The following is a 144179-nucleotide window of genomic DNA, read 5'->3' as shown; positions in this document are numbered from 1 at the left end:
CTCAAGGCAGAAGAGTTTTAAAACACATCACAGTCCACTGAGGCATTTCTTGCTGTAAAGTGTTGTGGTAGTCAGTATTTTAAGGGATTCGAAAGAAAAGTGACAAAGTGCCATGAATCCCATGAGCAGTGGTGAAGCTCTGCAGCTGCTGACTCAGGAAATGCTTAAGCAAAGGATGTCTAAGCAGAGCAGAAGCTTTCTGTCATTGAGTCTTCCACAAGCACCTGCAGAGGAGCCATACTAGAAGGAAAACTCTGAGATTATATAAAACTTAGAAATGTTCTAGCATGATAAATAAATATTCCTGACACTAAACATACGATGCCACATTTAACAATAACCTGATTGTACCCTCCAAAATCTGTGAAACCAAGATATCTGTAACAAGTGAATGAACAACAAGGGCTCAGAGTGCTGTAGAAAATGGGGCTACATCTCACTGGTGCCTGTTCACTCTGCACAGAGGGATGTGGGTCCAGCTGGGCTGGGCTCAGTGTGGGTCAGCAGTGCCCAGGCAGCCCTGAGGGCAAACCCATCCCAGAGCACCGAGCACAGCACAACTGGCACACAGAGGGGATGATCCTGACACAACTGGCACACAGAGGGGATGCTCCTGACACAACTGGCACACAGAGGGGATGCTCCTGACACAACTGGCACACAGAGGGGATGCTCCTGGCACAACTGGCACACAGAGGGGATGCTCCTGGCACAACTGGCACACACAGGGGATGCTCCTGGCACAACTGACAGAGAGGGGATGATCCCGCTGGGCTCAGCCTTGGGGCAGCCTCACCTTGAGCACTGTGTGAAGTGTTGATGTGAAGGTCCTTGAATGCATCCTGAGGAGGGCAAAAAGCTGGTGGGAAAGCCTGAAAGGAATGTCCTGTGAGGAGCAGCTGAGGACTTTGGGTTGTTCAGGTTGAAGAAAAGAAGGCTGAGGAGTGACATTGCTCTCTGCAGCTTGCTGAGGGAGGGGACAGGGACAGCTCTTCCATCCCTGCTGAGCTCTTCTCGCTGTTATCCAGTGACAGGATGCATGGGAATGATTCAGAGCTGTGCCAAGGGTGGTTTACACAGGACTGTATTCCATACGGTGAATACTTAAATGATGCAAATATCACAGGATTCTCTGAATATGAACACTATAAATGTAAAGTAAAAATCAATTGCGCAAAACAATGCAATCAAAAAAACCAAATAAAATCTCCTAAATAAAACGCCCACATTTATACATTCCATTCACAAGTCACATATTGCCTCAGGCTAAAAGAGACACATCAAAGGAAACACCATTGCCTTCCTGTATTGCTTGCAAACTCTTCCCCTAAGCACCTGCTTTTGGCCACTGGCAAGGTCAGGATTCTGGGCTAGGTGGACTCTTGTACTGACCTAGCATAATGTAAAGGTAATAATGTTGGATCTTTGTACAACATTTGGTCATGCAGTGTATAGAATGAGTATCAACTCAATAGAAGTAAGCTCATGTCTGAAGATGAAAGAGAAATGTCTCGGATTCACTCTCAGTATATACATTTATACATCTAAATAATTTTAGGGAAAAGAAGTTACAAAATGTGATAAGGCAAAATGGCAGCAGGCAAAGTGGCTTTCTTTAATATCAAAAAGGTTTGATTTTACTCTTATGAAGCTCTCTAATATCCTTTAAATCTGAGGCTTAATGTCTGCCTGTCAAATTTTGTTTCCTTCTTTAAGGAGATCAGTCAATGCAAAATGCAGTAATATCATTAGCATTTCCTTGTGATTTCTTTACCAATGTTAGAATTTGTTGCATATCAACACAGATTATAATAAAAAGTGGCTCCAATTCAACAATCATAATTTTTTGTTTTCTTCTATCTTGGGATATTTTTTGTGTTCAAAAGTTACAGAAGACATTTAGATACATTTGCTGTCATTCTATGAGCCTGCTGTGAATTAATCACCATCTGTTCCAAAGAGAGTTTTTCTTTCCTTGGGAATGATCACCAGCCCTTGTTACTGCCTATTTTAATTTCTAAGTCCATTTTCCATCACTGATTTACAAAGCTTGTGTGTCACTGCCATCTTTCCTAAGGGGAAAACTGTTTGATGTGTTCTGCTTCAGTTGGACAACTCTGCTGAAGCTTAGAGCATTTACAATAATTTGCAACTCTAAGCTACTATGATATGTGGCTGCTGTTATTACTAAAAGAATGAAGTTGTTGATAGTCCAAGTGTTAAGCTACTGCTATTTCTGTGTGCTTTACTACACAATGTATGAATTATTTATTCCTTATTATGCTGATCAAGCATTTTTAGGTGAAAATGCAAAGAAAAATGTGAAGTTTGATTACCATTTCAGCCACTTCCTACCTTGATTTGTTTTGCTGTTTTGTGAAGTGTTCATCCCTACAGAATGTAGTTTTCATCTTTCTGAAGCCACACAGAGCTCAGAAACTGTATTCCACAGGAAAATTTGAACCTGGCCCAAAGGTATTGTAACTAATTTCACATCTATCTTTCAAAAGATTAATTAGGGAAAATACTGTCAATAGAGATTTTCAAAACAAAAACTCAGCCTGTGTCCTTACATACAGCTGAAATAAACTTGTCAAACTTGTTAGATTAATTTTTCTAATTACCAGAAGTCAAGCCAAGAATACTAGATCTTCCAGACACCTTTTTAATGGAAAAAGTAACTGCAGGTATAACTACACTTTGCAACAGCTGGAAACCTTAGCATGCTGACTTGAGAGAGGATTCACAGGTTTCAAACTGACTTGGCCACAGAACTTTCACCTTACAGCACAATCCTTCCACCTGGGCTGAAGTGAGGTGTGAAACAGAGGACAAACCATCAGTACTGTTGCAAACTGGAGAATTCATTATTCTGCAAAAATACAGAGAAGCCCAGTCTACAGCTACATAATATCCCCTTGATAAAAATCCAGTTTGGTCGTAGAAGAAGCATGGACTGTGATAACTAAAGCAATAATTCAGGGTGTCAAGTAATACTGAGTGGATAATACTCCAAGTATGTGTTTGAGGGGGTGATGTCATTCCTCTGTGGAATTATATTTGTAGGCAGCAGTGATTCCCTGTGTCACACAAAGGTGCCTAATATGTTACGAGGAGCTATAAATCTCATTTGGAATCAAGTCTAGTGGAATGGTGAGAAATGTTTTAAACCAGATTTGTGTCAGTAGCAACAAATTATGAAGTTTTGATTGACACATCAGAATTATAAGCCAAGCTAATCAGAAATACCCAGACTAGTGCTAAAAGAAGAACTGGCTCCTTGGATCAGGCAAGTTTAGACTGGACTGAAAGACTTTTCAAAGTATTATGCATAGATTTTAAACAAACAGTGTCAAAACAAGACTGATGCTTTTTTTAGATACCCCATTCCCTGTATCTAACGAAAGGTTCATAGGTACACATTTAAACAACTTTTACTGAATTCAATCCAAATGACTTTCAGTTTCCATGAAGCAGATGTATTGAAGCTGCTGATGGCTACCAAAAACAATGTTAAAATGATGAATATACTACTCACTGAGGATGAAAAGTCTGACCTTTATCCATTCTTAGTATGGTTGAATCAGGGACAGCACTAAAGACATCTGATTTGTCACCCCACAGTTTAAAGGAAGGTTAAAAAATAGAAAATTTGCTATAATCGAAGTGGGGTTTGAAAGCAAAAATATGCAAAAATCCCAACACAATATGGGACCTTGAAACTGCCGTCACTCAATGAACAAAGGATCATGCTTCTGGGTTGAAATTAAAATGGTCCCAAGTGAGGGAGTCATGTTGCTTAGGTGGTGTACTGTGTCCCTGATGAGACTTGTCTTTCCACATGACTCCCATCCATATGTGAAGAAGAGCATTTAAGACACAATGCCTATAATTTAGCCTAGGAGAAATTGAAAATATACAACAATCACACCCAAGACACACAGACATATGGACATAAACAGACCAAATGATCTCCCTGCTGCTAGCAAATTGCCAAGGAAATTGTCCAGAACTATGTAACTTGGAAAGGATGTAAATCTGCTTGGCCTTAGTTCTTTTAATGAGATAAAATAGGGGAGCATATTTATCTAACAGAATTGGTAGCAATCTTAGCCATATGGTAAGGAATAAATTATCTCAATGAAGAAATAAAGCAGGAGGCAAAGGGAAGCTCCCAAATGCTGCTGCTCCATGACTCATTCAAGTGGTTCCCCTTGGAAATGCTGCACCACAGGGTGCCACACTGCACCACTTTTGCCAACTGAACTGCACAGGCACAGCACAGTTTCTGCTGAGACACAGCCATGCTGCCATCTTAAGAAAACTGTGTACCTGCAACTCATCTTTTAGTTTAGTGGACTTTTTCTAAAGTAACATGTTAAGCCTTCAGCTTCCACTAGGATTTCAACCTCTCTTCTTGTCACTTAAGTATTAGTTAGGTTGAGAAAAACAAGGCACAAATGCAGCAAAAAGTAAGAAATATGTTTTGATGGTGAATGCTACTACTAAACAATGAAAACTTCTCTGAAGTGTTGACAGGTCAGAATTGGATTTCACGTATTTCTGATGTCAGAAGAAGAGACATGAAATTATTTTGAAAAGCATCATTGTTGATATCAGTTACATTTAGCTGAAAATGACATTTCAGTGTTCCAGGAACTGAAACAAGAACGAAGAATTTGTTACAGGTTGCTGGTGTCTGGCAGCTTTAGACACATTGCTCTTTTCACCTTGATTGTGAGGCATTAAGTCCTTTACAATATCTTCTTCTTAAATGCAGTTTTCTAAAAACAGCTCCTACTATAATAAATATAACTAAGACCATAGCAAATATTTGTGAGAAGAGATGCAGTTAGCAATCAGGAAAAAATTAAAAGTCTCTCTCAGAAACAAAATTTTAAATTAGTTTTTAAAATGCAGCTGTTAATAGATGTGCAGTGAAACATTCTAGTTCACGCTGACCTGTTTATCAAAAGGCCAGAAGCAACAGAATGTCCAAAGCTAGGTCATATTAGAAGAACTAGACTACTTGTGGTGATGAGAAAAACTAATACCCAGTGGATGTACTTGAAGATAACAAACATGGCTACTTTGGATTAAATGTTTTGGATCTTTTACAGACTTAAAATAAGTTATTGCAAAAATGCCTTTAAAGGTTGGACTTCGGACTCACCAGCTTTTAAAATTATACAAGTATCTGATTTACCTGAAACAATTACAAAAGTTCTTAAATCCCTTAGAATCTGACTACATCTTCACCATGGTGATTATTTAAGGTTTGTTTCAGTAGCATCAGTATTCTCAGTTTCTGATATGATCACACATTCTCCAATTACATATGATTTAAACCTTTCTAGAAAAGAATGGCAGCCAGGTAATACAGCCTTTTAGTTAAATTAATGTGTGCTGTGGCTACAACCATCTCTCACATATTACTCCCTTTGCATGTTTCACTGTTCACTACACAACTGGTGACAGTGAGAAAGGTTGTGCTTATTTCAATTTCACTGAGGCTTTTGATGCAGCCTCTTGAGACATCCTTATAGACAAAGTGACGAAGTACAGATCAGCTAAGTAGACACAGAGGTGGGTGGAAAGCTGGCCCAAAAGGCCCAAAGCAATGTTTTAAGTGGCACAAATCCAGATGGAAGCCAGTCGTTGACCCTGGGGTTCAGTACTGGCATCAATACTGGAGTGAGTCCACTGAGAGGCCATGGAGACAATGAAGTGGTTGGACTGCCTGAACACAAGGAGAAGCTGAGAGAGCTGGGACTGGAGAGGAGAAAGCTCAGGGGGTTGTTACCAATGTGTATAAATACCAGGAGCATGGGGATCCCGAATAAAGAAGATGGAGCCAGGCTCTGCTCAGTGGTGCCCAGTGGCAAGACGAGAGGCAATGGGAAGAAACTGAAATAAAGGAAACAGTGTTTCTACAGAAGAAAAATTGTTTTAATGTGTAAGAGATCAAACACAAAACCAGGATGGCCAGAGAAATGATAGGGTCCATAGCAATACTCAAAATATGAAAGGACCCAGTCCTGGGCTGCCTGCCCTCACTGACCCTGCTCTGAGCAGGCAGGTTGGACTAGGCATTCTTTGGAGGTCCTCCCAACCTCCACTCTTCAATGGTTCCACCATTTAATTCACCCCATAAATTCCTTTAAACAGGGACCCTCCTATCTTTTATATTTATAAAGTATAACATGACAATCTACAGAGAATTCCAGTGACTGATTCAATTATGTTCTGAACTGATCTAGAGGCTTTCTCTCATGTTTCCCTAGTGGGACACTTGGAAAAGGAGGGTTTTCCACTTTCTCTGATATGCTGGTTTTCAAAGGCTGAAGAATTATTACCACCTGCAAAATATTAACTGAATAAACAACACCAAATAATTTAAAACATCTGCTTTTTGTGACCAAGTTTGAAAAAACAAACTACAGGCTTTGTAATAAAAATGCTGTCTAACAATATAATCTTGAAGCAGTCTGACAAGTTGCCCAAATCTTTCGTGGCTGGTGCCTTTAAAAACTACTCCCTGTTGTGCAGTTCTTTGCTGAAGTTCCTGAAGTCTGTTTTGTCTTGCCAGTGTTTCTCTCCTTGCTTGTAGTTCAAAGACATGCCATGCAAAGCACAGCATTTTTATGACATTAATGACTAATATTGTTTATTATTTTATCTTGCCCTGAGTGAGCGAGATATTTCTCAGGAAGTGTATCCCAGAAACACATGTGCCTGCCTTTATTGCACTGGTAGTCTTCATGTCTAATATGGCCCATTTCCTTTTTGCTCTGTTGGGTATTTGGCAACACAGAAAGAGCATTAAAGTACTTCCTTTATCATCTAGAAAACTCAGGATCAGTGCAGCTTTCTCCCATAAGCAATTGCCATCTGTGTGTAGAGCTGCAGAGGGACCAATATATAATGAACATTATAATATTTTCCCCCTTCCATGTGATGGAACAACAAAAGGGGTTGGAAATCACATTCATTCCTGCCCCTCTAAGCCCTGGCTAATGGCAAGCTCAGCACACCTGAATTACTGTGTAGCCTGGGCATTGCACTGAAGTCACACTTTGTTCTAAAAGGTTTCACAGTCTTGCATTGAGGCTGTGCTTCATTGCCACTGATATATTTTTTTCCAAGAAGCAGAGATCCCTTTTCACTTGCCTAAGAAACCTCTCCAAGCTTTATTTTCACATTACCATTAGGGCTTTTCTGCCTGTGACAGATGGTATGTTCTTCTGCTTGTATGTTTGAAGAAGAAAACATTTTTCGACTTGTTATTTTGTTCCTTATAGAACCTTCCAGGCAATTTTTCAATGACACTATATTCTTATTTTCTAGAAAATACAAGCCGCTGTACTCTTTACCCATTTCAAAGACTTTTGGGCCCACAGCCCTGTGTCCTATTTCCCATTTTTACTGAGATCCTGATTTAAATATTCCATCAACTACCTGCTCCTGAAATATCCTGGCTGCTTATAAGCAGCACTCTAAATGACTCTTCAGTAGACTGACAACAAAAGTATGTTAATTCAGTTTGGGGTTTGCTTATCACACAGACCAAAGGTATCTTAATGTTCCCTTGGCTTTAGATGATGGTATCTAATATCACTTGTTTTCTACAATTAGATTTTTGACCAAAAGAAATCACTCTGTGAACTTTTGATCCATGAATTACGTTTATTTGCATTAAAATAATGCTATTATTCTATGAGATAATGTGTGTAATTGGATAATAACCGTAATTACAAAGGCTATTATTAACAATATTAATGCATTTATATAAGCTTTTCATCTTGCTACAGTGTTAAAACTGACAACATCATAGAGGACTTAAATCTCAAATACACCCTTTCAGTAATAAACAAATGGAATCTGCTTTATTCCTATAACCACTGGGAAATGCTGGCTTTCTCCAGAAGGTGGTGCTTATGTGCCACTAAATGAAAACGACCACCCAGTCCTCCAATTTCAGGCAAGATTCTCACATGATGGAGCATAAAGTAAACAATCGTTCATTATTTCAGTGCTTAATTTTGAAAAGACTAACTGAACTTTCAGGATAATGAACCGGTATCTTTCTTCAGAGAAACTACTTTTCCAAGTTTTCTAAAACGTGCTCTCATCTCATTTTAAATGCACTGACAGTGAAATAGCTTTTTGCTGGTTTTGAGTATTAGTCCATGCCCAAAACAAGGAGAAATAATTTATAATTTTTTGTTACAAGACAAGAACATGTTATGTGTTTTAAGTATGGATTATTTAATTTTGTACTAATATATACCTGACAAGAAGCTGCAGTTTTGCTAACTGATTTTTTTACTACTTTGAATTAAGAAAATGTTTTTTAAAGCCAAAAATTGAAGCTAAAAGTACGTTTCCAAAAATAAGCTCAAAAAGGTTCCTTTGAAATTAAAATGTGAAGTGTCTGAGTGTGAAAAGAATCCATTAAAACCCCTAAGTTATTTTTAAAAACCAACATTTTCATTTATGCAGTATTTTTCATGCAACAGGAACACAAAAATTATTTTAAAGGCTCAGGTATACTGTATCTGTAATTTCTATTCAAAACTCTATGTCAGAAGCCACTTTGGAGGGATGAGGATTGTACCCTCTACTTCTGTTATCAGTTGTTTGTAAGTACTTGAAAACTTATCTGTTCCAGTCTGAAACTCTGCCTAGACTGCGTTGGACAGATGGCCTCATTCACTGATTTCTAACAGGGACTGAAGGCACAAGAGACCAGAAGTTGCTCTTCTGTTATGTCTGTACCTCCACAGACTCACTGCTAGCCCAGAGCACAGCGTCTCCCCAGAAACACAAACTGTTCTGGTATACAGAACACTAAAGTGCTAGAGTCACCACAGCTTTTCCTGGCCATATGACCTAAACATTTAGTCTTCACTGCAGACCTGTGTCTTGCTCATGTTGCCTGCTGGGTAAAGGCATTTAGATGAGTTTATAGGTTGGCTGGTATTGAATCAGGCACACACCTGACTGGAGAATCTTGGTAGGGTACTGTCTGTCTATTTTTATCTCTATGGTACTGCAATTCTTCTGTGAACCTGAATTAATCTAATGGCTGGAAAAAACCAAAACTGAATAAGAATAGCAACCAAAGGGAAATGGCTGATTAATTTCATTACGCAAATTTGGATATTCATTAAACTATCTGCTTTCTTGACAGAGCCTGTCAACATCATACCACTATGTATTCACACTACTGAGTTAAAAAGTTAGCCAAAAGTCAAAGCCCTGATGGGTTATCTCCATTAGGATCAGGAGAGGAGAATCTGAGTCAGACAGTCTCCAGACCTACCAAAAAAACCCTGGAATTGAGTATCTGTTTTCTTGAAGATGGTTTAATTACCTACAGGTAGATTCTTCAATTAGAAACTGCCCAATCCATTATCCTGCTGAGTACTGTCCTCAGAAACCTCTAGCCCTCTCCTCAGATTCACAATTGCACTTATTTTGCCTTCCTTTCAATTACGTTCTATGACTTTTTGAAAGATTTACCCTTAGAGGCTACTTTGACTTGCTGGTGAAGGCAACAGACAGACAGAGACACTAAACCCTGCCCTAGGCCAAGGAAAAGCAAATGTCACCTCCATTTCCTTTACATGCACATGGAATGAGTGTGGATACAGCACTTTGACCAAAGGTGCTGCAGCTGGACCACATTTGGTCCTCTGCCAGAAAAAATAAGGAAAGGAAAATATCCTCAGACATCTCAAATGCAGAAAACAACAACCATAGGCAGCATCTCTTCTGCTTGTTATGCCCACTGCTTGGTGCCTAGCGCAGTAAGTATTGATCCTTATTTGTTGTATATGTATGAGCAATTAAAGATGTTCTTTTCAAACCTGGCTTGGTAGAAGGACAAAAGGAATATGCTGCTGAGGAAGACAAATTGCATTTACCAAAGCTGTCCTCACATTAGTTTGTTTCCTATAACGAACTCTGTTGCTTTTGGTAGAGCTTAAATGACTTAAAGTCTGAATTTACATCTATCTAGATCTTGCTCCTTCCTTGTTAGAAGGCTCTTTGTTTTCTCTGTGGGGCTCAGAAACATGGTATCTTGCACAGTTGAAACTGAATGGTGTTTTTTCTTCCTCAGAAGAATGACATGTGGCTCCCTATAGAAGGACCCAGTCAACAGGTGCTCCAGATTTTTTCTTGATTTCTTGAGAAAACAGTGCTCCAAAGAGATCTCTTTTTAGAAGTCTTTGTGACCCAGGGGTTCTCTTCAGCTTTGGTTCTCCAGAACCTCACACATTATCAGTTCCAGTTGATGTTCAGTTGAATGTCTTTTCCCACAGAACAGACATTCCCAGTATTTTTCTCTCATATTTGAGAGCTCTGATAAGGTCTGGGCTGAAAGCATCACCTCAGCATGTTTTGGTTGCACAGTTTTATTTAACCAGTGCATACAGGAAATGAGGCTTCACTCAGTCCAGCAGTCACTGAAACACTTCTTGTTTCAAGGAATCTTTCCAGTAACTCTGCCTCTAGTCCCACCCTTCCACCTGGTGCCTGGAAATCCTTCAATAACCAGACTGTAGGTATTTCTTTCCCAGAGTTTCCCAGGAAGCATGGCCTGCATGGTCACTGCCCTCACAGCTGCTTCATCTATCAACATAATAGGCATTATTATGAAGTATTTATTCCTCTTTAAAAGCTTGAGCTGGCAGAAGTACACTTTTAACTCCAGGTTTCCAAGAGGAACTTCTGCTGAGCACACCTCAGTCAGCAGAGCCAAAACCTCTGGCCTGGAGTAGGCATAAGGCACTGCAGGACGGCTGCTGCAAAAGTGTTCAACACAAGAACAGCACGGGCATGTCTGCACTGGGTGTGGAGTTACTCAGCCCACACAGAGCTGAGGGCTTGCTGCCTCATATGTGGAGGCAAATTGGGGTCTTTTCTAAACAAAGACCTGGACCACAGATACTGATTTTCACAAGAGTACGTGCAGACTGCTCACGAAAGCCCAGAATTACTAACCTGCCCTTAAATAAAATCCACTATGTTACAAAGTAAGGACTTTTCCATCCTAATGTACCCTCATTAGATAAGTTAGGTTAACGTATTATTTTTTTCTACCCTGTAAAGTTTTTGCAGGATTATTTCACCAGTAGTTACAAGAGGCTTGGTAGTGCCATACATCCATGCAGTAGCAGCAGGAAGTTTACAGGACTACCAGGTGTTGGACAATTCTGAATCCCAGTTTGTCAAACACCCACTTTGTATGTTACATGTTTTATATATTTTATATATTTTTGTTTTATATATTTTTGACTGACTTTTAACATCTAGTGATATTATGTGTGCCCAATACTCTTAAAGGTCCTTTTAATCTTTAAGCACTCTGCATACATTAACATAACCCTCTTAATTTATCACTTCACTACTTCTTGTTATTTGTATCCCTCCCAGAAATGTTGTAGACCAAGTTGAAGAGTTGCTACTCCAGTGTTAAGTTCATGTCTTAAAGAAATCAGCACCAATTTCCCTGACATGCATGTCAAATACTTGATCCTACTGCAATGGAAATTTACAAGACACTGAAAAAAAATTTGATGAGGTTTTCTTCCTGAATGCAAACTAGTAAAAGAGTTATTGAGAAGAGGTTGTCATTGCAAAGGGGCTAGAGGATTTAGTAAACACATCTCCCAGAAAAAGACTAAGACTTATGCAATCCTGGTGACATATGTCATGTATATTCAAAGATTTCTTTTAGGAGATAACTGTTGCACGTGCACCATCTTGTACAAAATACTTGGTATTTAAAAGCACTGCATATTAAATAGATTAATTCTCTCACCTAATATATGTGATGTTTTCTTCAGAGGTAAGAAAAATGAATGTGGAGTTAAAAGAGAGAAAGGACTGGTCAATCAGGATAGACAAAATGGTAAGTTTTTCAGAAATTATAACCTGAACTCAGACAAAATTTATTAACTTTTCAAAAACAGGTCGCTTGATGCAGGAGACTTCTTTGAGGAGGAAAGGACTTTCAGAGAACTCACATACTTGAGGAGAAAATGAAACAAAGCTAACTCAAAGAAAAGTTTGAAAGCTGAGAAAAAAGCCCCTGTCTATTCTAATAACATAAAGTCCTCAGTGGGAATGTCAATTTTCTTTTGGTTATAAAGCTTGGATTAGACTGGAAAATGAAGTGCTTGATTTTTAAAGGACTGAGTCAATCTTTGAATACTCTCTGCAATTATGGTCTCCCTGTAATTCTTTCTTGAACTTTATCCTGAGTAATCTTCACATGCATGCTTTGCATTCTAAATCATTAAGGGTTTTTTTCTACCTTGTTTTGCATGGACCAAGGACCTGCTCCAATAGAGCAACTCCTGTACTCTAAATCAGTAGTTTTCAAACTATTGTTTGCAGTCATCCACGGAGAGCTGGCTTGTCACACGGTGCTGGCTGTAACTTTGTAAACAGAAATAAAAGACACTACAAAGATGTATTAAATACTTTCCCATTACAGAGTCTCAGCAGATAAAACTGAAGGGACCATGCAGTATTGTAAGAGCATGGGGAGGGTTGTTGGATAAATCTTGGATTCTGAATGTGATTTTTGTGTACTTCTAAAGCTTCGGAAGCCTTCCACTGCTACTTTGGAGTATCAGGACTACTCACCACAGAGAAATCTGTTATGAGAATAACAGTAAAGAATGGTGAAACCAAAGAGAGGAAGGCAGAATGAAAACAATAAACTTCAGGAAGGTAGATTCCAGTAAACTCAGAGAGACATTAGTTAAGAATTTATGGCAGGCAAGTTCATGGGGGAAAGGAGTTAAAGAGACCTGGCAATTCCTCAAAGAAATGGTATTGAGGCACAAGTACAAACTGGCCCAATGCAGAGGAAGGATGGAAAGCGTAGAAAGAGACTGGCCTGGCTAAGTCATGAGCTTGTTATTAGCCCCAAACACAGGAAGAGAGCACAGAGAAAGTGGAAATTAGGTTAGACTGCTGGAGACAAGTATTTTTCAGAAGACACAAAACTCAGGCCAAGGCACAAAGAGCTGCAATTAGCAAGGAAGACAAAGAGGAACAAGAAAGAAATATATAACTAATAATTACATTAGTAACAACAGGCAAAGAAAGAATAATACAGCAAGAATAGTAGGAGAGAGGCCAAGTTACAGGGCTTCAGAAATCACTAAAGAGATCACTTGAGAAGAGGAAGCTAACACACTTCATTGAGTGCTAAACTATATGGTTTGAACTTATAAAGAAAGAACAAGCTAGGCAATTTTAAAATATGTTATATGTGGAAACAACTCAAAGTAACTTTCACATCAGTTTGACCCACCAACAAAATTGACTTAGTGAAATGCCTGGTACATCCTCAGGGCATAAGCAGTTCTCTCACTACTTGTGAAAGAAAACAGAGATAAGAAGCATCTACAGAGGGAAAATAAAACACATAACTTTAATGGGAGAGACGGAGAGAAGAATGAGTTGTTCAATGACTGAGAAAATCCCACTAGCAAATGAACAACTTGCAAACATTTTCAACAATAATGTTTTAGGTATTCCTGTGGGGGAATACCTAAAGCAGGGAGTTGGACTTGGTGAGCCTTATGGCTCCCTTCCAACTCAAGATATTCTATGATTCTATGAAATAATGTAAAATCTTCTCTATAAAGTTACAGGACTTGCAACTGAGGACGCAGCAGATAATTCCTTGTTTCCAGACACTATAGAGGCTTTAGACAACTGTGCCATAAGTCATCCTCATAAACAGCTTACAGAAGCGTTTCTTTACTCTGTTAACATAGAAACATAGAAAGAGTGCATCACTTGTTGGAAATCCATACCCAGAGTGTGCTTGTTTATATTTAGCTGTCAAAATGGAAGGCAATATTGAGTGATGCCATGACCTGAATGAAGCTCAGCAGGCATGCATGAAAGTACTGTAGACAGCAGGGGTAATCTCTCAACTACACAAATATCATACACAGAGCAGCTGGCTAAGGAGGAAGTAAGGGTAAATCAAAAGCTGAACGTGAGCCAAGACAGGCTTGCTCTTACAGAAGAAGTGAAGACTCAGACTAGGTTATATAAACAGAATATATACCACAAAAAAAGTGACGTAGTGTGTCTAGTTGGATCAGCACTGATTAAACCACAGGGTGTGCAGGACAGGGCTTTCAGGGTGAGCACTGCCCTTCAGAAAAGACTTAGATCCACTGTGCAAACTCTAAGGGAGCCACAGAATTTTCAGGTATCTTGAAAACATAGCCTAGGTAGGATATAAACAAAACAAACCAAACAAAAAAAAAGGACAAAAAACAACAAAAAACCCAACCCTGAAAATAAATGAGATGGTAGCCAAGAACATAAATGTTACAGTAAAGAGAAAGAGATTAGTTTTCCCTGTGCCTGCATGTGAATGCCATCTGCTGATAGAGCGATTTTTCTATGTACCTATGCACTGAAATTCCCAAATCATAGACACATTCTTGTGGTCCAATCAGAACCATAATTTTAAAAAATGTTGTAGAAGAAAAGTTGTGTTGAAGCTTTCCTTACTGTAATGAATATATCATACTATATACCACTCATACTTTCATACTCAACTCCAACTCAGAATGGTCACATTCCTCAGCACAAGCAAAATGTAGTACCTATACAGTGTTCCCAGATTGTCTTTATTTAATACTTCTTCATTTTCCTTTTAAGGCAGCACACCACCCAAAACTTAGTAATGTTCTTCTTTATGGCTTCCTTTCATTTTCCTCTCTCCTACACAATAATGATCGAAAATTCCAGCTAGATAGCTTAAATAACCTCTTCTATAGACACACAAAAAGCTTGCTTGAAATATCTCTGAAAAAATAAGAGTGCTGGTTTCCTGGTGACTGTCCAAGACCTACTTTCACAATTAAACCTGAGCAACTAAAACAGAAGTGAAAAATGGGGAAATTCACAGCATTAAAATAACTTCAACAAAACACCTGGTCAAGTAGATCACCTGTGCATAGCAAAACACATCTTAGGGTTGAAAGCCCGTTTGTGTCTCAGAGTGCAAGGCACACTGAATCTCTTGTTAAGAAAAGTTCTTAGTGACAGCTACTATTTTTTCCACAAGCAAATGAGAGAGAAATCTGTCTCATGAGAGCTGAATTACTTTGGTTTCCAAAACTGCTGGACTGACAGTGACACGGGCATTGACTGATGCATCACACACTGGATGCATGGAAAGAATTATTGAAAAGAAATAGATTAATTACTGCTCTGAAATACTATGGTCAGAAATGGTTCATATTTCATAAAGTCAGCAAGGAAATTAATACAGAATTAAAACTGTGTTTTGCTTACTCAGACTAAATTCTTTCTACTTTAAAATGCCAATCCAAAAACTGAGATGGACTTGCAAATTGTTTAGATGAATTTTTTAAAATTAAATTGTTGCTCATTTATTGTCCTGATAAGAAACCAAGATTCTCTGATCTCCACTGCTGCCACATTTTGAAGGCTGGTTAACAGATGTCCAACCAGGTGCCAGAGAAGAATGTGAGATTTCAAATACTATATAAACTGCTACCCTTCTGCTGTCACCAGCAGATAGCAGAAATTTATCCTCTCACATAAAGTGCAAGAGAACATACAAGGGAGGTACATGAGTGCAATTCTGCAGGTACAGGACCATGATAGAGCCCTGTCTATTGCTTGAGAGCATATTCTGTGTTCCTGAGGACAAGGGGCTTTAAATACTTAGAGACAATACCTAAACAACAAACTAATTGGTTAGATAGTTTTGTATTTAATAAATAGCTGTAAAAACTTCACTGCTGTTGGAAAATTCAGGCATTGAAAAATTAGGAAATCCCCTCTGCAACCTTGGCTTTCACAATTTCACAGTATTTTTCAAACTGAGTATCCTGCTCCAACAATTGGCATGTTCCCAACCCAAAAAGTTTTTGAGTTTTTATAATGCAATGTGAGGGAAAGATAGCTTCTAGTGTCATTTTGGCAACAGTCAAACTGATACTCCTACAAACAATTCCAGCCCAAGACACAGAATTGTGAAAAAGTCTGACCATTAAAAAATAAGGTTTTGTAAAATTTCAAAAGAAATTGGAGGTAAATTTATTAATAATAAATATGTAACATATATCATATATATGCTGCAGGCACAGATGAATATACACAACCTAGTCCAAAAAAGATTGGCAAAAATAATACAGAAATTTTGTGCCATTCTAGCTGTTATAATACTAGAAAAATATAAAAAGATATAATTTGCAGTTTTTTAAAAAGTTTGTGAAGCATCCATAACATAAACTCATACTGTATGTAACATCCAGACAAACTTATTTCAATGGTGACACTTAAATTCTTTTGGATATGGTATAATGTTTTTTTGTTTGTTTGTTTCAATTTAGACCAGAGAGACTTTTATCATGCACCAATCTGCACAATGCAGTGTTCACATTTCTTGTGAGGGATTGTACTGTCTTTTCTTCTTCATTTCAAAGTGCTTCCTTTCTCAGGCTACTGCTCTCTCTTTCATGGTGAGTCACTCGGAAGTACCCTAGCAATGCTGCATCTTGCAAATAACTGAAGGCTTATGCTCTCTCCTTTATTTTGGTGGTCTCTAATTTGGGTGGTCTCTAATTTGCATTTGGTTTAAATGTGAAAGCAGTTACTCTATGCTCAACTGATTTTTTTTTAAGGCCACATTTAGTGATTGCCTAAGAAAAGGGTAAAATCACATATCTGCTATCAGGCAGGTCCTGATAAAAAAGATCATGTTCTCCTTCAGACATAAGAACAAACGATAGCTATTGCTAGTCAACAGTAATTGAAGAGAATAGCAGGGCTCATTTGAAGTTTAATTCAGGAGGATCACAGTGGCAGCACTAGTTCCAGTGTTCTGGTCATGTTTCTGTCCTCAGAGTGACCCTGCAGGGCTCCTGTTCCCCTTCTCAGCATCAATGCAGGCAGTCCCCTGAGGATGGACACTCCCTAATCCACCTTCAGGAGGCTAGAAGGATTAAATAATAGATGTAAGATTTATTTACAGGTAACTGGGATGCTGCAGTGTCTCATTTCTATGCCACATGGTTCAAAAGGTCTTGCAAAACACCAGATGATGAGTCTGGCAATGAAAGGAGGCAGTTTAAGCAATTTATCGATAAAGGAAGGAAATAGCTTTTTTGAGGATGAATCACAGTTCCTGGGAAATCAATTGATTCAGAGAGACCAGCTATTCACGCCGGTAAGGTAACTTTAGTTGTTTGTAAAGGTAGCACTAGTGTGTATTTACTGATTGAATAAGTACAAGTTAAGTTCATATTCTATTGTTTAGAATTTGTTCCCTGGTTTGGTGAATAGGCATACATGATATCTCTTTAGACCACAAGTTCTCACTTTACACATGGGGCACATTTTTGAGGAAAAGAAGTACTTTGTTTATCAACAGAATTCTTATATATGAGAATTTCTCTTCAGCTGCACCCATAACACCCCAAGAGACAGAGGAAGTCTGAGGGGGAAAGAGTTGAGTGATGGTACAGGTAACATTTGCCTGCTCTTTCCATTCTCCTGACTTTCATTTATGACCATTGCTGCTGGCAAGAATTTGACAGACACGTTTGGTCTGGCACAGAATCAAAAACGGAAGGAAAGAGAGAGATGAATTAGAAAGTGAGAGAGAGAAGAAGAAAGAGAGGAAAAAGAGATCCCCAGTTCTGCTTCCAGCATCGATCCAGCTGATGGGGTGTCCAATGTCCCATGGCACACAAGCACCTGGATTGGTGGGGGTACTTTTTATAGGTAAGTTTTTCTTACCTGCCCTGGAGATAAGTTTCTTTCTTTCTATCAAATCAGTTGTCTCATGCAGTTTATTCTTTCAGACCTTTCTGAAATGGGTCAGAGGCTTTGAGGGCATTGGGTGGTCTTGATCTCCCCTACAGTCCATGCCCACATCTCAGCCTCATTCCTGCTCTGCTGAGTTGTGGTTATCTCCAGGAGCAAGGACAAGGACATCTGTCTCAAAAAGTGTCACCCTTGCTGTGTATGGCCCCTTCTCCTGCCACATCCTGTTCTTTCTCACAGCACGTTCTTACCAACAATCCTTTCCTGGAATTACCAACAAACCTTGGCTGGCTCCACAGCTATCCAGCTCTCAGTGTTTGATAGATGGATATCCACACATTTACCCCCCTTGTCTTCTTGGTGTCTACAAACTGAGCATAAAATAGAAAAACAGCTATAATCAAAGAGGAAGAATTTCAAGTTAATCCTAAGTAAAAAGGTCTGAATATTTCCCAAAGACATTGTTACCATACTGACCTTTTTCTGCAGAAACTTCTAAAATATTTTCTTTCTTAGTCTACATAATCATTGGAATAAAATAGAGATACATCTGTTGCAATTCAAAGTTATCTGCAATAACATGCTACACAATGTTCAAATCAGAGATGCTTCATAAAAGTAAATTAAAGAGCATAACATTGGAAACAGTAGACTACAGGAAGTCTAAAAAAGGTAAGTATCATAAAAAGAATATAGTCACAAGGCCTGGATTACTGATGGGTCTAGAGAAATATTTTTCATTGCAAAGGGATCACAGTGTTCCATCTCCTGACTAGCATGCCTAAAATTTCCAGGCCACAAGCAATAATAGGAAATATCTGAAGGATACCACAGCAGCACAGACTCTCAGTCTTTGTCTTGAATCACTAGTGTGAGACTTTTACCATTTGTTTGAATAATGTATTTGAATTCCTTCTATTGCAAACATTTTCTGCCCCCAAAGACTCCAGAGCTCTGTTCCCATGGTGCTGTGTACTTTAAAAGATGTGTCATATATAGAGTATCACGTTTCTGTGGCTGCTATAGTAATGAAAGTACTTGTCTTTAACAACATTGCAAAGTGAAAAAAAGGAATATAAAACATGAAGACTAAACAGCAGAGTTTGAAATTAATTACTGAGGGAGGTTGGGCTAAATTGGTAACTGATATACCAGTGACTTTACTTTCTTTTGGTTTAATATTAATATGAAACTGAGCTAATATAATCAAAATAACCCCTTTAGACAGTAGGAGTTCTGCCTATTTGATTTGTGCATTGATTGCACAAATGTGTACATTTGTCAAAAATGGGTCAATGACTGATTTGTATCTCATTATTTCTGCATTTTCCTGTACAATGTAATTGTTCCATTACTTTCTAAAGCATACCTTTGTTAGTGTTTTTAATGAAAAATGACAATGTGTTATTTGTGTCCACAGCTAGTGTAAAAAGTAATCCTTGTGCTATAAAACTAATATTTTGATGCTTAAATTCCCCACCCTGTCTGTTAAGTGCGGAGCAAAGTCTGTTAAGTGGGGAGCAAAGTGCCTCACTAAACTTTACTAACCTACAGAGGAAGACAACCAGCTAGGATACTGTATTTAGCAAGAAATTAAAATAGGAAAGGTGTCAAGCAAAAAAAGGGTGGGGACACTGAGAAAACGTAAGTATAAACATGAAATAGCAAAATAGGATCTGCTTGAGGAAAGTAAAATCTAATCCACTACGGAAGTGATTCAGAATCTCACACACATACATTGCTGTATACCTTCTATACAAACACACAGAAACACATGTAAACATAGTCCTATACCAACAAATGGAGGATAAAATTAAAGAGGAATGAGTGGAAACACAAACAAATGTGCCAATAATATATTTTGGCATCACAGCCAGTAAAACATAAGAAGTAACACATAAGCATGCAATGAGCTATGGCTAAAACCTAATACATTTGCAGTCCATATACCCAAGTAAGATGACATTAAGAAAAAAAGGCCTATCTGCATTCTGTACTGCTCTCCTACAACCATGCCTGTAATTCTGGATTCACCACATCTGTTAGAGTGGCATATTAAGTTCTTCATCTGTTGGAAACAGCTTTTCCAGCTGTTAAGCTCCTAGGAATGTTTTCAATTACCTAGAAATACATTAGCTTACACTTCACACTATCATTACTTCAGTCTCAAGACCATTCAGATCTTTCTCTATGACCACAACTAACACCAGGTGCCTCCCAGTCCTATGGCAGTGCATGCAGGCATTTTAGAGGTTCTTGTCTTGAGTTTATGGTCTGAAATTATTATGGAAAAGAGAAAATAATTGAGATGAGAAATTTCATAGGAACTAAGACCACTGAGTCTATCTGAGTTAACTACAGTCTCATGCAATGTCTGTAACATAGCCAAGACATGATCTCAGATCACCAGGGTCTCAGCTAATACCTGAACTGCAAAACAATGCTTTCTGGATGGGAATAAAGCAAAGCCAACAAATCCCTAACACCTTTGCTGACATGACAAACTTGGCATTTTTTCTTTCCTCTTAATGATATCAAGGGTAACAATATTATTTACAATAAACATTTATCACATACAAGCATGATGTTGCATTTACATATGAAAGAAATTTTTATATTCATTCAAATGATAATGGGAATGTTGCACCCTCAGAAGTAGTTCTGGAAATTTATGACATATTATTAAAATCCTGTCTGACAACAAGGATTTTTGCTTTCCTTGTTTTTCTCTAACATCTATTAATACAATATCTGAGTTGTTCATTCTTGTTAATTTAACTTTTATGACACTCATATGGAACAAAGGGAACATATCACCTTACAGAAACAATGGAGTTATTAAGGACATCATTACATATTCTGGGCAATTACTCTGAAGTGTGCATTAGTTTTTAGGCTTTCCCTGAAAAGCAAATGAGAAGCAAAAAACAAACAACCAAAACAAGACCCCAGGTCTCATCTTGAGGTTCCCCCTTTTTTCTCTCTCTTTTCCTTCTTTTTTTCAGTTAAGTTATATTTTTTGAAATTTGCTCTTCTATGTTTTGTAAACAGAGAGAAGACAACACAGCTACAACACAGCTAACAACACAGCAACTGTGCTAAAGGAATAACACATCATTAGCAGTTGCTGTCCTCAGCAAGGCCCTGAGAGGCATCAGCACAAATTGTTATTTGGCCAGACACAGAGATACTGGCTCAGAGAGGAGCAGTGGAATGCAGAAAACTGGGACATAAGTGCCCTTTATGTACCCTTTTTCACATCTCCTCCTCTTCTCTCTGTACTTCGTTATGCTAAAGAGTGCTAACAGTGCTGTGAAGTATGTGTCGTGCATTGACACTCACAGGTCTTCCAAACATCAGTCTATATTGCATCCAACCTTTGTGGGGTGTTACAGTTCTAAAGATTTGTATTATCTTAATTTCAGTCCCATTCTCCTTACCTACCCAGCCTGCCACAGAACAAATGGGGTTATCTTTTTTTCTCCCCTTTTTAATTTTATCTATGTTTAGACTTGTCATCTCTAAGTATACAATGATAAAAACTAAAAGGAAATAAAGTCACCCTTCTGGCTTACCATTCACTTTAATGAATGCAACAATTCCATGTATAAGTCAAAACCGTTTTCAGACCTTATGATTCGTCTTTTGTTTCATTCAAACTCATCTTGCTTCCACAGTGAATCTTGTCAGATTTCTTTTCCCTGACTTTCAGCCCACGGCCCCACCATTACCTGCCATTTTAGACATCCATCAATTTGCTCTCAGAACTCAGATCCACAAATTACACTGAATTTACAAACTGCCTTGAAAAGGGAGACTTTATCAGCGATGGCACTTCATTCCACTCCCTTCTGTGTTGTGGGCTACATCATCCTCCATTGTTCCTCATATTGAAACTGGCAGCTGTTGGAGCCCTTGAATGGCCACTTAAGTCTCCTAATGTTGTTTAAGACAAACTGAGTGGAAAAGGCTGGGTAGTTTCTGCTGGGTATGGTGCACTGAGGCAGCTAAGTGTCAATTATCAGCGCCAAGGCAAGAAATAGGGTAACATATGGAATGCAAGGGGAAGGGGTTGAACAGGAAGGGAATGGGGATTAAGGAATGTGACACGTCTTGGTTTCCTCACTTTCACAAGGAACTGCAGCCTAAATTTTCCCTTTATCTGTCTTCCTAAGCATTCTTCAGCTCCATTTCTTGTCAGTTCCAAGCCCATAATGTGTGTTTTGCATGCCCTGCCCCAGTCAGTGCTCCATTCTCCTTGCCCATCTGCAAGTCAACACTCAGGTTCCACATTTTCCCTGGGTCAGTCCTTGTCTCCATTGCATTCCAGCCAGGTATCTCCAGTCTGCACAGCTAGGGTGCAGGACAGACCCCGCTGCTCCCAGCAGCTGCTTGCACAGAGCAGAGCTGGCCCAGGAGCAGCTGGGAGTGACTGTGCTGAGAGAGGTTTTGTGCCTTGGCTCCTGCACAGCATGCACAGCTGTACTTCCAGATGACGTGTGCAGGCTGGCCAGCGTGAGACGCCGTCTCCATCAGTCTCAAGATTAAGGTGCTGAACCCTTCTGAAGTCTTGCAGCATACTCCAAGTGGAATAATTCAAAGCGCAGCTCGGCGGTGTGTGGGTGGAGCTCCATGGGAATAGCTATAAACTCTCTGCCAAGCTGCAAATACCATAGTAAAGAGATGGCAGGGCTGTTCAAAGAAGGGGTTGATGGATATCTTTCTTAATGTGAAAGAGAAAAGTTTTCTTCTATCTGAATGGAAGAATTACGTACAAGAACATGCCTCCAAATGCTCAATTAAGGCAGGCATTCAGTCTGAAATGTGAGTAAAAGCCTGAAAATGTTATAAGCAACCAATCATAGATTCTTAATAAAAATGTTAGTTAGCTTTCATAAAAGAGTGCTACCAGCCCTGCCTGTAATTATTGTTGTATACATTACAGCTAGAGATCTATGTGTTCTCCTCCTAATTGATACAAGTTACAGCCTATTCCTTGCAAGTTCAAGGAAGTGGGTCTTGTGGAATTATCTGATAGGAGAAAATAATTTCACAGGAATTGGTTTAGGCAGTCCATTCAGACAAATTTTTAAAAAGCAGCAACATAAACAACAAACAAACAAACAAAAACCACTAAAAAACCCCAACAACAACTATGTTATTTTAAAAACCAGTAAAATTTACAGTAGAAATCAAGATTATCAGTACTGTTAATGGGGCAATATAACATAAATGTGTGGAGTTTTTGAGATTTTGAGATTATGAAATTATTAAAGGCTTGAAATGCAAGGATAAGAACTGTAGACCAGAGGCAGAAGTTAGTTTATGATGTTATTCCACAAGATCAGCAATGCAGTCAGATGGTAGACTAAAAATATTTCAACAATTGCTTTGGAAACTGTAAGGGACTATAGTGTACATACTCAAAAGGCTCGTTTTCTGCTGAAGAAATCTAGTGTAAAGCACTTTGTAGTTTACATTTATGGCATACATTAGAGCTAAATGTGTCACATACATTTAAACTTCCTTAAAATCAGCCCTTCCTCCAATTTTTAGTAGCTGAAGGTTGTTTCACTTTTAAACCTCTTGTATATAGAAGTTTGGTTCTCCTTAAAGGTTGAGTTAATGGAAAATAAACACCAACTACAACATTTTTTGGACAGGCATAAATGAAAAGAGGATTCCACTGAAAGATCTCAAAAGCTTTGGATGACACTATTGGAAGCAAAACAAGGTTAGGCCAATATTAACTAATTTTGAAAATCTTTGCCAAATTGTTTTCACTTCTGAATGTTTTTTGTCTCACCACTCTGGCAGAGCTGTACATCAGCATTGCATGAAGTCAGCCTGTGGAACTGAGTGAGGAACTGATCCTTCAATTCACCAAATAAAGATCTAGAGAATTTGTTGCCTAAAATAAGATGCTACTCCTTGCTTTCCTGTGTTTTGCCTCTTCTCAGTTAAATGTGGAAAAGTGATTTCAAAACAATAACAAAAATATGAAATACACTTACAAAAATCTTTCTTTTATTTTCAAAATCCCTGAAATTATTTATTGAGTTTCACAAGTTTCTGCTGAGATTAATTTTTCACTTGACAGTTCATTTTCTAAGTTTTCCTACCTCTATCTATTTGTTCACATCTGTTTTAGTTTTGGTTAACTGATTGATTGTGGTTATTTGAAATTATTTAAATTAATTATGTTTGGCGAAATGATAAACAGTAATTTCTTTTGCAGTTTTATGGATTTTGTTCACCTGTGAGAAGTGATAAATGTAGTGGTTGTGTCCAAAACAGCAAAAGAAAACAAGAAATTCCCGAAAGATACCAAATTGCTGTAAAAACTTTTGTTATATTGATCACCTTAGTGCTGCATATCTCTCAAAAAAAAAAAAAAAAGATGAATGAAGAAAGCTAGCAAAGATCAATAGTAATAGGCATTGGTTCTGAAAAGTAGCCAGCACAGTATGGCTGAAGTAGGTTTTTTGCAATAAAACCAAAATCTATATCCTTGCAATGCTGTTGGTCAAGAATATGCTTATCAGAAAATAAGCATATGTAAGCTAGTCCAATCCTTTTTGCTGTGAAAATTACAGAAGTATTCATGTGCACTACATTTCGTTAACACAGGAAAATACTATTATCTATCGTCACCAGAATATAACCACTGTCCAGATTCTTTTGAATTCCAATTTTAAAAAAACCCAAATATTATGGAATGTTGTTTTTTAAGGTGTTTTTTTAAAACAGAATTGATAAGAGCTGTCTTTTTATTGACAGCAGTAAGAACAGACTAGTTCAAGCAATTTCTTGCTCACAAGCCCAAGAGTTGTCTTTTCAGACAGCACACAGAAAAGCAATCTCTTACCCTCTCTGTCTGCTTGTATCACAGTATGTGAATGTTTCCACCGTCCCTCTGCTCTTTAGATATTTTTAATACATACACACACCGATGTCCTCATCTTCCCTTTTACAGATATTCTACAAGACACAGCAAGAACCCAAAATGTCAGACACTGGTCTACAAACAGCTGAGTCTTTAGATACTGTAAAGGCATTCAGTCATCATCCTTTGTCTGCTCACATTGCAACGCTTGGGATCATGAGAAACAGCAAGGGAAGCTGGAGTCAGTATCATATGTTAGCAGCATTTATGCTTCAAAAATTCCTGGCAAACGTTTCTTTCCTAATTGGGGAAACCAGAGTGACCTTGTTTATGACGAATCCAAATCACTCTCCAGGTTTTGTGTTTGGATGATGTGTCACTGTTTCAGCCATCAATCAAAGAACAATAAATGCACTTGTTTCTACATTCTGATTGAGTGGGCAGCAGCTAACATACCTATCAGCTTGAGTGCCGTCTGAAGACTCCTTAGATCAAAAATGCCTTCACTAGCAGCCATTCAGTGTCTAGAAAAACATGCCATATTTTGTCACTAATGAGTTACAAACAAAATCTTGTCTGCATATTTGGCTGTACTGGAAAAGGTAAGAGTCACAGGAAATACCTGACAGAAACGCAGACTCAAGCTGAAGTAAGTAATTCAAGTGCTCTCCAAAAGAACTTGCTGTGAGAAAGAGAGACTCAGAGGGGCACAAAACATCTGGGGAGAAAATGAGTGGCCATCAAAACAGGAGCACCAGTCTGAGCCTGTCTGAGCCCAAAATTACTCAGTTTGAGACTGAAGTGGCTTCCTGGAGATGAAATGGGCTCAGCTACCACAGCATGTTCAGCCATACATGTGTTGTTAATGTTAACGAGTGCCACCACTTGCACCTTGTGCAGAAGCCAAGGAGGCACAGCCCAGGAGAGAAGCTGGGCTGGTCAGCATGGTCATTTCTCATGTGACTTTCCTGTCTTTCATCAGGGCACAATTTGATCCAGAAGAAAAGTCACAGACTCGTTGATCATATAATGGTTTGTATTGAAAGGGACCTTGAGGATTATCAATTTCCAGCCCTGATTCTGTAAAGTCCAGTCAGGTCAGCACAGAGTTCCCTGGGGGGCAGGTTGGTGATTGTGGGGGCACTGAGATTTGTACTTCTTTTGCTCACAGGTTTCATTTAAGGAGTATGGACCCTCTGAGACATGGATGGCACATTCATGGGTTTCAGTTACCTTAACAAATTTTTGCCTGTTGTGTGACCCGTGGAGAATACTGAACTTCAAGCAGGTTTATCACTGGCCCAGTAATATTTTATTAAAAATTGAGAAACAGAATAACTTCTCTCAGGCATGAATATATTATGTATTATGGATGAAGTTGCTTGAGATCCACCTGAATACTCCTCCACCTGAACCCTTTTTTTCCATATTTAAGTCTTATTCAATAGTACTGTTACACTACATAGACAATATTCTATTTCTAATATATATATCATGAACAGCCCTATTTTCAGCTATAAAAAACACAGCATACAAACAATCTGAACTGCATTCATGGTTGTTGATAGCTAAATCACTGTATAACATATGAAAATTTCAAAGCAAGCTACAAAATAGCGAGTAATAAATTGCAATTCCTGACATAGGAAGATGAACAGAAAACTCTTGAATGAAGACTCAAAGCCAGACACTGTACTTCCTGTCTTTTAGATCTTCTAACATGTAAATCGACCATTACAAAAAGGATTAACCACTAGAAGTGTACGACTGAAGCCCAACATTCAGCCCTGCTCTTTATTCACCGCCAGAGCAGACCAGGTGTCCAGAATCCTAATGCTGGGCTCTGCAGTTGGGGTTTATATGAGCTGCATACTAAGCACAAGTCACCATTGTATTCTGGCTTTAATTTATTGGTGGCCCTAACAACTGGCTATTTTACTGCTAATTGTAATTTAAATTGCTTGCACAAAATCAAACAGTATTTGGGACTCTAAACACGCACTTTCACGAAGTACGGTTATTTTTTAAAACAGTTTATTTTATCAGAGAATTAGATTTATGCTCAGAGAAGTAGGGTTTTCTCACAGAAAATTTCCTTTTGGTATTTTAGTTATGTTAATAGCTTACACCTTGTTTTTGTTTGTTTTTGGAAATCTGTATAGTAAGTACCGTAAATGGGATGATGGTGTAAGAAAACATTTTCAAAAGCTGCCAGAATTTCATCACAGGTATGCCCTCATTGGGTATGCCCCTGTCATTGTCCTCAATATTTGAGAATCTCCCCTTTTTGCACTTCTTGCAAAAACAGGACCAAGTATTCTGAAAAATTTCATTTTGGAAAATCTGTCTTATTTACCAAAAGTCACTACATGGCTTCAGTTTGTATTTTAAAGTATATCTTGTCATGGTAGCTATGGAACAGAGCTGAGGCCTGGCATGGAACATAGAGTGCCCCTTGTCCAACCATAGATGTAGATGTTCTTCTGATACAGTCTGGTCTGTATCTTCTGAGAAGAAATTTCCTCTTGAAGAAAGTGAATTTAAACTACATGACTTGCTAAATATTTTGGGATCTGTCTTGCTGAAATACACTATGAAATAATAATAGCTAGCTTCTGTTTCTGGATCTCAGTGCATTGGACAGATCTAGAAAGAGATGCCTCAGCCCATATTTGTGGATGAAGAGATCCTCAGGAATTAAACAATTTAGGTAACTTATCTTGGGTCACACTGATCCTGCCTTGCAAAGCTGGTAGCAGACACTCCATCTGTCACTCCCACCCTGTGGTCCAATAAGATGATCCTAATTCTTTCAGTAAAAACTGAGGGTCATATTGATCTACACAAAATACAGTAATTGTCACATAACTCAGAAACAGGATCCACTCTACAGACCGCAGGACTGCATGCCTACTCTTCCAAAGTCTAGCTTTATTTTTCCACTTCAAAATACTGTCCAGGAAGAGTTGATGGAATGCTTCTATTTCAATTTTTACCAGATGTGCAGTTGCCCATGATGAAAGTAAAATTTCTAATGTTATGGGACTGCAGGGTCAGAAGAATATAGTGAGAACTATGGCAGCCATATAGTAAACTCGAGGTCATATGTGAGAAATTATTTGATCTGCTCTGAATTCAACCTTGCCAGGCAAGCTTAATTTCTTCTGCTCTCAGAACATGAAACAACTGTGTTTCCATCCCAGGGAGTACAGTCCTCACGTCATCAGCCATGGAATACACTGTGATGCTTCCAACAGCAGTGAAGAAGTCTAAAGTGTTCGAAATAAAAAAAACAACAAAATGAAAACAAAGGCATGAAATATAATGCTAAGAAAAAAACAAAAACAAAACCAAAAAAAGACAAAAAACCCCCCACAACAAAAAAAAGAAACAACCCCCGAAAAACCCCCAAAAACAACAGCAACAAAAAAACAAGACAAAAAACTCCCAAAACAAAACAAAACAAACCACCCAAAACAAAACCAAAACACACACACAACCTCCCCCCAAAACAACAAAAAAACAACAAAAGACCAAAACCAAAAAACCATCAACACCCAAAAAATTCCCCCACAAAACCCCCAAACTAAAACTAAACTTTATCTCAAATTCAGACCACAAAAGTAAAATCCTGGTTGCAAGCGCCACTTTTAAATTAAAACAGCAAACACTTTTTCCTGGCTATGACATACAACTGCTGAGCCTACCAGGATAATGTGTGGGACCTGTTTAGATTGCAGACTGACATAGGATGTGATTAGTCTATCAACTCCTACAGCATTTTCTCTGATTAGAAAGGTCTGAGCAGCTGCAAGATAACACTTTAAACTCTTTGACTGGTAAATTAGTGTTAGGCTTGAAAAAGTTATTAATCCTTCTTTCTCTTGGTTGGCTTTCAAAGCACAAATGATTAAAACATCATTATTTATAAACTCTGACAAATGTAAACAGAGTACTGAAACTTCACTGGACTTTAAGTTTTCAAGATTCTTGATTATTTGTCTTTAGAAATGTGATATTGTCACATGGCAGAGGCTTGGCAGGGCTCTACTTTGTGAATATATTTAGAGTTTAATTGAGTCGTAAATAATGACATATGATTCTTTCCTTTATGTTTAATGTACATTATGTGTAACTAAAAATGAGAGAAAAAACCTGGAACTGGGATAGAGTTATTCAACCTGATTGAAACACAGTGAATTGAAAGACTGAAAGATTGTGATTGCTCAATTTAAAGGTCATTTTTATGTATCATGTCTGAACATCATACATCAAAAATACCATTTGTCTGCCTGTCCCACAGATTTGAGAACAAAAGGTTAGATTATCACTCTGGCAGATACATATATATATTTATATTTAGATGGTGTTGTCACTTTTCCTGCTCAGTTCCTGTTCTTTACCTTCAGTCTGGAAACCCTTGAGGTAACTCAGATAGTGTGTTTGGATTACTTGCTAATAGTCCATGAATCCAAGTGAAAAAGATTTCTGTCTTTTTAATCTAGAATGATACACATTTATCTGTCACTTCCCATTGAAGGAGAGCTAAGAGCTGTTCAAAGAATTGTGAGCAAAGGTGAAGAAGTTTCATTTCTATTTTGTTGAACAATAAGGCACAGAAAGACTGCATTATTAGAACTTTCCCAGATAGCTGTGAATGGTTCATTTTTTTCAAAAAACCTCACCCTAAAACACTCAGCACCATAAGCATACACACCCTCTTACTCTGTTTACTGAAGTCAAAATTTTAGAAGAGGAATGCCTTGTTTCCCTAAATCTTCCTTCTGTATAAATACCATTTGTGATGTGTTGGTTGATAACTTGAAACTTGTTCTTCCACTTACACAGCAAAAAAAATATTTGTGACATAAAATAACTGAAGCAATCTATGGTAGAGGACATACAGAATGTTAAGAAACAATCAACCCAAAGTCCTGTCTTGTCTTCCCACTATGGTTTCTCTATTTGTATAATAAAGAAAAGACAATGGGTTACTCCGCAAAATATTTTGAAATCTGCAGATGGGAGTCTCTGCATGGGAACCAGGTATTTTTTATTATAACTAATGTTAGTAATATTGAATAAAATCTACAATTTGGGAAACTAACTTACACACAGAAGCTTTTCTAATTTAGACACTCTTACAGAGATGCAGATTAAATGTAAATATACATTTACGTTTATTTGCATAGTCTGTCCAAGCAGCTGTACAGCAAGTGAGCATTTGACAAACTCATCTTACAGAACTTTCCTTTCAGACTCTAATAGGAGACAGGATTCTGGATGTGTGATGAACAACATTAGACAGTCTAAAAAGACGTGCCTGAAAATTTGAAACCTTAGGAAAATGTTCATGATAATGTGGATAATGTATGCAACAAGTATATACTTTTTCACTGTACACATGTCCTCTGACATCACTCTTGGCCTTAAGGATTGAAAATGAGGGCTTAATAAAAGTTTCCAGATTTCAACAGATAATGTTGTCTTCCAGTAGACATTGGTTTAGCTGTACTTAAAACATTCCAGGAAAACTCTTTTTATGTGTATTTGTTTTGCATGGCCTGGTTTTGGTAGCAGGGGGGCCTACAGGGGTGGCTTCTGTGAGAAGCTGCTAGAAGCTTCTTCCATGTCTGGCAGAGCCAATCCCTGGTGACTCCAGAGATGGATGTGCCACTGGCCAAGGCTGGGCCAATTAGAAGTGGTGGTAACACCTCTGTGAGAACGTATTTAAGAAGAAATAAAAACAAAGTTTGTGGTGCAGTTTTAATTCCATCCAAAGCAGGAGGTGAGAACATGTGAGGAGAACAACATGCAGACACCAAGGTCAGTGAAGAAGGAGGGGGAGGAGCTGCTCCAGGCACTGCAGCTGGGATACCTCTGCAGCCCCTGGTGCAGCCCATGGTGAGGCAGCTGTGCCCCTGCAGCCCAGGGAGATCCATGGAGATGCAGAGATCCACCTGCAGCCCCTGGAGGAGCTTCATACTGGGCCAGATGGATGCCTGGGAGGAGGCTGTGAGCCTGTGGGAGACCCGTGGAGAGACAGCCCCTGCTCCTGGGCTAGAGCAGCCTGTCCTTGAAGGACTGCATCCCTGGAAGAGTGACCCAGGCTGCAGCAGTTTGAGGGACACTGCTGCCTGTGGCATGGACTCACGTTGGAGAAGTTCATGGAGAACTGTCTCCTGTGGGAGAGACCCCACCATGCAGCAGGGGAACAACTCTCCCTGAGCAGCAGGAGAAGCCATGGGTGATGAACTGACCACAACCCCCATTCCCTGTATCCTTGCACTGCTGGAGTAGGAGGTAGAGCAGGGAAGGAGGGAGGAGTGGGGGGAAGGTGTTTTTAAGGGCTTGTTTTACTTCTCATGAGCCTGCTCTGATTTTGTTAGTAAAAAAATCACATCATATCCCTAGGCTGAGCCTGTTTTGCCCATGACAGTGTTTGATGAGTGATCTGTCCTGGTCTTTATCTCAACTCATGAACCCTTCATTAAATTTTCTCTCCCCTGTCCAGCTCTGGAAGGGAGTGAGAGAGTGGCTTTGGCAGGGGCCTGGCATCTGCCCAGCATCCACCCAAAACGTTATGGTTTTTCCTTTGTACAGATATCAAAGCTCTTTATTTAGTTCAGCCCACCTTTTATTAGAAATAATGTGTGTTTTCGTGTCTGACCTACAGAAAAAAATACTGCTTTGCTATGGCAATGAAGTGAGTAATATTAACCTCTCCAGCAGAATGCAAAACAAAGCTGTAGTATCTCTTTATATGAGTGTTAATTTATGAATATTTATTAATTTTAACATATCATTATTCTTCAGGTTGTGAACATCTTGAATAACAGATTTTCTTAAGGGGGCTGGTATTTTGCTTTGGTGTCTTGATTTAACCTATTCTGACAAAAGAAATGAAGCATCACTTGGGTTATAGGTAATTCACAATCCATTTTCTTGTCTAATTCTTTCCACCAGATTGACACTAATCCAGGGATAGTGCCACATGAAAGTGTGGCCTGTCAAATCAGTGAATAAACCAGAAAAAATCCAAACCCTTTACTGGGACTGGAAGTTATAATTTTTATGAAGACTCAGCTGTGGGTTTGTTGCAGGTTTCAAGTAGTTGGCTACTGTGCAGGTATGCTTCCTCGGGATCATATCTGAAACCAAAATATAAACACAACATTATAATTCATTCACAAGGTTTCATCCATTTCATCTCTTTAAAGATGTCAAAACCACTACCCATGCCTTAAGCATTTTTCCTGCCATTCTATAAATTTACTGAACATACTTTTGTATGAATGTGCATGAACTGTTCTCTCTAAATCAAATGAGAAACTATAAATAACATTAAAACTCATTCAAGATTCAGATTCAATTGCAGATTCAGATTACAGTTAAATTTAGATTTATTTCATGAAATGCTTTTGATTAACAAGATTCATGCTTTGTTCTTTCTGAAAAGTCAAGGTTTTTTCCATTTGAGAAGGCAATATTGCTGACTAAGGAGATGAAGAACCTACAGCAAGAAACACAATGCAACTCAAGCATTTCCTGCAAGAATTACCTTTGAATTATAAGATAGTAACACACATTTTTGTGGTTTCTGATATTAACCGCTTTGTTGTTTATAAAACTACAGATTTCACTGTTATTCTACATCTTTATAATATTTCTTCACTAGAATAATTTTTATTTCTGGTTGGTAGATAAACTCATACTGAATCATTTCTGGATGGATATCTCTTTTACAGAAACACTTCTAGGAAGCGTCATGAATGTTCTGGGACATACATAGTGGGGGGAAATTAGATGGATATGAATCTTTTTATTACTTTCCTTTTTTAAAATTTTTTTAATGAATAGAATATATTTCATGTTCTTGTCCAAGCAAACAGTACTTTATGACAAATAGAAAAACTACCTTCCATATATGGTCTGCTGCATATTTTGTGATATTTGTTTCATGTTAGTGAACTGTGCTAGTAAAGTTTGGCAACAAACCTAAGCAGAGAACAGCAACACGTTGTCCAAAGCTGTCCAATGGCAGACCAACATTTATTATATAAAATTACTTCAGGAATTCAGCCAATGGAGCTGGGCTGCCTGCAGCTTCTAAGCACTACTGAAAAACCATAAAAGGCAGCCAGAATTAAAGAGGAAAATGAGAAAGGTATGCATCTCCCTTTTATGCTCTGAAATAGCAAATACCTACAGAAGGGTGGGGATGTCCTCCAGTAAACTTTGCTGCACTGACACTTTAGTAAATGAGCAATAGTGACAGGCATTAGCAGAACAAAAATCAATAAGCAGAACAAAATCAATAAGTTACACCTACTGCCTATTGGTTATCTAAGCAGTCAAAGATTATATTAAAAGTGTTATATTAAGTGTAAGTCACACATGTGGGTTTTGGGCACCTCTCTGATGGGGAAGTTTTAAAGAATTTTGTATTGTAGTAGAAGGCCTTGAAACCTTGGATACAAATGGATGAAGTAATGGGCAAGCAAGGTCTGCATAAAGACGAAGCTGGTCTTTATTAGACCAACTAATAAAGTCAGAAAAAACAGGCAAATGTTACCCTCGTGTTCACTTATTTTGAAATCATTTTTATAGAACTATATCTGTTTCACCCTACTAAATTTGATAATTTCCCCCTTGCAGTTTCCCTTTTAAATAACTGGGCTTTTTCTGAGATCTTAGTTTGAAAATTAAATTCATTAAGGTCCCAAAAGTCTCTCAGATAGAACTAGCTGTGGAAAGTTTTGCCTGTGTTCAAATTCTCCAAATTTCTCTTTATGAAACTATTAGTACTGGCAAGTCAGAGCACGCCTCCCATTTATATCCTGACTTTTTTGACTGTAACTTCATTGCAGTGTTCTGCAAATTTCTATGCAACACCAGCCTTATGTTTGATTTCTTTAAAAATTTAATATCTAAGAATTTAATTTCAGTAGTAGGAGAAAAACTGAGACTGGAGCAATTTCCATATGTAGCAGTAGCACTTGAAATAATATTCAGAGCAGTGGAAAAGATAGTATCAGTTTCCCTTTTATCAATGGTATTTACTTCTAAGAGTCACAGCTCTTGTTCCTGGCATACTACAATGATTTGTGGTTTCTTTTGAAACACACATCCATGCAGACATACTTTGCATTTTTGCTGGTAAAGCAAGCACAAGAATCCACAGTGAGGAATTAAGGTGCCTGGTTCACACATCTCTTCCATTCCACAGAGGCCATCCAAACTGAACAGTTCCACAGCTCCCTTCCAGCCCCAGTAAGTCAGAAAGCTGAGGGAGGATGTACTGTGTCTGATTTTTTTTTCAGATCCAACTGAACACTGCTTGTATCATACTGAGTGTTTTTATACCACATTGCATCTTTCATAAAATAAAAGCCCAGGCATGAAGTGCAGCTAAAATATCAAGAAAATGCTAGATCTTTTTAGGGTTTTTTTGCTTTGATAAAAATTGCAACTTCTGAATGTAAACTTCAGAATTCTCAGGGGGAGGATAAAACCTGAAAAATCATTCATGGAAGCATATGGGCTTATGCTACCCTGTCACACAGCGAAAATGAAGAACCAAGTCATGAAGCAGATTCTAATAACTATTATTTTCCTCTGTGCACTGGTGCATTACAAAGAGGCCAGAATGTAATTCCAGAAAAAGGCAATAGCAGAAAGTGTGGGGGTTTTGTACAATGACTGCATTTTTGACTTTAATAAAGTGAGCTGCATCACTTGCAACTGAATCCTGTTACTTCAATGGAAACCTCTATTTATTTTTATGTGCCACTTGCTGATGGTGAGTACTCATGGTTTTTGTTTTTTTTAAATGCTCCCTTCACACTCTGGTAGTGACAGGAACTGCCCACAGGGCTGCTGTTTATGCTGCTCTACCTCTTCCAACTTTTGGTCACATAATTCACTTGTTTACGATTACTATGACAACACTGACTGCTATGGTAACACTTAATAAACTGACAATAGAAAAGAAAAAAGAAAAGAAAAGAGAAAAGGCATAAAAGAAAACACATCTTGCACTAAATTGCAGGAAGATAAAACATTTCTACTTCAGCTCACTTGTTGCAGGACCAGATTCCATTCCCCTTTATCACCCAGTGAGCTGAGGCACAGGCCTGATTAAGGAGAAAAAAGCTAACAGAATGAATCAGACTATCCTAATTTACCCCATGAGGTTAAGTTTCCCACTTCCGCAGAGCTCTTTTTAGTTCTCACTACACTGCTGACAAAAAACCAGCTTCTTTTAGACAAACCTTAATTTAAAATCAGCCACCATCACTGTTTTCACAAGTGACATGAAGCACTCAAGTTATAAGTACTAGATAATTCCTAGTGTATTTCGTTTCAAAAAACTTCTTTACGGACAGTCTAATAAGCCAGGAAACACTTTGCAGAGGGAAGACTGAGACACAGAAACCTCACTTAGACATATAGACACTTGGTGCATATAGTGTCATGAACTGCAGTTGGCACAAAGGCATGATACTACATTATGCTTGGTCCTAGCTGTGGCAAATGTGAAAAAACCCCCAAACAAACAAACAAACAAACAAAACCAACAACAACAAAAAAACCCCAACAAAACAACAAAACAAAAAAATCAAATAAACAAAAAAGCATTGAAAAATATTGCCTTATAGTTCAAAAATGCTCTATGAGAGATTTCAAGTTATCTCAAATCCTAAGTTAAAAGACATGGAACCCATCTATTAACAGGAATATTTCATCCCTACTGTGTTCTGTCTCAGAAGGCTCAAGACAACCTGAATATGTTATTTTTGTTTATAAAATAAACAGTTGCCAGCACAGTCATATTTATAAATATTTCAATTTAGGCTTTACATTTCAAATTAAATGCCAGGTCACAGGGTGGAAAATACTATTCTACTACTTTAAAAAATTGATAGCTCTTAATAGGTTGTGTCTGTTGCTTGGACTGAAGACTTTCAACCTAAACAAGTATTTTTGGCTTTATGTTTTTTATACACTACGTAGAAGTCATAAACCTTCCCCAAAAGGGTCAACATCCTTATTAGGTTATGTTAACAGAAATCCTAGCTGCAGAAGAGAAGGGTGCAGATCAAGCCTGAGCAAGAAGACAGTTTGAGGACAGAGCACCAAATGCAAACTGGAAGGCGTGACCCTTGTGAGAGTGCTCGGTATCTCTGTGAACATCTTGAGGTGTCCTCGAAGTAATGGGATACTTGAGCTGCCTGCATGGGCAAGTCTTTTGTAATGCTTAAAAGATAGGCTGTAACACATGAAAGGGAGATCTTTAGGTGAGTGGACTAGGGGTTCTTAGACATCAGTGTGACAGAAGGGAAAGTACATTAACTCTGAAACCCTTCCCTAGAGAGGTAGCAAAGTGTGATCACCCTTGGATACAAATAGAGTGGGGTTTTAATCTGTCAAACTAAGAACCAAGATCTGCCAAAACAAAAACCAAGAAATGGCAACTTTTTGTCTTCTCATAGTCATTTTCAAGAAGTCTCTGTCTGGCCTGCAGAATAAGCAGCCCAAGAATATCACAAAGCTGTTTCTAAAAGTATTGTATTCATCTATTAAAAATACCTGTTCTGTCAGTGTGTTTTTTTCATGGTTCAACCCCAGCCAGCAGCCAAGCCCAACACAGCCACTCACTCACTCCCCCACTCACTAATTCCTCCCTTCCCAAAATTGGAACGGTGAAAGTAAGAAAACTCATGGGTTAGGATAAACACAGTTTAATAGGAGATGCAAAAGCTGTGCGTGTAAGTAAAGCAAAGTAAGGAATTAATTCACTGCTTCCCCTGGGCAGGCAGATGTTCAGCCAAAACCAGGAAAACCATGTTCCATCACAAGTAATGGTGAATTGGGAAGACAAGCACAAATGTTCTGCCCTTTCTTCTTCTTTCCCCATCTTTGTATTCTGAACATGACACCACATAGTATGGAATGTCCTTGTGGTCAGTTGCGGTCAGCTGTCCTGGCTGTATCTCCCCTCCAAACAAACTTCATGTGCACCCTCACTGATGGGGTGATGTGAGAAGAGGCCTTGCCCTTGTGCAAGCATAGCTCAGCAATAACATAAACATCTCTGAATTATCAACATTTATTTCAACAGATATCTAAACCTCAGCTCCATACTATGAAAGAAATTAACTTTCACCCAGTCAAAACATGCACAGTTATTGAGATGTTCTCAGTAATCAGCCTTGGAAAGAAGATACTATTACGAAGTAAAGAAAGTAAGCAATTTAATTACTCACAATCACAATTAACAATAGTTACCAATGGAATTATAGAATATAAGGAGTCACAGAATTGCTAGCAAAGTACCCAGGTTCGCAGAATGCTTGATTTGGATACAATGCAGGTGCAAGGTAATCACATCAAATTTACATATTTTTTCAAAGCACTGTGACCAAGTAGGTAATTTTTATATTAGTGTCTCTGTAAACAGGAATCTAAACTCAAAATTCATGTCTAAGATGCAGGGAAGCCATTTATTCCACATAGATTTATAATATACTGTTAGCAACCAAACAAACCAATGAAAACCTAGTTGAACAAGTAATATATTCAGCAGGAAAAATCAGACAATCTTTTTTATGCCTTATGTATAAAGACTGTATTGCATGAGAAGATCCAACATTCTGGTTTCAGCTAGCATTGCTTGAAAACGTAAGTTTACTTCAAAAAGTATTCTCTGAAACACATCTTTAAGTGGTGTCAGGTCTGAGCTGACAAATTACATGGAATTCTTTACAGACAAAATTAAAAACACAGGAATGTTTAATTCCTTTTCTCCACTCCTTTGCCCCAAATACAATGAGTCACTAAAGCTTTGAGATACTTTTTACAACCTTTCCTGAGCTGTTTTGTAATCTCACTCACCAGGTAAGATCCAAAAAATTAGTTTGGTATCACAATGCTTAATGATTCAGTGCCCAAAAGTAAAAACCAAGGGATGCTGATAAGTTCCCTATACAGTGACTGATAGCAAGGTACATATCTAGGTAGCAGCCAGTCTACAAAGGAGGCAATACATCCAGATGACAGGAAATGCTAAAGAAAAAGAAATCCCAGAATTCTGTGCCTTGCCTGCCTGAAAGCTGCAGTCATGTAGTTATGGACACAGGTTACCACTGATGCTGACACATTTACCTGGGGAGGCACTTCCCAATCAAGGAGGAGATTGAGCTGAAAATTTGCAGTTTTGTTATCGATGCCACAAGTTTATTCTCAGCCAGATCAGTCCCTCCAACTGGCCAACTGTTTAGCTTGGCTAGAATTCATTCTGGCAAATAAGACTTTGGACAGCAAGCTGAGCAAAGGCTTACAGAACTCAAGGAACTGCAGCTTAAGGATATGGTATAATAGTACAGCTGAGGGCAGCTGAGAACTGAATGCTGCTAACAGGCAGAACAGCTCCTCTTGGCCTGTGGGTGTTTGCTCCTTCCCTTGCATTAGCAATGCTTCTTCTTTGGCACCCCAGTCACCACAATCAGGAAGATAGACAGACTTAAACCATCATTGCAGGGGGAGAAAAGCTGCTTTCCCAGCAGATCATTCCACTGTCTCTGCAACCCTCTGACTACTGTACAAAACACTGAGGAGGGCAGCAGGAGCCAGAGAAGTGAGGCAAGGACAGGACATACAGGGAGCAAAAAGGAGACAGGCTGGACTTGCTGCTGGGATGTCAGAACTCTGAGGTAGAGCTTAGATCCCATCAGCTGTTAACAGCAAAAACCAAATCAAGAATTTAAATACTGATACACAAATCATTGTTTTCTCCTAAAAGTGTAAAATTATGTAAGTAAAGACTGAAAGTTTTAGCATGGCAATCTAGTGATTTGAACACTTCCCTTGTCATTGGAAAATGCTGGTTGTGTTCCATGTTCCATGTTCAGGGAGGGGGTAATTTGGTGTTATACCACATATGAAAGACAATTGTGAAACGAGCATAAGAAATGTTTGTTTTGAGGTATTTTGGTCTTTGTAGAATCAGTAAAGATGTCTATAGAAAGCATTCTGCTTTTTATCAGAAGGTAAATAAGGTAATTATAAAATAATGTGGGAAACAGAAATAAGATTTAAAAATATATACTCAGTTAATTGTGTAAATAAAAACCCTCCTTCTATAAAATTATCTCACTTTGTATTGCTGCTTGTAATGTCCTAATGCTTGTTCTGTCTAGACTTACAATCTGTCCCAACACAAGAGCAGATATATTTAAACAGATTTTTTTTACTCTGTCCACTCCATGGAGTATAGCTATGACCTTATCTTCCTCTTCTTTGGACTCTTACTTTAGTCTGGATATGCAAATCCCTGAATAGTGAGTACAAAATAGCATCTCTTTCTTTACTTTTCCTCAGTTTCAGAACTTAATATGCAACATTAGTTACCCTAAAAAGTTTCTCCAGGTTTTAAGGCATTCAGTCCATTGCCTACTTATTGTTAGGAGTCTTTATAGACATCCAAGTGCTAACAAATGCAAAATAAAAGAACCTGTTTTTCATGTTGCCAGAGGAAAACTTCAGACCAAAGGGAAAGCATGAAAAGAAATATTTGTTCAAGATTCTCTAAATGTCACTGAGGATGTGATTTCTAGTAATTGAGTTCTAGTAATGGCATTTCCTGCATTTTCACACACATCCCTCAGCTGAAACAATTTGTGTGTAAGTAAAATGACAGTGAGTAGTCATCACTAATGCTTTAATCATGTTATGCAGATACTGAAGTCACATCTTCTAAGATTTCTTATTTTACATCTTCAGAAGAAGATGAAGCAGAGTAGCAATAAATTTCAAACTTTAATTAAATAAGCCCTGTTTCCTTTTTTTGCATCTTTCTTGTCCCTAAGTGTGGTTGCAGGAAAAGAATTGTACCCTTTCCAATGTCTGGGAAGCCTAAATAAAATTTATTAAAACCTCTTTTGTTCTTAGTCCCCATCTTTGGCATAATCAAAAGAAGAATTTAGGCACTCAAAGTGTAATTTTTGCAGAACTTGAATGCTTACATTTGTGACAAGCAACATATGTAATATCAAATGTTTTAAACCAAAATTATTTACCTGCCCAAACTTGACATGCTCTGCATTCCAGATGAACTGCCAGCAATGCAGCTCTTACCCAAGTCCACCTGGAACCCACAGCAAGACCTCCCCATGCCTAAGTCCTCAGAAGAAAAGAAAGAAATAAAAAAGGGGAGAAAAAGAAAAAAACAAAAAAACCCCAACCACAACTGTACTTTGCAGTAGAGAAAGTGAAGCGAATATTTACTCAGAGAGGGAAGTTCTGAGTGAAGAGAAGAATTTGTCCTGAGGGTTTATGCAGCACAGAAGTGGGTGTAAATGATCTCATTTTTATCTGCGCCAAATTTGCCCAGTAATTTGAATTCCTTCTAGACCACTGAATTAGGATATCTTAACACCAAATTACCCCTGTAGCTGGCATGACTAGCTTCCTAGCCGCTTCTGTTCACAATGTCAGACTTTTCCTAAGCTGTTTCCTATAAAAATATAAGTTTACACAATTACGAAAACAGAATAGGAAGAACTCTCTAATTCCATCTCCTAAAGCTAAATATTCTACAGGAAACATAAAGGAAATAAAGTAGCAAAAGTCTTCTAATTAAATCCTGTTGAAACTGGTCTTGTTCAGAACATCAATTTTGTGTATATTTAAGATATGTCTCTTTACAAATTTTTAATTACACAAACCCAATTCTGATGTTTATGAATTGCCAGTACTTCTCCAAGCCTCTTCTTTTCTGACTTCAGATCCAAATGGACTCACAGTTTTCCTTTGTCGAATAATTGGTTTGGTTTAAATTTACTAGCCGGGTGGTGAGATACTATTAATTGTGATTGACTTACAGTAATACTGATGTCTGGAATGCAAGAAGTAATACACCAGTGTTCTGCAAGATCAGAGCATTTTTTCTTCCCTGGGTCAGCAATGACACCTTTGCCTCATGTACTTCTTGTACGTCAGTTTTTAGACTTTCCAAAAGGACTATATGGCTGTGTGAGAAATTCACTACCAGCACAAATACATATCCTGTGGGCTACATCCTAATGCTGAAGTCTGCCCTGATGTATTTCAAGACAGAGACTGGAAGAAGACCTTGAATCTACTTTGTGATGATGCATGTCCCAGGCCAAGATTAAAGATCATTACATTCACTTCAGCAAAATATAAATAAGTTTGGTAGCAGAAACCAGTTTTGATTTCCCTGACTACTAGCTAGCTTAGGGTTTTTATCTGTAGTGTGCTGCTGCCCAAATTACATCCTGTCATGACTTTCAAGGTAATGCCCTCAACACCAGTCAACAGGATGTCAACACAGTGACAGATCTGTGCGATTTTAGGCTTTGCTGCACAGGACCTTGTCCAGCGAAATTTTGAATATCGCCACTGATAGGGCATCCACAGCCTCTCTGGCCCTTATTTCAAAGTCTGTCACCATCACATCAAAAAAAAAAAAAAATCACATGAAGTCTCTTGTTCCAACTTGCGTCCATCACCCTCTTGTCTTTCCACTTGGCACCTCTGAGAAGTCTGCATCTGTCTTCTCTACACCCTCCCACATGTGAAGCATTTGAAGGGGGCAGTAAGATCTGACTCATTTTCCCATCTCTCTTAATGGCAGAACCACCGCAGTTCTCTCCTCACATGTCACATGTGCTCCAGCCCCACAATCAGCTTCACAGCTCTCTGCTGAACTTCTCCAACTTGTCAGCGTCTTCCTCGTACTTCGGAGTGCAAGGCCTGATACAGTAATCAGACTGAGGTATAACTAGTGCCAAAGGGAGTAACAGGCCCCTTTGACCTACTGGCTATGCTCTAAAAGTCATCTTGTTAATGTGGTTGGCCTTCTGCAAGGCCACACTAACATATCTCATGAAAACATGCTGCTCCTAGCATAGAGAAAGGTGCCTACCATACTGACATTGAGTTAAAAGGCCAGCAACAATAAAGCTTCTGTTTGGACTGCATGCTCAAATTTTATCATCAGGCCTTTCTCACTCTGATCTCAAACAAAAAAAGTTACGGGTCTCTTATACTTTGCCATCCACCTTAGGAGACATTCTCCACTCAAATGGCAGCTTAGCTCTTACTCCCTAAGGGAAAAATAATGCAAAACAGTATTTGATCCCTAAGACTGAAGAGTGTAATAGCAAGAACTGTTTCAAGGGAAGAGATGTAATGAGAAGGAACAGGGAAAAGTAATGACATTGGAAGAAAGAAAGAGGGACTAATGAAAGGGCAAAATGGGAAATGGTAGGGGAAAGGGCAGGAGAATTATTGTAGAGGTAAAAGCTGGGAAGAAACAGCCTTTAGTCTTTAAAAGCATCTGGAAAGTCTGGCAACACCAGCAAAGGCCTCTTCTCAAGCCCTAAAGCCTACTGCAAAAACAGACCCTGCTGACCTCCTCTTTCAAACCCTTTTAAAGTTCTAAACACTATAAAATCTATCCTAGTGTTTCAAATAAATTCAGTGACTGCTTGCAGTGCGTGAATCCTTGATCAGTCTTTTGGCTCTGCATAATCAACTTTCCACAGTACACTGAGACTCTGGCATTGCTTCTCAGTGGCCAGTGCCAGCAGCAACCTGAGTTTCAACCATTTCAACTTTGGAAGGATTAAGAATTTAAATCTAAATTCAGTGACATGTTTGGCCTAAAGAGACATTCTATGCTTCAAATTTATTTTTTAACAAAATCACCCGACAAGTCTAGCAGTTGTTCCTAAACCAGTTGATTTTCTGTTAATTTTGCTTTACAGCTTTCGAGCTTTGTATTCAAACTACCTCCTATTTTTTTTAGCCATTTGCTCCAACAGGATCAAACAGGGCATTTTTGTGTAATGAACTCCTTTCTCCATGACCACAGCTTTCACTGTGGACAGCAAAAACGTTGCAAATTGGGCTTTATTTATTTATTGTATTTGTTATATAACACCCATCCCCATGTATCTGGCTGCCCTACAAAAGTTAAAGGCAAGAATAAATAAAATAAGGCCATACCCAGTGGCCAGAGAGAAGCAGCTGTTCTGCCAAGAGAAGAGCCAAGAAAAAACAACTCTGAAAAAAAGAGCTGTTGAGAAAATCAAGATAAAATGATCAAAGATGCACCATCCAGAAAGGTCAGCAGAGTTTATTATTGAAGCTTTCACACGCCCAGTCTGCTTAATTGCCTTTTATAAGTATTTTACAGTCAGGCCTGGAGGCTAATGCAGGTGGAGATGGTGTGCAAACCTATCAATGGGACCAAAAAATGCTCAGCAGCTGTCCTAAAACCACAGCAACGCCAAAAAAAAAAAAAAAAGACAGTCAATTGTAACAGCTTAAAGATGATGACACTTTGCATTCATTTGTTAGAGTCACTATCATAAACAGTTATGTAAAAGTTACTGTGTTTGCATAGCAGAAATCAAACAAAAAGAAATTAAGTTATCTTTGTTACTAAAAATGAAAGAAAATATCACAAGTACTGAAGAAAAGTACTTTTTTCCATAGTACAACAAAGGTATCAGCAATCCAAAAACTGAAAAAAAGAAATGACTTGCACTCCATTTTTCTCCAACCCTGAGTCTCTTATAGAGATATTAATAAACTGCATTTGAAATATGTCTCTCCACAAAACAGTGAGGGGGGTGTTCTTTGTTCTATTTGTTTAACATAGCAGAATACAGAAGAGAGAGATAAATGTTGAACCCTAGCAGCACAGCTATACGATCTTAAATTCCTGCACAGTACAAATGCTAGCCAGATCTCCCCGTTTTTTTACTCAGTGTGACTGTAGGAAGATGTTGAGCCCTACCTGGAAGACATACAGACAGGATCAGTTTACATCTGAGCCAAACTATGTCATTTGTACCACTGGGCAGGCAACGAGGTTGCTCTGCTCTTCTGCTGTTGCTTTTTCTACATGTTCCCTGCTGAGCTGGCATGCTCCACTAGAGATACCTGCTTGTACTAGAATGTATTTTAGGGCACACATGGGCTGTGAGTCCTTTCTGGCTGCAGCTGTGCCAGCTCACACTGCTACACCTCCTATTCATCCTTGGCTGCTCACTGGTGCACCCTTTGCAGTGTTGGCCTCACTTTCTCTCCTGCCAGCAGAGCTTTTCTGCAAGCACTTCCTGAAACATTTCAGGCAAACTGAGTCAAATTCACAGGATTCAGTGGGAATCTTACATATGTGTCTAGTTCAAGTAATAAATCCTAACAATTCAAAGCACATGTCCAGGCTAATTTATAGTAATTGAAATTCAGAATGTTGTGATACAATAAATAATACCTGTTGCTGTAAAAACCTTATATCTCTTCTTTTTTCCTTTTACACCAAAATCCTAAATGCAATTAAAACTTCTTCTGTCATGATATTGTGGTTTGAAAAGCCTGCCTCTTAAAATTGCAATAAATAACCAGATATATCTTTATCTTCCACCAAATCCCTCCATAAGGCCTCAATCTCCTGGCGGGTTTCCAGCTATAAAGATTTTGTGGCTGTTTCCCATCCCTGTATTCCTTTTCAAAGTACTTCCTCCCCATTCTCCAGACTCAGAAGAAAAGACAGGGAGTGCATTCCATACAAACATTACAGCAGAGCCAATTCCCCAACAAATTGATTTGTTTGCTACAACCGACTTTATTCTATGTCTTCAGACAGAAAGCCCTTCAGGGCACAATCTGTCTGTTTTCTGTGGTTAAAAGACTCAAAAGACCCGACCTGCCCTGGGGACCTGGGTGCTATCTGGATTCTCAGGGATGCTTTATCTCCCTTCATTATCAGGCCATCCCAACGAGATATCATCAGGCTGGGCTTAGTCTGCTGATGCTCTTCAACATTTGTCATCAGATGTTAAATTTATACACAAATGAAGGTACATTTCTGCTATTTCTTTTAAAAGCACTCCTTGTCCTTAGTCTCCCGATATGACAGTTTCAGCACAATGAAGCCATCCCCAAATCTGGGCACAATTTACCACACACAGAACCCTCTCGTTGTTTGCAGCCCATATAAGCTGGCCTGATATTCAGGAACCAAACCTCCCAACAAACAGTCAAATGTGGATTTTTGAGCACGCAGAGTCTGCAGATGCCATGGTCATGCTGATGAGTACCTGGAACACAAATCCCTGTGAGCTCTCTGACTGCGCTGCCCACGTGGAGTTACGAAATCGCCATGCAAATACTGAGCGTTTTCTAAACTGCTCATCACACCAGGACCAAACCAAACACGCGCAGAGACTGAATTACCTCTTGTCCATGAAGAAAATATTGCTTTTGATTGCAGGACTGAGGTTTTTGGCAGGGTACCAGGGAGCTCCCAGTGTGGCTGCCTGTATGACCCAGTAGTGTATATGGCTGCAGGGCAAACATAAGATTCCTGCTGTGCCAACATATCAACCTTTGTAAACACAAACATGGAATGAAAAATAAGAAGCAGCACGACTATATCATGCCATAGGTACCCGCTGTATTTATTATTCTAGTGCAAATGCTCTAAATAAAGAGATTTTTGTGGGGGTTCCATTGCCTTTTCCCTCAAAAATTTGTCATTTCTAAATCCACAACAGCTGATTGACTTTTTTTTCAACTTAAATAAAGTTCCTATGGGGAGACATCTAGTTTAAGAATGTCTATTTTTTCTTTCTGCCTTTTCAGTTTTTATTTTCTCATTATGGTGTATCTCCAGTCATTGACAGTTATCAAATTGTACCTAAAGTATACCCTTGTAATGCAATGTTCAAGGAAAACAGCCATCCCTGACCCCTCAATCACCAGTTCCCTGCCACTGAGCAGGCTGCATTCTGTAGGAATAGAATTTCACGTAGAACCTGTGTGGCACAAGAAATTCTAGTAATTTGAATTGTCTGTTTTCACCATTATAATGTAATTAAAATTTCAATTAGAAATAGGTCAGAGGAAAACAGATATTTTTCTGAAGTTGTTTTGATAGCTTTGTTTTTAAATTTTGATAGAAGATGTCATAATGATTAGAAATACTGGGATAGCTGTTTCAATCCAGTTTTACTCTTTCAGCTAACTTGCACCTAAGTTTTATATGAAATTTCTTCACAATAGCTCTGGGAGGAAATTCATTGCTCTTATTGCAAACTGTGTGAAATCTAATGGGTTTTTTTCTCTGAGTTTGCTCAGAGGATAGACATTTTTCTGAAAAAAACCAGCAGATTTCTATACTTTATCTAAATCACAACTCTCACATTTTCATGTGCTTAGAAACTCAACTTTTTACTCTTCATTCACAAAGAATCCACAGGCAGCAACAGAATGAGAGCTGTGCCAGGGGTAAGGCAGCTTCAAGATCAAAGTGCAGATTTATCAAGAAAACAATGAAGAATAGGAAAACAAAACCACTTTAACTATGAAAAGTCATTGTACATTCATACCAAGAAGATCTCACTCATTACCACATTTGTGAATAAAAGGGAGAGGCAAGCATAAAAAGGAAAAGCAGAATGACATTAATGATGTTGCAAAAATGCAGCTGAGAGATTTCTCCCTCAAGTTTCACATGTGTGTAATATAATCAGTGATGGATTAACATGCTGGAAGTGAGAGGTTTGGAAGCTTTTCTGAACTCAGGAGAATGCCTAGTTTAAAAGTGATGCTGTAGCTATTCTGAAAAATCTCTCCAAAAATGTTATGAAAGCATCTACGGCACAAGTATTGCAATATTAATCTTTTCTAATAACATTTCTGTTTTGCTCATATTAAAATTTACAGTGTCAAAATGAAGCAGCTAACAGGAAGAAGTTAATGTTTCCCTGTCCGCAAGACTCTTGTTCAAATACACTACAGAATGCTATACTGAGAGCCCCAAAATACTGTAAAAAAACATTTTCCAAATCTCATAATCAAGTCAATTTAAGTGAATAAACCCTAGTGACAGTAAAACCAGAGAAATAGTATATAAATGTGGTACTAGTGCATTTATTCTCTGATGATACCTTTTAAGATTTTTCTGTTACAAATCCATCAGTTGAGAACTTTTCTATTTGTGTAATTGCTGACCAGTTTTGTGGTTTACACAGAGCTCCTGAGATCCAAAAATGAGTGCATGTACTGACTTTCACATGCTTGAGCACAGAAAAAACGTCAGGGAACGATCTTACATATATTGTTTTTAAAAAAGAGAAAGCAATGTTAGTAAGGGCAAGGCTCTTTTTTGATTGTTTGTTTTGGAAAAAATCAGGAATAGAAGGATATTATTGGTATTGCAGTGTTGGCAGGATATAACCTCCTCAGGTCTGGCTGCTCTCATTAATTCCAAGCAAAACTGTGTCTGCTTTCTCTGCCCTGTGGTAGAACTAACATTCCTGTCCAGAGAGTGAAAGACTTCAAAGACCTTAGCATGAGAAGAATAGTTTTAAGATGAGCACATATAGGTTCTTTGAATACTGAAGTCGATGTTTAGAATCACAACACTGAGCTCACTCTGTGTCAGCATCCAAATTTCACTGATGTTTCATTCATGATCTTTTTGATCTGTTGATAGTGGGAAGGAGGGGCAAGTAAACATGCAGAGCTATCCTTTGTTTCTCAGGAAGTATTTGTATATCCTATGCTAGTTAAGTTGAGGTGCTGGTTAAGCCCACCAAAGACCACAGGTCTTCTAAAGGGTCATCTTCTCTCAGCTCTGACCACGTTTCTACCACCAGCTGTACCTTCCTGTTTTCTTATGTCTCTGTCTCTAATGCTTGTTGGATTCTTTTGTGATTTGGTCCAACGAGGTGTTTTGAAACAGGAAACCTAAACAATTTGTAGATGACTTTGCAGCCCAGGTTATATTCCAGTAATCTCACTGGCTGGTCAAGGATTCATTCAAAAGCCACACATAGCTCTTAAGACAAACTGCAATTTTTTTTCAGGCTCATAACACACAAATACAGATGTCAGGGAAGTTTGTTCTTCCGTGGACTGTTCCTGGCAAGTAATGTAATCAAATGGCCACCTACAGAATATTCATGAGGGTACAAGTATTTTTAAAAGATCTTTTCTTAAGAAATGTCCAAAGCAATTGGTAGATACCTTAACATTTTATCTCAGATTGAAGAACATCTTCTGACTAAGATTAAAATCACCTGCTTAGAAGAATTTTCACAGGATCCTCCTGTGATTACACAGGGATAGTTTTCCAAAACATCTAGCTTTCAAAACAGTCAAAGATGATGACTTATACTAATGCCAACTAAAATCATAACCTTTTATCTTAATATTAGAGTGTAAAATATATTGATTCAGCTTTCTGATTTTTTATGATGATTAAAAATTACCTCAGAACCTTCTAAGAGTTAATTTGGCATCTGGTGGAATTCATAATTAAATGACTTAAAATGACTGCAAGATTGTGTTTATTTTGGTATTAAAAAGAAAATAAAAACAAAAGAAAAAAGAGAGGCAGAAATTATCTTGCTGTTTGAAGATTGCTATTTATTCTGCTAAGACCTCATCTAGAAGTGATGTATGAGTATCCTATGATACTGAACTGTGTTAAAAGTACCAGAATGAAGAGAATATTTCTGATTTGGTGAGTCTGGGAGGGTGTATTATCACTACAGGGTACTCTACTGCAGGAACTGAATATGTTCCTTCTCCAGGGCTCTTATGTGAAGATCTCAGAAAATGAATAGAACTGTAAATTGTGCCTAAAGTACTTAAGAATCCAGAGCTGAAGTCTGCCTCTGAAAAGCAGTTTAGTAGTAAATTTTTAAAAAATTAAAAATTCAAGAGGAAATTAAAAGATTTCTTGTGCTCCTCCTCAGACAGTTTTTTTACTGTAATCTACACAATCACAATAGCAAAAGAGGATAATTTAGGGGCTGCAAGACAGATAACTTATGAAAAGAGATGTGATAGGTCCTTTTACATTTACCAATGTGACTTCAGAGGAAAAGTTCAGAAAACAGAAGAAAAAAAATCCTGGGTTTATTTTTAAACTTGATGGAAATTTGTGAGGTTAGTTTACTTGGAGAAACTTGAGGAAACCAATATTTGGGATGAGATGAAGGCCTGTGATCATTACCATGCATCAATTACAAGAGTCTAGAAGGAAAAGATTACATCTGTGACAAAAAAGAGCCCCTCAAAAAGCTGTTAAAAGTAAGTAAAAAGACTTCAATGAAAAGAATCATCAGCAGAGAGCCAATGAAGCAGGATGAAGTGTGCTGGAATATTCTATAGGAATACTCTGTCTAAAATGTTCTTATACAAGAACCGAAATGAAAGTAAAATTATTGGTGATGGAAATCTGGTACCTAGATTACATCCATCCTGGATTACTGGGCAAAATGGATTTCCAGGATTTTCTAAATGTTCCTTTTTAATAGATTCTCTGTTAATACATTCATCTGAAACACAAACTATGTGATTCATGATCCCTACACTGTGTTGCCATTTTTGAGGTTCTGAGGGACTTTTGCTACATATCTACATTTTTAATGTGAATGAAGAAAAGTTCTGTAATAGGCAGAGAGCTGCCCTTTCTGGATCACTGGTCCCACACCTTACTGAGCAGAGACTTGTCTGTGGAAGATGGGACTCACTGTTAGAGAGGGTTCCTGTAGTTCCTGGTAATGAAAATGAAATATATTAAGGGTCATGCTACATATCTACTTAAAGCATAGTTCTGTGGTACACTGTTGTACAATTCACAGCAGTTAAATTAGTGGGAAGTGGAATTAGTAGCATTTTACATCTATTTTTCAGTGTGTTAAGAAAGATCTTAGGTATCAGAAAAGAAAGGAATGAAGCTCCTCACACATCCCTGATAAAATAGGGGAAATAGAAAATTTAAAATTTTAATCTGAAACAAAGCATATTTGATTTTCATGGAATTCACATAGGTCCATCAAAGTTAAAAATTATTCCTACAGTCAAACAAGATTTCAACTGTTTATGTTTTTTGTGCAAACAGGAGTTCTGAGTCTCATTTGTTACTGAACCACTTTGGAGTTGTGATTTTAAAAGGTTTTCATAACTGTTTTAAATGGTTTGAATACAGCATGACAAAAGCAACTGAATGTAATCGTCTCATTTCACTCATCTCTTATTTTACCTATTTTGTGTCGTTGAATCACTGGAACTCACTCTTTAATAATTTATCAGGAACCTGATCAAAGAATTAAATGCTCTCATATTCCTGGGCCTAGAGGAAGTCAGGAATAACAAATACTTTATGAGAAGTGTTCAGATCGCAGAAAAAGTACTGTTTTAATGATACTTTTCCCAAAATGCCCTTGTCTCATAGGTGATGTATTTTTAACATTTAGCCTAAACCAGAATTACTGGTTAATTCTAAAAAGAAATTTATAATGATTTCACAGAATTAATGAATCATCAGGAAAATAATATCAAAGCACAGCTGACTGGGTTCCTATTCAGGGCTTGTGAATCACTGCTCACTGAGCAAAGCAATCACTGGACAATGGGGGTTTTGCCTGAGCAAAATGTGAGTCAGGGGACCTGGACTTGCATTGTCTTCACTGGGAGTTCTGCCTGCATATGGAGTGAGCTGAGACTTGTGGTGAATGGGAACCATTCATGGCGTGGCTAAGCAAAGCACCCAACACATCACCATTCTGAAGTTAACACTAGGTGGTAGACATAACTGGAAGAAATACAGACATTTTTGGAGCCATGTGAAAGACTTGTATAAAGCAGCATTTCAAACGTATTGTCTCTTATTTCCCCTTATTTTGGCCTAAATGATTTTGTTTTGAAAGGTATCTGGCTGTTCACTCCGACGTTCCCTTTGGTTTAACAAATTAATTAAAATAATTTCCTTTTTGCATGCAGCCTGTAGGCGGAAGGGACACCCCTGTTTGGAAGGGAAGAGTTGACATCCTTGCAATTTAAAAGAGAAGTCTGTTCCACTGTCCATACCCTCTATCACTGTTTAGCTGGGGGAGGGAGAGATTTCTCAGTAGCCAGCTTTCAGCATCCAGCTCTGTAAGTGCATATCCACTGTCTCTAGAGACACCCCTGGCCACACATTTATGACACAAACTCCTCCATGAATCCATGTCAGTATGAGCAAGACCTTCAATCCCACTTCCCAAACCACTGAGACCTAGTGTGAGAAGAACACAAGTAAAAGCTAAAGGTGAAAAAGATGATACAGTGAATCAAAGAAAAAGAACAAGACGGCAGAACAGGAAAATGGAGAAAATCACATGAGAGAATAAAGAGAAAAGGAGTATTACAGACTACACAAAGAAAGTGCATAAAATAAGAAATGGTTTGGAATAGGCATCTACAAATCAAATAGGGCCAAGGTTTAACTTCCCCTCAAAACTTGGATTCATTGATCCAAATGAGAACAAGACCTCTCCTGAGTAATTTTTCTCTGACTCAAAAGAAACTAGTGATGGGCTAAGAAGTGAAAATGGAGATAGAGTTAATGGAAGTAAAGGGAGAAGGAGAGCAGTGAACCTGCAAAACATAGGGAGTAGCTGCTTTACCAAGGAAAAGAGAACAAGGACATTAAATTAACTTGTCCTGGGGTAGAAGTGCAGAATAGAGCAGAATGGGTGGAATAAGTGACAGCACAAAAACAAATCTGATGTATAATACATAGCAAATCTGTAAATTAGGGATGGGATGCTATATTATGGGAGAGATATTTGACTTATGTCTTTTTTTTAACAACTTCAGGTCTGAATGAAAAGGTCACTGTTTGTTTTCCTTCTATAGATGCATTTAAAATATACATCAGAAGAGCATTCATTGTATGCCACAGAAATCTAAATAAAAACAATGTACAGTGTATCAGTCCTTTGTCTTGCTACAGAAAGACAGCATTAAAATGTGGACTCAATGTAATTTTTTTCTTTATTGTTATTAATATTGAATTACAATTACTTTAATTTCTTTTGTACAACAATAATATTCTTCTCCTCTCAGAAGCTGAGTGAAGAAATGTGTGCTGACAGAACAAATTGAGGTAATATATCACACCAGTGATATCCCATCTTTCCTTTGAAACATACTTGTACACACCATCTAATCCTTAATTTTTTTATATATATGATGACAGGCATTTGATCACATTTCAAGAAGAACAATGAGTAATAAATATCAACAGAAAGGTCCTGTTTTAAGCAAATAGCTGATTACCAATGAGTTCTGTGAACTCTGGATCCCAGCAGAGAATGGAATTTCAGAATGAAAAACACAGCAAGAAAATAAATGCTGACCACCACACAGCCTGAGTGTCTGGATGCCAGGGATACTATGAAACAGATATTTTGAGATCTTCCATGGTGTATTGAACAAAGATCCTCCAAAAGAACCTAATTACTTTAAATCATCCTAGCCTATGTGAACTGAAGACATAGAAGCAAAACAGACTTTATGCCACTCTGTTTTGCAAACCTGATGCTGCTTTTTCCTTTGCTGAAAATTTGCATGTTTTCTCAGAGCCTGTTTCTTTCTCACAATAAACAATGAAAAGCCCTCCTGCCAAAAAAATGTCCAAATGCTAAACAGTTGCTATTATAGTCATTATTATAGCAGCAACTTAGAGCTGCGTGCTTTTAAATTATAATTATTTTTACAAAAGATTTTTGTGTGTCTTGATTGCAGTAATTATGATTCCATAGTAGTAAATGTCTATTTAAAAAGTCACTTTAGCTTACTGCTCCAGATAAATTATTTTTTTAAAATGAACTTTATACAAATGAGTGGTTTTCTCTGTATTTATCTTACTTGCTATGCTAACAACAAACTAGGATATATTAAACAGCTTATAAATCATTTTTTCATTATAAAAATAACTATGAACAAAGATGTCAAATGAAAAGCAATGTTTAAAATGAAAAGTGCTTCATGCTGATGATACCATATTCTAATTCAGGAATGTCCATTTCTCTTTTGCCTTGTTCCTCACCTATCTGCCTTTGCTTTGTAAAGAAGTCATGTCAAGAAAAAAAAGTCGTGGAAAAGGAAAAAATTATCTGAGACCAATCTGTTGTACAGGCTAGCACATGTGCTAGTGATAAGCCTGTACCTCGTTTAAAGAATATCCAATATAAACAACAACACAAGATCCAAGAAATGGGATTCTTCAACAATTGGTCTGGGAATTAAGACAGAAAAGAGTTCAGCCAGTGGGACACCCACAAACGGTGCTATTATCCCAAATCAGGACCCATGTGGGATCATTGCTCTGTTGCCACCGTGACAGGCAGGGATTGGAGGTCAGGATTTAAAGTACCCATGGCAGAGCTTGCTCTCTGCTGGAGCTTCCCCGGCGCACTCTCGGCAGCCCTGCTGATTCACAGGCCACTGAAGTTTAGCAGCTGATCAGAGAAAAGTTTTTTTTTTAAAAAAAAGGAAATTAGGAAGAGGAAACCAAGAGGGACCTGAGCGCCAGGGGGTATTTAAATTTCTGGCTCCAATGCCATGCTCTTTTGTGACTTGCCACAATGCTGTATTAACTTTTCAAATGAACCTGTCTCTCCCTCCGCGCCCATTTAAGTGGTTGCCACTGGCTGTGGGAAAGCCAGTGAAGCCATAGTGTACAGCCGTTTGCATCTGAAATGCTATCAGCTACCGACGAGATCCCATTCGATTTCTTACAATGACACAGTCCCATCCTATCCCCAGTCCTTCCTAGACAACCTTGCCCATTCTTCGGTGAGAATCGCCCCATTGTACGTACAGACATTCACATCCTTGATAAGACAGTTAGGCGAAAAGTTCACGAGCCACATCCTCTGCTGGTATAACTTATTTCCCTTCCCCCTGCTCCCAAGAGTGAGTGCTGATCTGACTCCCTGTGTTGAAAGGAAACAAGGTTGTCTATTCAGCTGCAGTCAGACATACAGTGTGTGTTAAGGCCCAGACAGCCCATGATGCTGAGAGGAGATACTGAAGGTTCGTGTTTCTCTGCTGGGAATTTTTGCAGAGCAGAAAAGGAATGCCGCCCTTTTTGTGTGTAACTTCCGACTGACTACTGACAGAGCTCAAAAGCCTAAAATCACATTTACTCTCACGGGGCAGGATCTCAAAATCTAGGAATAAAAATGACGAAGAGGATTTGTCAGCTGGCTTGAGTATGTAATGTTAAGACTGCAATGGGACACTAAATAGAAACTCAGAAAGAGATCACTGAAAAATCAAAGTCCTGCTGATTAGATTGGCCTGTACTACAAGTCATTCATCCCAAGCCTAGGCAAAACACTTTGCTTTTGAAATGTGCTTTTGATGGAATAGTAGCATTTTCTAAACTAATTTAACCCTTACCATCAGCAGAACATTTTACAACTTCTTTTCTTTTTGATTGATGAAGCTGACCTATGGTTTGCAACATATCAAAGATAAACTGAAGTTCAGCCTAATCAGTAGAGGAAGCTTCTTCTAAAAGTAACCAAGACATGCTTGATTCATTTCATGGAGTGGCCTTACAAGGTGTGAACTGAATTCCTTTAGGAGAAACAAAATCAGGTCATGCAGTCTAAGCACTAAAAGGTGATTGGGGTGCAAATCAAGGTTAGAAGCAATTCAGTGTAACACTCCCAAGCTGCATATTCTGCAAACATCATGTACTCAGAACCAGCTATGGATCTGCAGATCTTTTCCTGCAGCCCTTCAGGCTTGCTAACAGAACATAGCCTATGTCTTTTTTTTATGATTGCAGTGCACATGCAAGTATATAAATCACAGCACACTGTCTTCACTAAAGCAAGGTAGTAACTTTCTCCACATCAATTCTTAATAGAAAATACAGTACATTTTTCACATTTGGCTGACCAAAATGGAGGTATCCATCAAATTCCCCTCTGAAATTTGAAAAGAAACAAATGCTAAACCTCAATGTCTCCTACTCCTCATAACATGCTCAAAAGAGCAAGAGCCAAACAAGTACCTAGGAAAGAAAACCATGCTGTAGTCCTGTGGAAATATTCAGGAGCCTAAGGCTGTGTCTTGGCCCAGCCAAATGTTTGCTAACTTGTATGGATTAAATTTGACCTCTCAGAGACTCAGCTTCTCCACTGATACATCAGTGTATAATGGTAATAAACAGTTCTGAGCTGGATTGGAGCTTGAAAGAGAGTCATATATTTCCTTATTTTGTCCAACTTAATTAAGTCTGGGGACATCGTGACATGCCATCTACCATGAATAAACATATTCTTTCACAAGAATTTTACTCCAGTTTTACCATTGTGTTATCAACAGTATTTCACCGAGCTTCTAACTCCAACACTTCAGATATTCAGTCTTAATTTATAGTGCTGACTTATTAATGAGAAACCCGTGTTAATTTGAATGTTAAACTTTATTTTAGCTGGGGTCCATGCAGTCTTATACTATATTTATTGCTCTCTGGGAAATTAAACAATTGTACAATTTGTTGCTTCATTTCCACATTTTGCATTTGCTACAACTGGCTTCCCTGGGTTTTTGTTTGATAGCTCTTGTCAGCTGAAAATAACAATACTTTGTGTTGGAACAGCAGCTTCCACTCTAATACCTTTACTTATTTTACAAAGGCACTCAGATACTGTGCCGACGTGCAAAGTACATTTACTGACTGACTTTGTCGGCCACAAGTAAATGGGGCTTGGGTTTACCACAACACATGATTTCAGCAGCCTGAATCCATGCTGCCTGGCAGGAGGAGGTTCAAGTCATAGCCAGTCCTTGCCCTGTACTTGTGCTTCACTGCTTTGCAAGCCCCCTTGAGCATTATCAAAGAAGGGCTGAAACTGGAACCCCAAACACAGATTAGAGTGCTGAGCTACCACGTCAACACAGACAGGCTCATCAAAGTGTAAGGTCATTCCTTGTCAATTTTTATTAAAAAAAATACCACCCTGAAGCATGTAGGGATTAATTTATCTATGTAAAATTTGTGGTTATGTTGAAGGCTGCCACTCTGTGTTACCCTACAAAACATAGCAAGGTTTCTGTACATTCTTTGCCTTGGCTAATCTGATCTAAAGTCTACAACATGTCCAACTTCTGATTTGCTCTTCCTAGAAACTAACACTACTGAAAATGCTACAGATAAAAGAACATAACCAATAACATTTTCAATTTGTCCTAGTCCTGGTATTAGATACGGCACACTATATCTGTGAAATCTATTATATATATATATAAAGAGAAATTCCAGTGCATTTTAATTACATGTGTTGCAGGGTGACACCATGCAATTAACTTATTTAAATACTTTTTTTTTGCTATCCACAGGTATCTAAAATACAGGCAGTTTTACAATATAAAGGACAAAACTCTTGAAAGTTAAAATCAATTAAAGAAATTAATGTCAGAAGATGAGGGAGAGAGGAAAAAAGACAGAAAGTTTTGAACTTATTGCCATAAAATACCTTAATATTCTATTTTTCTAAGAACTGTGTAACAATATCCATTGTTCACTGAGAGATAACAGAAGTATCACTGCTGAAGTTAAGCTGAGCTGTACAACTGATTATTGTTTATTTTCATATTGTCTCACTGAATAGCTAATTCTCTCACAGGATTATCCTCATTTCTCATAGACTCCAGTATTAATGAAAGCATTAAATGATGACATACTTTTGGATCACCTCACTTGGGGCCTGACCCTGTCCCATTAAGTCAAGTGGATCATTGCTATTCATATGAGCAGAGGGCAGAACTATCTGGGAGGTTTTGAAGAAAGCAAGCCATATTCTGAAATGAAAGATCAAATGAGCAGATTGCTAGAGGCCAAAGGTTAGTTAAAAGGTCAGTCCCCAACTGCAGAAAAAATGGTGAGAGTATTTAAAAACTGCCCCACAAAAAATAGAAATTAGACAGACATTTAAGATGCCAGGAGCAAGAAAATACAGCATGTGTTACTGTCTTTGCAACACAAGATATCAATGTTTTTTCTTCATTTTTAAAGTCAAATAATAATTTAATTTAGATGTTTCTTTCTTAAGTTAGATACCAAAGATCAAGATTGCATGGTAGACTGCTCAATCTCAAACCTATATTAATGACAAGAAAGTTTGAAATTATTGTTACATTATTTTTCTCTACATTATACATCATTATTTGAATCACATTCAAATTGAAAAAAACACTTAAGCAAGACCATTTACTCTGTGTGGAAGTAAATATGTTCTTAATTTTATTTTGTACCTAACTGTTCATTGTGTGTCTAGTACATAACTTTTTCCTGTGAACTTAAAATGGCATCTCAAGGAAATAATTTAAACATCATCTGTAAAAAATAATAATAGATTAATATGTATAGATGAATTATATATTTAGCATAAATTTATATAAAGTTTGTTTTAAACTATTTGTCTTATAAGGAAATACTTAAAAACCCATGAAAAATGCACTGAAATATAATTATGGAATATTTAACCTGAGTCTACCAATGTTTAAAATGAAAGTGGTTTTCTAAAAAGGAAAGTTCTTTGGGAATTCCCCTGATTCCCATCAGCAAATACCTTTTCAACAATGCATACTGTGAAATGCTAGAAAAACTAGAAGCCACTTTTTTCTCAAAAGTGGATATTTTATACTTTTTCCTTCATTCATTCATTGACTCATTCATTCTCTGCTATTGAAACGGGCTGAATGGGGCTTGCTATCAGTGAGTTTAAACTGCTAAACAAGAGGCAAGTCTTACCATGTATTTTGAATATCTACAAGAAACATACAGAGAATTATAACTGATCACGTTTTTCTCTTTCCTTGATAATACTCCAGTTGCTTCTGAAAGATAGGTCTGTTTCCCACCCTGGGAAGGTTAGATCTTGAATAGTTGTCTTTAAGAAAATATGTGATAGCTTCACACCATGCCTACTTTTAGACCAAAGCAGTTATGCTCGGGTATTTTATCATTTATTCTTAAAAGCACGGGGATAGTGTTATATAATTATGTTTAGGCTTTTCAGATGTCCAGTCTGGAATGTCTAATGAAGAAGCCCTGCAGCCTCCCCTGCTCCCTGTGTGTGCGATCCTTCAATTCTTCCCGGACCCTGATTTTGCATTTCTAACGAAGCTGAACTGACAAAGCGTGAAAGTGGTCTAAAAGGAAGAACAAAGCAAGTGCCCCTGCTTCCACCGTGCCAAGACTAATCAATATTCCAGAAGCCCCGCTCTCCCCTCTCTGCGGATGCGCGCTTTGGGGTGGGTCGGTTTTGTTCTTTTTTTTTTTTTTTTTTTTCCCCCAGCGCTGTGCTCGCAGTCTCCTCCCCTTTCCTTAAGTTACAGTGATAGTAAGTTGCCGAATTCCAGAGCACATGCGGATTGTCAGATTGCCCCGCTCGCTGCGCTGTGCCGCTCGCTGCTCCCGGCTGGGAAGCTCCTGCTTCGCGCACCCTCCGCGCCCTTAGAGCTCGGCAGGTCCGGAAAGGTGAGCCCACCCTGTCCTCCTGTGCTGCCTTCAGCGGCCAGGATTCATTTCTTTCCTCTGCCTTTGTGTCTTACTTAATTTAATGATCCTTTTGGCTGCACCCATATTCTCTCTTGGTGTAGATTGTGCAGGACAGATTAGCTGCGTTAGGCGTCCTGGAAGGAAAAGGCACTGTGAATGATCTCTCTTTTTCCTTTTTTTTTGTTAATCTTTTTTTTTTCCCCCTACAAAATGTTTACATTAGTCGGTCGGGGGAAAAAAAAATCCTGCTTCCACACAGCAATCGTGTCCACGGTAGAATACTTACTAATTTAAATATTTAGCTCAGTCTCCGAATGTTTCCACTCCCTAAAGCAGCAAAGTTTATAGTGTTCTGTTGAAATTCAGGGAGGATATTGCACTAAAGTGCCGGTCTTGAAACATATGGTAAAAGCAGCGATCAAAACCCACCAAAATAAACTTGTTACAACATGCGATTTTGTTTGAAACATGCTGGTTGAAACCCCTGTGTATTTATATTGTAAGTGCTTCCTAAAAAAAAAAAAAAAAAGTGTTTTGGCACTAAATTTATTAAAAATGAGATGGTAGAGTTTAACTGTCTATAAACAGAGAGAGAGACTTCTGCAGAAGCACCTAGATTTATTCATTTATTGATTTCTAATTCCTTTTTCAAAAATCATGCCAGTGTATATTAACTAAGACTTCAGAAAATGGGATTCTCTGGAAAATACCTTTGAGAAGGCTCTATTGTTAAAAAAATTCACACCCAGCAGTCATCATAAAACCCCACCATCGAAAATAAAAAGTTATATCTTAATGAAAAACTTTTAATATTAATGCATTCTAAGGTTGATTCAATATGTGGTTTCTTAAAATCAGACGTGGTATGATTCTTGGGTTTTCCTGCACAGGGCCAGGATTTGGACTTGATGATCCTGGTGTGTCCCTTCCAGCTTAGTATAGTCTGTGATTCTGTGATATATCTCATAATTGCTATCAGGACAAGCTAAGCATTACTCTGCACTGGGAGTTGGTATTACAGTCTGAAGCAACAAGTTAAGTAGGATATTACTTCTGATGTTTTACAGATGTGCTCAGGGTAGTTTATACAGCTAAAAGATGAATGTTATTAACGTAAAACTGTCAAAGGCATATCGTACAAATAGTGGTTGAGGATAAATAAACTATTGCTGTTGCCTTTTTCCATGTGAAAAGAAGGAATTGAGCCAATGCATTCAATTATTTTAAAATGTGAAATGTAGAACATTAATTTGAGCAAAATATTTCTCTTCAATGGTTAATGTGAAGGTGAGCTAGTTGTTTGTTTCAAATAATAGTGAACTGATTAAAAGCAAGCCTGACAGATAATTTTAAATGTTGAATACCTTGAGTTGCTATGAATTGTACTGATTTTACATTTGTATGTCAAAACCAAATATAAAAAAAGTTACTCCTGGGTTTTACAACATGACAGCAGTTCAGGTTAATCTCTGAAGACACAGGACACTTACCTGATCACTCCGTATAATCTTTCTTTCAAAGTCATTGAGGCTTTGCATCAAAAACTGCTTAGATATTAGGAAAAACACAAGTTGTACTGAAACATGAAGAATATTTGCTTCTATGTAAATATATAGCTAATCATTCCTCTAAAATCTTACTGCAATGTTTGATATTTCTTGTCTTGCAGGATTCTCCAGTACCTCCCACTGAAGAGTCCTCCACTTTTCTGAAGGGATACTGACAGAAGTTAATTATAAAAGAAAGCTTTAAGCAAGATAGATGACTAAAGGTAACGGAGAAGATCCAAAACCTGGAAGTAGGATGGAACGAATTCAACAAGGAGTTCGGAAACGTACACTTTTGGCAAAAAAAAGAGTGCAGAGCATAACAAAGGACGATGTTAAAAGTTATTTAATGAGGAATGCCTTTGTGCTCTTCACCGTTGTTGCTGTGATTCTTGGTGAGTAATTTGTTCAATAGGAATATTCTGTTCTCCAGTGCATTTGACAATGACGATGTGACTGGGTGATTTGCATTACAAATGAGTTCCCAAATTCTTCTGCACTGATAAGAATGTTCTGGCTTGGAGAGTTTTGGCTTTGATAGCTGCATGAAGTTTAAGGAAGAGCCATTAAATTATTGAGAACAATTAAGAGCAATTTTGGTGAACAAAAAAACCAGAACAGTTGTTTTATGAATTCTTCTCTTAAAGAATCAGTTACAATAACTGAATTCGATGTTTCCAATTATATCTTTTCCTACCAATGCCAGTTGCAGCAAAATGCTCAGAAGTAACTTTTATTTACCTAAACACTCAAAAAAATCAACATCTTGCAATGATAAACAGAAATTATCAATTAATTAAATGAAGAGACATTTCTAAGCAAAGGCATATAATAAATAGGGTTCAATTTTTTCAGGTTTCCCTTGATAAATGCAAACCTACATTTATTTTCTCTCAGCCACTGACAATCTTACACATGCATCTTTGAGATGCAATTGGGGCAACAATGGCAATGCTACTTGTTCAAAGGACTGAAAGATGGCACCTGATTAAATGCCTTTTAAGAGTATATGGAGAGGAATCCAGAACATCAAACAGCATTTAGATTTGGAATGCACCAAAATGTAAATTTAAAATATTGCTACATACTTTAAATTAACATGAGAAAGAGAATCTGCTGAGAAAAACAGGCACCTTTAGATGATTACATGATCATTTGTGATAATTTTTCTTTAGAGATTTTCAAAGTGGCACCATGTTTCATGAAATAACCACTATTTACAGGGTGAGCAAGAACTCTATGGCTTTACTGTATGGCTTTCCCTTTTCTCATTAGTTTAAAATATAAAATTGTGAATCTGATCATTATGATGAAAAACTATATGTTAGCACCTAAAGATAATCATATATATCTTTTGACTATGTAGGCCCTAATCTGTGTAAATCTGCTTGCTATGTTTCTACAACTCTTCCAGGAACTGAAATTTTAGTGCTTTACCATTATTGTTGCTTGATATCACATCAATGATGTTATTTTCATTTCAGGTTTGATGGCCTTTTTCTAGGTGACATTTATATTAATTTGCCCATTGATAAAATAAAGCACTTAGTTGGTAAAGCAGTAATGTCAGTTTCTGATATTTATAAACAGTATTTGATAGTAAATATTTTAAATTCCTAACTATTACATATTTTCTCAGTGTAAAAGCCCCATTAATATCAGGGGTTAAAAAATGAGGTGTTTTATCTAGAATGGTCAGAAAAGGCAGAGCAAATTAAGCAAGTTAAAGAAACACTGTCCAACTTCAAAGAACGCAATTCTTTGATAGTTACTTTTCCATGCAGCATGTGAACAATGTGCTTTTGCAATTTTTTTCTCTGTCACTTACCTCCAATGTGACTCCCACAAACTTGTCAATGTGGGTAATGAAATGTAGACTGGACAAGTGTTTTTGCTGTTGCTGCTGGTTCCAATTAATTTTAGATAACTCATGACACTCTGCCCACTTCTCCACTGCCACCTACAGCAATGGCAGAGGATCAATACACACTGGAGCATGAGCTGGAGAACTAATGAAAAAATGCAGCCTAGGATGAGCTGGCTGCTCCAATTCTGATCATGAACATGTAGACATATCCAGTGTAACGTGTAAGAAAAAGTCTTATTTCTGTCACAGAATGCTCAACGTTTTTCTCACATTTGTTATTTGTGGTGTAATTTTGAGGTATCTATATATGATTGGAATAGTAAATTCATGGTTAATAGCTCACTAAAAGGTAATATTTGGGGATTTATAGAGTTTTTTGCTGTTGTAGAAATATTCAGAAGTAGGGAACAGATGGCTAAAGAGTTTGGAAAACGCTCACTGGTTGAACTCCATCTGTCTAGTTTGGCAACGACTAAGTTGCTATCATCACTCAATTTTTTGGTGATCTGTGGAAAATCAGATGGTGGGCTTGGTCTCTTTCCTAGCAGACCTAATCAACATTGCAGAATTAACCCAGCAATTAGCACTACTGGCTCTCTCATTTGAGATGCTTGAATGTGAGTCTAGGTGGAAACAAAACTGTACTCAGATCAGGGTTGAATCATTAAAAAAAAAAAAAAAGCTTAATGCTCTGTAATTCAAGAGACAGGTGACAGTTTTTAGGGCTATCAGTCCAGAAGTTTTCATAGACACCAACCTTAGGAAAAGGAAGATTGTATTGAGAGAAAGCAACATTTCTTCAGAGACATCTCTTTTATCAAGGGATAGACATGAAAAAGCCTTTTTTAAAAGAGTATTTCCTATTTCTTTGCTGAGCAGGACTGGTTCTGGTATAGGTTAAGTGCATAGGATCTTATCTTAGTTCCAGCACTGTAGTTTACAGCTGCAACTTGGGTTTGTGTCTGTGGAAACTGGGACTTTGCAATGAAGTTATAACATGCAGCTCTTTCTGATGTATACAGATATTTTGCAAACAGAGTGAGGATTTTCTGGCATTCACATGATGAGGAAAAATACAGCCATTTACACTAACTTCTGTTGTTACTCTGATTCTGAACTGAATTCTAAACTGAGTTCACTAGCTTCTACAGTATCCAGCCAATTACTTAGAAAAAACCTCTTGATGAAGATGAAAGAAGCTATAATTCATGCTGAGAAATACTTGGAGCTATTCTCTATTTCCTGAAAAATGCATGGAATGTCCTTCAGATTACACCTTCTGCATAGGTAGGGTCTGTCTAGCACATTATCATAATATTGCTACTGGTTTTAGTGAAATTTAAACGCTTTTCAAACCCTTTGAGAAACTTCCAGAAAAGCATAGACACTAAGTGAGTTATAATGCAATTTTTCACATTCTTCTTGTATACATAAAGGTATTATAAATTAGTTTTCTGCAGCCAATCTTGTCAAGACCCAACTGACGATATCAATCATGTGAGACAAATTTGTGAGGGTAACCACTGGTAAATTGAGAATATCACAATGACCAGGAGCAGTTTAATGTAGGGTAGGGATCATGGTGGCTCATGGAAAATCTGCAGGAAGTCTCACAAACTTTGAAGTGCCAGCCAAATTACTGGCAAAATCTCAGGCAGTGCCCTCTCTCCCACGGTACTTGGAATCATCACCCTGTCCCCAAAAACTCCTTCCTTTCAGATACACTTCCTTTATCAGCCTGTCTTCATTCTCACCTCCCATTTTCTGAAAAATGGCCCAGACTCTGAATAGACTCTAAATGTCCAAGAATTTCCTGTGGATTTTGAACTTGTGTTGAAGGAGAGACCAAAATACACAGAGCTGCTAAGCAGAGATCCTCAGAAGCTGTCCACAGAGAAATTCTGTTTGAAGTAGGGGGCTTAGTGATGTAGAGGCAGGTTGTGAAACAAGTACTCTGAAAATCAACTTCTGCACAGTTATTAAGCTTCCATTCACTAGCTAAAATCCTTTTTACCAGAGGTATATGTTGCAGTTGTCTGCTGGGACATTTAAGGAGGAGAGGGATGGTTCCAGTTCTGTTTTCTGACTAATTGTTTCCCCAAAGAGAAGAAGGAATGCAGGCCTGGCTGTGTCATTGAAGCCAGGCTTCTGTAATTGCCAGCAATCTCAAAATAGGTGTGAAATGTAGATAAGCCCATACAACCTCTGCTCTGCAACAGCGTGCACCATGTGGACGATTCCAAAATTTTCCAGTGTATTTATCAAAAAAGCCTAATTAAAAATACAGGAAGACATGTGAGATAAAGGCATTGCCAATGCCCCTTCTCCCCGAAGAAAAAAAGTAAAGAGATAAATAACGCCTTCAGAGGATCCTTCATGATACAGAAGTCAAAAAATGACAAAACACTTAAAATATCTGTACAGTGAAAATCCGTGCAGAGAAGCAGATTCTCCTATGTCGTCAACACACCTGTTCTGAACAATTGCTTAAAGACCTAAAGGGTGCAAATCTCTGATGCATGGGTAGGCAAAATTCAGGATAATGTCCACAAATACAAGAGTCTTGTGTGTTGAAGCATCATCTTTTCTGCTATTGGCATATCTCTGTATGTACTTAGGGGTGAGGCTGAGATTCCCAGAGAAGGGTATTTGATCCCACTGTTTACTGACATTGAACACTGTGACAATGCCTAAGGCAGCCTTGGTGAAATCTCCATGAGAACAAAGTAAAGATGCATCACTGAAGGAACAACAGCTGTGGGAACTGACTTTTAGGTGAAAGATTATGCTAAAACATAAAGAGAAAAATTATACCCCCAAAAATAATAAAATATATGCAAGAAATCAAGATAGTTTGGCTACAGCTAAGGAGAAATTAATTATTTTTATGCTGAACTCAGAGGCTGACTCTGTCTCATTCTCCTAAAGAACCTGCCTAGCACAATTGATTTCTCACTGAGTGACAAAACCTTCCTAAGTAAGATTCTGAAAAATTCACTAATCAAACTTTTTTTTTAAGTGTGAAATAGTTATCATTTTGTAAGGAAAAAAAAGCATAAACAGACACCATAAAACTCAGAGTGGCACTTAACACTTCAAAGAGATTATTCTTTTGAAGAGGAAGAAAAAGTAAAGAAATGCAAAGAACTTTTAACTCTGCTATTAAGCCAGTGGTAAAAGTCAGGCTGTGAAACATGGACAGTAATCTAGTTTAACAGTTACCTGCAAAATAAAATAACGTTAATGTATTATCACAATCTACAGTTCTTACCATTCCTTCTGTTGTTACTGAAATGAAACAGCGATGATTGTTGAACTGCCATTCATGGCACAGAGTAGCAACAATTAACTTGGCTACCTTGTAAATAACATTATTAAAATTAAGCATTATATAACATTTTAAATTATATAAAATTGAGTGTATATACATGTAATATATATAAAATTAATAACATTAATAAAATTAAGCCTTCTGGAGAAAGTAGCTGTGCATATATGCATCATAAAGATGCAAAATCTGGCAAATTTTGCTTACTTCTTCTTAGACTTACTTCTGTTGTAATGCTCTAAATTGTCAAATCAGTGGACTTGCAAAAGAAGTAGGTCAAAATGTTCATAAAACCATCCAGAGAAACATAGATTCACTGCATTCTTCATACAGCTTGTCAAAAGGCAGTTGATATTCTCAAAAGTCTCTTTAGAAATTAAAAATAAATGTATTTATGTAATACTGCTTCTTACTAATCATATTTCAAGGCTATCCTAGGTGAAATGCATGGCAGTAACTGCATGAGACATTTAGGATGTGGTTCCTCAGAGAGTTTACAAGAAATTTCCTGAATACCATTAGAAAACAGCCATTATGCTATCAGAAGATATTTTACAACTGAAACAGTAATTATCTCAAAGATTCTCAAAAAAAACCCCTTTTGCGTTAACCATGAAAGGGACTGAAAAACATTTCAACATGCAATAAACTAGTATTAGAGCTTGTCAACCCTTTCCATTTTTCAGTAGACAGGGACTGTAATTGCTATGGTGACTGCAAAGCAGCACAAAATCATAAGCAAGATGACAATGATTTGTATGCTGAGTAAATATTTAACGTTGTTAGATCCTTACTAGCACTTGTAAAGCTAGAACAAGCTGTCATTGGAGATTAAATGCTTTTGAGTTGGTCACAATGAAGGTGTGGCTCAAGGTGGCATGTTCAGTTGTTATTGAATTCCTGAAAATTTCATTCATTTAGCTTAAAATCCTCACATAATTTCTTGAAATAACCAGGCATCTAAAAGTTTCAAGGGATTATATGATACCATAGAAAAAATGGGTTTATAGAACACTCATCTCTTTAAGAGCATTTGAAACACTATACAAATAAATTCAATACTAAAGAGAAATAAGCAAATGGGTTAGATATTCAAGACATCGATAAGGTTGCTAAAAAAAGTAAGATGTAAGTGCAAGCATTGGGATAATTTGTGCTGAGATAATTTGTACTGTACTGTGGCATAGACTTCTAGATCAGTAGCTGACTTTTTTTTCCATGCCTTGTTAAAAGAAAATTAGATGTTTTGGAACCACCAGCTTCATAAAATTATCCATATATTCACAGTGGTTATGTATTTCCTCTGACCATCCTCTGAATTCCTTTTGTTAATTGTGCATTTCCTTAAGATTTTGTATTTCATTTTGTTTTTGATTGCAACCCAATAATCTTATGGTAAGTAAACTTACAACAAGCCAGACATGGAGGTTTTGCAGGAAGTCCAGAGACAGACAGCGGAGCTGGGGAAGGGTCTGGAGCACAGGTCCTGTGAGAAGCAGCTGAGGGAGGTGGGGGTGTTCAGCCTGGAGAAAAGGAGGCTCAGGGGAGACCTGGCCACTCTCTACAGCTCTCTGAAAGGAGGTTGTAGCCAGGTGGGAGTCAGTGTCTTCTCCCAGGACAAGAGGAAAAGGCCTGAAGTTATGCCAAGGGATGTTTAGTTGGGATATTATGGAAAATTTCCTCATTGAAAGGGTTGAAAAATGCTGAAACCCTGGGAAGAAGTAGAGTCAGCATCCCAGGAGATATTTAAAAGATGTATAAATGTGGCACTTAGCGACATGGTTTAATGGTGGACTTGGCAGTGCTGGGTCAAGGGTTGGACTCGGTGATCTCAGAGATCTTTTCCAACCTTGATGGTTCTATGATTGGTTTGATTTAACATATTTCATAATACAAGTTTTTTGCGGTGTATCACAATTCAGTTTAGCTGGAGCTTTGGAGAAATAAGGCAATGCAAGTGATAATAAAGAAATATTTAATAAGGAGCTAAGAAATTTTTCCCTCCCTTGCCAATTTCTCCATTTCTGTTATTTACAGAATATGCTATGCTCTCTACATTATATATTAGAGAACAACTAGACTCCTCACCAAGAGGTCTAAAATTATTCATGGATACAACAAATACATATGATATGGAGTGAGGAAGAAACTATGGAAAGTAGTAAGAGAATAAATGGAAATTATTTCAGAGAAATTTTACTAAAAGCTGGATTATTATGTTTATTATGTCAACCCGTCAGAGTTGAAGCTGTACAGACACTGTTTGCACTTTTAACAAACACAATGAACCCATGGAGTGTGTAATCCTTTAAAATCCATGCAAGATAAATTTATATTGATTATAGGTTTCATGAGACTTTTTATAATAAAATAGTAAAATAATAGATTTGATGAGCTGCACAACAGTAAAAAGGAAAATAATTAAAAGCTGGAAAAGAGGCAAAAAAAACCCAGAATGGTAACAGGAGAATCAGGACAGTAACAAAATTTTACTGCTACTTATATTTCATGGTTGTTCTTCCACGTCCTTTCTTTCAGCATCATTTATATTCACCTTTTGAAGTTTTGCTCAATTCTCTATATTAAAAAAATGCAATATCTTGCTTGAAATTAGACATGTCTATATATTTTCTATTGGCATGGATAGAAGACCATAAATAGAAACGAGCTTGAGAGTTATAAAGTGTGTGCTTGTTTTTCACCTTTTACTGTAACTTGGCATAACTGAAAATTCATTTATTTTAAAAAAAGTCTATAAAAGATGGAGCTTAAATTTTAAGCATTGTTTATATCGAAACATAATCTGGTCCCTCAAAATTAGTAAATGCTTTGCCTTTACCATTCACAAGGGCTAAACAAAAAAAAAAAAAGAGTGGAGTTGCCTTTGTAGTAGAGGACCATTAATCAGGGAATTCCTGGGGGTACTTAGCAAAGGTAGTTGATAAATACTGCATATACTGCATATATTTTGATGTCTTTCAAAATAATTTTGACTTGGGAATCCATACACTAAACAGACATGAATGTGCAATCTAGTCCTTCAAAGCCTGAAATGCAAGCAAAGGAAGCTGCAAGTGGAATCCAAATCTCAGAGCTGTTTGTCATTTTAGAGCATGGACTAGAGCTGGGAGACTCAACAGGGTGACCCCACAAGTCCATGACCTAAACATGTAACTGCCTAAAATTTTCCAGGAGAAACACAGACAAACAAACAAACAGGTTTGCATTCCTACTCCCACTCCTTTCTGAGTCAGGACCATGCCAGACATTTTCACCCAGTGGAGATCTAGAAGCCCAAGAGTCTTCACCTTGGGAATGGTGTCAGCAGCACTTGAGGTGTTGGGTTATTCTTTGCCTCTCAAAAGGCAAGTTCCAAGAGGAGGCAATTCCACCATTCCCTTCCAAGCTGTGTTATTTGGCAGAGGGAAATGCAAGACTTCTAAGGATAAATACATTTGCCAAGAATGCAAAAGGCAGCATCGTTTAACCTAATGACTGAAATGCTCTCCTGTAACAGGGAGCCCATGGCTGTGAAGTGGTCCTTTGAGCAAGAACAGGGACACAGGGCACAACAGAGGATGTCCCAAGTCCAAATGATTCTGTGCATTCTGTGTGTGTCAATTGTGTGCAGTTGCTAGTCTCTCAGGACTTTGCCTGGAATTAGGCAAATAGCTATTTAGGTCGTGGCAGCTCTGAGAAAAACACAAGCAGAGTGGTGAGAACTGAGGAGTCTTCCAAACCAAATGGAGCAGTGCCCATTAACTTTACAGATTTCCAGAACTAAGCTTTTTTTATATCTGGAGGGACTTTAAAGGTTACAGTTTGGACTCAGGTACTTACTATGTAATAAAGTATTATTCCAGGTGCAAGTTTCCCTTTGCCATTTTTGTGACCTTTAAGACAGGAAAATTCTACCATTCAGAATAGCACCTAACAATGAGAAGAGAGGTGTCATTACCTATATGGAGGCTACATCTAAATTAATTGTGTATGTTCCAATATATCTTTCAGATGAGTTAACTCGCAAGAAGTAAGGCATGATAGTTCCTTTTAATCAATTGAAATAAAACACTTCTGGAAATTCATGTGTTGGAAGAGATTGTTGGCAAGTAAAAGAAATAAATGGAAGGTTCTATTTGTGAATAGTTTCACAGTCATGCTGAGGATTTTAGGGATGAAGTGCCTCAGAATCAAATAGCTAGAGACTGAAAGCATTCCAGTTACCTTTTTAAGAAGATGGTAGTGTGATCCCATGAATTTCAGCCATTTTTCTTATTATTTTTCTTATGGAAACAATTCACTAATGACAAATCAAACAAAAAAAAGGCATTATGGGAGAGCTTACACCTGATATGGCAAAAGTCTTGTATTCTATAACAGGAAATGCTCCCTTTCAGTCCCTCCAGGCTGTTTGCATGTCTCAGCAAAATACTAGACAAAAAAGATTCTTTGAAATCTTTTAACAAAGTCTGCCATGTGTTATGTTCCATGATCCAAATAGTTCTGGCATGGGCATATCTTGATTCAACATCATACTTAAACCTCAGTGTCAAACAAGTCAGTTACAGACTTAGACTATCAGCACTAAGCTAAATTAACAGGTGGTTTTGTAAGAATTAAAAGTTGGACTAGCTCTGTTCAGATAGGAATGCATAATTTGAATGGCCTGTTAATGATGGTGCAAAACTGCATATCAAGGCAGTCCAGCCTAAAATAAGTTCTTTGTAGTGTGTGTCTAAGCTGGAATTAAAAAAACAAAGGCAACTCTCCATATCTAACTTCAAGATCTCTGTAAACTACACCAAAAGTTCCTCAGAGTAGAGTTCTGTTTTCTGTGCATGTTTGCACAAAGCTCTTGGACCTGAGTGATCTCAGTGTCACTGTCTGCAATTCCTTAGTGACACTATACTCTAAAAAAGACAAAATAGTACAGATGGGCAGCTGAAACCACAGTAGGGAAAAGAGAATTCAGTGCTTGTAAGAAATATGTAAACTTCCAGCTGAGGAAAAACAGGAAAGAAAGAAATGTAAAGGCAGGAAAGGTACCCTAAAAACGTTCAGAGAGCTTTCTTACCTGTTTTGATCTATATTTTATGGGAGTGAATACACTAACTTTAGTCAAGAATGTGAAGTAGAAAAGTAAAGACAGGCATGAAAGAAACAGTTATTACAGTGATTTTGCAAAGCACCACGTAGTACCACAATTCAAAATAATACTTTATAAAATATAATCTGGCATATATTGTGAATGCTTGAGCTTTTATACATGCATAGTAAGATACTATTCCTGTATATTCATGGAATTATTCGCTAGTTTTCGCATCAAAAGTGTTTTTTTCTATATCTCAGACACTAACAAGAGTACATAAACTAGGCATAGTTTGTCTTTCAATGAAGTCTCTTGTCTGAGGATGAAATCAGGAATAATGTCCCTATTTCATTAAGAACAGTCTGCTTCAGTGCCAGCAGAGAAAACTCTTCTTCATTCCAAATCCTCTACTAATGCTCTGTAATTGCTTGTCTTAAAAATAAAATCTAAAAAAAATAAAAAAGGAGAGAAATAAAAGTTGAGGAAAAAGAAATAAATACAGAAACATTTAAAGGAAAACAAGGGAAGAATTTAAAAAACATTTAAAGGCAAACAGAGAAGAAGTAGTTGGATTAAATGAGAACAACTTTTTGGACATGTTTTCAAAAGAAGAAAATTACCTCCTAATTGGGGAAGACAGGCAAATGAGCCAAACAACTAGACACAAAAGGAGAAAAGTGTCTGAGTCTAACACTAGAGCAAAGAAATAGCAAAGGACTAATTTCAATGATTTCTAAAAAGCTTTTTTAACAGCACTCAGAAGCTGTTTTATCCTCAGATTTGATGTAGGTGTCCAATTTAGGCAGCATATGATCAAACATTAGTTTTCCTAATTTCTTAGTTACATTAGTTCTTAGAGCTTCTGACTCCCCTTTCCAATTTCAGGCTTTCTGTCCACAGAATCCAAGGAGGAGATGCTCTGTCTGCAAGTAAAAGCAACATTCAGGTGCCCAGCCATAGCTATCAAGGTGTTTCAGGAATTCAGGCTGCTCCAGAGCTGGGCAGAAGGCAGCAGGCAGATTGTTTCCCTAATTCTGAGCTGGGAATTAGGTGCCCATGTATCTCTGTTAATCTGGCTTCAAATGCCCACAATACACATTTATTATAAAACTGCTCTGCATCTTTGCAACTTGTAACTGAATACTGGTGTTAGAAGAAGTCTGGCATGGGTTTTCTGGGAAAATAATCTCTCTTACAGGATAAAGCAAACCTTCAGGGTCAGGTTCAGGGGGGCAGGTGTTCCTGGGCACTGTGATTCCAGGGCTGTGGCTCTGTGTCTCCCCAGCAGCACTGTGAGCACCATGGCACTCCTGCTGCCCCTGGGTGAAGGCAACACACTGACTTCTGATGCAGTGGACACCCTCTGGCATCGGTGTGACTCTTGTTGGCTATACACTTGCTTTTCTCTGAACGTGTCTCTTTTTGCACAGCCCAGATCTTTCCTGGATCCCAGTCATGTGTAGGATATCCAGCTCTTCCACACTATTTCTCCCATGACTCCCCTCACGGTGCATCTCAGGCAAAGGAGAGGTAGCTGCTTGTGTCCAAAGTAACCCATATTCCAGTTTAATATACCTTCTAATTGATCAACTTGGAGCACAGCTCCTTAAGCTCTCTGCTGCAGTGTCATCATGCAGTTAAAATTTGGTATTTACATTCAACAAAATGGTTTCAAAGGGAACATACCTTCCTACCTACACGAGGAAAACCAGACAGCAAGGAAGGAGTGGGTGATACACCAGGTATAACAGGAGGTGAAGATTCAATATAAAATTATGGAACAAAAATTATGAAATCAAAACCACACTGAGCAAATTATGGGATTCTTGTGGCAAGCAAGGAAAGAAATTAAGAAAGGTTGGACTTCATAGGCAACTTGAAGTATTTCTTATCATTAGAAAAGCAATTTACCTGTTTGTCTCAAGCAAACACAGTTGTGAACTTATCTGAAACTGGCTGTAAGAAGAAAAAGTGTCAGAAGAAAATGGTAAATTAGGCAGAAACAAATGACCCAAAGAACAAAAGCAGTCATTCCAGAGCTCTGCAGGAACATAGGAATGAAATGGCTGTGCAGCTAACAAAAATATACAATGTCCCATTAAACTGGTAGAAGCCTGATTCCCTTCATGGATCTTGCCCAATTGCTATTATAGAACAAAATGTTATTTGCTTGCTGGTTACAAGGTTTTCTGAAGTGGGCTATTAACTGCTGTTGGTTTAGAACAGCATTCTTACTTAGAGTAAGGTATTCTTTTCCAGTTATTTTTGGAGTTTTCTATTTCCTGCTGGAAAAAAATAAGTAATTCTGTACCTTGTACATTAAAGAAAAGGATATTGATATGGACCTAATTTTACAGTGTTGTGAGATTTACAGTAAAAAGCAGAAGTGTATATAACTCTCAGTAGTTTGTTGTTATTGAACTGGCAAACACTGATAAAGAAAAAGCAGCTCTTGCACCATCATTGATATAACACATAGTAATTTCCTCTAGAAATACGCTCAAGTGATGTTTGATCAATTAGGAAGTACAGCTGTCAGAATTTTCTACTTTTTGCTTGACAATACAGTAGACAGCATGGGCATTGCAAAAATAAAAGCTCCAAATAGTTGTATGGTTTTAATTCCTGTGTGATTCTGAAATAAGATAGAGCTCATAATAATTCATTTCAATAACTTAGCCTTAAAATAATTAATTGTTTGAAGTAATAAAAAAACCAATCCTCTGCTTTTATTAAATTTTTATACATCATTCTTCTAAGTGGGCCAGAAGGAGGATAGAATTAATCTTCCCTAAAGTTCTTGAATGAATGTGCAGATGTGGGTAAAGCCCCATCTCCCATCTTTGATGAGCAGTGGTTTGGGGTTGTTTTAATTGATGTGTTGTTTTAAACTCCTGTGTAGGTGTGCCACCCATTTCATATATGCAGCACAAACAATCATGTGAAACAGCTCTCCACTATTGTGAAACCGAGGCATTTTCATGACACAATTAAGAACTTCATTTTCTTCAAGGAGAATTTTGAAGCTCATTTTCTAATTCAGTTAAGGAAATGGTGTGATTTTTTTATTTTTCTTTTGTGAAAACCAGCCATCTCCATAACATATCTGTTCCAAAAAACTTAATATTACAGAAGTATTTTTGTCTTGCTACTTCAGACCCAGATTTTATTTCTTACTTCATCACTCTTTGATGTTAATCCATTTAAGATATTTTTTATAGAAGGTTGTGTGTTTCTTAGCCATTACAGGTATATAGATAGTTTTTAAAGTCTAACATGAAGACTGTATTGTTTTCTTTCTGGTACTCAACATCTAGAAATTAAGACCATAGGCCATTCATCAATGTGTTCCTATTTCTGGAGTGAAGAATTCCAAATCATATCTACCATTTTACCATTTCATCCCATTGCCCTAATTGCTAGAATTATTTTCATTTTCTGCTCCGTGCAAGTATTAAATCCTCTCTTCACTGTATTCATACATACTGAATTTCATTTTGACCACCAAAATTGGTATGAAACAAATACAATAAAATGGTTTAGCTTGTTAGATTGTTCTGATGGTTGTCAGGATTATCTGCAAATAAATTTTTCCATTAACATAACTATATCAGACAAAAACACCTTATATAACTAATTTGATTTGCTTTTCCATTATGAACTGTATAAATTATTTAGCAATATGTTTCTGTTACACACTGTACACAGGTATACAATTCAGCTTCTTAACTTAAACATGAACTACTGATTTTTGTGCAGAAAAAACCTAAATTCTGTGGATAAATCTACTGTTTCCTGCAGTGCAGAAATGCTATACTATCAACTATTTGAGAAGTCAGGCTCTGATAGTGTTGATTAGTTGATCTTTTCTGTTACAAAGGGTAGACAGAAACCTGCACAACAGGTTGTGGGAGCTTGTTTCACACAAGGCTTTGTCTCATTACAATTTTCAGAATTAACCTGAAACTTGAAACTTTTACTGAGAAAGGCCAATATTTAAACTTCCCAGTCTTGATCCTGGACAGTGCTAAGCCCTAAAACTCTTGCCACGCACAAAGTAGTAGCTGGTTGTTGGAATATTGCACACCTTCCACAGGTTTAGGACCTCCTACCAGGTCTTGGTTCAGGACTTTATTTTGCTGTTTTGTCATTGTGTCTATTTTTAAATTATCAATACATGCTGCTGCCCCACTATTTCAAGCCTGAGAATGTTCATTCTAAGGTAATTCAAAGAAAAAACTACCTTGCCAAAGTTGACTTTTCTGTTTCAAGCATTTTGTAAAATAACTTTATCAGGAGGAATGTAATACCCAGCATTCAGTTATTCAAACTCAGAACAGAAAATAAAGTTCAGTATGAATTTTTTTGAAAATCAAGGGGGACTGGTAAAATCATGGTCTGCTTTCATTATCAAACCCTACAAGGAGGAATAATTTACTTAAATTTCTTCTTGAGCTGCTAAGATGAATGAGTAAACACAATCAATTTTCAAAAATATCTGCAAAACAGCTACTAATGTACCTATAATCCAAACAGGGAAACTGAGTCAAAGAAAGGTTCTCATGTCTTGGGAATGGCTGCATACAAATCAATAGCAGCGTTTAGATTAAGGCTGAAGAATTAGTAGCTGTTGTGTGTTGACCCATTTCAACATAATACACCACAAGGGCACATTTTTTTTCACATTGCAGAAATTCTTTCTGTAAACTGTAGTGCTGGGCAACCCTGTAATTATGCACAGAGCACATTAGGAAAAAAAAGGCCAATAATTTTTGGCTCAACAGGTTTATGTGGATTCAGAAACTCACTCTCACTCCCAATATTCATTCAAACAGCCATCTTAGGTCACTCTGTACTGCTTGGATGGCAGTGGAACAGATAATCCAGCCCTTACAGCACAGCATAAGGACTCGTTCTTATAGCAGCCTCAGAAACCCTTACCAGCCTCAGTGAGGCTTTGTACTGGTGCAGGGATTAATTCACGCGGAACTAATTGCAGAACTGTGGCCTAAGTAAGAAATCGGTCTAGCTCTATTTGCTTGTTACCCAGTTGTCAAAATGTAGTGCTCATTAAGTGCAGAAACAAAAGGTCCAGATGGATTCTTTATATCTGAGAGATGTGTTTCCCATATAAAAAGAAAATAATGGGTAACACAGCAGCAGAATTTAAAACTTTGTTGAAAAGAAGGGAAACTCTTAGGCAGGTCTTTTAAACAAGAATAATTCAGATGCACTTCTTCTATGCATTTTATTACATAATTGCACCTAAAAAATAACCATTTATGAAAAATGTACTTTAGCTACCTGAGACTACAGAATATGAATGAAAATAAACCAAATGCTTTCTGGTCCTTCCACTCCCTTCCATATCATGAACTCCATGCTTGGTGCTATTTGCACTGTAATCACTTTTCCCTCCATCCTGTAATGTGGTCAGTTTTCTGTTCTACACAAGACATTTCTGGACTCCTCTAGCTTAACCAACCTGCTGAAGCCCCTAAACCATGATCAGACAGACAGAGGTCACTATATTTAGAGTTACAGCTCTTTCCTTTCACCAGCAGATGTCAATAATCTGGTGTAGGAGGCATGACAGCATATTTTAGCTGGTAAATTTTGGCATGAAGATATTATCTGCTCTGTGGAAGTACCAATCAAAAATTTGACTTTAAATAAAAGCAAAACCATGAAGTGATTAAGAATTGGAACTAGCAATTGTCAGAAGTGTGCAATGTTGCAACATTTTTAGGATATACTCAAGTTCTAACAAGATCTAGAACGGAGCTGGAATGCTCTGCTGCCTGACATCATGAGAAGCAGTTTCATAAAAAGATTTAAGAAACCTAAGTGTGCCTATCTTTCAAAAAGGTTAATCCCACTCTTCTCCAAGGTATGTTTCCACCAGTGAAGGCACCCACACCTGTGTAGACATATAAAATAATTGCCTCAGGGAATTGACCTGGCTAAATACTAACCCAGTAAAATAAATTCTTTTGCAGTAGGATCAATCCTCTGATCCAGCTTTCTACACAGTCACAGTAAACCCAAATGCCATTACTAGACAATGGGGAAGGACATGGAGTCGTGAATGGACAGGAGAGATAGTTGAGTTTCACCATCTGTATGGTTAATGTGTTCCAGATAAAGCCACGTGTTATTTGGCTGGATATAGAAGTCCTACATTGGATAGGCACCAAGCCATTTAATAATGTAAACTGGTCATGTCAGATAACCAAACAACTAAATAAATACACAAATAAAGCAGTTGGTGAAAAGTATAGGACAAAATCTTCAAAGTGGTAGCTGGGAAGTTTAGGTTGCCACACGTCAGCCCATCTATGGCCTCCATAAGTAAATATATCTCAAGCATCATTCATCTGTTCCCAGAAAGATAAATGGATCCAGGCATTCCCTTGCTCCTGTCCCTCAGGCATTGAAACCCACCACTTAATCATCCAGTAAGGCCTTCCAACCCTAATTTTCTGCTTCTTTGCAAGTGTCAGTATTCTTGAAGGTAGGGGAATGTAAAGCTGCTTACCTCCTGCTTCTTTTTGACTATGAAAAGAGCAAACCACAAGGGGATTCTCGAATATGTCTGTCCTAGTTATCTCCTTCGATCTGAGGCACATCTGCAGGATCAGGCCCCACAGAGTAAACAGGCTTGGACAAGAATTCTGAAGACTAGTAGCTAGTATGTATATGCTTTGTATATACGATTACACTCAAAATCCCAGAATTCAAAACACTTAGCTGCAGTTGCAGGGATTGTTCCCTTTTCGTTAGTGCTCAATATATACTCTCACAGTAATCCAGATTTTAAAAAAGAGCAGCACAAAAATCCTTGAATAACTGACCTGATTGTGGCCAGGAGAGAGTTAATTTTTGCAGTAGTCAGGAGGGGGCTTGGCCAGGACCCAGAGGTTAGTCTATACTATCTTACGTCATTTTTGAGGTCAGGGGAAGGGGCCCCTTCTGTGTCTCAGATCATGCTGGGGATTTCTGTGTACCAAGCACTTGTGTGTGAATTGTTCGCCTCTTGTACACTTTGTTATAAAAACTAAAAAATGTATAACAATAAAACCATTATATTTTATTAATATATTTATTAAATTCTATTTTAATATTAAAATATCAATATTAAAACTATTAAATTTTATTAATAAAATTACTAATGTCCTTTTTCTTATGTCATTGCTGTGTCCAGATTTTCTTATCTCACTACATGATGTCTACCTTTTTTGCCTCCAATTCTCTTCTCCATCCCACCACAGGGGAGAAGGGAGCAGGGGAGCAAGGGCTGAGCAAGCAGTGTGTGATTTGCAGTGTTTCACTGGTAACACTAAATTGGGAACACCAAATTGGGGACACCATTCCAAAACCATGACAATAGCTTAAAGCTTTCAGTAGGACTACTCATAGGAATAGAGGATAGTGGAGAAAGTAAACCAGTGTACTAAAACCTGCAGGTTACAGTTAGATATGTCAAGTAAGTACTCTATAGATGCTCATGTTCAGATGTTGCTTCTACTTTAAAAGAGTGAGTAATGATATCTTTTCCCTCCCTTCAGGTGTAATCCTGGGATTTTCTCTTCGATCGTATAAGATGAGCTACCGGGAAGTGAAGTACTTTTCGTTTCCAGGAGAACTACTCATGAGGATGCTGCAGATGCTGGTCCTGCCTCTAATTGTATCCAGTTTAGTCACAGGTAAACAAAATCAAAACAGAGCAAACCCACATTTTTCTGTTCTTTTAAATAATTTGATAAAGATGCACACACCAAAATATAAAAAGTACTGTTATAATCTGCAGAAAGACATAGCATTTCTGTTGCTGTTTTAAAGACAATGCAATATGAGGTTTGAATTAGTATACAAAGAAACTTCCCAATGCTTTTCCCAATTCCAAGACAGTCTAACTATACAAGCTACTACATGTAGCTGCTATGAAGCTGACTCTGTACTCCACTCTCTTCTCTTACTTTCTCAAGATACTTCCTCCACAATGTCTTACTGTTATCAAAGGTAACATATCTGAAAAGCACAGTGCCAAAACCCAAGAAAGTTGAAACTGTTCATTGTGGGCAATAACACATGCTTGTAACCACAGGTATGTAAAACATCTGTCTGCCTCCTAGTCTTCTGACAATAGATTGGAGAAAATGGAATCATAGCACAAAATGGTTTGGGTTGGAAGGAACCTAAAAAGGCATCTCATTCCAACTCCTCTACCGTGGACAGGGACACCTTCCACTAGACCAGATTGCTCAGAGTCACATCCAACCTGTTCTAGAACATGACCAGGGATGGGGCACCCACAGCTTCTCTGGGCAACTTGTGCCAGTTCTCCATCACACTTACAGTGAAGATTTTATTCCTAATACCTAATCTAAACCTACCTTCTTTTAGTTAAGGCCATCCCCTCTTCTATTACTACAAGGTCTCATGTAGGCCCTTCAGCTACTGGAAAATGTTCTGAGGCTCCCTGGAGCCTTCTCTTCTCCAGGCTGAGCAATCCCAATGCTCTCAGCCTGTCCTCATAAGAGACATGCTCCAGCCCTCTAATCACTTCCATGTCTTCTTCTGGACCCACTCCAATGAGTCCATGTCCATAGGTGATATATAGGATAGAGTAGAAAGTTTAGAAGAAACTTAATTCCATCAGTTCTTTTTTGTCATCTTCTGGACAGCAACTCTATTCAGCTTCAAACGCTCTTTGCCAAGTTGTTCCTCTAACTAGGGATATAAAATTTAATTTCTTGTGATGATATATGCCTTGGCATTCTACCCAAGTTTCATGGAAGACCTCTCATATTTGTTATAAATGTTCAGGATGTACCCGTAATGTATTTATTCTATCAATTATCTGAAGAAACGAAAGCATGGATTTTAGTTTATCAACAAATCAGTGGTACAGCTTGGAGAACATAATCAAAATCACCCACAGTGCAGCTCTAGTCTAAAACACTAAATATACTACCTTGATTGACAGAAGATCCAGAGACTGTAAATTGTTCTCTATTTAATTGATTTTCAATTTTTAACGCTAAGATCTCCTCTTAAAAATGCAAATGATCACAGACTCACAACTTCACAGAAACCAAAAACAGTGTGTGTCAATATAAGATGTTAATGAAACAGCAGAAAACTACGGTATTCACAAAAAATTACAAAACCATTTGCCTTCTCATATTTCAAGAAAAAACTGAGGCTTATTTTGATACATACATATTATATGGATATTGGAAGTTAAACGAACACTGAAACTAGGGAGTAATTTATAAATTTTGTAGGGGAAATGGTCGCAGGTTTTATTCCCAATCAGTGTATAATTCTGTTACATGTCATGCCTTCTCCTCATCTTCTTGTCCCTTTCACCTGCAGAACTCCCTGGGTTGGCAGCACACTAATAGAAGAACCATTAAAAGTAGAAAAGGAGAGACATTTACCCTTTTCCAGTGTCAACTGAGACTGGCACTGCTGCTTGATTTTGCAGGAGGAACTATTTCAGGAGAATTTATCTGATCAATTCTCAGTTCCTTATAACTCAGGAATCATACTGGTTCTCTGAGAGAGCTCAAGGTAAATCAGGAACTTAGGGATATTATCCTATACAAGGATTTGAATGATTTTCAATAATTTAAGTAGAAACACTTTGCTCAGGTGAAGATCAGAAATTACACCTTAGAGAGTCACAAGAATCACAGGGAGCTGGCCTTCCAATAAAACAAGCTCATTTGCTGTGTCCCCAGGCCCCGCTAGAGATTTTGTGAAATTCCAGAAAAATTAGTTTCCAACTAATCCTATTCTGAAAAGAATCTTCATTCTCTGGATTCAAACAATACCCTTCTTTTTGATGTGGTTTTTTTTCTCTTTAATGCCCTTTATCCTTTTTATGCCTTTTTTTTTTTTCATAACAATAATTTCCTTTATTATAGAAAGGCATTTGGCAAAGAGAAATCTTCTCTATCAGTAAGATGTGTCCTGTATATATAAGCACCTTGTAATTTTAAATGGGTTATACTTAGAGTGTCCCTTTGAAGTAAAGACAGTAATTTTCAAGGTGAATAACAACATTTTAAACTTCTTTAGTTGGGTAGGGAGCAATCAGAGGAAACTCAATGCAATTCACAAATGACAGATTTAATAGTTTTTTTTAAATCATTCAGTACAGCAGGACTATGACCTTTCTCATGGGAATAAAATACATTTCCCAGTTTATTCTAAAAAACTATGGAAAAAGCTGTTTTCTACACTGAACAATACCTCATTAAGCATACAAATAGGTTTTATAAAAGAGATGTTTTTAGGTATTTGCTGCAGAACTCTCAGACACAAATGGACATACAGGTTTTAGTGAATATCTAAAAAATAATTAAATATAACCTTTACAATTGTACTACTGTGCAATTTTATGTATGCTTGGATTCTTTTTTTACACATTATAGGATAATTCATTGGATGAAAGTCTTATACTTCTCAAGTCTGTCTTAAGACTACTCAGTATCCAAGCCAAATCTTGTATTTTCTGTATTTTGTTTGGCAGAGTAAAGTGGATGCCTCTTAACTAATCTCAGAGTGATTCCTCCAGGGTCTTCATGCTGATAACATACTTGCTTCTTCCAATTGTCAATTATATGAATAAATATTTTGCTGTTTGCAGGAGTGACAGTGTATCCTAGATATGATATTCTGGGTTTCCATTTGTATTTATGCAAGTGTAATGAATGCAGCTGTGGCAAAACCATAACCTCTGGTCTCTGCAGTATTAGAAATAGGCTGGGGATGGTTACATTCCCTTGCAAACTTTGTGAATGCCAAATAAATTAGAGCAATAAAATCAAACTAATTGTTAATGGGCTGTTGTAATAATAAAAGTTAAATTGAGAATGTGAAGACTTCTGCTGTACAGGTAAACAGTTATGATGTTTATTCACAGACCTCAGGGAAATAAACTATCCAAGGTGAAGTCAACCTAATCACACTTCTTTACCCCTTCATTCTGTATCATGAAAGAAGCAATGCAGAATCACATTCAGAGGTTTTTAGTCCCATTTGCCTTGTGACTTACCATCACTGCACGTGGTTCAAGCAGGTATGCAGCTTTCTCCATCAGATTCTATCTTCTGACGTGGATGTTACCAGGCATGTACTAACATCTGCTTGGGAGAAAATAGAGGTTGTTTGCATACCATTCACCATCTTTTCATGTTTATAGGAAAATATGATTATATATATGTCTATATTGTTTATCTTTTGTGGTGTAGACACAAACTCAGCTGCATATTCTATGTTGAGCTTTATTGTCTACAGTCTTTAAAATGAGAGACTTCTTAAGTCAGCATTGCCAATTGGGATCTCATACAAAGTCAAAGGCAAAATTAAAACATGGCATATAAGAGGCAATATAAATAACCAAATAAATAGTTTAAATTCCCATTTGGATTGGATAATGGCCAAGTCTTGAATATGAATTTAAATATGAATTCTTATACAGAGGGCTGACAATTTTGCTCTGTTCCTGTTTTGAATTTGCAGCAGTTGTAGGAGAAAAAAATATTTTATGCTTTCTCATTTCATTACACCTTGAAGTATCATGAAAATTGCTTGACACAATTATGTTAAAATATGTATTGTCCCTAAAAGGTATATAAAATAAATATATACGCCTATGATAACAATTTAATTCATCATGAAATAGACAAAGCCTGAGAAATTTGCACCAGTGTTAAGTGCACTGTGCATTAATATTTTTTGACCTGTTACAGCAGAATGATAATTAAATTGAAATTCTAGTCCTTAAAACTGGCCCACAAATTTTTTCGGCATGTTTTAGTTATTCACTGAAAATAATGGTGTCAGAACGAGGTACCTTTTCTTGACAAAAACATATACTACCTGAAATCCCTTCCACAGAAATTATACACAACTGGTCTTTATAAAGAGCATAGTTTGAACTTAACATTTGTGAGAAATATTAATGCTAGAGAAATTTTGTAAGGGTTATTTGCAAATATTTTGTAAAATTGTACTCATAGTTCAGTTTAATAGACAGGTTGCTTCTCCTTCCACAAAATTTTGAGAGTCTGGAATCTGGTTTTACAGGGACCACTGTTTTCACATGCAAGTGAACTGGGATTAAGTTCTGTTCAATTCTATCAAATATCTCTGTCTGGTAAATCATAGCAAAGTGTAAAAAGCCCATTGAAGGCCTGATACAGATTTTTGTCTCACATTGCAGAAACAGTAACAGAACAGTTTATTTATTAGCATACATCAAGATGGGGAAGGATAATAGGAATATAGAAGCAGTGAAACTGAGGTGTGCTGGCTCACCAAGGATTCTGCAGCAGGTCAGCAATTAAAGAATCAAGCAAAGATCCTAGTTGTGAATATCAGTGCAACACGTTGTGCACTAGACAATACTGATTGTCCAAACTGTTTAATGGGAGTAACACTAATATGGTGCAAGTGAGTCTTAGCCTCTCACCAGGATTTTGTGTGCAAGATTCTGTACAAACATAAACCGTGGATCTTCTTCAAAAAAAAATAAGGCTGTGTGTAAAAACAATTTAAAAGAATGAGCACAGAAGATGTACTTCAAAGAAGAAGAGCATTTGAATATGTAGCTTGTATAATATTTTAGTTTATATTCACTCCCCTCTCTAATTTAATTAATGATGTAACTGTTGTTAATAGGGTCTGGAAGACACAGAAATTTCCCTGCCTCTGTAGGGTTTCAATAATAGTCTACAACCCTGAGTAGTGCAGGAGACACAAGTGATTTTATTTGGGGCAGACTCAGGGACACCATGTTTTGTGCTGTAACTTTATCAAAATGTTCATATTAGTTACTGCTACAAGATCTATAGAAAGTGTTGACAAAGAGCAGAAAGCTAGAATTTCCATGCATGGATGTTTCTTAACCAACCTCAGATGTGCCTACAAATCTTTTGATTTCAGCCATCGAAGGAATGCAACGAGTTGTGCCTGTTGAAATCATTCAGTTAGGAATAAGGTCTATCCCCTCAGTGAGATAAAACAAAGGCATGCAAAGTAACTCCAGTAATAAAACAAAGCACTCTCAGAGTTCACAACTAGCAGAGAGAGAGGTTGTAGCTGCAGTTGCTTAAAATTGCCTACAATGAAACAAGGGTAGTGTTCAAATTGAACTTGACATAATCTTCAAGTCACTCCTTACCTAAGTCAGGAAAAATGCAGCATCTGGCTACGAACACATTCAACTGCAGAAAAGCCAAATTTTCCCCACTGCTACTTGTGGATGTAAAATGTGGAAAATAAGTGCTGTGACATGTTGTATAACCTTAGGCAAATCCTGTTTCCCTTTTGCATCTCTGCTTTCTTTCTCCCATCAGATGTAGTGCTGGTGAAGTGTTGTTTGGGTTTTTTATAGCTGCTAGGCAGAAAGAAGGATGACTATAAGTGATGGAAATTTTAGGAAAGACTTGTAGGTTAAGTTGTCATAGCTCAACAGATGCATATAGCTATTTTATTTATAATTATAGATTTAAACTAGGTTGTATGATGGGACTGTGATACAATGGCTTCCCTCCCACATCCAGATAGCAGCTGTACACTGCCTTCTGCAAGGACAAAATTCTAGAAAGTAGTCTAATGTTATTCAGTTTCAGAAATTATGTTTTATATTTGCCTTTCTAACATTGGAATGAGACAGTAAGCATTCCACAAACTGTTGTGCACATGCTACAATCATATTAAACGCCCTATTCTCTAGTCATTTTTTTTCTTCATTTTGGCAATTGCAATCTCCTTTATTAACATATTAAATTAATAGCTGTAAACATAAAGGGCCAGAATTTCAAATTAGCTCATCTTAACCCCTCACATCAGAGAACACAATAGGGAGGTCTCATAAAGAGACCTGTGCATCACCTCTTCAAAACAGGGGCTGTGACACCAACACATCTGGGTGTGCTGAGGAGGGATCCATGTAACTTGAAGCCTCTAAGTAGTTCCTGTGTTCTCCTGTCTGCTGGCTGACAAGTGTGCTTGGAGAAAAGGCTACCTACCACAAGGTCCCAGGCACTGTCTCCTATCAGCCACAGCATTTATGGTCATTTCAACAGATGGAAAGTCTCTTACTCAGGCAGAACAGACCTCTGGAACCAGTTATTGTTCTCCCAGGGGAAAAAAGAGACCTAGCAGTAATTCCCTTCATTCATTCTGGCAGAACAGACCCATAACCAGTGCCTGTAAAACATCTTAGTACTCACAGTTAAGCTGGAACATAAAAACATTTACTAAAGTCTTACACTTCTGTGTTTAAAAAAGTTTAAGAAATACCGTGCTCCTGATTCAGTTCATGTAGCTCATACATGAAAACCAAGAAGCAGTTAAGCAGTGTTTGGTCAGTTTAGCTGGTCATCAGAGCAATGAATACCTTTTCCAAATTCTAAAAATTGATATATTTTCTGATTTACCAAAAATTCTCTGATTTTTTGCGAGGCCTAAAGAAATAATTTTAGAAGTCAGAATAATAAATATCCACCAAATCAATAAAATGTTTTACATTTATCTCAGCTGACTCCACTTATAAGGAAAAAAATTAACAAATTCTCTCTGAGTAAAGAACTTCCTGGATTGTCACTGCTTTTGAGCTGTCTGTGTATCTGTATTGGGATGCCTCTGCTGAGGAATCCTGTAGGCATCTCCTGTAGTAGTAAGCCTGCTACGAGTAACCAATTTATGGACATCCTAGGAGTGTATTATTATTTCATTTATAACTTTCTTTTAATGCATAAAATATTTTTTTTTAAAAATAACTTACCTTTTCTTTAGGCAGCTTTTCCCTCTTTCTCTGCCACCCAATGTTTCTTCATAAGCACACCAACACTGTAAAAGCTGAATTGCACAGCAGCTTTAATTTTATGCACTTGTATGTTTCATGCACACATGAGTTCATGCATTCAATGAGTTCATTCAATATGTAGATATTTGCATATGCAATTCACATAACTGGATGACAGAGTTAATTTGAACATCCACATACCGTTTTGCACAAATAAAGGGAAACTCATGCCTTGATTTCTGTGTGTCCAAAATAGAGAGTGTCTTGAAGTGTGGGCATATAAATTGTTAATTTGGAGTAGAGATCCAGTCATCCTGTAAACAGAATATGCTGTGGGGTTAAAGAACCAAATGAAGAAACATTGCAAATATTTATCCATGTTCAGAAACACTTTCATCTCAAACGAGCATGTTTATGATACACTCAGGCCAACAGCAAATATACAAACATGAAACTATACCATAACTAATTTAAAGACCTTCCCTTCAGTACCTGTATTTCTGTATAAAACAAATGTCTATCAATTCTGGCATATAGCCTTTAAAAATCATTATATATATATATGCACTCAAAGGTGAAAAATTTGGAACCTTTCTTACACTGTCATCTTCAACATTCTTTAAGGGAATATGGGCAATATATATTTCATCATTATGTTGTGCAAATCTTGAACATTTTGGACAAATATTTTTAAAGATAAAAAACCGAGTTTAAATAGCAGGCAGCGACATTTAAAATAAATAAGAAGAAGAAGAGGTAGCTTAGGAAGTATTCAGCACCTAAAACCATAAACTTTCATGTGAAAACACAAAGCAAATGATGTGCAGATTCTGAATGTACTGGCAATCAGTTAGGAAACAAACTATATCCAACATAAGACATGGAATTTAGAAAATCAGTATGAAATATCATAAATATTTGTACAATAAATATATCTTTGGGTGAAACCTCTTCCTCAAAAACTGCTATACATCTTAATCTGTGCAAATACTAAAAGCAAGGACTTCAGAAAGGTTCATAAAATGAAATTATAACTCATTATTCCTGAACCATTCCTGAAACAATTTGGCAATAGGGGATACAAGGAAATCCATCTTCACAAGAGCCTGAGAGAACAATTCTAAGGGAATTCTTAGTCAGAATTAAAATGCAATAATAGCAGACATTAAATTCCTGCATAAAATGACAGTCTGTACAAGATAAATGTTGATCATACCATAAAAAGAAAACCTAAGCAGGACATAGAGCATCCAAAAGCAGAAAGTACACAACAGTGTGGGTTTTGAAATCTTAGTCTCTGCAAGCAGCAATGCACAAACAGCAGGGGTGTTCAAGAACGAAGTCTGCAATAACTGAAGGTAGTAAAACTAAAAAACTCCTCTAAAATAATTCAATTTTGCTAGTAGTCCTTAATTGAAGGCTAATTTAACTTCCCTTGCGAAATATAACTTTAGTTGTTGCCCAAAGTATTGAATAACAGGTTGTTATACTCTTATTCATTTTGCATTGTGCATGAGATTTCAGCAGAATTAACAATGAGCAGCAATCTTCCATTCACAAAGACTTAGTTTGGCTTTTATAACTTAGTTCAAATGCATAACATCAATACTTTGCTTGCTGACAAGCAAGTCACTGGCAAAACAAAAACTGTTTGAAAGAACACATAAGAATTAAAGCATCCTGCCTGAGCACTGGTGGACCATGTAAAACCACTCTGTCTCTTTCTTAACATTTCAGTCAAGGGCAGAAGGGCTGAAAATATATTAGGGAAAACTCAAAAAACTTTTTTGAGTTTAATACAAATATGTGATGGTTACGAAAAACCAACAGACCTGAAAATTAGAAAACCTCAAAAATATTACAAAATGTAAAATCACCTACATTAGTTTGTAAATTGAAAACACTTGGTTTTACATTTTGTGTAATAAAATGTTCAAAATACAAAACCAACTCTCAGCACCTTGAGAATTAGGACCAAGAGCAAGCATTTCATTCAAGATATTGAAGAATGAAACTGTAAAGAATGATGTCTTCAATAATGAATGAGTCTGTGATTACATGACAGGTGAACTAAAATGGTGCCAAGTGCAAAGTAATACACCTGGGAAAGGGGAACATGCTGCACCTATAGCACACCTAATCACAAGTTCTCAAGTGGGCATTAGTACAGGCAAGAGTCCTCAGACTCACTGTGAACAGACTGGAGAGGCTGACTGGGCTTATTAGTGGAATGAAGTTCTAGTGAAACACAAGGAGAATTAAATAGACTTCATTTTTTGGCTTGAAAAAGCCACAGAAGTTGCCTTAAAAGTCCAGAGAATTTATTAATTCTTTGTAGAGGCTATAATGGAGTAACTACTTGCTATTATAGCTCCTAACTGTTTCTCGTAAGAAAGGAAAAATAGGGTGTCCAATGAATTAACTGGAGCATGCACTTATATTAAAGGAAGAACTTCTACCCACAAAACACAATTCACTTGTGTTGTACAGCACCACAAGCCAGAAGTTAATAGTTTCAAACTAAAATTAGAGCATTCACAGATGCAGTCATCACTGGCTATGAAATTTGTGAAACTAGCAATTTAGCAAGGTCCTAGGTCCCACTGTGCCCTAGTTGCAGGGAGGGCAAACAAGGGCAATTAATCCTATGCTTTTCTGTCCCTCGTAGTCTTTCAATAAGAATCTGTTGACAGATAAATGGGAAGACAAATGGGTTGGCTTCCTATTGGACTAATTTATTTCCCATAGTTTTATGTTGGTTTTGAACTCCTTAGAATTTCTTATCAGATTGAAGAGATCTCTTGTTTTTCACCTTCAAAGATTTCACCTACCAATTACTCTGAGGTAGTGACTACCATCTACAATTTCACCTTTTTGACACACACAGCTCTTCAAGAACCATTTCAAACCCCAAGGAAAAACAATTCCAGGATTTAAGAATCATCTCACCTTCAGCAGACATTAACTCACTTTGTTGACATGAAATTAGACTTCAAAACAAAAGAGCTAAAGCAAGCCATATGTCAAGGAAGAGGGGAAATATGCCCAGCAATATCAGCAGCTCTTACTGATCCCACTTTTGAGAAATTTGCAAATAGCAACAAGTGTAAGAACCATTATCAAAATATGACAAAAAACAGCCTGAAAACTTGTGAAGAGTTAAACACAGCATAGTTAGGTACACAAAGGCTTCTTTCAGGCTTTATCAGCTTTCACTTTCCTACTCCTTTCACTTCCTTGGCTCTTCCATGAAGACTGTGATCCACATCCTCATTTCATGGATGTGAATATAGCACAATTCCATCACATTTTCTTCCTTGTCAGTCTGTCTTTGCTCTAACTGCTTGTGAAAACTGGAAGAATTTAATGAAGTTCCTGACACTGGATTTTGGGAACACCAGGAACATTATTGGGAGTACTTGCACAGCAGAAGAAGTAATACATATCATTGTTTGATCAGCACTGTGAAATGTGACAAGACATGAGGTACTTTCTGAATAAGTGCATCAGCTGCACAGATCATTGTAGAACATGCAGAACATTGTCACTTTCAGAAACAAGGTTCTGTGGCACTATCATTAGTTCCTCTAGCTGTGTTTTTACTCTGATTTTTTTTCCAATTTTTTACATTGGATAGTTGTTGACTTATAACATATTTTTCATTTAATTCTTGAAACGAATTGCCATATCTCTGACATACTCCTTCAGACGTATATTCTGATTATAAACTTCTATAAGGCAGATCCATCATTATCATCATTACTGGAGGCACAGGTGCTGAAAGCCAGTCTTGATAGCATTGGTGGAAGTTCCACCTCAGTTCTGAGCAATGGAGAATGAGGAAGAATGAGGAAGAATGAGGAAGAATGAGTCGGAATGAGGACTCTGTGCACTACAAGATCTACAGGATGCAAGACTTGGGTCTGGGTTTCAATAAGATGTTGGATGGTCTAGAAGAGGAGGAAGGCTTCCCAGATAATTGTTCACCCCAGTATTCCAGACACATCACAGCTCCCACTGGTGGAAAATAAGGAGAAAACAGGAACACTCAGAACAAAAATCTCTAATAATTTGTTGAGACTACAGGTATACCTAAGAACTGGCAATATCTGGGATTTGGGTAATATGTCAGAGAGTCAGAAGGCAGTTTCTGCATCTCCTGTAATTCTTTTCATCCAGACACTCCTGGTTGTGCGTATTTTTTCTTTACTTTCAGGCTGTTTCTGAATATATTCTATATCCTCCAGTTCAAACCTTGATAAATGAATGCAACAAAGTAGAAATGATGCTGTTGTATATGGTGTGGAGAATGTCTCAGAAGATAATCCTTGCAAATATGTGAGAGCTGGCTTCATTGAGAGGAACTGTTCTCCAGCTGTATCATAGTTCCTTTCCATAGCTGTTAACTTTTTGCAGAGACATGGCAGGCACAGGTCAGAATACCTTCTCTTTGTTCCTTTGTTGCAATATTGTCTCTGGGTGAATCCCTGAGACAGTCATGACCATGACAAAATATTTGCTGAAGCCTAGAGTCTCCTTACAGAATTGTCAGTCTTTTTAATTGGGAAAGCCTCTTTGTGCAAATTTTTTCAGGCTCAAACAGTCAGATCTGTTTTTCTTCACACAGGTGAGTCTTGGGTGCTGTTACACTGCTGAAGTTTGATGAAAAGCTCTTGTGACATTCCACCACTCCCAGAAATGACTGGGGCTTTGTGATAGTGACTTATCCCATAAAGCATCTGTTTGCAGTAAATCTGGGCATACTCTGCCATGTTTATGCACTGAATCAGATAGTTCACTTGGGCCTCCCTGATGGCTTTTTCTCAATTCTCCATTCCACAAGGGCTTTTTCCTTTGATTCCCTCTAGGATCTTTCCAGGTTTGGCTGAACAATGCCACTGATACACACTGCAGCAAAGCTACATCAGTTCACCTAAAATCCCATCTATGAGTCTCTGCAAGGTAGCAAGTGCCATCTGAACTCCAGAAATGGAGAAAAAGAAATTTTGCAGGCCTCTACCTCTTCTCAAGGCAGTCCTTTTTTGAGTTGTCTGTCTCACTGTTTCTCAGATCAACAAAGTTTTTACTCTTGTGTTTTTGGTCTTGGACAAGTGCACATCATAGTGAAGCACAGCATTTCCAAAGGAAAGAGGGACATGTCCAGTCAGTACAAGCACAGATTCCTCAGAGGTTTGTACACTTAGTAAATGAAGCCAGCTTAGAACACCCCAAACTTTCAGTTCCTGCTAGTGTGGGCACAGTCATGTCTAGCAAACTAGAAAGAAAAGCACCTGGAATGGCAAGCTCTTAAATCTTAGTTCACTGGGTAACCAGACACAGAAGTTTTATGTTTTGCCTCTATCAATAGTATCTTGAAAAGACTTTTTTCTCTGCAGAAGTCTATCAGAAGAAGATATATTAATGATGATCTACAAAGACAAGTGAAAACTAACTACTGGAATACACAGACAGACCTGTGCAGGAAAAAAAAAAAAAGAAAAAAAAAAGATAAAAAGAGAGAAACAAGTACTATCATGTAGAATGGAAAAGATAAACTTCTTACAGATTCACATAGTTGAATAGCAATTCAGTTCTATTAGTGAGAAACTAACATGCAGATAAAGAAAACCCAACATTTGTGCCAGCAGAAGCTTTCAGATCTTAATGCTATTCTTGAAGAGCCATCATTTCTGGAAGAGATGAATGCAAACACAAGAATCAAAGCAAACTAAATTCCAGGCCTCCTGGTTGTAAAAATAAGCTCATCAATAGATCCTGACTGTATTCTGAATGCTCAGGAGTCACAAAACAAAGAGCACTTGTTTGAAAAAAATTTGGGGTTTACCCAAAACCAGGATTTCAGTATTTGGGGAAGATGACTTGTAATTCCTGATTTATCAGATTTGGTATTAATCTTCCAGCAATATTCATCTTCTCTACTTCACCAAAGAGTTTGAAGGGCTTCAAGTGTTAAGTGAAGAGGTTTTTGGACTAAACACATTAGCACAAATATTTATTTAGATGCCTCAGTTAATTGCATTTTCAGAATCAAACTCTGGTTTGTTATAATTGTATATTTACACAGGATTAACTTTTTTTCAGATAAATGCATTTTTTCATCCTCAGACAATAATACCAGTAGCTCCTTCCTGGTGGTAGACTAAAAAAAGAAAAGTATGGCATAGATCTGGAAATACACCATTTGCACCATGGTTAACATAATGATTCTGATTCTTTCCTCCATAAACAGCTCTCCCATTTTCTCTTTGCTCACGTGCAAAGCTAAATACTTTATTCTGATTTTGCACTGCCCACTTCTGACTTATTTCTGAATACTAAGATAAAATCAGAGCTACTGCAGTGAATATAGTTTCTTTTCAGAGCTAGAGAGAAAGTAGGTTTTGGTCAAGAGTTCACCTAATGAATGGCTGTTTCATTAACGAATACATTCTTGCACTGAAAATCAGCTTTGTCCAAATTTTACAATTTCAGTATGTCTTAACCCCCCAGGCTCTGAAAACAAAGTTAGAGAACATGTGCTTGCTAAGCTGGCTAACATCTGTCTCACAGCCGATGAACCTGTGCAAAGGACCATCAGCCATTAAGGAAATAAATTTTCAAATTCAAAATAGGATGATTAATAGCTTGTTAAAAAATAAAATAGGCTAGTTTTCTGCTCTGTAGAACATTAGAGTCCAGTAATGTGAGTAACCTAAAAAACCCCTCTCTTCTCTCTCATCTGTTTAGTTTGAAATCAGTTGATGTTTTCTTTGATACCTCTGACCTCTCATAGAAATTCATATTTTGAGTCCTGCCTGCAAGCAGATAATGCTCAGATGACAACTGTATAGCGTTTAAATTGTGGACACCAAACCCTCCTTTTCAGCTGTACTTTGTACTATAACTTCCTGAAAATAGTGTAATAATATTATTAAAAAGTATGATTGCTACTGTCAGGCATTCCAGTGAAAGTATTAACTTCTTTCCATTGCCTCATACAAGTCTGTAAGGTGAAGAAATACAAAGAAATAAATGTACGTCTTTGATGTTGCAAGGCTGTAACTGAATCAGTGACCCAAAGTTCAAGAGGTCATTGAAACAAAAGAGAGAAAAGAGGGAAAACAAAAGCCTGTTCACATGAAACTCCAATTCCACACTTTCTTAATGAGTTCTCAGAAGAGCCTTAACATCATTACTGAATTGTGAAAAAACCCCACCAAATTATAATGACAATTTTAAACACAATAGACTAATTGCAGCTAAAGTAATGACTCCTTAGTATTCATATGGCATATTACCAGAGGACCTTAAATGCACAAATAGAAACTATTTTTTTCTTAAACTTGATTTGAGTGTTATTCATTAAATTCTGGGGGGGCAATTTAGAGTGTAATTAAGCTCTGATTTGCTTTTATGACAACAAGGAAAAATGGTATCATGTTATGCATTAGGATATTCTCATCTATTATTAATATATTAATTAATAGATTATAAGTAGTGTTTTAAAATAATACTAGCTCATAAATGTAATAATGTCTGCACAATTTTTTTTCAAAATAATTTCTGCGCCCGGTCCCATTCTCTTTTCTCAGATTGTTTCTAGGATTTTATCAACACAGGATTCATTTTCTGATAAAAAACTTCATGTGCATGATTTCTTTTATCAAATGCAAGTTCTTGTGATTCTTTAAAAATAAGAGTCCAAAAGTCTTCTGTATTGCCTAATTAGTCACTGCTCTGCAGTTTCTAGTTCAAATAATGACTTAGAGATGTGAAAGAGGTCTGTGTGCTTCCTTTTGACATGGATGGATAGATATTATGGATATGGATATGAATAGATATTATGTGGTGGTGCATCTTATTTGTGGCTGAACTCTCAGGGGAACTGAGGCACCACTCTGTTAGGTCCTGCACAAATGTCAGTGCAGGCTTGGGCAGAATGCCTTTCAGGACAAACCTCCCCAGCCTGAGATGTATACCAAGATCACTGTCTCAGAGAGACAACTGAGCTAATTTTTGTCACTATGAGGTGCAGAATAGCAGTGGCACCATGGGGTTTCACTCGAAGTGATTCATATTGCAACAATGCAGATAGCACATCGACTTGGTGGAAGTTAAAATTATACCTGAAATGTGAAAGGAGAAAACTCAGAAAATGAAGTGTGAATCCCTCAAGAACAGCCTACGGAAGCATACACAGTGCTGCAAAATAGTACAGATTGAAAAAATGCATGGCCCATGGGGAGGAATGCAATAAACCAAAAGGATTATGGGGACATGTGAGCACCAGCAGGGAGTGTGCAGCATAGACAAAAGGAAAACACTCTCCATGAGCAGCTCATGGGAGATCAGTGGGTAAAACAGCAGAAGAAGAATGAACTGCTAGCTTGAAGGAAAAATGAACACTTAGAACTTTTGAATTGACCCAGAGGCACAAATCAGTGTTGTATCGCTGATAAGATTTATTTTTAAAAAAATGAAACAACAAAGCAGAGCTATTTTGACCATTAATGGACTAGTGCAAGAATAGATAGTAGCTACTGCAACAACAAACACATGAAGGGCTTTTTAGTCAGTGAACAGTCACTAGTGACACTTCAGATTACTCAAAAAAGCCAAGTCTCACTATACATAACTAAAGGCAGCATCACACTGTTTGTCTTCAAATTATCTTAGTAGTGCTGAATTAGCAAAGAATGATGTTAAGGTTTTAAAAATTCGGCTAAAATTAAAAATGCAAGCAGAAATTCAAAGGCCAGGGTGTTACCAGATGCATGAGTCACACACTACCATTTACCATTGGTTCAAATCTTTATCAGTATGGGCAAAGGTTCCTTCCAAATGATGGTTGCTGCATGAACTCCATAAAATTAACTTAACTAGTGTAGATCCTAGTGGACAAACGTCCAAATAAGACACTATCATTGCAATAGCATCTATTATTGGAAATTTCAGTGAAGAAGCCAAGAGCTGGCTCACCAACAATACTGAATCATATTTTGAGTGAGAAACTGATGCCTCCAGCATAGAGCTGTGACAAGTTACTGATCAGAGCAATTCCATGCCCAAAATCCCATGTTGTTTTGCACACAGAGACCTCTATCTCTCTTTTCTTTTAGAGAGCTTTGCTTAATTTCCCATTCTTTAAATCTTGCACCACCCTGACTAGAATTATGTCCATTTTTCTAGCAAGTCATGTAAGCATCTTTTCAGGCATTTGTTACATAGCCAAAACATAAAAGCAAATTATCTTTTACACTAGACTGCATTACTAGCTACTGTCCCCTTATGGATATCTCTAATCTCACATATTTTTTCAGTAGCAGCTAAAGTACATCAGGAGTGATTTAGTATAGTAAATAGTTTGCAGTTTCGTCACACTCTGTAGGGCCAGTCAGATAACAGAAGCACTCTATATTTGTGGAATTCTGTCTAATGAGTGCTGTAAATACAAAAACATGCCTGTGAAGAACTCCAGGCGCAGTCTGCCAAAACTTTGACCAACATTTTCGTAAATTAAAAGTTTGCACATGTATTTTAAGAAATTGTAATGTGGATTTTTATGAAGCAACTAAGTAATATTATTAACACCATCCAGAAGGTAAAGGTATCTTTATCGCTTGTATCTGGATAGGATGCAGTGCATTTTATGCTTATAGAAGGTAATTTTTTGGCAATATATTCAGAATAAATGAAAATTAATATTTCATCCTGTGGGAACAGGATAAAAGTCTTACAACTAGTAACATATTTATTTCAGTCCTGCAACAACATGCACTTTAGGATCTAAACTAGTTTAATGTGCTTTGGCTTTTCAGCTACCAAAATAAAGTTTTTTCCTTATTAAACTGAGATAATTTACCATATTACATTATGCTTTTTCATAAAAAGCTATACTTATTTCTTTCACTCCTTATACAGAAAACAATCAGTTTAATGTCCAGCATAAGAATCCCATTTCCAGGAAAGCTTAGTCCAAGTGTCTGGACATAAAAGGATGTCTTTTTAGAATTGCGCTGTGCAGGTAGCAGTAGTGTTTTGTTACCAAAAAAAATTTTGAGCTGCTATTTTCTGTGTTCCTGGGTCTCTGATTCTTGGCTTGAAGACAGTCGGTTCTTTGTACTCTGTTATTACAATGAGGTAACCAAAGAAAGAGAGTCTTGGTTTGAGACTGTCAGCTGTTACTAATCACTGCTCCATGGCTTGCTGTGAATCCCTGCTTGCATCTCCCTCCTGCTCTGCTTAGCACACATAAAGAAGATAAATTACTCCCTAGTTTCCCTTCAAAAAGCATATTGTTTGTCACATTCCAATACTGTGAGCAAAAGACAGAATAATGCGAAGAGTTAAATGAGTATCTCAACAGCCCCACAGCAGGGTCCTTCTCAGGCAGATGTGTTTCAGGAAATGTACTTTCCTACTGGTTCGTCATATGTATCCTGTTATATTGTAAACCTGAAAAGCAAGGGTTTTTTGTACTTTTCAGAACAGAAGAGCATAATCCTGCCGTTTTCATATAGTAATGTAAGCATCACTGGCACTCAGTAGATGCACCATCTAAGTGTACCATATTGACTTACTTCATTTTACCAGAAGGTGTTACGCTTAGTTGTTTATAAATATTCTAGCAAAAACAAGCAGAGCTTGTGGAGATTTATGAAATTCTTCCCTGCCCTCAGTCACTCATATTGACAGTGAGAAGAATTTTAAAGGAAGAAACACAGAATGTTTGTGTTGGAAGGAACTTTCAAGGTCATCTAGTCCAACCTGCTGCTATCAGCTGGGACACTTTAAGCAAGATCAGAGTGCTCAGAGTCCTCTCCAGCCTGACCCTGACAGTTTCCATGGATGGGAGAGCCACCACCTCTCTGGCCAAGAGTGTTTCAACTCCCTCATTGTAAAAAAGTTCTTCTTTGGAGAGCCACCACCTCTCTGGCCAAGAGTGTTTCAACTCCCTCATTGTAAAAAAGTTCTTCTTTATGTCCTGTCTCAATCCACCCTCTTTAAAACCATTATCCCTTGTCTTGTAGCAACAGACTCGGCTAAAAAGTCTGTCCTCATCTGTCTTATAGGCCTTCTTTATGTACTAGAAGGTGCTGAAGGGTCTCCCCAAAACCTTCTGCTCTTCAGGCTGAACAACCCCAGCCCTCTCAGCTTGTCCTCAAACAAGAGGTGCTCCATCCCTTTGATACCTTAGTGGCTTCTGGACCTGCTCTGACAGGTCCACATTTTTCTTGTGCTGAGGACCCAAGAGGTGGATGCAGTGCTCCAGGTGGGGTCACATGAGGGCAGAATAGAGGGGGGAAATCACCTCTCTCAACCTGCTGGTTATGCTTCTTTTGCTGGCTCATGTCCAGCCTCTGACCCAGAAGCACCCCAAGTCTGTCGCTGTTGAGCAGCTAGCAGAGTAATGAAGGCACAAGTTCTCAGTGGCAAGAAGGAATGACCTTTATTGTTTTGATTTCATCACATATATAGAGTTCTCAAAAGTCACCCAGATTGGTCAGTCAGAAGCCTTCTCCCAGGCCTGATTGGCCAGGCCTGCACTGCCCAAGTTCTGGGACACTGTTCCAATAACATCCAAACTTTATCTTTATTTATAAAACACAAGAAAATTTCTCATGGGAAAAACCTGTGCTAGCCACACAAGTCCATCTGGGCAGAGCTGCTCTGATCTGTTCATGCCCAGCCTGTGCTGATACTGGTGGTTGCCTTGATCCAGGTGCAGCACCAGCATTTGGCCTTTTTGAACCTCATGAGATTCCCATGGGCCACTCCTCGAGCTTGGCCAGGTCCCTCTGGATGGCATCCCATCCCTTGGGAATGTCAAACACCTCTCTCCTTGGTATCATCTGGAAATCTGCTGAGGCAACAGTCTCACACTGCCTGTGTCATTGATGAAGATATCACACAGTGCTGACCCCAGCACAGACCCCTGAGGGACGCCACTCACCACTGATTACTATCTGGACATCAAGCCATTGGCCAATCCAATTACTTGTACACTGAAATAAGCAAAGTAAGAAGACAGAAAGGCTGTGGAATACCCTAACATGGAAGTTATTGGGATAAAAATTGCTGCTGGTGTGAACCTCAAGCTCAGTAAATTTTCACCAATACTGGATGCTGTATCAGAATTTCCCTGCTGTATCAGAATGCTAAATTTGATGGCCCAGGAAATACTTTCCAGCATGGATTACTGCCATATTTTTTTATAATAATTAAAATGCACTGAAACCAAAGAGTTTCATAAAGTGAAGCTATTCTACTGAAAGAGTGGAATTAGTGACAAACCACAACAAAATCGTCTTTCATTATTCATGGTTAACTGAAATGTAAAAATCACCGTAAAGCCACTAGAGATTATTTGTGCTTCTCCCGTTTACATCACTCGATGATGTTCAGACATTATCATGTCATGGTTTCAAAAATACTCTCCTTCTAAGGAATAAACTGTGGCTAAAACAGCAGGCACTTGCTACTTTTCTGTCCTGGACACTCTTTACTTCTGCTTCCCTTGTAAAAGTTCTTGTGTTCACATCACACAATTCTGGGATGATTCAAAATGACAAACTGTCAGAGCAAACTAACTCTACAAAACACAAAGTTAATAGTTTTCTAGTGGCAATGATGGGGCAGGACTACAAAGCTGTGGGGCAAGGCTAGTCTTTTAGGAGCCACCCTTAGCCATTTAATTGGCTCTTTGAATTGTGTTGCTATATCCCAGCCATGGGTTTCATTAGTCAGCTTGGCTTAATCACGGTCACATAATTTTGGATCAAATACAACTGCTAATTTTCTTCTGAGATATTTGCCCTGTGTTCTTAACGGAACAGGAAAAAATAATATAACATCTAATATCATTATGTAAACATTTGTATTTAAACAAAGAAAAGTTAAATTGAGATTTGGGAACAACATGTCTCATCAATTCATGTAAAAAGGCATACAGAGCTATATTTCAGACATGTATTTTATGTGGTTTCAGGAAGTCATTAGCTGTATTGATTTAATATTAATTAACTTCACCAATACATATAGTTCTTTGAAGATGTTATTCTCTATTTTCTTCGCAATTTTATAATTTTACTGCTACTGATATTAAAAATCATAATCTAGAGCCTGGATAAAATTTTTACCTGATCTTGTGAAGGGCCCAATTGTCAAAGCCTAAATTTAATTTTGTTTTCTGGGAATGCTCAGCACCACACAGGATATGTTCAGCGGTTATCAGAATAAAGCTCTAGAACTTAATCAAGTCAATTAAACTTGGGTAGTACTCCCACTGTTTTTACCTAACTATTGCTTTTCCTTACGAATTTTCTGTCAGCATATTTTACCGTGACCTTGCACAGTGTTATTCATTTCCACAAATCCTCATCAACATACACAAAAGGGATTGTTCTCATGGTCTCACACTGAGAGTTTACTCATCACACAGTGCTTTGTGGATGTAGGGGGTGGGAGTAGCCCTTTTGAGACTGCTTCATTAGGAGAGTGAAAGACAACCTTAAAGAAACAAAATTAGGGCAGCACTCCTGAGTCAACAGTTGCCATTATTGCTGTTCCACCATAGGAGTCCTTAACAAGCAACTGCAATTTCCTAATGAAGAGACCATAAAAAGTAAACAGGAAAATAATTAGGAATAACAAGATGCTCTGTTCATAATGTTTTGTGTTTAAAGACTAGTACAAAACATCTAAAGAGAATTTATATAAAAATCTCCACTGGTAAGGAAGTGCCATCAATTCAGTTCTAATAATGCTGAATAAGGAAAGAATTCATCATGATCGTAGAAATCCTCTCTTTTTTTTTTTGTTTCAAGTCAATATGTATAAGGTCCAGAATGGACAGTTTGTTCTACGTACTGATTCAGAAATGGTTCATTATTTTGTCCATTTTCATCAACATATTGGTACACCTTGGCAGAATCCTGACCTGGAGGTGCTCAGTCCTGTGCCCACAGATGGGAACCTCAAGGCAGAGACTCCTCAGGCAAGAGTCTGCACCAGGCTCTGAGCCCACAGTGTCTCCTCTGCTGAACAGGATTACCATCATCCTGTCAGGAGTCACTGAGGGCTTTGGGTTTGTCCAGTTTGGAGAAAAGGAGGCTGAGGAGTGACCCCACTGTCCTCTGCAGCTTCCTGAGTAGGGGAAGGGGAGAGGGTGGTGCTGACCTCTCCTCTCTGGATCAAGAGAGGTCCAGTGGGAATGGTTCAAACTGCACCAGGGGAGGTTCAGGCTGGACCCTAAGAAATATTTCTTTCCAAAGAGGGAGCTTGCATTGGAAGAGACTTCCCAGAGAGGTAGCCAATAACCCCAGCTTGTCAGTGTTGAAGAGATCAATGCCTTTAATAGGTTTAGTTTTTGGTTAGCCCTGAAGTCTAGTTGGCCTAGATGGTCATTTTAGCCCCAACTGAACTGTTCTATATTTAAAATACTCATAATAATGCATCAAAATTAATTTAAAAGAAACAAAAATTTAAAAACATTGGGGGGAAAAGCTAAAAACCACAAGAATTTTAGTGTAGGGAAGCAAACACATAAACTACTAATTTTTTCTGCAGGTTTTTAAAGGGCAGCAAATATATTCAGAAACAAGAACTTTTGATCTGATAAGCAGTAGCTGAGCATTTTAACAAATTTCAGTCTGAAATTATAAATATGCATATATGCATACACTCACATGTATACCCACTACTCCCAGGGACAGTCTCGCTTGCTCTGAGGAAAGATAAAATCACCAAAGGTACTAGAATCAATCCTACATAATGACTGTTTTTTCTCAGGGGGATGCTATTTACTTTGGAGTGTAAGAAAAGAGATCCTATTTAAAAACTGCTATTTATGGGCTCTCGTTTTTTAGTTAGTGATTAATGTTGGGGCAGAATATAAGCCCAAGAATGCTTTGCTGACTAAGAGTTTACTCACAGAAATAAGGCTTCAGTCATACCAGCTGCTGACCAGTTACTGCTGTGGGAAAAATGCGTTTTCAATCTAATTGTGTAAATACCTTATTTCTAAAAAAAAAAAAAAGGGACACAGGTAGCAACTCTTTAAGTAGTGCAATAGGAAAATTAGGCATAAACTCAATTCTCAGGCTGAAATAGTTCACTGAGGGCATTGACTGTTCTGCAAAAGTCAGTTTATTCAGTTGCGCTAATTAAAGGAAGAAAGTGTTTTGAAGGTGTAGGACTTAACAGCATAGGTTCTACATTTCAGCTTTTAAAACAGGCCCTAGGAATTTATTCTTGAACAAGTAGATTCAAAGCTGTTACTGGCTTAAGCAATATCTAAAACCAACATGGTCTGTATATTTTACATTTGATCTTCCAGGAGTATGTTAGTGTGTACTCCTAGATTAGTGCTCCCTGCTATAACCCAAGGTTACACATAGGTTATGTGCAGTATGCTTTCACTATCAAAAAAATAGAAACTCTGGAATTGGCAAGTTCTCAAATTCTGTATAATATAGAATCATAAGTACAATAGAAACAAATATAATTGACACAAAATAATATAGTAGCTATTCATGAAGATTCATAGAATCAATAATTAATGCCAATTTACAGTGATCAGGTCAGCTGAGTAATCAGAACTACCAGATCACCAATTCAGAATTTTTAAAGTTGTCCTAACTAGATTTTTTTTCTCCTTTTCCCTGCATCTTTTCTCTCTCACTCTCTTCTTATGATTATATATTTACCTTCTCCTTGCCTTTCCTGTAATCCTAAAATATTTTAATTTCTTCTCTAACATCTTTGTTGAAGAGCAACACAGTGGTTTCCTATGTGCCCTGACACTCTTGAGAACTCTTGGTCATGTCTTTATTTCATCCACAGTGTTGCTTGTCAGGAGAGGGAAGGGGTAGGTGAAGGAAGAAGACCGGACTAAAGGCTTGGGTTTGTTTGCAGTTTTACAGACTTATGCCTGCCCCCTTCTTCCTTTTCTTCACTTCCCTCTCGCCGGCCTCCCACCCTCCCCATCAACACTTAAAAAATCATTCCCATTCATGTTGTGTGAGCGCACACGCTGGGAGAAATTACAGGGGCTCTGCTCCAGATCGCCTTGACAACTCCAAGGCATCGCTGTGCGTGGGGACTGGTGGCACGACAAAGTTTCCCAGGCCCCCTGGGGAAGAGGAGGGGAGAGGAAGAGAGGAGGCAGAGGTGCTGGAGCCAGTAGCGTGCAAAGGAGAGAGCAGTGAGTGGGATGAAAGGGGCACATACATCTCCCGAGGGACAATGGGGGTTTTGCTGGCTGACTGTGAAAAGACACACTGAGGACACAATGCTTTGTGACACATGAAAGCCTTGGGGACCCTTCCAGAGCCACATTCAGTTCTAAGGAATCTTGTCAACATCTTAAAATGCAAAGAAAACAACCCCTTTCATTTTCTCATGTTTTAAAAACAGAGTTTAAATATTATTTTAGACAGTTGTTGTTGTTGGGGTGCTGGAAACTTTTGCGGTTCCCCGAGTTCCCATTAATTGCAGGGAGGGGAGACTGTGCAGTAAGGGCTCTCAGAGGTGAGCACTTGCCTCCTCCTCATGCAGCTTTTGCTCATACTTAGGCCTGTCATCCTCCTGCTTTCAATGCCTTCTGCTATGCACACCACGAGCAGCTACAGCTCAAGAAGAGAGGGATTGCTGTTCCCTATGTTCAAGCTGAGAAATAATTTATATGATAGCAGGAGCAGGAATGAGACTGAGCAGCCTGAAATCAGGAGCCATGTAGTCCCAGCCAGAGTGCACACCAGGAAACCAGGCTGGAAAGCAGCTTACAAAGACAAGGGTGTGACTCTTGCTCCCTGACACACCACTTTCACATGTTCACCACTCAATCCCAGAACCAGCCCAGGAAAGAAAAAGGATCACAAGATCTAATCCTTCAACACAGCAATCTTTACTGGCCAGATATGCCCTACGCTGACTCCTAGTGATTTTTGGAGTGTGGGAGACTCAACTCAGTACGAAGGGTGGAGTACAAAAAAGCCATCAGGTTTGGTTAAAGCACAGACAGATGTGCCTGCGAATCCTCTAAGACTGACAGTTCTCAGCCTCTGGTCCTGAATTACCTGTACAGGGCAAGATATTGGGAGCTGGTTCAAAATCTCTGCATTTCCAAACATTTCTACCAAACTGCATAGGTTAACCTTTCATGCTCAGTTTGTAAAACAAGTTAAAAAATGGTCTTATCCAAAATGAAAAAATCCATCATTGTTGCTACTTTAGAAAGGAAAAACACAAAATCTCCAGTTAAAATATACAAAAATGAAATTGACTGGACTAGTGTGTAAACATTCATTTTTCACTTTGTAAGTTTGGTTTCATTTTAAGTTTTGCATTAATACTTAAAAAATAAATTTTTAACAAATACTGCCTGTATTTGACAAATGAGATAAATGCTGTGCAAATCAATAGGAGATCTGGAATTCTACAAAAATTATTAACTTTATTTCTTGCCTTGGCTTACCATATTTGCATTATTTTATATTTACATTACTTGAGGACTCTAAACCAATAACCAATCTTCCATCCATAAGAGGGCTACACGACTTCCCGTTTGTAAAGTTAAGAAAGCTGTTTTTTGCATGCTGCTAGTGTTTACCATTTTCCTCACAGAATTTCAAAGCATAAATGTAAACTCACCATGAACATTATCATCCAGTTTTGCAGATGGAAAGGCTGAGTAGAGAAATGAAGGATCAAATGCTTCAAATGTTGGACTTCCATGTTCAGTTTCTTGTTTTACCAGAAACACTTTGTTTTTCCTGCTACAATGGCACACATGAAACAAGCAATTCAGTGTGTGTATCTAGTGATGTCCCTTTGAAATTCCTTTTGTGGGTGCAAACTTACTAATGGCTTCTGCCAAAAGGGCAGAAAATGAAAAAAGCTGAAATGAAAGGCTAAGTATGAAGCATGTGATTGGTTTTATACTTTGAAGATTTGACCAGAGCCTGGGACATATCCTTGATCTCAGCTACCTCAGGGACTAGAGTACTTTCACTGTAGCTCCAATAGGAAGTATCTCCTCCTTTAGAAGACAGGCAGAAGTATGATAAATCTACAGTGATTTTAAAAACATTTATCTTTGCCAGGCTATGATTCAAGTTTTATATTTCCATCTTATTTACATTACTGCAGTTCTTCTGCCTTATTTTAAATGCTTTCTCCTCTGTGACAGACACCCAGAGCAGAAGGTGGGCAACTTTAGTTATATTTTACATGTTCAAAGGTGGCATCTATATAAATGGGTGGGCAGTCCATGGAAGTATAGGTTAGGCAGTTCCATACAGGAGGAGATGATAAAGCAAAAAGATCCTTTCCTGAACCCTTTTTTCATTCTGCACCTTGAAAGCTTGATTGCAACAAGAAGCATGAGCACTGCTTTGAGACAGATGGCACAGCCCTCCAGATGGAGTAGGGGCAAATATTTAGGAGAAGGAGCACTGGGATATTATAAAGAGAAGAACTAGGAAATGTAGCTGCATCTACTGGAAAGAGGAGGAGCATTTCCATTTCTCCAAGTCCTTGTGAGAGAACACATCAGAATTCTTTCTCTGGCAGAACTGCACCTTCATTTAAAAAACTTATTGCAGCCATTCATCAGTGCAATCTGATAAACAAACACTATAGAAGACACCATAGTGAGCACCCTAATATTCACAGTAGATCCAAACAGAGCCAAGAATTAGGATTAATGTTGCTAGTTCTGTGACGTTTATGAAAGACTTACTCATACAATGGTCAAGATTTTCTGAAAAAGGCTAGCAGTATTTAATCTGTTTTAAACTCCCATGGCTAGGGATAGAGGTAAACTGAGGTTTTTCCACTGGGGATTAAAGAAAACTCTTCTTAATTGTAGCAAACATTATTAACATTGCTCAAGAGTACTCTGTTTTCTGTCTTACCATTACAAATTACGAGCAGCACATTTTTCAGACTGTGGTAACTTACCCTTATCAGAAGTCATGAATTGTCTCACTGGAATATAGGGAGTGCCACAGTGCATCAGACAATTAATCTTTGCTTTTAATGAAGTTTTAAGAAAGCACACAAAGTTGTAACTATTGTAATAGAAAATAATGTAACTAGGGGTGGGATGGGAAGAGAGTGGCAGTATGAGCTGCAAAAGAGGGACATCTTGCCTTGGGTATCTTTAATTGTACTGGTCACCAAAACTCTTCCCTCAGAACTATTTTCATCATGCTGAGTTCCTATTCTTTACTCACAACTGCATCAGGTGAATGTCGTTGTGCTTAAATTTACTAGGAATTGCTGCCCTGGATAGTAAAGCCTCAGGGAAGATGGGAGTCCGAGCAGTAGTCTACTACATGAGCACTACAATCATTGCTGTCCTGATTGGCATAATCATTGTGGTCATCATCCACCCCGGGAAAGGTACGAAGGAAAACATGCACAGAGAAGGCAAAATTGTGCAAGTGACAGCAGCAGATGCCTTTCTTGATTTAATCAGGTATGGCTACGATATTGCACGTTTTCTCTACCAATAGCAATGACAGTAATATTTAGATTCACCGAGAAGAAAAGTAGAGAATTTTAGACAGTGACTGCATAAAGTTGCCAAATTTCTTTCAACTGTGTGATATGAATATCTCTAACCCTTACAATGCTACAAAAGGATACACGGATTTATTTCCAAATCAATCTGTTGCAGGGGAGGAAACTTTTTAATACTGAATGAGCCTGTCTTTCTTCCTTTCTTCCTTCCTTCCTTTCTTTCTCTCCCTTCCTTCCTTCCTTTCTTTCTCTCCCTTCCTTCCTTCCTTTCTTTCTCTCCCTTCCTTCCTTTCTTTCCCTTCCTTCCTTCCTTCCTTCCTTCCTTCCTTCCTTCCTTCCTTCCTTCCTTCCTTCCTTCCTTCCTTCCTTCCTTCCTTCCCTCCTTCCTTCCTTCCTTCCTTCCTTCCTTCCTTCCTTCCTTCCTTCCTTCCTTCCTTCCTTCCTTCCTTCCTTCCTTCCTTCCTTCCTTTCTTCCTTCCTTCCTTCCTTCCTTCCTTCCTTCCTTCCTTCCTTCCTTCCTTCCTTCCTTCCTTCCTTCCTTCCTTCCTTCCTTCCTTCCTTCCTTCCACAAAAGAACACCTCTGTACTGCTATCTGCATGGATCTTTTTCTCCTCCTTCCATAGCACAGACCTTATTATCAAATTCCTCCACTTTTCTTCCAGTTTGCAACAGTTTTCTCACTTCACTTGAGCCCCTAATTTAGTTATTAATTTTAATTTTGAATTGTAGCTGCCAGTCTGGGTTCACCTACTCAAATTATTCAATTACAGGAATGGGAAATAACTTCCGGGAACAGGCAAGTAAAATGCTTGAAGTGGAGGGCACATATGTAAAATCTTGTTTTCTCCTTGCTCAGAGACTCTGCAATACCTCTTTTATAGAGCTAATATACAACAGATGTATTCTAGGAAGTAGGGAAGCTGAGGTTTTGAACTCAGGAGCTTTTCCACAGGTAAAACCACCAAAATTTTGTGTTCCACTAAGCCATTTGGAGAATCCAGAGACATGGAGAAAGACCTCCAAGAGTCATGCTGCCAGGAAGGGGGACTGCAGAAAGATCCATGAAGAGGTTTGCACTCAGATTCCTCAAGGTTTATTCAGTTAGGCTGCTTCTAAATCCCTCAGAAATGCACAAAACAAAGGAAAACAAAGAAACAAACCCTGATCTGCAACAAATGTATACACACATATGTGTATCTATTGTTATTATTATAATAGAATACTCAAACTTCAGAAGTATTTGGGTTTTAGCCACAAGACTAAATCAAGTGATAAATATCATGGATTACTAGGCTACATGACTGCAAAAACTGATAAATAGAAATTCACTAAATGTCATTAAATTATTTATTAATCTGGATTCATAAGGCATTAGTAAGCACAAAATTAAAAGTCAAGACTGTCCCATAGAGCTTTGTACATTTATTAATTTAGCTCATATACTGCTCCATAACCAGACATTCTATACAATACTGGATTCAGAGATTCCAACTGCCAGGATCTATCCAATCCTACATTTCATCCTGATAAATCTAACCAGGCCAATGCAAATGCAAAGGTCTGCTCACTGTATATGTAATCACATATTAGTCTTAGGATTCCTTCAAAAATTATCTGGTCAATTCTTTTATTAGCTGTATCCTTACTAAATGAATTTGTAGAGTATTATTACTTCCCATGTTATTTTCTTTCTCTTTCACAGAAATATGTTCCCTCCAAATTTGGTGGAAGCTTGCTTTAAACAGGTAATTTTTTTTTTTTTAATAAAACATGAAGAAGTAAGAAATTAAATGTAATCACATTTGCCTTAGGAATACCATGTTCTTGTCCTTACAGCAGAAACATAACTTAAATTTGCTGCCAGCTGTCAAAAAAGTCACTAAACTAAATCAACCAAATCCATGCTTTGTTTTCAATCATATTGAGACAACACTATTTGCTATGAGAAGTGAAGAAAACCCACACAGCTTGTTAAATAAAAAAAAATTTTTTTGAAGATGTCACATTCATGAGTTGACAGCAAGGTTCGTTAAAGTGAATTCAGGATTTGCTTTTCTAAAACAGTTTTATGTTAAACTGGGAGATACTGAGATATTCACCATCTGTGCAGACTGGAAGACATTTGAGAATGTCATGTGGGAAAAATGCATAGGTTTGAAACTGAAGAAAAAGTTTTGTGGACATTAACAAAAAAAGCAAATTAAGAACTTCCTGTCACCTACAGCTGGAGTCCTTGGGAGTGACTTTTTATGTTGCTTCTCAAAATCCTCTGTCACTAGCTTGGTGTTAACATTAGCTGTCCTATGGAGAAAATAATAACTAGTTACAATCTTTTTTTTCAAATGGAAGACATTATAGATTCAGTGAAACCTAGAATGTGTGTTTCCATAATCTGATTTCTTCATATTGACCTCACAGACAAACTTGAACTGATAGTATTCACCAGTTATTGCTGAACCAATAAAAAAAGCTGAAATTAGGAGGTCAAGAAGTAAGAGGATAAAGTATAAACTTTCCAAAGTCCAGCTGAGTTACATCTTGCAGAGGAACTGAAAAGAAATTGTAACATTATCTTCAGTTGTATAAACAGAAACCAATAAAAAGGAGTGACTTTCTGCATTAAATATTTCTAGATTAAAGATTAAAAAGCAAACTAGACCCAGGTCCAAGACTAACAAATGCCATGCCTCTCTCTTCTCTCTCAACATGAGCATGAGTTCATGTTGGTGAACTCAGCACAGTGATGCAGAAGAGCAGTATGGAAATGCGAAAGTCTATGTCTAAACTAAAAATAAATTCAAAGAATTTAATGTAATAAAATAGGAATAAATAAAACAGGAATTACATGATCTTTATCTCAAAATAATGGAATAAGTAGGGCATAAAGTTACAGATGTAGCAGTGAGTATTTTTCATAAATCTCTCAAGTTTGGAAGTTATTATCTAAAGCTCTTGAAAGCAATCAAAGTGTCTTCCAGACTGCAGTTTCAAAAAGATTTGTGAAATTATTTAAGCAGATAACAAGCCATTGGTTTGATCTTGGTTATACTGAAGGATATAAATGACTTAAAGGAAAAAGTAAAGACTTCATAATAAACAACAATGAAAAATACATAAAACAAACAAATCAGAAAAATCACAAAGGTTTTTGAAACCTTTTCTTCCACAATATTGCTCATTTCCTCTGTGTTTTTTGGTTGGTTGGTTGGTTTTGTGTTGTTTTTTTGGTTTGGTTTGATTTGGTTTGGTTTGGTTCTTGTTGTTGTTTGTTTTGGGCTTTTTATTTTGGTTGGTTGGGGTTTTTATGACTTCTGAAAAATTTAGTTTTTAAGATGACAAAAGTGAAATAGTTGAGCAGGGGACTGTAAGAATTTTAAAATTTGTGGAGATAGCAGCAGAAATTGCTGAAGGACTGGGAGTACCTCAGTTGATACCTTTATGAATGGCATTGCCATAAGATGCACACATTCAAATTTACAGATGACAAGAAAGTCCAAGGAAAGTCCAAACTTTGTGTTGAGGTATCTAAAAATTGTCAAAGAATTGCCACTGTATGACCCTGGCACAACACAACACCATGAAGTCACAGCAATAAAGTGAATCATCTCTTGCAGATGTTGGCATGTTGGGTTACCTCCTTGCAGCTTTTCATCACACATGAAATAAATATTTAGAAGCTAACAGTAATTTCTGCTTTGACTTAGCAAGTTATCATCAAAAGACTAAAAAAAGTTAAATTCAGCTCTAGGATATATGAAGTGACAGAACACCAAGACATGAACTAAAGCCAGAGGAATGTGACTATTTAGAATACTGAGCATATTCAGTTTTTTTATTCATAGATTCATGCAAAATGAACACAGTGAAGAGAGGCGATGTTGGAATTATCAAAAGAACACAACATATAAAGGAAAAAAGTACTGATTGAGAAACTATTTGCATATGAAAACAAAGTGGGAACAGAGTTAAATAAGATAAACATACAAAAAGAAATGGGAATCACTATTACTGAATATAAATTGGAAATTAGTAATGGTTTTACCCTACATTACCTTATGTTGAATTTCTGAAAACATCTTCAACTAAGAGTCATAATAACACGTCAGTATTTTTACAATACAGCTTAAAACATTCTTTTGATAAAGTATTCTACTGCAATAGGAACTTGGCTTGGTGACTAGCAGTTCTAAAGCTATGCTCTTATTTAAAGATGTCCTGTAGAGTCTGTTAACCTTAAATATATTGGATTTCTCATGTGCTTAACAGCTTAAGGGAATTTCTAAAAAACAATTAAAAAACCAGGAAATGTTTAGTGAAAGTTTTTACTGAGTTTCAGCAGCAGCTGAAAGTTCCAGGATTTACTGATTTACTATTATTTCAGGATTTTAAATCTGTCATACTGTTACTTTTTGAACTTGGTACCAAGACATAGATTTTTAGGTAACTGTTATTTTGTTGTAGCAGATTTGTTAAACTAGTCTTAGCTTACAAGTATGTGTAACATTCATAGTATCCAGATGAGTGCACATCTGACCCCCCAACTTTCTTTTCAAAAATTTCCATCCATTCTTTTCTATGTTTCTCAGAAGATTTATGAAGAAGAATGATCCATCTGGCACAAATCTGCTTCTGTAACACCATATTTGATGGTCCAAACACAAAATACACTACTACTCATAGCCAGCCACATTCAATGGCATAAAACTGACCCACAGCTTTACACTCCTGGAAATCATCACTGGAACATGCACTGCACACTTAAATCACATTTTTGGGTAGATCAGATGTGCACATCCCTAGGCAGGTTTCTTTCCTAGTTTGTATTGGAACCCACTGGAAGGTAGGAAATTACATGGAACTGTGTGCAGAACATAGCCAAAGTGGGAGGGCTTTTAGGTGGAGTTGGGAAAGTTTTTGCAGGATTGTTGGTAGGAGACAGAGTCCTGAAGGGAAACTGGAGCATTAGGACTTACCTAGGAAATACCTTCCTATATTTTCTACTGTTCCATTTTCAATTGCTTGGTCCTTGGATTTGGATTCCCTTTCGTGTTTCTTTCCAAGAAGGCAGTGGGGTAAAGCTGCCTCCCCTTTCTTTTACTTCTCCTCATCCTCCTTCTTTGCACATTTTCTTGCCCAGAAGATTTTTCCCTTTTTCCATTTGACTGACAGGAATTTTCACTTATGATGGGGAGTGGTTTGGTTCCCTCAGGATCCTGGCATACATTTTTTCCCATGGACTTCCATTCTGTTTCATCAAGAGATCCCAAACCTCTACTTAGAGTGGGAGGGACTTTGCTTCTCCAAATTCCACCTGGAGATTCGGGGACTTGAGAGATGTGGAAAACCTGACTGACAGAAAATTAAGACAAAGAACTCGTTGAGCTGAGTACATCAGCCTTCTCAGTCTGATTGTTTAACAGCAGGTTATTAATCTAAATAACATGGTTTCTGATGCTGTATTTCCAAACAATGTGTCATGACCTTCACTACGTACTGACCACGTGCATCTATCGTGATTTTTATGAGTAGGAAGAGAATCTGAATAGATTTACTCCAAGTAAATATTCCACACTTACCTGAAATGAGATTACATCGTTGAAAATTTTCCCTATGCCCCTGTATTCATCCCCAGTTTAGGGATATCTAATGGGATCTTTGAATTTGTCCTTCAGCTCTGGCCATTATCTCTTCATTTCTCTTTCTTTGCTAAATTAAAAAATGCTGTCTCTAGCCTGGGGCTGAGCAGTGGTGAGCAGTCTGCTTGTTAAGCAGATGCTGCTTCTTAGCTGGTTGTTAGTTCTGTGCTCTTGGGGTCTGTCAAAAGGCAGAAGAAACACAAACAAAAATCAAGAGAAACAGAATCAGCCTAAAAATCTGGTGAGGGTCATTCTGTTTTGAATAGGTAGAATTTTATGCCAGCCGAGACTTAAAGAACTTCATCTGATAACTGCATTTCTCTTGAGATATTTTTAGTTATGTATACTTTCCTGAACTTGTCATTACCAAGGGAATTGGAAGTGTTAATCACACATCCAGAAATGAGTACTAATATGTGGTGTCTTTTTCTCATTATAATTTTGTCTACTTAAGATATATTATGACTTGTGTCATCAGCTCTTCTGCAGAGTATTTAGAGTACTTTCACACATATCCATATGGAAAGCAAAGAAAAAAAACTGTTAAGAAGATGGCATATCACTGTCTTCATTTATTTTAATTTTTTAGGGTTGAATTTAAGCAAATTTGTTGCTTTTAAAATCATTAGTCACTAAATGTAGCATCATCATACAGACCTAGCAGAGACAGTACTAATTACACTATCCCAGAGTAAATTATGACAGCGAATTATGAATTTTCAGAATAGTTACCTTTGCAATTACCTTCTCTGCAAGTTGAACCACTGGGTTGTGCTGCTGCCAGGTTATAATGTTGCTTCTTTGAAAGTCCTTTAATATATCCAAGTCAAATGACTGTGGGTAACTTGTATCACAAATAAAAACCAAATAACAATCAAAGTGTAAACAACTGATTCATTATATTATTCAATAAAATCATTATATTGTCTATTTCATAGTGAGCTTAGTTAATTAAAATTAATTCTCCAGTAGTTCATTACCGCCAAGTCTCATAAAAAGATTTCAGGAATGCATTATTTTTGCATTTTACTTGCAGATAAGATTGTTCATAGAAAGCTATTCAAATTAAGACATTCAAGTAACATTTATCTTGCTCCTCAGTTGTTCTCTATACATGAACTTAAGGAAAAATTATCAGTATTTTGCATCAAAAATCTTACCTTTTATCAAAAATAACTCTTCTGGAGACATTGTGGACCAAATGTTCTCAGAAAGGAGAGAACTTCAGTGATGTTGTCTAGCTCATCATCAGTCCACAGCTTATCAGTGTGTGGACCTCCAGTCTCTCTTCTGAGACCCTTAAGCCTACAATATCTTATATGAGCAGTTTTATTTAATGTAATTTCTTCAATTTCTGAAAATTGCAAAGGAAAATTGATCAGCACAATCACGATGTGATATTAAACTGTCAGTTTGGGCTACATTAAAAGCTGATAACTCTGATTCCCACTGAGATAGAGATCTGCTAAAAATAGGAATGTCATAAAAGCTCAAAAAATGATCTCTTGCCACCATTTACTTTGCAGAGCAGTAATAGTCAACTGTGCTATTACCTCATCTATTTCAAAACACTTTCTCACATCTTGAAGGTGGTCCTTCATCCAGCCAATTCCTATAAGCATTTGAAAAAGTAATAAAAAGAATAAAGCTCAACCTACACCCTATACTTTTTCCCTGAGTAGACACCTCCCTTGTCTTTCCTATATTTGGTTTCCCTTGATTTCTTTTGCTTCACCGGGAAATTCTCATGACTTTTGATAGACAACTTTGGGCGTAAGACAGATCCACAAAAGGCACATCCACAGAGACCTCCTTGAGCTCAATCAGCTATAACAAAGGAAAGACCAGCTCAAGTAGATATTCCAGAGCAAATAAAGTTGCTCTGGTTCCATTTGCTTGGATTACCATTTTGAATCTCACTCTAAATAAGCTGCTTGTCCACTGGTCTGCAACAGTTTCCAGAAAGGCTATTCTCCCTAGTAATGTTTCTGAGTACTTAAATCTGATGAATAGGGTGAGTCAACAGATAAGATCTGCATCTCTGTGTGCCAGTCTAGTATCTGATGTGGAAAAGGACTTTGCTGAGTTCCTAAAATCAATGTTATACCCCTAAAGAGACTTAACTAATAAAGAATTAAAAGTATGTTCCTGCTGCTACAGAATTCCAAAATGAGTACAAAATGAAAGCATATGCTTATTACCACCAAAAATCTTTCAAACACAGATTTTTGAAGGTGAGAGTCTTTGTGTGATTGTGCTTTCTCCCATATAGATCCCAATAGCTCCTCAGTTCCCTATTGTAATTTTGTAGCACCATGGGCAACTCCAACTTAATTTGACATTTGTTCTTAGACAAATTGAGATGGGTGCTGCTACTGATGGAAAAGTGGTTTATGACTAAGGTCATGGCCTGTTGCAACAGGCAAGGAGCACACATCCAACTCTGTCCAACAGCTGTATCCTATGTGCTTGTGACCTAATCAGGTAGGAATGAGAGAAGGACCTCAGGCTAAGGGAGGAGAGTCAGAACCAAGTAAGTTATGATGTGCTAGGGAAAGTGGGAAGTGAATAGAAAATTTCATGAGAAATTTGGCTTTAATTCCAGACCTCATTGTTCCAGAACTCATTAAACAGCTTGTTTTTCTACTTTCATCTAATCTGTATGCCTGCAAGTGCAGCATACTTACATCCTTCAGACATTTGCATTAAGGAATTTGCACCTAAGGCATTTTTCCTACTGAAACAGAGCAACAGAAATTTAACACAATTACCATACCTGTAGATGGGGAAAAAGGAAAGGGAAAGGGAAAGGAAAAGGGAAAAGGAAAAGGAAAAAAAGGAAAATTTTTGTGTAACGTTAGGCAGTATTTTAACATTCCTGGCAAGGCAGATTAAAATCCACTTTAATGAGCACTTATATTTCCATTTCCATGTCCATTTACACTCTAATACCACTGTGTAACTCAAACAGACAACCTCATCCCTCCTTTCCTGGTTGTGTAGTTCCAGTGTCTGTGTTCAGCCCTCTCTGACATCCAACAGTCAGTGAGAGCTGATTAATCCTCATAGGCTTTACCTAAAAAGTGGTGACTTTTTTTTGCTTGGTAAGATTTCTGCCACTTTAAAAAGCAGAATTGTCTTGCTAAGAGAACAAACAAGGTTCTCTTAGCAGGTTGGATGTGAGTGGAAGTGGTTGGAGGCAGTGGAACTGGGCTTTTCCTTGTCAGCCAACTGCTCACACATCTCAGTTGACTTCTCTACAGCCCAAATCTTAAAAGATTTTAACAAATTTTGTTCAAAACTCAAGAATATCTGAGATTCATATGGATCTGTTCTGACACATATTATTCAGAAACTTTACATAAATGTCCCATAAGCAGGCTTTATCTGAAATTCTGACAGATTTACAGTGTTTAGAGGGATATATGGAAGGAGTGCATAAAAATACTCACTTGCAAAAAGTAACATTAAATTAGGCTAGTGTTGAAAGATTATGATTATCTTGTTTCCCATCTTGGTCATAAGTACTTCATTTCGCTCCAGTACTTCTGAAGTGTTCAACAGTCTCCAGATATCAGTAATTATACTAAAACTTTTGGTCTTAGTTGCCTTTTCTTGGTAACTCCAAATGAGTAAAAATCCAAAGTTGCTGAATAACCTTGATGATAGCATTCTGTTGCTTTAATGAATTAATTAGCATCCTGACATAGATGAGAAACATTATATAAGTGATATTTAGTATTCTTTGTATTCAACAGAATTTAACCAGGACAGAGCTGCAGGGCTTTTTGAGCCAGATAGAAATGTTCAGGGTGTAAATTTCTCCTAGGAAAAACTTTAGGGGTGACAGATTGGTTTTCAAAGCAGACATGTAGGACCATACTGAGATTTAGAAACTGATTTCATACTGGAACCATTTAAAGTATAATCCTTTTCTTTAAATAAGAAATGTGGTGACTTGTGCTGCAGGATAAAGTAATGGCTTTGGCATAACAAAGGAAAAAATAAGTATGTTGTATTTTAGGTAGGTTCAGTCTAATTTTTTTAGTACAGAAAGATGAACAAATAAAGAAATTCCAAAGCACATGAATATATTTTCACTAGCCGAAAAAGACTATAAACAGTTGGAATTTTGTTGTTGGGAAAAGTAGAAATTTATAAATATACAAAGTAAGAATCAATAGTTTTGTTACAAAATACTAGAACATGACAAATTTGCATTTTTGATTTTGGCATATCTATGGGAAAATTATTTTTAGAAGCTAAAGGTGAAGATCTAGATAAAACAGATTTTTGTTGCCTTCAGGAAAGCCAAGTTTTCATCATAGTACATTTTACCTAGAAATATTTAGCAAAAACTTTAAATGTCTTACAACAGTAAATAATAATTTAATTTGTAATTTTAACCTGTGTTTGCCATGACTTAGCAAATTTCTGTCTTTCTTTTAACAGTTCAAAACCAACTATGAAAAGAGAAAATTTAAAGTAACTATTCCACCCAATGACACATCCACAGTGACTTCCATAATAAGCAACGTGTCAGAGGCAATGGAAGCTCTCACCCGAATGAAAGAGGAAATAGTTCCTGTTCCAGGTTCTGTGAACGGAGTGAATGCCCTTGGCTTGGTGGTGTTCTCAATAAGCTTTGGCCTGGTGATTGGGAGCATGAGGGAGCAAGGTCAGGCATTGAAAGACTTCTTTGATAGCCTTAATGAGGCTATCATGAGATTGGTAGCTCTAATCATGTGGTAAGTGCCTCTTCGATAAATTCCTTTTTAAGCTAGTAATCATATTTTTTCATCACAGTCAGGGTAGCAAGAGTCTGTTTGGCAGAAGGTCAGACAATAAGACTGTATCTACCTTGTAGCTTTTTTCATGAGTAAACTCAAGAGGTGTAACTCTCTATGACAGCAATTTTCCCGAACATACCAACTCTTTAACTAAAGTTTCACTTTTGACATGGCAGAAGTTGCTACCCTTATATAGAGCCACTCTATGTCTTCGTAAAGATAGTGATCACAGCAGCAAGCTATTAATGTTTCCTTATATCATAATCTAAATTCATTAAAGGAAACTGACAAACCTCTTGCATAATCTTATTTCTACACAGCAAGACCTTGTTATCATAATTTTCCAAATAACTGGTTCCTGCAGTTGTAGGGTGTGTATGTACGTCCTTGCATTGTAGCTGCACTGCTCACACACACATATAATTTTCCTGTTTTCTTTACTGTGTTTATTAGGTAAATTAAATAAACACCTTTTCCCTCAAGGTATGAAATCTCTTCAAAAATTAGGACTCATTTTTCTCCAGGGAGAAAGTTAGCTATGAAAATAAATTGTGTCTTGTTGCCTTCTCTACTACAGAAAGCAATAAATCAACTCCAAGAATCTATCCAAGTGTACACATGTACACTGCCATTCTAGATACGAAACCAAAAAGAAGTACATTTGCTCCAATAACTAAAATCTTTTCTCCTTCAGAAGCGTGTGTGAAATGATAAAACAGAGCTTAAGAATTGTTACTTCAGATAAATTCCTGCATGGATTTGATGGCTTAAAGGGCAGTTGAGATACAGCAGATAGATTTTGTTCTGTGGTATCTCATTGTGAGAAGACAAGTGGACATTTATGGGAATAATGCTGAACCTAAAGTACTGCTGCAGCAGAATTATGTTAGAGTTTTACACTCAGCCCCAGCTCTGTCCTCACTTCTACCTGTGCTTCCTGTTAGGGAAAAGCAGTTCACACCACCTATGCTGCTGTCCCACAATGCAGCCAACCTTTGTCATAGTGATCTCTTCATGATTAATACATTTATCCAGTGTCCCACTGGATGAAATCTAGCACGGCCAGAAGCAGCTTGAAATCTTCAGAAGTTATCAGACTTCTGTGTGAATTCCTTACCCAACTACATGGGAGACAGCACTGTCATAGAGCTAGGTGTTGGGAATAGTCTACAGCTGTGTTTGTTGGGCGTTCATTCAAACAGGCAGAATTATAACACAATTGGCTAAACTAGCTTTTATATTACACTTGAATTCCAAGGAGAATTCATTTTCCTACCTGTCAGAAAGGCATGCTATATGTCTTGAAATCATTACCAGATCTGAATCCATTGAATCCCACCAGAAACATTCACTGCTGTGGTTTAATCCAGGTTGAATTGTTAAGAGTTGAAGAGTTAAGTTCTTTAACTGCTCCTGAATAGGAGCATCCAAACGGTGAAATCCTGCATGTGTGCATGTAACCACAAACAGCATGGATGGGGGACCAAAAATCCCTACTCTTGTTTTTTAATGCTGATTTGATTTCTTATTTCCAGGTATGCTCCACTCGGAATTCTCTTCTTGATTGCTGGAAAAATTGTTGAGATGGAAGATATGGGTGTGATCGGTGGTCAGCTTGCCATGTACACTGTAACAGTTATCATCGGTTTGCTAATTCATGCTGTCATTGTCCTACCTCTTCTCTACTTTGTGATCACTCGTAAGAACCCATGGGTATTTATTGGAGGCTTAATCCAGGCATTAGTCACAGCTTTGGGAACATCTTCCAGGTATAACACAGCATTAAAAAGCTTTTTTTTTAAATCGCAGTGCTGGTTTAAGAAAATTTTGCCTAATATGTGGTGAACTCTGTATTCAAGTATTCACTTGGCCACTGTAATTCAGTTCTGCTACTCTCCAATACTAACTTGAACTCTGTTTACTATAAGAAACCCTGAACAGAGATTAAATCAATCTGTTTGGTGGTGCAGACTCTATGGCCAAAACACTTGTGACTTTGGTTAGTGTTGGTGTTTGCTATTTTAAGTAGTTTGTAATGGCTTGATAATGAAGGATACAGCCAGCAAAGAATATGCATGGGAAATGGAGCAGCAAACAGAAAATTGTAGGAGGGATTCCTATTGGCAGCTGACATTCTGTGCTCAAAATCCTGAGAGCCCATGATGGATGCAGAACCTACAACAGAAATGCCACTTTTGCTCCTTGTAGGTGGTCATAGGTATGTCATATGCATTTAAAAAACTGTTTGCATGTATGACAGAAGGAAACATTATCACAATAAAGTGGACATTTCTACACCATTTGACCTGTCATAAAACACCTTCCATTTTAATAGATTTTTAAATGTCTCCTAAAAACAGGGCTTTCAGTCAGAGATTCTGTAATTCTAAATTCAAGTCCTTGGTGTTTGATATCAGTTAGAAGTAAAAGCCTAGGCTGATGCAAGACAGCGTACTTGATTGAAATTTTGATTGAAAAATTGATATAAAAATTGAAAAATTTTTGATTGAAAAATTGATTTAAAATTCTACTGTAAGATGACTGTCAGCAAAGGGATTTTTATGACACAGTCTTCCACAGCCCCTCTCTATTTTTTGTCAGTATTTTATCAGTATTGATAGAGTTTTCAAAGATGAGAAAGTTTGTTAAGTAGTCAACAATGAACATTTCACTGAGATCAAGTAACCTGAATTGCTGTGTCTTTAAAAACCTCTTTACTTTGGCGTGATCAGATGTAGAGATACAGACCTGGCTTGGACAGACCTGGCTTGTCCCATCGAGGTGTGGAGGCAAGCAGGTCAGTGTGGTGCTTCTCTGCCTACAGGTGTTAACCCACAGGTGGGAAAATAATGCAACCGTAGATCAAAATGCCCTTTCCAGGGGAGCTGGCAAATAAATGAGAAAAAACATGCTTTTTAGTGAAGGTTTAAATGGCCCAGTCTGTATACCTTCAAGAAAACAACATTTAGGCAGGATCCAATCACAGTTCCATGATTTAAAAGTGAGAAGCAGGGGATTTAAATAGATTCTTCTGCCTGGCAGAAGAACCTTGTGGCAAAACACTGAACTTAGACACTTTCAGACTAGGGATTACATAGAGAATGGCAGTAATTAATAGCTGGAAAATTTTCCAAGAGGATTAAGAGAGCCTTCACCATTAGAAGTGCTTAAATTCAGCCTTTCTATTAAAAAAAAATCCAGTATATCACATGAAAACTAAGACAGAACAGTCTTTCTTGTCATTATAATGCGTGACACTCTTCTTTCCTTCTTTGCAGAATTTATACCTATAGTATATTCTTTCTTTTTGTTTCAGTTCTGCAACACTACCTGTTACATTTAAGTGTCTAGAAGAAATAAATGGAGTGGACAAGCGAGTTACAAGATTTGTACTCCCAGTTGGTGCTACAATTAATATGGATGGAACTGCTTTATATGAGGCTTTGGCTGCAATTTTCATTGCACAGGTCAACAACTTTGATCTGAACTTTGGGCAGATTATCACAATTAGGTATGCAAATCACTGTTCCCTAGATTTAATAAAAGCACCTTTGTGATGACCTCTTGCTGGTTTATATGGGATTAAACAAAAGCATCTACAGCTCAAAAGAAGAGCTGCTATAATATCAGGTTATCTGTAATTTCCATCCTCTGCACACAAACGGATCCCCAGCACGTATTCTCCTTTAGATAAACCTTTAACAAAACTGTAACATGACACACCCATTACTGCACTTAATAAAAACAGAAAGAACAAGCTTTAATGAATTTCCAATTTTTCTTTCTCGAAAACTCATGCAGCTACTGGCATCTAGAGAGCTGTAATGAGTACCAGGTATTTTATAATGCATTTACCAAGCTGCAGCATAAAATCATCGCAGTGTTACTGCTAGGAGAGGCAGAGTTTTTCTGGTTTCAGGATACAAACTGGGCTAGCTGTGTAAGGAGTAGTAATACCTTTTATTGCATCAGCTGATAGAAGTGGTGAAGATAGGTTATGTTTTCAAACACAAAAGCCTTCTTATTTGAAATAGAACGGCAAACAACCCACTAGTTAGCACTTAATGATAACTGATCTGCTTTAATTTCATTAAGTTTATCACAGTTTAAGGAAAAATGGTGATATGTACATGTGCAGAAGAAAGGAATGTCAGCAAGGGTGGGCACTGTGGGACAAAGAGACACTTAACTATCACACAGGAATACTGAAAGTTCAGAAACAGTGCTCCTTTCCATAAAACCCACCAGTTTATTTCATTATTTATTAACATAAGACAAAACTGCCTTCACCCTCCAAGGCAATACACATTCATTAGTACTAGAGCTGCTCCCTGGAAAAACACCTGAGAAAACAAATTCTTCTTGAACCAGGTGTGAACAAGCATATTTCTACAAAGTCACTAGACTGTATGACTCAGGGCTTCTGGCAGCTTTCCGTTTTCTGATGGCAGAACGCCAGCTGCTGGAGGACAGAGACTTCACCTGGCATGAACTTATAGCGAGATGGACAGAGAGCAAAAGCTCTTGTGTTAGATCTGCAAGAACAGAACTACCTCCTCAGCTTTTCTTTTAACGTGTTTGAGCTTGTGGAGTGAGTTTTTTCAATGGGTGGACACATGTAGCTGTAATGTTTTTGTCTGGCCCTTGGCTTCTAGTGTGGAATTCAGGACCTAACAAAATCATGTTTCCAGATTTCTGGATAAAGGTTTAGTAAAACACTTTGGATCAAGAGTCATATTCCCCTGAAGCTATAGGGTATTCAGATAAGGGACGAGGCTCATCTTTTTATTTACTACTGAGCAAGTGCCTTTTTGCTTTATATCTGGTTTTAAAGTTTGCCAGGTGATGAGAGCTTTTATTACAGTTTAATTACCAAAATCAATTAATTCTCTTGCCATCTCTTTGCACAGCATCACCGCTACAGCTGCCAGTATTGGGGCTGCAGGCATTCCTCAAGCTGGACTGGTCACCATGGTCATTGTGCTCACATCAGTAGGTTTGCCTACAGATGATATCACTCTTATCATTGCAGTGGACTGGTTCTTGTAAGTATTTTTATGGAGCTGTTAATGTCTGAGACCGTATTTAGAAGTGAAACAGCCAGGGACATGCTGGCTGAACTAAAATCTTTTGCTGTGGAAGGCAGTTGGAGACAAGTGTTAGAAAGAATCATTATTTCTTGATACTAAGATATTTTCTTAAAGCAGATGGTGAGGGGTGTTGCTTAATTATGCTTTGTTTTGCATGCAAAAAGTTTACTTAGAAACCTCTATTGTTAGGATTCTAAGAAAACTTTCAGATACACTATAATTAAATAAGCAAAGAATTGCTTTGGTCTTCTATTTTTTGTAGGATGGCAATGAAAACTTTTCAATCAAACAGATTCAGAGCTGAATCACATCCAACCAACTCATTGCAGCCCTGCTGACTATCTAACGTAGGAAAGGTTCATCTCCACAAGCCATGAAGGCAGAAATGAAAAATAATCGTTTAACTGCCACCACAAAGTATTGCCCCTCAGTTTTTCCATTCATCTATCTGTAGAAGATGACAGACACCTTTAGATATACATATCTCCTTGGATCAGGAAATAAATCAGAGAATGATTTCCTCCAGTGTCTATTGCATCTAACACCTATTATTTCATGTAATTTAAGGGTAAAAGCCTTAATGAAGGCTTTTACTCTTCAATCATCTCAAGTGATCCCTGAAAGAAGTTGCCTGTGTTGTGATCAGAACAAAATGTCTTCAAGTTATTACCTAACCCCATGATATAGGTGGAGGCTTAACTACTGACACTGCCAGTCAATCCTTGTCAGGCTGCCTCCTGCATCTGCTGGGCAGAGCCCTCTGAAAGGGATGAATTTTTGTAGTTTTATTTGAGTCACTCCTGCAAAATTCCACCCTAAATTACACATCATAGTTTATAGTCAGGAGACAAACAAACCTAACAAGGTAGATTCTTGCTGGCTTACAAGCTCAGAGGATGTAAATCCAACCTCTTGATACCCAAGAATATCTAAATGCCTCCAAGAAGCCAAATGCTCCCTTTGCAGTGCTCATCACATGGCTGTTTCTTGCTGCGAAGTTGCTAAGGGTATTAACACATTTTGTGGCTCCACATCCCATTGTATTTCTTAATTTCCGTAGAAGAAATCGTGGCATTAACAGTTCAGATAAGTATATGTATATAAAACAGGGGACTCATCTAGCAGCGATTTAAGGGCCATTTTAGCAGCTAGTCTGCATGCTTCCTTCAGCAAGGGATGAAATTAACTCACTCCTTTTTCCTCAGGGATCGTCTCCGTACCACTACCAACGTCTTGGGAGACTCCATTGGAGCAGGAATTGTTGAACATTTATCACGGCACGAGCTGAAGAACAGGGATGCTGAAATGGGTAATTCTGTGATAGAGGAGAATGAAATGAAGAAACCATACCAGCTGATCTCACAAGAAAATGAGAACGAAAAACCAATAGATAGTGAAACCAAGATGTAGGCTAGAGAAAGCGTGAGTTCAACACTTACAGGTGTGAGAAAACACACACTTTTTCTGGCGATTTATATCTTGAATTCACCAAGTTCATCTGTTCTTGATTTCTCCCTTTATGCTCGCACTGGAAAGAATTAATGAAAATATATTCCAAACTAGCAGTGATCATGGTATATGTTGGCTTCCCACTTAAAAAAAAATTAACAGGCAACAACACTGGTCCTGCTAGACATATGCTAACTGGGGATAAAAAAAGAGATTGTGTATATGTTACTCAGTCCTGTGAATCTTTTTTTTTCTTTTTTTTTATGAACTGGAAAGTAAAAACAGATAACAGAGCCTGAAAATGGTTTTATTTTTTTAAATACCTGTTGCGAAATTCCTAACATCTATAAACACACAATCAACACTTCTAACTTGATAACTGCATCCAGCTAAGTGAATTAACAGGACTTTTGCTATTTTATCTGATTTTTTTCTCTAGTGTTATATTATTGTTCAAATACTAGCAGGACAATAAAAAGCAGGAGATAAATTGAGGGGATAAAAAGGGGGAAGATATATAAATAAAGAAAAGAAAATACCCCCAAATCAGCACTTTTACCAGCTGAGTTGAAATATTTTGAGAAAGTTATTTTATCTAGACAGTTTTTCGAATTAGATTCAGCTGATCTTTATAAAAATTTAGCCTAGTTGGCTCCCACTGACTCACAAACATTTACATATGCATGTATGTACTTCCAATCTGGATTTGCTCCCTTAATTTCATCATCACAACCCAATTAAACAATCTGTGTGCAAGTGTTTGTAGGAGCAAAGCCCTGGTCTGGGATAGAAAAAGTGTCTTCGTCTCTGTTTGGATGAAAAAATTTGCACTCTCTGGATGCACTAATGAGCTACTTAATAAGCAATTACGAGAAGGCAATGCCAGCCTTCTGCAGAAGGTGCAGAGGGTGAGATGTTCAGACCCTGAATGAGCTGGATTCTGAATCTTAATCCCTGAGACCAGCAGAGGTTTTCTGGTTGGAAACCTCCCAAATTCTTGATCCACTAATAAATTGTAGAGGTATTAACTGGATTTACATTTTTCCATCTGGAGAAGGCTCCCCATATTATTGTGAAATTTTTAATTCCTAGGGAGTTTATCAGTAGCACCTGAAGTAGAAAACCCTTTAGGAAATAAAACTTATGGGTGCTTTTGTACCTTTTACTAGGAAAATATATGCAAATTGAAAAATAAAAAATACTTTAATATATGTTGAAATTTTAATTAGAAAGGGTTTAAAAATGAAATATTGTAGGTATCTTTCAGGGAATAGGTAAGGAAAGAATGAAAAAAGTGAGACAGTGCATTTGTAATACAGTGGCTCTTTTTTTCATGTCAAGATTATTCCCTGAAGAAGCCCTTTTCTAGAAATACAAATTATATACTTTTTCCTTTTTGCCTTGTATTATTAGAGAGGTTAAACTGGAAAGTTTTATAATGCAGACACAGCTGGGAGAAAGAAAAAATATTAATTGACAGGCACAAAAATGTTCAGTGATCTGTTTTATTAAGATATCCAGTTTCCTTCTTTCTCCCTGCCCTTGCCAAAATAATTCTGATGACAGAAATGAAAGATCCCTTTGCATTGTCCCAGCTACCATTCAAAAAACATTCAATATGTTGCATCTGTCACTGAAAGTCCATAAATGCAGTACAAGTAACTGTAGTGAAAATGTCAGCATGCTGGTCAAAGACAAATCTTTTCCTAGGCAAGATTGGTTTCTTGGGACTGAAAATTCCTGTCCATCTTCTCCAGACAATATGAACAAGCACTCTCAAGTGAACAAAGTGAGCAGAGTTTAATACAGATTATTGAGCAGTCAAACCAAGAAAGCTCTAAATGAATCTATAAATGAATGACTGAAAGAAAATATGGGTTGTTTTTTTGGCTTTTTTTTTTGCTAACAAAATGCAAATCTAGAATACAGACAGGCATTTTCTGATATATAATTAGAGATATTTTTATATAGATACTGTATTCAGAATGTGTGTATAAACATTAACTGTAGAATTTATGGCATAACATTTTAAATTTTTGTTAAGATTTTGTTTGGAAATACATTGCAAAGACAATGTAAAAGGCTGTCTTTCTATGACATCAGCTGAGAAAAATGAATTGTGTCACAAAGAATGTGATCTTTTTTTATACTAACTTTGTTTCTTATGGAAATCAGGTATTATAGAAAGATTACCTTCCCCATCCCTCATTGGTTCTCCATTGGTATGCACCCAGAGTGGATTGAGAAACATTACTTTGTAGATGTATTTTCAATAAAAATAGTTTTACATTACTGCTCTTATTGTGATTTAAAATTTCTTCCAAAGGAAATTTCTTTCTTTTCTTCTCTTCTCTGTAATAGAAGCTTTGCACAAACTCCAAGCTGAGAAACTCATAGTATGGAATTTCAGGAATTACAGGACATTTTGTTCAGCAGGGCTTTGATATTACAGGGCTTTCTTATCACAAATACTTGCTTAGTTTCATGATCAAAAACAAAGAAATAGAGGGTAGGAGGGAGGTACACCAAGAATTAAAGGAACCAGTGTTTATCCCACGAAAGTTCATTCAAATTCAATTATATAAATATGCATCAATATCTGAAAAATCAAAAAAAAAAGTATTTACATTTTCAGTGATTGAGCTACTGCAAAGCCACCAGTTCATTTTGGATGCACAATTAGATGGTCCAAACCCCCATTACAACTTTGTAATATTACAGCCATCTTAGACTTTTGCTCATGAACGCAGTTTGTGGTGCTGTGTTCATTTGGCAAAAACTTTAGCTACCATGTAATGGAAGTGAATATCTCTTCAGAAGTGCTGGAAAGGTATAAAAGGCACAAGTGGAATCACTTGCATCTGGAAAGTTGTGTTGTTTGGAGTGAATGGAGACAGCAGGGAGAAGCCCTGCCTTCCTGAACATACATCAGCAAAACAGCAAACAATGACCTCTATGAATATTTCTGTGGTGTTTTAAGTGGAAACAAATTTTGTAAAAGAAGTCATTCAGAGAAGACATGGTGTTTTACAGCACATTAGCATAACTTCACAGTTTTTTTCTAGTTATCTATGTGTTCATTCGCCCAATCCAGGTAAGTATCTTTGTGTCTCTGGAACAACTATCATGATGGGAAGAGTTAAAGAGGGCTAGTGTATCACAGAATCATTTAGTTGGAAAACACCTCCAAGATCATTGAGTCCGACCTTTGACTGATTGATATTTTGTCAACTAGACCATGGCACTGATTGCCATGTCCATCCTTTTCCTGAATACCTCCAGGGATGATGACTCCAATATCTCCCTGGGCAGCCTGTCCCAACATCTGACAGCCCTTCCTGTGAAGAAATTCTTCCTGATGTCCTGAACCTCCCCTGGCTCCACTCGAGGCCATTTCCTCTTATCCTGTCAGTTGTCACCTGGGAGAAGAGACCAATCCCCACCAGCCACAGCCTCTTTTCAGGGACTTGCAGTGAGTGATAACATCTCCCCTGAGCCTCCTTTTCTCCAAACAAACACCCCCAGCTCCCTCCCAGCTCTTTACACGAGATACTCTCTAGACCCTTCCCCAACTCCATTGCCCCTCTCTGGACATGCTCCACCATCTCACTTGGAGATATTCGTGACACAGTGGCCTTGATTACTCTTCTGTGCCCTCATGCAGAAGTGAGATCTCTGGTATTCCATAATTTTGCAGCACTATTTTCATTTAGAAGTTGGGGAACAAAACAGCCTTGCCATTCTTAGGCAAGAATTCACGTCTCTGTAACAGTGTGTGGCCAGTACAAAGCAAAGAGATTATGCATGTGGAAAATCAACTACTGGCACAAGACAGTATTTCTTCTGAAGGACTGAATTCGCACAAGTGACATTTGTGTTCCAGTGCAGGCACAACTGACAAGAAATGTAAGGCATTTTTTTCTAACTAACCCTTGCTTGTTTTAATAAAGTTACAACAGAAATGGTACAGAAGAGCATATCTTGCTTCTCGTGTGATCAACAATGTCCTAGTTGTGAAAACTGTGTGTAATCATCTTGGTTCTAGGGTGATCAGCCATTTCCCAGAACAGGACAGAAATTCTGAGATTAACAGATAGATCACTACCTGTCTGGATTTCCCTCTTTCTAAAGGGATTGGCTGATCCTGGAGGTATGGAGTAAGACAGAGGAAGATTTTTACACCTCCATGCAAAACAGGAAACCCAGACCTGTAACATCAGTGAGGCAGCAAGATTTCTTCTGATAACAGAGAGCAGTAGTCAAATGACATAATCCTTCAAGATAAACCCTGTCTTTTTCCTCTTCCTCCAACCTGCTCCTCAGATGTCTCTGACCTACACAGAGGTATCTAAAATTCCAAAATTTTAAGACAGGAGCACTCGCATGTTTAACTAAAGGTTTTCCTCAATATGCCTCATTACACAACTAGGACTGCACAAATAATTGATTTTTCACTTCAGTGAGAGAACTGAAAAACTAGGGAGAATAATTCTTCCAAAGCATCATTGAAACAATTTTTTGTTGCTTTAAAAAAATTTTTAAATCCTGTCTCACTTCTAGATTGCTTTTGCTCAGTTTTAAATTAAACTCAGCTGTAAAATGAACTGAACTTGGAAAAAAGCATTGATTCATTTTGCTAGGAAAATGTCAAAATGAAATATTTCAACTTTTCTATAATATCTCCTCACTTTAAAGCCAATTGTATTTATAGAAGTTGGCACAGCTTCACAAGTACTTGCCTCAAAAACTGCATTTTTCAGCAGTATATTTTTATATTAGTGCTTTTTCTTTGCTCTTTACAACTTCCTTTCTCCAGACATAGCACAATTTTCTGGTTTTCCTGATTACTTAGAGTTTTTTCTTCATTGTACTACTGGCTTTTTAAGAGCTTTTTAAAACTCTTGATACTTGAGAAAAATTATAAAAGATCAACTCTCTTCTGATACTTGTCCACTATTGTTGCTATTACTCTGGCTCCTAAATTTGTGTTCATTTTCTGCATCATTTTTTTTCCAAAGCCTTAACCAGTTTCCTATTTCCTGCAGTACTGTGTTCCTCTGCCCATCTGTCCCACTTGCTCTCATGTCTTTACTCCTCATTTTTACAGCTTCTCCTCCAAGAGCTCCCCTACAGCAGGTCTTCATATACCCACATTCAGGTCTCAGGAGTATTCTCAGTCTTCAACACGACTCAGCTTCTCTGAGTTTTGGTCCCTGACCAACAAAATATGGAAAACAGCACTGCCCTGGCACCAGGGTTTCCAGAGAAATGAGGATTGTGGAAAACCTGTACAACAGGGCTGATGCAGACACCTGGGCCGTTTTTGGGCACCATCCAGACCCTGAGGATTTGTGTAGCACCCTTGTGCTTTTATCTCCTGTGCTCTTGATACTTGGGGTGAATTTAAGAATTAACACTACCACCTCTTCAAAACAGAAAATAGATGAATTTGTTCTTCATAATTGTACTTAAAAACAGGCCGAATCACATAGCGCTCCCTGGCTCCTTCTGCTGACAAAACCCCAATGAATAGCAAAGAGAAAAGGATAAAATAAAGATGTCTTGGATTTCAAGCACAGAGAATAAACTCCATGGCAAATATATTCAGAATAACATCAGCACTGATGGCAGATGGTGACTGTCATTCTGAACAGGTGCCACACAAACCTCCCTTCACAAATCTTCCGGTTCACCTTGCCCGTGACCCACCATCCCTCTCCCGCTCGAATCCTGCTCCTCTCTCAGGCAGCAGCTCCTGGCCATGCCAAATTGCCTGGTGGCTTTGTGATAGGCACAAACGGGGCCTGGGATGAGACCACCCAACTCGCTTTCATTTAGAGGCTCAGCCAGGATGTAAGCCCGAGTCTGCAGAAGAAAAAGCCGACAGTACTAACCTACTGTGCCACTTAGCCTGCACAGCGCAAAAGAGCTATTCAGCTGCTGCCAGCGCTACATTTTCAGATGTACGGTGGCTCTGTAACAATCAGCCTCCTAAAAACTGCAGTGTTTCCCAGCAATGGCAGCCAAATTTGTTTTGTCTCTCTGGATTATGCTGCCATCGTGTGGCAAATGTTTTTTACAAGTCATATTTTGCATGCAATTAAAAAAATTAAGCTAAGAGCTCTGACGAGCAGTTGAGCAGAGTGCTTCATGTTTTAAGCAGCACTTTACATTTTTTCAGCTGCAGAATGTTGTTGTTACTATTATTATACTTACATAAAGAATATAGTCGTTCATCTTGTCCTCTCTTTGACACAGCCTTGAAGAGGCTTAGTGTAACACTGTCATTCTCATATTGATTCTTTGGTGTTTGTGTTCATTGCTTCTGCTTTATCTGAGCATCTCTCAGGCAAGATGAAGGTGTCTTGGAGAAAATATGTGCCCCAGTTCCCAAAAGATGTATGGGCTATTTTGCTAACATTAATTGTTAACATAGCAGAGTTTCACACAGTACTAATCTGTCTTCCAGTCTCATTTGTTTCTCTTTGAAGGGCTTTGTCTTGGTAATCTGATGTGCACCAAGGTTTTATAAAAATGCTGGATTTCCACGCTTGGAATCTGTACCTGCCAAGTCATGTCCCTGTTGAAGCATATAGAGGGTACCTTGATACAATTTGTGTCAAAATTATGAGAAGCAGCTGAGGGAGCTGGTGGTGTTTAACCTGGAGAAACACAGGCTCAGGGGAGATCTTCTCACTCTCTACAACTAAAAGGAGCTTGTGGTAGTGTGGAGGTTGGTGTCTTTTCCTGGGTAACAAGGGACAGCATGAGATGAAATGACCTCAAGTTGCAGTAGGGGAGGTTTAGATCAGCTATTAGGGAAAATTTGTTCATGGGAAGGGTTGTCAAGCATTAGAATTTGCTGGAAGGGAAATGGTGGAGTCACCATGGAGTTTTTTAGAGCTGTGCAGATGTGGCACTTGGGGACATGGTTTAATGATGCATTTGGCAATGCTGGGTTAGGGACTGGACTTGATGATCTTAGAGGTCTTTTCCGACCTAAACAATTCTGTGATTTTATGAAGCAAATGCTGTGTGGCATCTGGTCAGGGCCCAAGCTGTTCTTGCAAACCAGCAGTGCTGTCAATACGTGTTGTACTAAATAATGTATTGCAAACTCCTACAAACAGAATTGGGAGAATTTTATTTACACTGTCTTAAAATCCATTTCCAGCCCTTAGTACTGCCTAAAAACATCACATGACATAAAGGACCAGAAAGCAAAGAAAAAGAGTTCAAAATTACTATTTTTAAGTCAGACTCAAAAGGACTTGAGTCATTATTTTGAAAATTAGACATCTGTAATACTGAATCCTACTAAAATTACATCCCTCAAAAGCTAGTCCAGAAAATATTGACCTTCCTGTCAATCACTGCCTTTGTGAAACTGCAATAGGTCTTTCACAGTTCAGCAGTAATCAAACCAGCATGAAACTCCACCACTATCAAAAAGTGCACCATCTGCTGAAAATACAAAGATAAGTCTTAAAATTGTAAATATAATTCCAGGATCATGGGCCAGACTTTGTTTAGTGCCAGCACAAAGTAGTTCTTCTATTTCAGAACCATTACCAATAAAATGCAGTCAAGCTTTGCTTGCTCCCGCTTTCCTTTCAATTCATTACTTCCCATGATGTACTTTAGTCTGGTGGGTAAAGCATTCTCCAAATATAAGCTCAGCTGTGAACACAAGAGAGAGAGAATTGAAAGGGTAAAAGGGTGCAGGGGAGATATTGGGAACAGAGCAGCAATTCTGAAATCCTGACATGGTGAGATAATAACACAAACCCACTCAGCACATGAGCAAACATAGGAGGATATTGCTAAGGAGCTGACATGACTTCAGCAAAGAGAAAATCTGCCTCAGGGAAAATATGCCTCATGAACCTGCTGGACTTCTTTAAGTGCACTAGGAAGGAAACTATTTGCACCAGTAGATGCAATGTATCTGAATCTTGAGGAAGCCATAGTTAATGCCCTACACCAATGGCTAATAGAGAAAATAAGGTGCCATGGACTGAAGCATAGGTTCTTTATGGATTTAAAGCTTGTTATAAGATGAGAAACAAATGGTAGGGTTTAGCTTACATTTCTCAGTAAGAAGAAGCAACTAAAGGGAGTCCACACAAAAAGTGGTTTTGGGACTAATTTCATTGAACAGCTTTATCAATTGCTTGGACAAGAATTTTTGCAGTGGAATCTTGGTAAGTGATCAAATAACTTTTTTTCTCTTTAAAATAGTTGTGCTCCTTGACAATGGCATCATATTCCAGAAGGAGCCCACAAATTGGAATGGGTGAAAGTTGCCAGGTTCCCTTGCAACCTTCCCTTAAGACAAATACAGCATAGTGCACCTACAGAGAAAAAAAATCCAAATGGCAACTACATGATGCTGAACTCAAAACTGGCAGTTATGAGCTGAGGAGAGGATCCTAGAGTTGCTTCTGTTTCCTGAAATCACTGGATAAATACACTGGCCAAAAAAGGCAGTGAGATGCTGGGAGTCACCAGCCAAGGTAGTCAGAACAAGGAGAAAGGATGATATAATTTTGCTGCTAAGTAGGGTACTTGGAGCAGCCACACATCAAATCCCATAGGATGTTTCAAGAAGGATGTAGAGGAGTTAAGAGAGGTGCACAGAAATGAACACAATGTGAAGCAATCACAAGAGGTGATACAGAAATCTGGGAGATACAGAAAAGTCCTTAACTGCAGAAGCTGTGTGATGAAGAAAAACAAGAACAAGAAGGAAATGTAGAACGGCTAACCACAAAATCCAACAAAACTAGTCACAGGGGGAGCTTGATGACACTGCTGGGCAAGTACTTTAAAACAGAGTTTAAACTGGTTAAGGATAGAGATGTACAAAGTGTGTAGTGAACTCTGGAATTACATTATCAGAGGATATGCAGAGACGATATCACAGTGAGGCAACAGTATCAATAGTTCAAAAAGTGATTATATACATTCAGAAACAGACCTAGAGGCAGATAACAAAAGGAGTAAAGAAGGAAAAATGCTCCAACATCCTTAACACAGCAACTTTGAAAGTTATGGAAGCCTCCCAGAAAAGTGGCAGCTCACATGCTTTCACTAAACAGCGTCTCCACCTCCAGGCAGTGAGAAAATACTGGTTTTAACCAGTGCTGTGATCTAGCAGGAGATTTCTAGTGTGTTTATTTTTCCCATCTGTCCCACAACAGACAGCATTTAGGCAACATAACCTGGCTCATTCTGTTATCTGCCTATAAGTGTCCTATGGGCAGTAATTCTCTCTGTGGATTTCCACTTCACCAACACATTCATTCAAGTTATACATCTTGGGTAAAGTAGTCATCCTGCAGCTGCAAAGTGATTACTCATATCTCTCAGGAAAAACAATTTTCTGCCATCCCACTAATGATGTTGTTTGTGCTCATGTGTAAAATTCACTATCTTTCTCCTTGCAAGATGTTGCAAAATTCCTTTCCTAAACCTTTTACAAAACTGAGATGCCTTCCCCAGGCACAGCCTCTCCTCCAGGACTGGAGCAGCCAGACCCACTCTGGAGAGTCCCAGTAAGCACCACTATGCAGTTTGGGCAATGTAAGAAGCAGCAGGCGAAATGATGAATAAAATGTCACAGCTTCCCTTCTCTTGCTTTACTATTCCTCAATCAATTTCAGAAAATCCAACCACCCAGTGGAGGAGCCTGGTAAGCGCCAATACACAGCTGTAAACTTATGCTCTGATGTTTTCCAGACAATCCATTTATGCAGACAAAACTCAAAGTCTGAAGCAGAGAGACTTCAGCTCATTTCCATGCACTTTCCCAAAATACTGCTTTCACTATTCTTATGCTTCCACCACTCTAAGCAACATTCTATTGAAGAGCTTGGGAAATTACCAGGACTGTGGAAAAGAAAACACCTCTCCAGAAGCCAGATTTTTTTCCAGTTTCTTTCCACTTCTTTGGTTGGAGAAAGCAACAATAAACAAAGACAGAAACTTGATGAAGTAATTCATCACCTGTTAATGAACAGACTGTTAGAACCAATCACTGAAAAGCTCAATTTAAAATTTCTTTAGTAAAAATTATATTTAATAAACTTTTTTTTCAACAAAAATTGCCATTTAAATAGTCTTGTTCAAATGTTTTATGGATTTTCATGTTTGGTTAGTAAATCTTTGAAAGCATTGTATTAAAAGCATGTCACTTAGAAAACCTAGCATTGAGATATGCAGAAATGACATATGTAATGCGATGTTCCTGTTTTAACCAGTGTGCCAAGGGTGTTGGAATGTGAGACTTGTGATTTCCTGCGCTGAACAGGTGAGGGCTGTAAATAGGTATAACCCAGTCATAGAGATATCATCCATTGGCCTGATTAGCCAAGATTAAACACACCTTCAGCTGACATCACAGAACAAAGCACACATTTATAGCAGAGTAAAAAGAGTAGCACCTCTGTTCATTTTATTTTTATCCCTTTTCATCTCGCTCCTTCTTCACTCATTTTTCTCTCCTGACTCTCTTGGACTGGTGGGGTTTGTACATTTATGTACACTGCTTGTTAGGCAAGAGAGCTCCCTGTCCCTTTCAGAGACTGGGCACTGGACATCTATCATTGTGTCACGAAACTGGTGAAGGTAAGAAGCAGCTAAAACAAGAATTTGTTGGCTTCCACATGCTAGAGATTTTGCATTTTCAAGCTGCACTAAACTAGTGAGGTTTGAAGTGCTTTCAGTAGAGTGATTTTATCCAGCAGCTGCACCACACAGAGAAGTGCAGAGAAAGACTGAGCAATGGATGTGACACACAGTGCTGCAAATAAAGCAAATCCAGAGACTGGAAACTTGTTTCCACGTCCTTTCCTCAAGTGGATTCATGGTCTGTGCAGCAATCCCTTACCATGATGAAATTCACCCTGAACCAGGCAGAGTGAATTCTTAGTTCTGCCTGACACCTACTGGTCCTAAACGGAAACATTTTCAGCCTGGAGGAGAGGAGACTGAGGGAAACCTCACTGCAGTTACAACTTCCTCACAAGGGGAAGAGGAGAGGCAGACATTGATCTCTTCTCTGTGGTGACAGTGACAGGACCTGAGGGAATGGCCTGAAGTTGTGTCAGGGAGGTTTAGGTAGGATGTCAGGAAAAGGTTCTTCACCCAGAGGGTGGTTGGGCACTGGAACAGGCTGCCCAGGGAAGGGATCACAGCACCAGCCTGAGAGAGCTCAAGAAGCATTTGGACAATGCTCTCAGGCACATGGTGTGACTTTGGGATGTTCTGTGCAGAGCCAGGGGCTGGACTTGCTGATCCTGATGGGTCCCTTCCAACTCAGTATATTCTGTGTGGCTGTGATTCTATGAAGAGAAATTACATTGGGGGCATGGGAAACCTCCCAGTTCAAAGGATCATAGAAGGAGTACAAGTAGTTGGAGGGCTACTAAGGGAGGTATTAAGAGGCCAATACTTCCATTAAGTGAAAACCTATGTGTCATTTATGTTCTCCTCTAATGAAGAAGCAAAGTGGTAGTCAATGAAATGAAAGGCTGAAAATTCACACATTGCAGTTATTTACTTCAAATTATATTGAAGTGAAGATTTCAGCAGAATCCAAGTGTTTCCATGTTTATAAAGACAATAAGTTTCATACTCACAACAGAAAGAATCATATATAAACTTCTGAATGAGGTAGAAATTCTCTTCCCTCAGGAAACCCACCAGTCTCTTTATGTTAAGTAGGAGGAAAATCCCCCAGGAGCCCATTAGATTACAGCTGTGCTTAGAAGTTTTGCACTTTCTCTGAAGCTTTAGCTGGCAGATTTTGCCAAAATCAAATTATCAAATGAGATGGATTCTGGAGGTCTGCTTCAGGATGGCAGTCCTCACGTCCCCAGTTACCACAGCAGCATGGGAAAGAATAAGACATGGATTTTTATTACTGGATGATGGGAAGGCAAGAAAGCAGGACCCCTCATAACATGATACCAAACCATACATCTCCTGTCACAAATTTACCAAGCTCCATTTTAAAAGCAGTTAGAGTTTGGCTTTTTACCACCAATTTTATAAATGGGGAGTTGGTTATGAATCTATCCAATGGTTAGGAATTTCCTTTTGATATCCCATTTTATAAAACTATTCTATAACTATTTGGGTTCTTTTAGCATGTAAGTACCTCTTCTCACACTGCATGTTAACTTACAGGATTGCCTTTCAGCCTTTCTTCTTATGGACTAAGTAATTTTTTTCAGATTAATCCCATATATCTCTGCACCCCTGATTGTGCTAGTAGTCCTCTTCTGCACTTGACCCTTACCCTTCTTGCATGTAAGTGACCAAATCTGCTTATGGCTTTTCAGATGAAGTTTGGGGTGCACAAAAAGACATATTCTTCCCAATAGCTATCAAATTCTTTACTGACATACCCGAAGATCTCCTTTACTGCTTTACCAGCATCTTGTTCTTTCTACATGTAGTCATCCTGTAAACATTTTCAACTAATTATCTCCAAGTTTACAGCAGAAATCCTTGTTATCTCTCCCCAAGACCAATGACTTTCTGCTTTGCTCAAATGAATTTCATTGCATTGCATCACATCAGTACTTGAATTCTTTATATATCAAAGTCATTAACAGAATTATTAAGGCTGGTCTCAAGTGGGGTACTTAACTAGTACCTCCCTTGCCTTCAATGTCACTCTTTTCCTCTTTTAAACAATGTCTCAAACTCTGGAGCAGTTCAAACTAGTCTTCTTCAATATAGTTAATAGTTTCCTTAAAGACAAAACATTATGTTGAATATCAAAAAAAAAGAGAAAATTATTTTTGTCAAGAAATTTACTTCTATTTAGAAAGAAAATGATGCATCAAGTTTGGCTTGATCCACACCTCATGATTTCTGACTGCCTTTTTTCCTGTTTCATTTAGCCCCAAATCTCATCTCACTTCTTTCTGAAGTTTGCCAAGTCTTACATTCTCCAAAGATGAGCCCAGGCTTGGTATCACAGCCATGAGGCTTCAGAAAGATCTGTACAATCCAATGCAGAGACAAGATCAGGTACAATCAACATTATCTTTGACAGATGTTTGTCCAACCTGCTTTCAAAACAAACTTTTCTATGAAAATATTCAATTAACCCAGTGTTACACTCCAGTTAGAAGTATCTTCAACTGCTCATTCCAAGCCCTCTCTGCAATAAATACTGCTTTTTTATCTTGTTCTTTTCCCACACTAAGAGAAAATTATCGGTCGACATTTTATAATAGTCTTGGTACATGGATAGACTGTGGCTGTTTCACTGTCTTCTTCCTTGAAGTTCAAACAAACACCATTCTCTCAGCCCCTCTTAATAGCACGTTTTACAAATGTGCATTTTACTTCCTATCTTTCTGGGATTTTCTCTGGTTTATTCAATAATACTTAAACTATTATAAATTGTAATCTATTTATTACATTTTACAATACAATTTCCCTAAAATCAGGTAAATATCTGTTGCAAAGATGAACGAAATACATTAACTACTATGGTATGTACTTTTTGTGCAACAAGTACACAGGGACATATGTGCCTGTACAAACAAATACATACAAGATATGCATGAGTATGAAGCAAATATTTCACTGGGTGTTGGTCAAATAGGTGCACTTCTGTCCATTTGAAATATTTTTTTTTCCTCTCTTCTGCATATCTGAAGCCCTGGTTCTACAGACTTGAAAACTCAAGTGTATTCAATCATTGTAGAGAGTTCATTCCTACTGGTTTTGATTACTGCTTCAAAACAATTGTTGTTAACACACACAAATCTACATTTTGTTAATAGTGCCTAAGACAATTAATGCGCTTGCTACATATTTGAGCAGCAAAAAATGTCTAACAGTTTATTCAAAACTATTCAAAGAATATTAAGATAAGATTTTAGTTGATACACAACTTTCCACTTCCAGCTTTCCTTCAAGAGCTTGTCACAGGGTCAACCAGCAGTTACTGCCCACTTGGTCAAAAAGTACCCTGTTTTCTCTGACAGAGAGACAGATCCTTGTAAATTGCTGTTGAGCAGCCATGTAACATTGTCTACCCACAAATTTATCATAATTCCATTCAAAAGAAGATAGATACTTTGATCCCGTGATTCCATAAGTGATAATCAAAAGAGATGTTCAGGTGATAGAACATAAAAAAAGCTGACAAAAAAAAACATTAGAATACAAACTCTAGGAGACTTGTCTCGGGAACCTAAGCCTTGTCATGCTCCAAGATCTCCCATCCTGTGCTGAAGGGACACCTAATGTTTTTCCCACAGAGCCTTTCCCCAAGCAGAAGCCTCAGTAAAATACTAGCACTTTCTAGTATTTCTGTTGTTTTTTGGGGGTTTTTTTAAAGATCAATCTATCACCTTGACAGCAAATATTATTTCATCTCTCTCACACATTTTTTTGCAGCACAGATTTATTTTAGAGGGCCTCATTGTATTCCTATTCAGATACTAAATGATATGTTTTGGAGCTTTTCTTTCACTCCTTTCCATCACGGAGGTAACTAATCCCTTGCTGTCAGCTCCAGAAGCACTGTTGCATCAGTTTACAGGCTTGAATTCCAGCCCTGTTGTCTGAAGAGCCATGATGAAAGTGCCTGAATATCTGATGCAAGAGCACATTCCCCAGGTGGCAGCTGTACCTTATTAACCACTTGTCAACATTAACCCCTCTGTTTATCTGTCTCAGAGAATGCTGCAATCCCCACCCCTTTTCTCCTCTGCTGCTCAATGACAGTAGGACTTTCAGTGACTTGCTCTTATCTCCCCTTCTGCTGTTTAGAAGAAACAAGCTAGAAAGGATGTTTATAGAAGAAACAAGCTAGAAAGGATGTTGTCCTGCAACAATCATAGGTTTTACAATGAGGGTGTGCTCCAGTCCCAGGTAGCTGTTCAAGCTTCCCATTTTCTGATGCTTTATGCTAATCAGTGACAGGATGTCTCAAGGGGTTTTAGGAACCTGGGCTTGCTCAGCAACACAAAAGGGAAAACCTCTGATTTCTGCAGCTTAAAAGGCTACAGCAACTCTCTCTTTGTAATTTGAGAGTTCAGAATCAGTCCTATTTGAAAGTATCTTCTTGTAAAAAGCCAAGAGAGCTTTCAGCAACTTTTTTCCACTCATTTTCTGAGTTCAATTCCTGAGTTTGAGATCACTGTGGGTCACGCTCTGACCTTTCCTGCTTACAAAACTACGTATTTCAGCTGTAATGAAAAGCTCAGGGTGGAATTTAATCAGATTTTCTTCCTTTTCCCCTTCCCTTCCTCCTCCCCTCCTGCTCCCCGCAGTCATTCTATAGGAGCCAGGTCTAATTTATCCCTTGCAGCACTGACCATGGGGAATGCAGTGCATTTTCCTCTTGGAGCTTTGTGCTCTGATTTCCCAGTGATAGTGCTATAAACACCTCTCTCTTTGGAAAGGAAAATAAGAAATTGGACCCAAAATGTCCTCTGAGTATACCTCTTCAGGGAAGGAGACTGCCCTGTCCCAGATAAAAATATTAAATTAGTAGCAGTGACTTATGTCATTTTTTGTTACCTAATTGTAAAGGGAATAACATCTAGCATTAACACTAGCCTTCCCTGTGAGTCCTCCACTATGTACTTCCATATTTATTATTGTTTATGCTTCACTCAGGCAGAACCCTGATATATTCCCTTCTAGAAAGCAAACAGTTAAAATTCAATTTGAAATAACATTTCCCAGAAGTTTCACTTACCTCAGTAATTACTGCTTAGGGAAAGGAAAAAAAATAACCAAGTCTCTAAATCCCAGTAGTTTGCTGATAGTTCCTCTTTGCAGCTGACATTGCATTTACTGACGTATTTTAACTCAAGTATGAAAAATTAGTCAAATACCAATAACTTTGTTATCCAGAGGCTGACAAAGGAAATAATGGAGCAACTAAATGACACATCAGAAAAAGGTCATTAAACAAATATACCCTCAACTTTACTGGTAGCATCATCTTCATTAAAACTGGTTTTAGAGTCAGGCTGAGGGAAGAGAGACAGAAAAGTGAGAAAGACAACGTATTAATATTTTTTAGGACATCTTCCAGCATTGGAAAGAGCATGGGATGAAATTAGGTTTATTTTCTGTCAGAGTCAGTGCCAGCAGTGGACTATGTTGAATTCCCCTCGCATGATCAATAACCTTCTCAGTTCACATCTGAGTAACTTTATAAGGGAAACAAATCACCTGGATTCAGCAACGGAGTAACTCCTGCAAAGCGTTGAGAGGAGACAATAGGATATTTTGCTCTGACCTGCACAAGATTAGAGGTGTTCCTGCTACCTGGAATCCTCCAAAGGCCACAGGAACCAGGCTACTGCTCACCATAAGGCACTTACCTAAATATATCAGCCAGTTCAGAAGGAAAGTGACCAGATTCAGCCCCCATGCCAGGTGTGCCAGCATCCTACCTGGTGCCAGAATCCTTCCTTAAGCCAGCACACTGAGCTCAGTGCTCTGCATGGATCCTAACATTTTCAATGAAACTTCTATTGTCCTCTTGAGCATTAAGTAACTAGCTGCTTGAAGAGGTTGTTTGCACATTTCACAGCTCTTCTGTTTTCCTGATTGAAGTAAGTGGCATTTAAAACAGGAGACATCAGGTGGGGAAGATTTTTCTAGGACAAGAATATACCTGGTCTAAATCTGCAAGCAGATGTCTTGAAATGAGTAGATTCACCTGGGGAATCTATTTCTGCCAGAAACAACAAATCTGCTTCAGTTTGAGCCTTTCAAGCTCACTCAAGTGCATATCTTGCTGTCCTCCTAGATTGCTGGGTCTAAGTCATGTTTACAGCCACATTTCCATCACAGAGAAGTTCTTCCATGGCACCTCTGGCTGTTCTGTGAAAATCCAGCTTCTGGCACCAACTGCTCCATCAGTTTTGTATCATCTCATGTGGGAACTGAATGCCTCAAAGCAACCCCACCCCTCCCTTTCCAGTCTATACAGGACTAATGCACACAACATTTAATGTTAACTTGGAGTAAGAAATCAGTGCCATGCATAGGTTGGAATCATTTTCATTTCAAAGAGTAATGATTCAGCTACTATAAAAGTGCATGAGTCAGATGCAGGATGGGGTGGCTCAGCAAGCAGCCCCAGCAGGGCAGCAGCTCTCTGCTCTGCCACCTGGGAGAGGCCAGGGCTGGTAGGAGTGCCTGCAGAATGGGTAGGTGAGGTGCTGATTATGCCGTGCCTGACAGAGATGGAAGATGCATTTTTTTTGCAGTGGCAACAGCAGTTGTGAGCTGGCATCTTCAAAATGCCTTCTGAATATTACAGATTAATTGCAGCCCTTCTTTTACTGAAAATGTGTGAAGCAAAATGCAAATAGGGCAAGAAAACCAAAACATATGGCAGAGACAGTGAGTTGCCTCAGTGCAACTCTCCTTATCACCACAAAAAGTGCCTCTGGCATAACCTTGATTCAGGGCTGGCAGGGTATCTGGAGGTCTCATGAACCAGGGGAGCAAATACATAACTTTGGTGTACATGCCTGTAGACCTCAGCAGGAATGTGTTTCCAGCAACATTTCTTCTCACCCTGGGGGGACAAAAAACCCCATTACTGGCTTCAGAATTAAATGTTAAGAAACTACAAATGATGTATCCATGCGAATCAGCCTCACCCCAAGCATTCAACTGTTTTGCATCCCACATATTTCCAGGTGGGAGATGCCAATAATCTCCTATAGTCTAACTTGTGCTCAAAGCCTATTAAAACTTTGCTATGCCTCTAAAATTACCCAAGATGCAAAGTAAAAGAGGGATTTTAGAGCAAATGGAAAAACAAAATAATGGTGGTCTGATGGATTTGGAGCCAATTGAGTGGCTAGTGTGGCAAAGGGTAGGGATGGCCAAGGAGAGAAGATGGTGATATTCAAATTCTAAGGATCATTACCAGCTGGTTGGAAAATCTGTCATTCAGAACCAGAAACAAGTACTGAAAGCAAAGTAAAATCTGCCCCTTCCTACATGGATCAGTGGAAGGTTGAATAGTCATGAGGTGGTAAGGCTAATTCTGGAAATGTGCAGGAATGTCTTGGGAACAAAGATAAAAAGGTTTGGGCAAGAGAGTGTGGTCAATGAATTTTATAAGAGAGCAAGGAGAGAAATGAGTGTATGAAAGGAGGGTGGATCACAAGGACTCAAGCTGGTTTGTGAGCTATCAATATAAAGACAGGATCTGGAGACATATAGATCACCAAAAAGTGATGGAGCTAAGACCATCTTGAGTAATCAAGAGATTAGAATGTTCCAAACATAAAACACCAAGTTCACCTAGAGCCTACCTCATTTTCAGCCTCTATTGATATTCTTGGGATTACAGTATATATTCTGCCCTGAGAGGTGTTTAATCAGCTGTTCTGTTCAAATAATGGTTTAAGCATTATTCTGTTCCTACGTGTCAACCTCTGTACAGGACTGATCCTGTGTCCTACTTCACATCAGAGAGAGTTGTGGGATTGCATGCTACAGAGACAATCATCCTGGAGGTCTGGTTTCCTTATCAGAAAACATGAACAAAGTAACTAAAATTCATGCTGGACGCAATGTGAATCTGTAGTTACTGCAGTGCAGCTCCACACCTAGCTTTTCAGTTCTGTGTCTAACCTCCCTGGAACATCTTTTGCCCAGACTTTGTGCAAGGAAACACAATTCATATATTGCATTAGATCAATATTGTAGTTATACAATTCTTGTGGGCAAAGGCAAGCAGATTTTGTACACTGGGTGAACTCTGTCTGAATGCTCTGGCTGCATAACATTTGTACAGTGACTGAGTTTGCCTTTCTTTCACCACAGGCTGAGCTTACACTGGAGTTATAAAGTTCATATGTTGGAAAAGCAAGGTTTGTGAGATTCACAAATATCACAACCTGAATCAGCATAGAAGAGCAATGATAAACCCCTGCTAGTACACAAGTATACTTATATAGCCAAAGAGCAGTTTTTAAAACTGGTTCTAATCACTTTACTCATAAGTGTAGTAGCTCTTTGAAGAGACTGAGAGAAAATGCTGCCTCTTGCAAAATTTATTCAGTATGTCAGAGAATAAGGTGGTAGGCAGAAGCTGGAAACAGCAAAGTTTAATTTTACGTAAATTGGCAAACTTTAGAATAACTCTATCTTCTCTGTATGAGTCACTTCACTGTAAACAGGTTTTTTCTGTTTCAAAAGAGTTATTAGGGAATCAAGGGTTATACTGGTAACAGTTCAAAGCTGCATCACGGATGTTCAGACTGGACATCAGGAGGCATTTCTTCAGTGAGAGTGTGGTCAAACACCAGAACAGGCTTCCCAAATACATGGTGGATGCCTCAAGTCTGTCAGTGTTCAAGAAGAATTTGGACAGTGCCCTTAATAACAAACTTTGACTTTTGGTCAGCCCTGAAGTGGTCTGGCTGTTGGATTAGATGATCACTCTATGTCCCTACCAACTGAATGATCCTAGTCTAGTCTGAAAAAAGAATGTGGAATCCCTTTGATGTAAAACATGCATTTTCTCCAGATTTCTTTCCAAATCCTCATATCCTTCTCAGGAAAAATACACCACAGAAAAGTCCATGGAAATAGGAGGAATGCTACAGAGAGGCTGGTTTCCAATGGGGAGGGACAGATATTTTTGAAATGTTTGAACAGTGTAGTCCAGCACAATGCATTCCAGATTCCAAGCTGTAAGTTTTAGCTTCTCCACTGTGCATATGTCACAGAAAAATAAAAACCCAGGTTCTTGCCTGTAAGCTTCTGTACTGTCAGATTGTTTGCAAGTGTTGTTTAGATCAGGTTAAAGGATTCATAAGTGTCCTGTCTCATTCCTCCTGCTGTTGTGTCATTCTCATCTGACTCAACCCTGGGATCTTTAACCCCACAGAGTAAAGGCTGCTAGCAGTGTAGAGGAATTTGTCCATTGGGGAAGCCTGGGGCACTGAGCATGCGTGGCTTACACAGTCTAAGAATGAGAAATAGGCAAACATCTCTCCCAGTTCATGCAGATCACTGCATCAAATATGCCTCTTGTGGAAAAGCCCTCAAGTTCTTCCCTTGTGTGTCTGCTGAAGAAAATAAAAGCAGTTCCTAGTGTCAAAATGTGGTAGCTGGACTGATTGTCCTTACCCAAACACAGTGCAAGTACCACAAAAAATCCCTAGAGTCCAGGAAATCAGCAATGTGGTTCTACTTGTTCCTTTGGTCTTTTCAAAGGGTCCTGTCACTTACCACAGATCCCTGTAACCACAAACCTTCGGCACACAGGCAAGGTTAATCTCATGCTGCAGTAAATCCTGGGCCACTTGGGCTGAAACAAGACACAAGGTAATATGTTCATGCTACAAGGGTCACAGGGAGGTCAGCTGGCATTAGCAGCCTTTTAGGAACTGCTGTTTCTTGGGATAGAGCTGTGTCAGGCTCCACTGCTCTGCAGCCAGCAAAGCTTTGAGCATTTAGCAGGCCAAGCAAAGCTCATTAAAAATAAGGAAGAGTGGGGGGAGGAGAGAGGAATGACAAGAAGCCAAGTGAGAAGAAAATAGTGAGTTGTACAATGGAAATCTCCTGCTGGCTTTGAGCCCAATGGCAGCCACGATCCTTAGTGTTCAGGAGAGGGAATGGGACACAGGTAGCAGGACACACATGATAAGAGAAAGGAATGACTGCCACTGCGGTAGTTGTTTGTTTTGGTCTACTTTTGCACTTATTGCTTAAAGTAAATCAACTTTAAGCTTTCTGTGTAATGATGTAGCTCAGCTCAGGCTCTTTCCATTAGGAGTCAAATGCCTCCTGCTTGTAAGGTGCTGGACAGACAAAGACTTATCTTCAGACAGGTTCCAAATCAAAGCAATAATCTCAAGACTGTTTCCAAAAAGCTCATCTTTGTGGCAAATACTTTTTTTTTCCCTAATTATAGCTGATGCAACATTTCTGGGCTCCTCTGCCTACCTCAAATATACTCTGGATCTACCTAAATGAATTTAAGAGAGAGAGATACAAATAAGTTACCTTGCAACACTAAAGCATTACAAGGAATGTCAACAGACTTGCCTTTCTTTTTCCCAAAAATGTGCAGCAACTTCAAGTCTATTTCCACGATCCTCAGATTTTTCAACCTTTAAAGCTGGCAGCACGCTAAAAAGCACAATGTCCTCAGCTGGCTTTGCATGTCACAGCTCCTGAGGCAAAGGGAGGTCATGAGCTGGCAGAAGCTCCGCACTGGAGCTCACACCCTCCACCAGTGCATGCAAGAGTTTTATTCCTCCAACTGCTGTGAGGCTCCTCTGACAGTATCCCCATCACAAAGGTTTGTGGCAACTAGATGGGCAAGAGACCCAAAAGGAGATAAAATTCCAAAATACACTGAAGTCCACTGCTCTCCAAACTTCCAAGCTGACTGCAGGCACAAGCCTCCCATGAGCTTTGTTTCGTTTTCTCTAATTTAAAAGTCAAAATGGAAATAGCAATTTATAAATAACAGTAGGAGAGGGGAAAAAAACCCCTAAAAATCAAATAATAAAAATCCTCAAAAATAAAGCTTTGTATGACATCACACTTTTTCACTTTAAAAATAAATTCTATATAATCCAATGAGATTTCATTCAGATGACATGTTAATTTTCATTTTATCTTTAGGCATAACAAACTATCTTGTTGTTTATCTTGTAATATGAAGCTTATTTCATATCCAATGTATGTATAAAATGGTGGTGACATCTCTTTGAACAGAGCCTTGTTTGGCTGCATTGATGGTTTCACTTTCAATCACAGGTGGACTTTCAGGAGTGGTTTTAGGAGCCAGAGGTTTTGAAAATGTTCCATGCTCAGATGTGCTTAAACACCATCATCTGTGGTTCTTCTTTCCAGGGGAAGAGAATTCCACTGTCTGGAGAAAATAAATATGTTAAAATACACAAGTACAAGATAAAAAATTTACAGATTTGGCTAATTAGGAGAAAATTCCACTTCCTTTTCCCAAAGAAAGTAATGTAGGTAATCTTTTTAAGATTATCTGCCTGCTCTTAGATGTGCAGAACCCAGTGTATTTGGGCAGCTTCACAGCACAATAAAAAAATGCAATTTGGTGTGGAATGCAGCACCTCATTGTTGTTTGTTCATCATTTATTTCTGTTTACACATTCTAGGAAGGTACAAGTGAGTACACTTAAAACATTGACCTTCTAGTCACAATCTGTATTGAGTTCTGCTGGAGAATGGAAAACTATCTGCAAAAAAAGAGATTATTACATTTTATAGCCCTTTATACAGAGAGCAGGAAATTATTCTTGTTATACCTATTCATGTTTTATTGCAAGCATGTTTTTTGTGCTCAACAGAAAGGAAGACTATATCACTATATTGTCCTTAAAATCAAATTCTCTCTTGTAAAACATCATATTGAAAGGCCATAAGGACAAATGATCATATTGGAAATTTTTTGGGGTAGTAAAATGACTACAGTTTATTTCAAAATCATTTTTGCAGTTGTTCCAACCAAGTCTCTATCAGTTGAATGATGCTGTATTCAACAAGAGCAGAAAATGTTGTTTCATATTGAACTTCAATATCATTGTTGCGATAATTGTGTTTTCTCTATTTAATTCCTCAAGACAATTCTTCCTCCACGGTATTAAAGGCATTTTAAACTGCCAATTCATACCACCAGAGGGCAATAGGGTAAGGTCGATTTTACAATGTATATTAGAAAGAAACCGTGAGCTCTAAAACTCTCTTCTATATTAAAATCAAATTTTAATTGCATTTTAACAAAACTTAAAATGCATTATCCCATTTATTCAACCTTTTCACCATTTTAATTTCATAAGAAGGGAGAAACTGTATTGCACATCCATATCCAAAAGAAAAAA

General features: G+C 38.0%; 1 protein-coding gene across 1 annotated transcript; it reads left to right on the top strand.

The window, feature by feature from the left end:
* The first annotated feature begins 57978 nt into the window (after positions 1–57978).
* Positions 57979–123582, top strand: SLC1A3 (solute carrier family 1 member 3). Its single transcript, XM_085042078.1, has 10 exons — positions 57979–58118; positions 59809–60081; positions 77539–77676; positions 104076–104280; positions 106028–106070; positions 114414–114709; positions 116287–116520; positions 118068–118262; positions 119662–119796; positions 121047–123582. The coding sequence occupies exons 2-10, from the start codon at positions 59901–59903 to the stop codon at positions 121249–121251; spliced, it is 1632 nt and encodes a 543-aa protein (XP_084898204.1). The 5' UTR covers positions 57979–58118; positions 59809–59900; the 3' UTR covers positions 121252–123582.
* Positions 123583–144179: the final 20597 nt, after the last annotated feature.

The sequence above is a fragment of the Lichenostomus cassidix genome, chromosome Z, assembly GCF_008360975.1.
Source record: "Lichenostomus cassidix isolate B80296 chromosome Z, HeHo_3.0, whole genome shotgun sequence".
In the NCBI taxonomy this organism is placed as follows: domain Eukaryota; kingdom Metazoa; phylum Chordata; class Aves; order Passeriformes; family Meliphagidae; genus Lichenostomus; species Lichenostomus cassidix.
Note: the sequence above shows the minus strand (reverse complement) of the source record. Positions and strands in the feature narration are given on the sequence as shown.

Bases quoted from the DNA above. Each gene is read 5' to 3' on its own strand.
- SLC1A3 (XM_085042078.1), top strand. From the start codon at position 59,901: ATGACTAAAGGTAACGGAGAAGATCCAAAACCTGGAAGTAGGATGGAA. The intron at 60,082-77,538 runs GTGAGTAATTTG...CCCTCCCTTCAG, and splicing joins CGTTGTTGCTGTGATTCTTG to GTGTAATCCTGGGATTTTCT. The intron at 77,677-104,075 runs GTAAACAAAATC...TAAATTTACTAG, and splicing joins TGTATCCAGTTTAGTCACAG to GAATTGCTGCCCTGGATAGT.